Consider the following 113,185-nt stretch of genomic DNA (forward strand, 5'->3'; position numbering starts at 1 on the left):
AAAAAATCTAAAATGAAATGAAAATACTGTACAAAAAACATAAACCTAAAAATTAATCTAAAAACAAATCCGCATTGGCGGCGTCAAAATGTTGTCGTGATTTTAGATAGTGGTAAGAAGGTTTGTCGTTCACTCGGAGTTTGTTGAGATTGATTCTAGGCTTAAATATGAAAATACTAAAAATAAGAAAATATATATACAAAATACGTCACAGGATGAAGAATTTACTGGGACGTAGGATTTCATTGTTTTTCATATTCAAGTGGTTCATAAATTAATCCTAGGAAATTATAGCTCAAAATAAAAGAAATATTAACTCTATTCTTTGCCAAAGTAGATTTCATAAAACATTAGTTGTAATTTGTGAGCATGACGCATCAAAAGTAATTAAAACTAAGCATGCGACATCAGACAAAATAACAAATAATTAATAGAAATCATAAAACAATTACATTCTATGCAAATAGTTATAAAAGAATTAATTTAATTACCACATGGGTGAAAAACAACTTCCTCCGTCGTCCTAGTGATGGGTTCTAGCTCCGCATGGTAAAAACACACTCAAAAATATAATTCATATCCCAAATAGTGTTTTTATTGAAGAAAACTAATAATACAATGAATCTGCAACGGTGTACTGGCGTTACAGAAGTCATCGTTACAAGAAATTGTTGCAAATTCAAAAAAAGTGTGCCAAACTGACTGTTGCAAGTACTGTTAATAAACGACAGTTCTCTGCGACAGTCAGCAGGCGTCAAATGTTCTTCTTCTTCTTCTGCGACTGACCTAGGAAGTCCGTTCTTCTTCTTCTTTCCTGAAAATGCAGAACTCGTCTGCAACTTCTTTTATGAACCAGAACTTCCCCCCTAACTCTCCATACCCGCTCTGTGGCAGCCAAGGCTTGTATTTATACTCACAGGGCCCTCAAATATTCGAGTTAATGCCCCACATTTTTGCTTTAAAGTCTCACAGATTTTATTTTTCTTTCCTTCCTTTCACGCGTCAACAGTAACTATCAATGGTTTCCAAAACTGGCTGATTGATATTTCAGAAGAGATAATATTTCTTTATCCTCAGCGATATACCGAACATAAACCAAAATCCTGAAATATTCTTTCCTGCTTGCTATGAAGATTTTGTTTCCATTTTCTTCTATGCTTTTGTATTTTACGTGCTTAATTGCTTCCAACACACTTCCACTCGTGCAATATACAGTTAAGACATAGTCAAAACTCGTACAACACACTATCTACACGTAACCTGCCATGAAAATAAACACCTAGTTTACCTCCTTTTCTGTTTTAACCAAACTTGACGTAGCCCACCTATTTTCTCGAATCTGACCAATTTACCAACTCTGTTTAATCTCTACAATTCATTATCAATCCACAGCAGAGACTAAAACCAAATAAAACTCTCCCAACTCGAGTAACAGAAGGATGGTAATAATTCTCCCCTGTTTTGCTTGAACCGAACATAATCTCCCTATATTTTTGAAATCACAGCTCATACCAACCCTGTTTGGTCCATTGGAGAAAACCCAATTGATTTCATCCTTTTAATTTCATTAACACACCTTCAATTATCGGACCCTAGTTTCTGCCGGAACTGGTTTACATTACATCCACGATTCTAGACAATTTCAATCGTAACTGAACACATTACCAGTCCTGTTAGACCGAAATCAAGATACCCAAATGATTACAGCCATTTAGTCTCACTATAAGACCTCCAAAATCCAAACCCTAATTCTACCTGTTGAAAGCAAAATTTTCCCGCCAAAATACAGTATTCAAAATGTTGAAGAAAGGTGCCCCTTATCCGATCTGCTGGGATGGCGATAATAACTGGGGTGCCCCTTGGTAATCAGGTAGCCCCTTATCCAAAACTGGGATTCCGAATAACACGTGTCCTCCGGTTGTAAATAACATCTTTTTCGAGCCAATTCTCCATATGAGCTTATTTCATAAAAAACACCTACAAACAAGTTTATTAGTGATAAAATGAGTCTCAGCTAATGTATTTATGGGTGAAAAGGCTTCGCACTTTCGTGCTCATCAAGAGCCTTTTTTGGAAGGCCAAACTATGGACGAGCAAGCCAATGATATTTATAATATCACTATATTCGATAACTGAAAAAGCGGGGGTCTAACAACCACACCCAATATTTCGCTTAGCAATCTATATGGACTAACTCCGATATACTTTCAAGAAAATCAACTAGACAGTTAGACTCAATCTTAAGAAAAGTATATCAAAGAGTTATATCTCAATTTCTCAATTTAATGCATAATCAAACAAATAGGAATTTGAGAGCCTGATTGAATATAAGAAATAACTTGGAAGGTATCAAAAACCAATATCCAAGTGTCAAATCAATTTTATCAACAACCAAAGGTTGGATTCACAATTGATTGAAATTACGCACAACCTGTGATATTTCAATTATATAAACAAATATAATGTGGAAAAGAAATAACACAGACACAAGAAGTTTTCTTAACGAGGAAACCGCAAATGCGAAAAAAAAACTCGGGACCTATTCCAGATTTGAACACCACACTGCATTAAGCCGCTACAGACACTAGCCTACTCCAAGTTAACTTCGGACTGTAATGTAGTTGAGCCCTAACCAATCACACTGATCAAGGTACAGTTGCACTCCTTACGTCTCTGAATCCCAGCAAGACTCTACGCACTTGATTCCCTTGGCTGATCTCACCCACAATTAAGAGTTGCTACGACCCAGAGTCGAAGACTTGATAAGCCAATCTTCCTCACACAGAAAAGTCTATTGAATAGATAAATCTGTCTCCCACAGATATACCTATGAGTTTTGTTCTGTTTTTTGATAAATTAAGGTGAACAGGAACCAATTGATATACCAGACTTATATTCCCGAAGAAAAGCCTAGAAATATCAATCACCTCACAATAATCTAAATCATATGGAAACGAAACAAGATATTGTGGAATCACAAACGATGAGACGAAGATGTTTGTGACTACTTTTTATCTTGCCTATCGGAGATTAAATCTCGAGCAAATCTTAGAGAATATAGTTTTCAATCACGACAGAAAATAGCAAGATCAGAACACGCAACTATAGAGAAAATAGTTAGGTCTGGCTTCACAATTCCAATGAAGTCTTCAGGTTGTTAACCTACAGGGTTTTGGAAAAAACCTAAGGTTAAAGGTGAATCGACTATAGTCGCAACTAGTATCACACAGGAGGTGTGGGGATTAGGTTTCCCAATTGCTAGAGTTCTCCCTTATATAGTCTTCAAATCATGGTTTGCAATCAATGTTACCTTGGTAACAAAGCATTCAATATTCACCGTTTGATGAAAATATGATTAGACTCAAGCTAATATATCTCAACCGTTAGATCGAACTTAGCTTGTTACACACAAATGAAAAGTGACTTCATTTAGATATGAGTAACCGTACCTAAACGTGTACACCTTTTTGGATCAAAAATAGTTAACCGAAGTTAGTCGTATGAACACTTTCATATCAACCTTATTCATCTTAACCATAACTAGTTCAAATGAAACTAGTTCTAGAGTTGTTCAATTGTTTATATTCTCATATAAGTATAAAAGTCACAATTAAAGCAAAATCGATTTTGATTCACTCGAATCAAGTCATGAACATTATAGCCACGGTTTGCAAAAGATTGCATTCCTTATTATATAAGTGTATTAGTTCATGAAAAAACCGATTTTAGAACATAAACCACTTAAGTATGCAAACGGGTACGCATACCTAAGTGGCCAGACTAAGTTTGGCTTCGCCAGTATGCTACGGGCACGCATACCACCAAACTCAGTAAAGTCCTGGAACTTGAACCTCATGCCAGTACGCGTACCGGTATGCGTACTTAGTTCCCGGACCTCTACTAAACCAATCAGTACGCATACGGGTATGCATACCATGGTTCCAGGACTTGGATTACACATATGCAAGTACGCATACTGTGCTTATATCCAATTGTTCTAAACTCTCATTTCAATAATTGAAACATTCTCGGAAGACGACAATAGCTGTCTCACACAAACTATTAGCTTCAAAGCAATTTTCAAGTGATCGGATGATCAATACGAAATATTCCGAGTCTATATCAAATGGATGTCTCACACAAATCATGTAAGATGTTACCAAGCGATTTTCACATGATCATCTTTTGACTTTCGTCAATAATATAAGTTGAAATTGGTTAAAGCGAAAGCTTACCAATATATATTTCGAGAAATATGTAAGCGAGTTAAACTTAGCTCGAAATATCAAATGTGTATGATCGAAGACTATATAGCTATACGACTTTTGTCTCAAATAGGAGATTGAGTAGATAGACTTTTGAGTGATATATGAGTTCAAGTCTCCACATACCTTTTGTTGATGAAGTTCCACAAGCTCCTCTTAGTAGTTCTTCGTCTTCAATCGATGAACACCATGAAGTCTAATGCTCAACTACACTTTCTACCCTAATCCGAGACTTAGCTATAAGTAGACTAGAAATGAATACTTATAGTTTTTGAAACTAAACTTGACAAATAAGCTTGAGATCGCAACGCTTGCGAGTTCGAACGAGCAGTGCTCTAACAATAACCATCATACGTTTGACCCATATTCAGAAACCTATAAACCTGGTTGGAGAAACCATCCGAACCTTTCATGGTCTAAGGGTCAGAGTCAAGGTCAGTTTAGTAATTTTAATGCTCCCCCAGGTTTTGCAATACTAAGAATCCTTTAGGTCAAGCACAGTTTCAGAACCCTTCATATAACAAGACCATAAGTTTATAGGAGTCTCTCGCCTTGTTAACCTGGCCAACTGCAATATTTCAACAATCAGTTGCACAAGGTTTAGAATAAAATAAAAAGATGGTCCAGACCAACTCTTAGGCTATTACCGAGTTGAAAGACCAGGTTAGTCAGATAAATGAGTCTTTGAAAGAAAAAGCTAAGTTCCCTAGTCAACCAATACCCAAACCTAGAGGAGTCCTTTCAATAACAACCCTTAGGAGCGGTAAAACGGTAGACAATAAGGTAGCCATGTCTAATAATGGACATACTCTAGATCCACCTTATAGTTCCCAAGAGGAACCAGCTGAAGAGACTAACAAAGTTTCTAGTGACGCCAATGTGGTTCCTGATATGTCTCATTTTGTCCCCAGAGCCCCATATCCACAGTTGTTAGTTCCAACAAAGACAAAGTCGACTTTCAACAAAATAATTGAGATATTTAAGCATGTGAATATTAATATCCCGTTATTAGAAGCAATCAGGAAAATACCTACTTATGCCAAGTTCCTCAAAGATCTTTGTAAATGTAAGCGTAAGCTTAATATCTATAAGAAAGACTTTTTAGCTGGTAAGGTAAGTTCAATCCCTCTGAACCAAAAAACCCCTTAGTATAAAGACCCTGGATGCCCCACTATATCTCGTGCGACCGGCAATTACTCAGTAGATAAAGCATTCCTTGACTTAGGAGCCAGTGTTAACTTACTCTCGTGTCACGCGTACAACCAGCTAGGTCTTGGTAAGTTGAAACCGACTAAAATGACCATACAGTTAGCTGATAGGTCTGTCAAAGCACCTCGTGGTATCATAGAGGATGTTCTGATTGAGGTTGATAGGTTTATTTATCAAGTGGATTTCGTTGTTCTAGATACTCGACATGTTCAGGACCTTAGTGCTCAAATACCAGTGACTTTAGGTAGGCCATTTTTAGCCACGTCCAACGTTGTCATCAACTGTAGGACCGGACTTATGAACATATCCTTTGGTAATATGACCACTGAACTGAATGTATTTAATGTTACTGGACAAACTTCTTATTATTTTGAAGAAGTGAATATGATTAACACTTCAGTTCAGGATAATTGGGACGACACTTTATTTGGTGATTCGTTGGATGAATTTGATGAGACAACTCTCTTAAGTCAGATAGGTGACCAAACTGTAGAACTAGAATAAGCCCTTGAGTATTTTAAAGACTCTATGGACCCTGGAATTCAAGCAACACTTTTAGGTCTCTCTGAGAGTAATGATGATCCTAAGTTTATGGGTAGAAAACTAGAAGAAGCTCTTGAGTATTTTAAAGACTCAAAAAGCAATAGTTAAAGGCCTTACGGAGAGTAGTGATTACTCTAAGTTTGGGGGGTAGTGACGGTTCTTGTGATCATCAAGTATCCCTATTAGCCTAGTGCATCTGAAGTATTGCTTGAGTCTATTCAGACTCCACAACCCGATCTCCTTGATACTGTCCAGGAGGAAATCCAGCTACTAGAAACCCGTTTTTCGGATGAATCTGTTTATCGGACCACTCATATGAAGCGCAAGTGGGCGACCCAAATACCAATTGTATTGCAAGAAATTTTAGATAAGGTTGTTGATGATTTTTTCATTTTTCTGATTCTGTATAGTTGTCTCATATTAGTGGAAGTTCTATTTGGTTTTGATGGCCTGCAATTATTTCGTCTATTGATATATGATTTGAAAAGTGACTAGCCATTTTATGGTACTTATGTCTGGATGAATATTTTAAACTTAGCACTTTTTGGGAGGTAACCCATGCTCATGCGACATGGTAATATCCTTCTATAACTCATTGTTTTTCAAGTGGTAATAGTTTCTTGTTGTTCATGTTTCTAATTTCATCTTTCGAACATTGAGAATAGTGTTAGATTTAAATTTGGGGGTATGAGAGAAACATTTTAGTTGCATTATTAAACTCCAGAGCCTAGAAATTTGTGCCAATTAAGGGTGACACTAACCAATCTAAGTGGATGGAAGCATCTTGGTTGTAGGAGTTGAGGAATCCAACTTAAAGTCTATTCATAAAATCACATAGATCGGGTCCTTATTACTTTCTGTTTTTTTTTTTAAAAAAAACTTAAATGTTTCTCTAAGTGATTTGGTGGGGCACCAGCATCGAATTGTTGCCACTACCGGAATGAAATGGATTGATTGAGTTACTAAATAAATAAATAAAAAGCGAAAAAAAAAAGAAAAGAGAAAGACCAGACCAATCAAAACAAACGTAATATATGTTTCGGAAGAAAAAAATAAAAAATTTATTATTATTGTTATTCAATAAAATCGACCGCTAGTCCCCTTGAATATGCCAGATGAGTTAGTCTAGAATCAAGATTATCGATCATTGTTTCCCTTGTATATGCCAGCTGCGTTGATATTAGTCCACGAGGAGGTTCATCTTGGCAGGGCCTTCATACAAATATGGGAAACACCGTTCACCTTAGTTAACATCATAAAACATCTATTTTTTCTCTATATCCATCTTCTTAATCTATTCATGTGATTTTTTTGATTCCTGATATGGATGCGACTATCTGAGTAGAACTCTATGACTTATATATGAATTGGATTCGCATCAGGGTACTTCCTCTTGTAGTCAATGAATTGGATTCCTGATATTGTTTACAGCTGTTCCAAGGTTCTGCATAGGTAGCTAGGGTTTGGAGTAAAGGTTTTGCGGGTACACCTCGTGTAAACCCTCCCGAGACTGTAACTCGTCCACTAGGGCCACCTAGGGGTTTAAAGGCTTATTGCACACGCTAAGTGCAATCGCGATTCCTGCGACAGTGAGTTAGGATTTTATTTTGAAGATTTGATTTTCTCGGGACTAGCAAATAATAAGTTTGGGGGTATTTGATAGACATATTTTTGTGTCTGATTTGATCCCAATTCCATAAATTGTTGGTGCTCATTTTTGTACTTATTATGGTATTTTGTGTATGTGTAGGTGTTTTCGAGAAATAAATGTGTGCGGTAAAAATTGGCTTAAAAAGTTACTAAAGGCACCCACAGAACTATAAGGAACCTCTTATTTGGATCAGGGCACCCAGGATTTTAAAAGCACCATCATTGTAGATAGGGGCACCCCCATCTTCATCTTTCGAATTTTACTTTTGGCGAGAAACTGAACCAGTCGCCTGTAATTTTCTGCACGAATTTTGGAAGGATTTTATGAGGATTTAATTACGGATTTGGATTGGTAATCCCCTCTTGAGACAAAATAGGGACGGTAATAGGTTTTAATTTGACAAACAAGGATTTTTACACGTGATTTTTATAAAAAGGGAAGGTGGGATTTTTGGATTTAATTATGGAACTGACGTGCTGTTTAGGAAGAAAGAAATATCCTCTTAGGATTTGGTCCTATCGACAAAAGAGTTTGGAAAAATTTAGAAGACGCGTAAGAGAAAATAAAGGGAAGAATAAAATCTGTAACTTGCGTAGAAGAAAACAGGGAGAATTAGATATTGTTGAGATTTTGTCGACCTGTGGAATGTATATTAGGCGCCGGGAGTCTCAGAGAGGATCATAGAGAGAGTTTGGGGTAAAGGCAGAGGCGAAGGAACGAAAAACCAGAGTTGCATGAATTGTTGTTGTTGCTGCTGTCTGAAGAACAAGTGTTGTGAATCAAGAAAAACGTCTCAAATTCGTAACAGTGCTAGAGTATTTACCAAGTTCTCTGGAACGGTCAAACCTTTGTAACAGATGATTTGTAACGCCTATGCAACGTTGTAAACTACTTGCTTTATTAGTTTTCTCTTGTTTTTCACCCATTTGATCTATGAACACCTATTTTGAGCACGTGAATAATATGAAGTGCTATACCCCATTGCTGAGGCGATGGAGGAATCCATTTTTCCAATTATTATGTGGTAGTTTCTATTTAAATCAATTTTTGTAATTCTTTTATGATTATTTGCATTGAACTTAAATTGATTATTTTATTTTGATTAAGTAGTTGTGTTCTCTGTTGATGGTGCATGCTTGGCTTAAAAGGTTTTTGATGTTCCATACTTGCAATTTACAACTACTGTTTTGAAAATCTACTTATCTAGGCAATATTTTAGATCAAACTGAATGTATGAGTTGCATGATTATTGTTATGATTGAATCCCTGATAATTGGTTAATGGTGGAATCCTTTTGGTCTCAATTTTCTCTACAATCTTGAAATCAACTTTAATTTTTTTTGCAATTTTAGGGTTAAAAATTATATTTTGAAAACAAATCTTCACAGGTCTTTAACGAACCTTTTCTTACCATTGTAAAAATTGCATCATAGATGAACTAGGAACTCTTTGCTCAACTTGCATCGAATCGTCTTAACACCGCTACAACTCTCACTTTCAATTTGAGAGTGTAGACTTTCACGACTAAATATGAATTTATTTAATTTTGGGCACCATAGAAGGTACGCTTTCACACCTTCTGGATAACCTAAGAAAATTGTTTTCTTAGCCTCTAACACCTAACTTATTTTCTTTGATATGAAAATAAGTTGCGCAACCAAACACCTTCAAATTAGAATAATTCACAGGATTTCCAGTCCATACCTCCAAAGAAGATTTACACTTAATAGTTGTTAATGGTGATCAATTCACTAAATAGCACGCGCCTTAAATGTTTCAGCCCACCAAATCTTGTCCAAACTTGCTTTGACAACATGCATCTTGCTCTATCAAGTAATGTTCGATTCATTCGCTTCACTACTCCAATTTTCTTCAGTGTAACTTTGACTGTGAAGTGCCTAACGATACCTTGTTCCTCGGAAAATTACTTCAATGGGTCTTAGATGTGTTCACCACCATTATCGGAATGTATCATCTTAACCACACAACCAATTTGTTTCTCTACCATGGTCTTCCACTACTTAAACACTTCGGTGACTTCATTCTTATGCTTCATGGTATAAAGCTAAACTCTCCATGAAAAGTCATCAATAAGGGTCACAAACTACCTCGCACCTCCCTTTGAAATTGTACGAGAGGGACTCCAAACATCCAGATAGATGTAATCTAAAATACCATGTGTGTAGTGTACAACGGTACCAAATTTTTCATACATTTCTTTCCGAAAATACAGTGCTCACAGAAATCAAGATTGCTAGTCTTCTCACCTCCAAGCAAGCCTCTACTACTTAACACAAACATAATTTTCTCACTCATATGCTTAAGACACACATGCCACAAACATGTTAACTCCACCTGTTTCTTATCAATTGATTGGGGAACCATAGTGCCACCACAAACTATATATCCTTGTAGGAAATATAAATTATCATGTCTTTCACCTGTCATCTTTAAACTACCACCGTAGTATACCTTCAAGTATCCATATTTTTCCACATAATTGTATCCAAGAGATTAAGTACCCCTAAGGAAATCAAACTCTTTCTTGGATATGGAACATGCATAACCTCTGAAAGTATTGCAGTAACACTGTGCGAACGAACCTGTATCGCACCAACTTCAAATGTTTTGCACAGACATTCGAACTACATATCATAACAGTACCAACTGTCACCTCTCTGTAAGCGGTAAAACAATCCTTAGTAGGACAAATATGATACGAAGCACCTGAATCAAGCATACAACCATCATTAAGATAACTCTTCGATGTAATGGTAAACATCTTCTAAAAAATACCATCCATTGGGTCCTATGAAACTCCACTGCACGTTTCTCATCCCTTACCTTAATATTGAGACAATCATCCCGTATATGACTAGGTTTACGACAATAATAACATTCAACATCGTTCTTCTTACAATTGGAATGATTATCCGAAACTAATTTCTTATTACAATTCTTTCCTCTATCAAAAAATAAACCCTTGGCTTGTAAAGCAGAGACCACTTCATCGAAAACCTACTTGTTATCTTCTTCGGTTTTCACACTCTGCGAATAGTCAACAAAACCTGAAAACACGAGGATACCCAAATACACCACAATCTTTTTGTTTCAACCTATAAGTCCTCTACCGAATGTGATCATCTATGGACAGAGTCGAGACAATATGACAGCTTGATTCACACTTTGTCTGATCGTCTATGGATACGTGATCAAGACAATACGACAACAAGATAACTTGTATGATTGACTATGGATACAAGATCGAGACGATATAATAATGAAGTGTGTTACTTGATAATAGGTTCAGAAATCACCAAACTCTATAGGATCACTGATAGACACATTTTTGTGTCTAATATGATTTCAATAGCATGTATTGTTAGTGCTTGATTTTATATTTATTTTGGATTTTTATGTCTTTGTAGGTGTTTTTGGATAAATAAGTTTTTGCTGAGGAATTGGCTCGAAAAGTGGCATTCGCAACACCCGGAGGAATTACTGAAGGCACCCAGAATTTTTCATTATTTACAGCCCAAGGAATTACTCTTCGTACCCCATAGATTGCTATTCGCACCCCAAGGATTACTAATAGTACCCCTAATTTATAAAGGGACACCGGAACAGGATAGGGGGCGACCTTTTCTTCCTCAAATTCAAACAGAAAAAAGGGCGGGAAAAATTGGTTTTCACGGCAGAAATTAGGGTTGAGATTTTGATCGAATCTATGGAGACTAAAAGGCTGAAATTGGTTGGGTTTACTTCTTAGGCCTAAACAGGCCTGGTATAGTCATTTAATTGAACCCAAATTGGCTAGAACTGGAGTTGGAGAAAAACAGCAACGGAAGAAGTTCACGGGTCCGTGTTTGATTAGTTTTGGAAATTTAAAGATATTCAAGGTAAGAAACTGATTTCCTAAGAAACTTATATGCCTAATAAAGAGTTTGGAAAGAATTGGAGAGGCCAGAAACGCGTAAAGAAAACTTGGAGAGGAAATTTCGTACCTTGGCAACAAAGAAAAAAAGGAGAGATTTAATCGGGTTTTAAAGGGTTTGGAGGTATAAAAGGTGTGCTCGAGTCCCAGAGAGGGGTATTGAAGTTTAGGAGAAGTTAGGGGAAGTTTAGAACTCCACAGAGATCAACAGGAGGAGTTGCAGGAAGTCGAGTTCTGCTGGTGTAGAAGGAAGAACACGAAGAACATTAGACCCTTTAGAGCAGTCTTTTATTCTACAACATACTCTTCTATCGTTTCCTGTAACAGATCATATTGCAACCATTCTCTGTAAAAGTTAGTTTGTAACGCCTATAAAACGTAGCAAACAGTCTGCTTTATTAGTTTTCTCTTGTTTTTCACCCTTTTGAGCTATGAACACTTATTTTGAGCACGTGAATAATATGAGGAGCTAAACCCCTAGCTGAGACGATGGAGGAAGCCATTGTTCCATGAAAAGTGGTATATTTCTATTTTAATTATATCTTGCAATTTCTTTAATGATTACTTGCATGGAACTAATATTGGAAAATTGATTTTTATTGAATGATTGTGATTTGTTTTGATGGAGCATGCTTAGTTTAAGACTTTTGATGTTTCATGCTTGATGCTTACAATTGTTACTTCGAAAATATACTAGAGGAAATAAATTAGAATCACTTTAAACACAAAGAACTGCATGAATATTGATTAGATTGAATCACTTAATTGGTCAATGGTGGAATCCTGAGTCTCAGTGCTTTTTGTAATCTTGATAACAACATCAATTGAATTTTCTATTTTATTTTGAATCTAAAAATCATCCTTTACAAGTCTGAGTGAACGATACTCTTCTTACCACTTTACAACAACCATCAAAATTACAGCAATTTTGGGCGCCGCCGACGCAAACTTGTATTAAGGTTTAGGTTTTAGGTTTATTTTATTTTTAGGTTTTGTATATTTATTTTTATTTTTATTTTTTTTAGATTTTTTTTGTTCTATTTTACTCTTGGGTATTTTTGTTTTTGTTGTGCAGGATTGACTCGAAGCTAAAAGTGGAAAGTCGTACTTGCCAGAAAAAGGAGAAAACCGAAGATAATATTTTTTGACTTTTATTTTTGTTAATTTATTTATTTCTTAATTTGGACTATTGTTGTTTGTTTGTTTGTTTTTATGTTTTTTAGTATTTGATTATTAAAAAAAACACACTTGCACACACCAATTGCATCGCTCGTCAGACTACCGAGTCTAGGAAAACTCGTGGACTAGTAAGCTGAACCCGTGCCTTGGGCCTTATGGGAGTTACCAGCTGAAGGTCCAAAAACCTCAGTCGTACCTTTGGGTATATTTTTCTATGGTAACCCAAGCTTACCTAAATTAGTGAGCCCAACATTTGCATGTGCACGATTTTTTGCTGAATTCTTGTATGACTGAACGTAAGAGAGACGCTCTAGGATGCGGTTTATGTGTGAAAAACCTAGAAGTGATATTTTAGGAAACAAGAATCTTGATTACCTTAATCTAGAGAGCCCTATATTTGGACGTTCTTATCACATTGAGGAAAATATCCATAGTACTCCAATAGTACCAAAAATGGCAACTTTGAAAGCTTTGTTGAACCCAACTAGGACCACTCGTCCATCATGTATCAAGTTAGCTGACACTGAAGCCACCTATAAACTGAAACATGGGACCCTACAGATGCTCCCAATCTTTTCAGGGAAAGAAAACGAAAACACCTATTTCCATGTTAGGGATTTTGAGGAAATTTGTAGTACCCTAAGAATTAGAGACCTTGATGATGATGCTTTGAAACTTAGGATATTCCCCTTTTCCATAAAAGATAAGGCTAAATCTTGGCTGTATAGTTTGGCTTCCGAGTCAATTGAAACCTATGAACAACTGACATCTGCCTTTTTCAATAAGTTTTTCCCTAGGCACAAAACATCGTCTATTAGGACGCAAATATGCACATTTTCCCAACGGGAGGGGAAATCATTGTATAGGTATTTGGAAAGGTTCAATGATCTATTAGCCCAATTTCCTCATCATGGTTTAGAAAAGGTTAGGCTAGTTCAGATCCTTTATGAGGGTTTAGATTATTCGACAACAACCATGGTTGAGTCTCTATGCACTGGTGGGTTTGAAAACCAAACTATTGATGCGGCGATGAAATTTTTGAATGAAACCGCCGAGAAAACCCAGCAATGGGAAAATAGCAGGGAGCTCAAGAAAACAATTCTTCTAGGCAGAGGAAACATTAATAGGTAGAAGGAGGCTTTGAATCAGATGCCAAAATTGCAGCAATAGCTAAAAGGTTAGAAGCTTTAGAATTGGGTCACACTAGTAGTAGAGTAGAGCCTTTTTGGAAAGGCAAAACTTTTGAAGAACATGCCAATGCTCTTTATAATAATAACACTAGGTTCGATTACCGTCAAAACATTGACCCATATTCAGAAAATTATAATCCTGATTGGAGAAACCATCCGAACCTCTCATGGTTTAAGGACCAGAATCAAGGTCAGTTTAGTAATTCGAATGTTCCCCCAGGTTTTGGCTATACTAAGAATCCTTCAGGACCAGCTGCGTTTCAGAATCAGTCTGATAAGAAATTTTAAGTCTAGAGGAAACTCTCACCTCGTTTATTCGGAATACTGATAAGATGCACCAATCTCTTTCACAAAGCATAGAAGCTAGTAACAGGATAGAGCAAGAAAACAGTCAAGCTATTGCCGAGTTAAAAACCCAGGTTAGTCTGATAAATGAGTCCTTGAGAGAAAAAGGTAGGTTCCCTAGTCAAAGACAACCCAAACCTAGAGGAGTTCATGAAGTAGGCGCAAAACCATCACATCAGTTGAATTTAGTTAGAACCCTTAGGAGCGGTAGAGTAGTAGACAATCAGGTAACCATGCCCGATAGTGAGCATATTGTAGTTCACCCCTCAGGATCACCACTAGCTGAGGGGATTGATAAAGTTTTTGATGATGCCAACACGGTTCCTGAGAGGTATGATTTTGTGCCTAGAGCCCCATTTCCACAGCTACTAGTACCAACAAAGAGTGAATCCAACTTTAATGACATAATGGAGGTTTTTAAGAAAGTTACCATAAACCTTCCGTTACTAGAAGCAATTAGGCAACTTTCGGCTTATGCCAAGTTCCTTAAGGATATGTGTACGCGAAAGCGCAAGCTTAGTGTCCCTAAAAAATCCTTTTTAGCTAGTCATGTAAGTTCGATCATTCAGAATACCACAACTCCTAAGTATAAAGACCCAGGTGCCTCTACTATTGCTTGCACAATAGGAAAACACAAGGTAGAGAAAGCTTTACTTGACTTAGGATCCAGTGTGAACTTACTTCTGTATCATGTGTACTTACAGCTAGGGCTCGGTGAATTGAAACCTACTAAGATAACACTGCAGTTAGCTGATAGGTCTATTAAAATTCCTCGAGGTGTGATAGAGGATGTTCTTATTGAGGTCGACAAGTTTATTTATCCTGTGGATTTCTTGGTATTAGATACCCAACCTGTCCCCGACCCAGAGAACCAGATACCCATGATTTTAGGTCTCTCATTCTTAGCTACGTCTAATGCGATCATAAACTGTCGAAATGGTATCATGAATCTATCTTTTGGTAATATGACTATTGAGATGAATATTTTTAATGTTAATAAGCTAAATTCTAAGCTAGATGACACGTTCATTGGAGAGGTGAACATGATAGGAACCTTAGTTCAGGAGTCATTACCAAATATCGTTTCCGAAGATCCATTAGAGAGTTGTCTGTCCCATTTTAGCCTGAAATTTGATGATGATAGCAACATTGAACAAGTAAATACTATGTTGGGTTATATTCATGTGTTAGATACTGATAAATGGAAAGCTAGGTTCAAACCATTACTAGCTTTTAAGTCTACCCTCATCCCTTGTTTAGAGGAGCTTCCTAAGTTGGACTCTAGATATGCATTTTTAGTCCCATCTGAGACTTTTCCTACGAAAATAGCTTCCAATCAGGAGAGTAGGCCAGAAATCGTGCTTCAAGACAATAAGGAAACTTTAGGGTTGACCATAGAGGATATGAAACAAATAAATCCTACAGTTTGTATGCCTCAAATGCATTTAGAGGATGAACCACTTGATTATAACTTCGAAAAAGCAATTGACATTTTTCAGGAACCTGATGGTCTAAAAATTAGGAATATTGTGACTAGTCTATCCAGAGACACCCAAAATTCTAAGTTTGGGGGTATAGAACTAGAAGAAGCTCTCGAGTACTTTAAAGACTCTACGGACCCTGAAATGCAAGCCATAGTGCTAGGCCTTACGGAGAATAATAATGACCCTAGGTTTAGGGGTAATGATCTAAAAGAAGCTCTTGAGTATTTTAAAAACTCCGAGGATCCAGAAATTCAAGCAATAGTCAGAGGTTTGTCCGAAAATACTGACTACCCTAATTTTGGGGGTATTGATGGTCAAGTATCCCCATTAGAAGTACTTAACTTGGGAATCGAGCCTAGTGTGCCTGAGGTATTACCCGAGTCTATTCCGACTCCACGACTCCTCCTGATACTGTCAAAGAGGAAATCCAGAACTTAGAATCCCATAGTTCAGAAGATTTTGTTTATCAAGACACTCATATGAAGCCGAATTGGGCACCGCAAAAAAATATAGTTGTCTTGCAAGAAATTTTAGATCAGGTTGTGCTATGTCTGTTCATTTTTCTAATCCGGTGCATTTGTCTCATAATTGTGGCAGTTTTATTTGGTTTTGTTGACCCACAGTTGTTTCGACTATTGATATATGATTTGAAAGGTAATTAGCCATTTTGTGGTATATGACGTCTGGTTGAAGAATTTAAACTTAGCACTTCTTGGGATGTAACCCATGCTCATGAGACACGGTAATATCTTTTCTCATCTCTTTTGCTTCAAATGGTAACAATTTCTCCTTGTTCATGCTTTTAATTTTATCTTTAGAACATTGAGTACAATGTTAGATTTAAGTTTGGGGGTATGGGAGAAACTTTTTAGGTGCATTAATAAACTCCAGAGCCTATAAATTTATGCCTATTAAGGATGTCACTAACCAATCTAAGTGGATGGAAGCATCTTGGTTATAGGAGTTGAGGAAACAATCTGATTAGATGGAAACATCTAAAGAGTCTATTCATAAAAGCACAAAGCTCAGATGTTAGAAATAACATGGTAGTTTCGCCATATCTCGTTGAGTCCTTTTCACTTCTGTTTTTATTTTATTTTCTTTTTAAAATATGTTTATCTAAGTGATTAGGTGGGGCTCACGAATCAGGTTGTTACCACTGTTAGGGTGAAATAAAGTGATTGAGATACCAAAAAAAAAAAACATGATTTTTTTTTATTATTATTATGAAAAAAAATGAGACCAGACCACCAGACCAACCGAAATAAATAAAATAAAGTCGACCACTGGTACCCTTGTATATGCCAGTTGTGTTGACCTAGAGTTAGGATTATCGACCAATGGTTCTTTTGTATATGCCAGTTGTGTTGATATTAGTCAGACTAGTATCTCAGTCCATTAGACAGATATGGGAAACACCGTTCACCTAGTCAACATCAAAACCATCTATATTTTTCTATATATCCACCTCTTAATATATCCATGTGATTTGTTGACTCCGGATATTGATGTCAAAAGTGTGATTATCTGAGTAGAGCTTTGTCACTTATATATAAATTTTAGTATGTGGGTGCAAACTCGCGTACATCAATTGGAATTTCCCATCAGGGTACTTCCTCCTGTAGTCAATAAGTATGCCAATCAAGGAGTAAAGTTTTTGCGGGTATATCTCTGGTAAGCCCTCCCGATACTATAGCTCGGCCACTAGGGCCACCTAGGGGTTTTAAAGCTTGTTGCATACGCTAAATGCAATCGCGATGCCTGCGACAGCGAAATAGGATTTTACTTATTTCAATTTTGCTCGAGGACTAGCAAATAATAAGTTTGGGGGTACTTGATAGACACATTATTGTGTCTAATATGATCTCAAATGCATGTATTGTTAGTGCTTGATTTTATATTTATTTTTGCTTTTTATGTCTTTGTAGGTGTTTTTGGAGAAATAAGCTTTTGCTGAGGAATTGGCTCGAAAAGTGGCATTTGCAACACCTGGAGGAATTACTGAAGGCACCCAGAATTTTTCACTATTACAGCCCAAAGAATTACTATTTGTACCCCACAGATTGCTATTCACCCCAAGGATTGCTAACAGTACCCCTAATTGCTAAAGGGACACCGGAACATGATAGGGGGCGACCTTTTCTTCCTCAAATTCAAACAGAAAAAAGGGCAGGAAAAATTGGTTTTCACGGCAGAAATTAGGCTTGTGATTTTGATCGAGTTCTATGGAGACTAAAAGGCTGAAATTGATTGGGTTTACTTCTTGGGCCTAAACAGGCCTGGTATAGTCGTTTGATTGAACCCAAATTGACTAGAACTGGAGTTGGAGCAAAACAGCAACAGAAGAAGTTTACGGGTCTGTGTTTGATTAATTTTGGAAATTTAGAGAGATTCAATGTAAGAAACTGATTTCCTAAGAAACTTATATGCCTAATAAAGAGTTTGGAAAGAATTGGAGAGGCCAGAAACGCGTAAAGAAGACTTGGAGAGGAAATTTCGTACCATGGCAGCAAAGAAAAAAGGAGAGATTTAATCGGGTTTTAGAGGGTTTGGAGGTGTATAAAAGGTGTGCTCGAGTCCCAAAGAGGGGTGTTGAAGTTTAGGAGAAGTTAGGGGAAGTTTAGAACACCACAGAGATCAACAGGAGGAGTTGCAGGAAGTCGAGTTCTGCTGGTGTAGAAGGAAGAACACAAAGAACATAGACCCTTTATAACAGTCTTTTATTCTACAACATACCTCTTCTATCGTTTCCTGTAACAACTCATATTGCAACCATTCTCTGTAACAGTTAGTTTGTAACGCCTATAAAACGTAGCAAACAATCTGCTTTATTAGTTTTCTCTTGTTTTTCACCCTTTTGAGCTATGAACACCTAATTTGAGCACGTGAATAATATGAGGAGCTAAATCCCTTAGCTGAGGCGATGGAGGAAGCCATTGTTCCATGAAAAGTGGTATATTTCTATTTTAATTATATCTTGCAATTTCTTTAATAATTACTTGCATGGAACTAATATTGGAAAATTGATTTCTATTGAATGGTTGTGATTCGTTTTGATGGAGCATGCTTAGTTTAAGATTTTTGATGTTTCATGCTTGATGTTTACAATTGTTACTTCGAAAATCTACTAGAGGCAATAAATTAGAATCACTTTAAACGCAAAGAATTACATGAATATTGATTATATTGAATCACTTAATTGGTCAATGGTGGAATCCTGAGTCTCGGTGATTTTAATAATCTTGATAATAACATCAATTGAATTTTCTATTTTATTTTGAATCTAAAAATCATCCTTTACAAGTCTGAGTGAACGATACTCTTCTTACCACTTTACAACAACAATCAAAATTACAGCAATCACTATCAAATAATGCGGAGTTAATGTACAAGTGTAATTTACTTTTAATTATAATTGCGGAATAGAAAAGTAAATGACACAACAAGATTTTGTTAACGGGGAAACCGCAAATGCAGAAAAACCCCGGGACCTATTCCAGTTTTGAATACTCTCAGAATTAACCCGCTATAAAAAAATATAATACCAACTTCGTATAGTTGAGACCAAGCATACTACCTCTACCTACTTAGTTCCCTCAGTATCCCTGCGCCTTCGACTTGTAGAGTCACGCACGTGGATAGCTAGTCCTTTAGATCATATTTCAAACAACAAAGGAAGAATCTGTTTGGTAACGACTCTAATCAATCTTGCTACAAGATATAGATGAGTCGTTGAAAAAGCCTCTTCCATTTTAACCTAATAAATTTCCTTGTCTGGTTAGATCAATCTATCCAATAACTACCGAACTAGTCAAGTTTAGATTCACACTCAATCAATATAGATCTAAAAGAGAAATATAGAGAATGCAGATCTCACGCAACTAATCAATCAGATAAATTGATTCTAGTTGGATCCCATCCGATCAATGTTTGTGCACACAATTCACAACATATGAAAACTAATAAAAAATCTTATTCGTCTTCAAATCTTCTTTTATCTTCAAAACCTGCACAATACCACTTGAATCTCTTATGATCAATCACGCGCAGAACGGAGTCTGTTAACAATGGATTATCACAAGATGTCTTTAGATCTAACAACAGTTCTAAAGATCTCGTCGATACTTCGATCTAGTTTGAGTTCTTCAAATGTCTTCGACTGATCTTCAGTTTTCAATCGTCGAGGGTTATTCAGTGACGCCTGATACTCAACTACCATACTCTAATCCTAGTCCGAGACTTGACTTTAGCAAACTTGAAATCAAGATATAGTTTTGTGAAGCTAACATTGACAACAAGCTTGAGATAACAAAACTTGCGAGTTCGACAGAGCATTACTCTAAAAAGTTTCGATTTAGATTCCTAGTTAATATCTTGAGCTTGTTTCTGTGTTTGAATAAGGATCAAGGTCTGTTTTTTCGGTGATTTTTTTGTGAGAACCTAGAGGGGACTTTTTTTTTCTTGTGTATACTGGAGGGGGGACGATTTTATTTTATGGATCTAAACCTAGCGATGGTGGTTGTATCAAAGACATTCGAATTATGGGTTCCTTTAGGAAAATATTGCTCATGACTCCCCGATCTAAACTCATAACTGATTGCTCCCTATGAGAGTTGGGGCAACGCTGAACGTGTATCACCATATTTAATTTGTTACTCACGTGGACAAAACCAGAGGTGGATTCATTGGCACTGTTTTTTGATTCCTTGGCCTATGATGTGTTTTCGTACCTTGCGAATGACTGGGGATTCACATACATGTCCACGTGGATTATAGTCAAACTCACACAACAAGAGCCAACAATTTTACCACAGGATATTGTACTAAAACTGAGAAAACCTCATCAGCCACAAACTCATACTTTACAACATCAGCAACATCCCAGAAGCTTGAGCTTCATGAGAAATACATAATTAATATAGGAACAAAATTAATATTGTGTATTGGGCTAGTAAACTCTCCATCTTTTATCTTCAGTTAATTTTTGTCTTTCTGGGTAAGCTTTTCCATGTTATTAGGTTGAAATTTTAATTCCATTTTATTTTCCGTCTTATACTCCCACATTTCCTTGGTTTTATCTAGTTTGTTGTATCTAATGCAGATTTACTTAGTCTTTATCGTTGGTTGTGTGTCAGTTATCGTGAATTTTTATTAATCCCTTAAGCCTAATTGTAGCCTTGGGTTTTTATAAACATTAGTAAAGTTTACTATTAGTACAAGTTTAGTAGCTTTAACTTTGCACCTGTAATAATCGTAAGTGTTTTCATATAAAGCACATCTTTAAGGTTGACTCAGGCTACTGAAGACGAAGATAAACTTTCTTTCCCAACTGCGACATGACTTGCACAACCTAAACCTCAGCAGCATCTTATCATTCTGAAGTTGGCGCCTTGTTCGAGGAGGGATTTTTATCACATTATTGTAAATATTTTCATAATTGGGATCAAAGTAATTAATATCGTGTATCGGTCTCGTATCAGTGAGGTGCAACACACCTACAAAAATGATTATATCGGATCTTATTGCGATTAACTATGTAATTTTATAGGTAGATGGGTATTATGTTACTTGGAGTTTTAAATTAATGGAAAGACATTTATAATATAAAAACATCAGTTAAACTAATTTCACTTTATACCTAACATTCCCAAACGTAAAATTTGTTTTGGAAGAAAAAATAAAACAAAACAAAAAACAAAAAATACTGTTAATAATTGTATGTATATCCTTAACGATATTAGCGGCCCGGTATAATCGGAATATTCATGAATCGTCGATATCTTGCATATCATCTAGGTTAAAGGCCGATAGACGATAAATTTGTATATTATCGGGCGCTACGACCGACATTAACTACATTGACCGAGACGCTACTGGTATTCATCCAACTAAAGAATCAAAGGCAAGGGATTCACTATGCATCATGCAGAAAAAGAAAAGAAACCAGACATGCCTTGTTCGGACAGCACACCATAACAAATGGATTCAAATACTTGACTAACACCTCAAATCAATTGCATTGAAACCAACTACCAACGACCAAGTTTCTAAGGCATCGTACTACCTAAAGTAGATTTTTCTTTTTTGGGAAAGCAATCATGGAAAGCTTACATATCCATAAAACCTAGACCATATTCACCTCGCCAACTCCCACATCTACCTCGAATGTAATTCTGATCCGCATACTGTTTCTCACATTGCTGAACATTCCTGACATGCCCATCCAAATGTAATTGATAACTAATTTGAGTATCACATACCCTAGTGTATTCTCTTGTAGCTTGGTAAAATTCATGCTTCCAAAAAAAAAAAATACAATTTTCTTTTTTCAAAATATAAGTATCCGACAACGTGCCCTGCATAACTTGTCTTTGATTTGAGTCAAGAGGATTGGAAGGACCATTAGAGATTTGACCAAAATGTCATTCGTTCATCCATCCAATTTTCTCCCATAGTTTTCCCTCATGAATCCTGGTTAAGATGCTTACACGTAGTGGCAAACAGAAATCTGAGTAAAGAACAGAAGAACCATGCCAATCATTGATCATAAATACTATAAAATTAAACCACTAATAATTATAATTAATTAATTAAAGTAAGTATCAAGATTACAACACCATAACATTATTGTTACTACTTGATTTAACGTAATCAAATTCCCTCCCTCCCTCCCCCATTTCCCTCCTTAGCCATAACACCGGACCAAATCTTTCTTCTTATCCACTCTACTCTGTAAAATATTATTATTACTCTTTTTTAGAACTAGGGTTTCTTCTTCGAATTGATTTTGATGATGAATCAAACTAGAGCTAGGGTTGTTGGAGATTACATAGTAGGTAAACAAATTGGGTCTGGATCTTTCTCTGTTGTATGGCATGCAAGACATAGAGTTCATGGATTGGAAGTTGCTATTAAGGAGATTGTTATGGATCGATTGAGTAAGAAATTACAAGACAATTTGTTACAAGAGATTGAGATTCTAAGGAAGATTAATCATCCTAATATAATTCGATTGTTTGATATTATTGAGGTATGTTTTTCTGTTTGTTCAGTAGTCGAAGTTTTGATTTTTATGATTTTATGTTGGTTATCAAATATGGGTTTTCAACTATACAACTATATTTATCCCATAAGACAAGAATCTGGTAGTGTAGATAGGTGGTTAATCAGAGTCACAAGGGATTGAATTTTCAGGGTTTGTGAGGTTTGTTTTCAAGTTTAGGTTCTAGTTTGAACCATCAAATGAAACATGGTCCTTAAAAGATATTGATTTGAGTTGTGAAAGTTTGAACAATGATGGGGTATGCAATAAGCAGCCATGAGTCAAACCAAAAGTAGGTTGTTGGTACACATCCAAGAGGGATGGATAGAACATGAGCTAGTGAGTAACTCTGCAGCGTAGTTGATCTGAGTTTCTGACTCCATTTTTATAAGAAAGCTACATCTATGAGTTCAATTTTTAATATGTGACTTTATAGTGGATACATTATCTTGTTGTATGATTTGAAAGGACTCGTTCAAAATGTAATTGGGTTTCTGTTATTTGTGTTATTGGTGAAAATTAAATAGGTTCCAGGAAGAATAAATCTCGTACTGGAGTACTGCAGAGGAGGGGACCTGTCTAGGTATATACAACGTCATGAAAGAATACCGGAAGATACTGCAAAACATTTTATGAAACAGCTAGGTTTGTATCTTAGCTATTTGTTAGTAAAATTCCTAATTTTCGTGGTAATGGATTGAATTCATCTGTAATATTTTATTGTGCTAACAGCTGCTGGTTTGCAAATCCTTCGCCAGAACAATCTTATTCACCGAGATTTAAAACCACAGGTTAGTTTTAGTCTTATTTAATGTTCGTTTAATCAATGTGTTGCTAACTTAATTATGAACAACGATAATAACGATGTTCATTCACTTATTTGATGTCTGTTACGGGTTTTCATTTTTTTTTCCACTGATAACGGATAGAATGGATGCTATTAGATTTGCTAACTGCGTAGTCTTTTAGCAGTGAAAATTTGATAGTTAATAAATACCTTTTGTAATGGGGAATATGAGGAACTCTCACTTCACCAGGGTTCATGGAATAATGTACGGGAACTGCTATTTATTGAATTTTGACACTCTTAAACTTTTGCAAGAATGGCTGTCTGTAATTTCTATTATTTTTCTTTTTGGACAGAATCTCCTCCTTACCACAAATGACAATCAGGCTGTACTGAAAATTGCAGATTTCGGCTTTGCAAGGTAAGACATATATGCTGTACTGAATCTCATCCTCCTTGATAACTATTGGGTTCCTGATCTGGAGTTCGAAAACCAATAAGAATATTCCGCAACGTAAGGCATAATCTCTAAACTCTTCATTTCTTAAATTAATAGTTATTATTTTTTCGTAGATCTCTACAGCCTAGAGGTCTAGCCGAAACACTTTGTGGTTCTCCTCTCTACATGGCTCCAGAAATAATGCAACTCCAGAAGTATGACGCAAAGGTGACAGCTTATCACTTCTATTTACTTGTTGCAATCCAAATTCCCCCGCGATTCTGTCACTCACCTTAAACTGGTTACACAGGCAGATCTGTGGAGTGTTGGTGCTATCCTATTTCAGCTTGTAACTGGGAATACACCATTCAATGGAAATAATCCAATTCAGGTTCAATTTCCTCATGATATTTACTTATGTACCTTAGTAACTGTTCATTGTGGCGTGTGGTTGCTTTAACCAAGTGAATTTGCGCAGTTGCTGCAGAACATATTGAAATCGAATGAGTTGTGCTTCCCTCAAGACAGTAAAGATTTAACTTCTGACTGTATCGATTTATGTCAGAAGTTGTTACGCCGTAATCCAGGTACTTAGGTTTTATTTCAGCTGTGCCATAATATCGTTGTGTGTGTATTTTTACTGAGTATCTTTCTTTGTCTTTGTTTCCTTGGATTGACACGTGTACAGTGGAGCGATTGACATTTGAAGAATTTTTTAACCACCCATTTCTTCCTCAAAAACAATCACAGGAATCATTCAGGTTAGATAACATTTTGATATCCCATATCCAATATCTGCTTAATGGTATTTCATTTCCTATCTATTAAAATGATGATGCAGTAGTGACACAGCACTGACAACTGATGCTTTCTCCCTCATGGAATGCAGTAGTTCCTCAAGGCACGTGGAAGGAAGTCCTCCAGATGATAATCTGCCATTTATTCTGGATGACGATCCAATCCCGTCGTCCCCTGCAACACGGAACTCGATGAGGTGTACTTATGGATTTTATCTTGGCAAAGAAGGTGATAAGATAGCAACTGCCTCAAACACTTCTAGGAACGTGGGTAGTGCTCCCAGTTCCCGATTTAGTAGTACTCCCCCTAAAATTGGAAGTATCGGTTTTAAGATTGAGGACCGCAGATCTCCAGAGGCAAACATGAAAAAACCCATCACTTCAATGAGCCAAAGACCACCAAAGGCTTGTCCCGAAGGTGCTATCACCAGTTCTTTACTTCTCATTTTAATATGTTACCCTTTTAATATTGTCGCATTGTGTTATTAAATGTTACTCCTCCTCCTTAATTTAGTATGTTACTTGTAAGGACTCCGCAGTTTGGGATTCAGAGTTCATTGATGAGGAGTATGTTGTTGTGCCTGGCCCTCCATTGGAGGTACCGTCTTCATCCACCAGGCAACATAAACTCCCGTGTAAAGCAGAGAGCGTCCCTGTTAAACCTGTTAATAATAGTACCAGTGCACCAGTGCCAATTATTGGTGCCGCGGGAATTAACACTTGTGGTTTTGAAAGCTTGGAAAGTCGCAGCTCTACACCTTCGGGATCGCATGGATCCATGGATATAGGAGACTCTTTGGAGCAGCCATCAGCTCACCCATTGACGAGAATTAGGTCATTGCGACGATGTGCATCCGCCATCAGGGAACTAGTGAATGACAAGGTATTATGGTTATGTGCACAGAATATATTCTAGTGTTTACATAGAAACTGCTGCTGGCATCAATGCATGACAACATAGTCATGCATGCTGTTAGAATTATTTGGTATTGATGTTCTATGAATTTTGATACTGCGAGATGGATAATTTATCCTACGCCAAAGAAGTGTGAAAGGATACATGGGGAATCGATCTACCACGTGTGGGATATTACGATCGCGGTGGTTTATAGTAGTTGGATCATGGATCAGATACTAGAAAAATTGTTTTGAATATCTAATCTGAATGTGTGTTATTACTGTGCATGCCTGCCATTTGTCCTTTTGAATCTGTTGCTGTTGCTGTCTACTTGGCAATTTCCACAATAGCTTCTAAAAGCTTCTACTTCAGCCTTGTTGTGGTTCTTACACTACGTTCCTATATTCTATAGGTGGAGGCAGGTAAGCAATTAGAAGCTTTCTCAATTCAGCTGGTAATCCTAGCAGTTTGGAAACAAGCATTGCATATATGCCATACACATGCGGCTTCAGTTCTTGAAGGAAGTCCAAACCAAGAGAGCGCTCGAGTAAGGAGAAGCACCTATAGGAAGCATAGTTATTCAGATTCCCGAGAAAGTCCTGAGAACATGGATGCTCAAGGGCCACAGGCTGTCTGCTCACAGATTGAGAGGGATTTTCTTTTTGAAGTTGGACAAGCAGAGGAACTATCAAAATCTCTCGACCCAATTGATGGTGCTTGTTCCTATCTTATTCGTATTTGTATACTCTTTGGGGTTACTTTATATTTACATATAGTAAGCTTGGGTATTTGTCATTTGATGACTGTGGATAAAATGCTGTTGTTTGCCTCCCTAGTTTTTAAATGACAAATTTGCTTTAATTTATTGCAGGGAGCTTGGAAATGCCAGACGCTCTGGAGACTATATACCAATCTGCCCTTGCACTGGGCAGAAGTGGCGCTGTAAGTCTTTCTTTATTTGTCATGCTCTTTAACAAATCACTCAAATGTTAGAGGATTTTGAGATGAAATTATTATAATTAATGAAAACTCTTCCTGTTTTAATTTTGCAGGTTGATGAACTCTATGGTGCAACTGACACGGCATATTCCTTGTATTCAAGAGCTGTACGTTTGCTTGTTTTCCTTCTGGTGGAAGCTCCCTCACTGATTCTCAACCCTCCTTTCTTCCTCACAAATACGGACCGCATTCGACTTCGAACCTACATTGATATCTTAAACAGCAGGCAAAGTCGGTCAAAATCTCATAGGATGAACCTTCTCAAATGTGAAGAAGAACCACGCGCACCTTGAAAACCAATTAGAGAGGTGTTTTTTCTTACAGACCTCTGGATGTGGATAAACATTTTCATTAGTTTCAACCATTAAATTGTACAGAATATTCTTTTGACCACCTCTTGGATGTATGTTTATGTGGGATAGTATGATAGACTTGAAAAACCTTCTACTTAGTCACTTGCCAATGAGCTTCTTTTAATACAATATTAATCTAATTTAACATTCTATACAATATTCATGGACAGAAACTCAAGTAGTAAAAAGTCGAGAAAGCTTGTATAATTTGCGAGACATCTACTAGGTTTTGGACTAGCCACGTCTTTCTGTTTTCCCAATGGAAGTGCGGTCGAAATAGAGTTTTCACCAACACATACAACTGTGTAAATATGAAACCAACACAAATCTTGATCAAAACAAAGCCTTGCAGCTGATCACACCACACTAACTGTACAAATGAAGTTAATAAAATGACACATGAGACATCTCCCCATAATTTTTGCTCCAGTTAGAAATGCAAAGCTTATAAAGCGTCTCTCTAAGACACTTTCACCCATCTATTACCCAGGACATACCAATGGCTGAATGGTAATCAATTGGAAAATAAAACCAGCAAACCACTACTACCGGGGAAAAAAATGAATAAGAGATGGGTTATAATATATCCTGCAGCTCAAAGTGATTGGGATTGGCGAAGTTGCTGCACTTCTTTCTGAAGAGATTGAACTACCTTCACCAACTCGACTATATTTTCCTGAAGGGAGTTTATATGACTTGCTGTCTGTATCTGGAGAAGAAAAACATCAAAACAGCTTGTCAGACGGATTAACATATCAAGAAACATAGTTTTGTTCATCCCAAATATACCTCCTGCATGTGAAACTGTCTTAAGAGCTCGATATGAAGGTTCCTCATGTCCTCATGATTTGATTTCTGGACTGATGAAAGTTTTTCTTCAAGAAGGCGCTGGACTAGTTGAACTGCAAAAGGAGACGTCGCCTGTTGCAAATCTGGCTGCGGTGTGTCCCTCTGTTGCTGTGATGTAGAGCCCTGTTACACACAGTTTCTTTCTATTATGTAACCAAGAAAAACACGGACAAACTCGCCAAAATATTAAAACCCAGGCTATTTAGATTAAGAGACTAGAATAACATCATGTTCTGTTATCTTACAGATAAGAGCTCTTCACGTGTTTCAGTTCCTGTTTTCTTTGCTTTTGGTGAGCCGGACGTCAGGGCTGCTCCGTCACTGAAAGATGAGGTAGTGCTTAATCTCTCTGCATATGTGGAAAACCTTCGAGGTAGTGCAGGTGATCTTGGAGATTCAACATTCTGGGGAGAGCTGATTTTTGTACCAAGCGATGTAGCTATGGAACTAAAACGAGCATGTTCTGCAAATCCGAAGGAGGATGTGGAGGAGCTCTCTTGATTTGAAGAAACACTATTGTTGCTGCGCAGGTTCGTGTAGCTCGGCCCAACATTTAAGGTAACTGGCTGGCGGAGGCTATCGAATTTATCAGTCAGACTCTCACCACCCCAAGCTTCAGGAGGAGTGGAAGCAAAAGACTCCTCACTCCTGCAAGATGCAGTAGGAGTAGACCCTAAGTGTAATAAGGAAGAGCGAATGTCCTCCTGCATTATGGAGCAACCGTTGTTAGAAATTTCAAAAAAAGAATCCAATCCCTCGAAGGACAAAGCACTTTTCGAGTCAAACCCTGAGACTGATATCCTTATTAAAATATTAAGCAATAGGCAGCAATAGGCTATATCCACGAAAACTAGGTAAATCCCTAGAATTGTACTACTAAAATAATCTGGTACCCAGCTTTAAGAAACAATGTACATTACTACCAACAAACTTTAGAAATAGAGTATCAAACCTGTCTAGGAGTTGAACTGGTTTTCCAATCAAAGACTGGATGAGAAGAATTCGAACCCACATCATCTGCGAAAGGAAATCTCCTGATTGATGATGGGAATAGCAGAGCTGTAGGTTTTCTGTCGGCTGATAAATGATCTTTCCTAGCCTCATCATGACCATCCCACAGCTTATCAAGCGATGGTGTGATTGGTTGAACATCCACAAGCGGGGAAAATACTTCCATGTCGTCTTTGAAGTTATTATAAGCAGTATGAGGTGCTTTTAATCGCGACAAAGTTCCACCCGTCCAAAGGTGATTCTTATGAGGTGTCTCCTCTGCGGTGGACATGAATAGATTGTTTGACATTGACACACCATTAGCTGCTGTAAGAGAAAATGCATCCCCAGGAAGACCCGATCGCCCGGTATTTCTGGACCCAGGCAATGATGTCGACGTAGAAAGAGTCGAGGATGATACAGAGGGAAGCGGATCTGGCATTAGTATTGAATCTTCGCCAGCACCTCCCAAGAGAGCAGTCTCAGCAGTACAATTACTTTCATTCACGATAACAGGTTTCAACCTTTGCCAGCATAAACTTGTAACAGCCTGATGAAAACTAAAAATACTTAGTACTTAGCATTGGATGGGGAATAAAGGTAAAATATATGTAGGAAACTGAAAGATGAAGTCTTGAACATCTGGAATGATAATCAGGAATATGACTACTGGAAGGGGAAGATGGTGCGCCAGTAACAGCATACATGAGATAAAATTCATCATAAAGAGTTTGGGCATATAAGAAAAAACTGAAATAGCAATTACAAGATTAGTTTCACCTCGGAGTTACTATAAGCCCGGAGCGCTGTAATAGGTTGCCGTTTTCCACGGATATCATAGAAAACCACTTGACCATTATTTGTTCCAGCAGCCAGCGTCCAACCATCATCTCTATATGCCAGCGAAGTGAAAGGTGCCTCATATGACATACAAATTGGGGGTCTTTTAGTCCCACAATCATACGTATATAATTTTTTGTCGAGACCTACAGTAGCAATCATCTTACATAAAATAAAAGAAGAACAAAGGATTAGCAAATCTTTATTAGACCTTTTTGGAATATAAAATACAGAGCACGAGCATCAAAATTCCTTTTCTCCAGTCAGTGTATAATTAAGGAGACAATAAACAGTATGGTACGAAGAATGACACCTTATCATTTGTTGGAGAAAAGCTGACCCCGGTTGTTGGTGCTGAATGCTGCTTTAGCCAAGACGCCTATTACAATAAAACTTGACATGATTAAATTAATAAACATCTTCTAGCTCAAATCATTTTCAGGGGAAACAAACAAACATAACACAAATATGACTACTAATGATCATACTAATAATACTAAAGTTTGAGGGGAGACGGTACAGTAATAGACATAATCTAACTAAACAAGAATACTGGCAACAGACCTTTGGCTTTGAATTACGTGCTGCTGTATCCCACAGGTGTACAGAACCATCATCACCAGCAGTTACCAAGAGGTGGCGACTAATTCTAGAATAATCAAGCACTCTTAATACCTGATCTTAAACATAACCAACAAAGAAATAGAGGTTTCAGAAAACAAGAGAAACCCAAACAACCACTTGAAATGCTAGAATCCTACTAACAAACACACCAGAAACAGCAAAAACAACCTGTCCATTTGGGTCCTTCAGTTCAGTCTTTGCTTCAAATGCAAGATTATGAAGAATGAGATCACCCTTTAGACTAATGGATGCTAATTGCTCATCTTTGCAATTGTAGATTGCCCCCATAATCGTATCAGTGTGACCTGTCAACTTTTTGATACAACGCTTTTTTTGCAAATCCCATATCCTTACAACTTGACCACTTCCTCCAGAACATATATACCTAGAACTCTTGTTGCTAAAGCTGATAGTAGAAATCGATTCCTGCAGTTAATAGCAAACCCAGTCACTAAAATTACGGCATCAAGCAACCCGCCAATCACATTTCTCAAGTGCAGACATATTCTGCAATTTCCTAACTGTATATATCTTCTAAAAAGATATTACCTCCATGTTATCTCCACTATCAACACTAGAAAGTGGAATGGTACCCAAACTTTGACCATTTTTCTGCCACAACGAAATCTTATTATCATCTCCACCACTGGCAACAACTAAATCTGTAAGAAGTAAACCAAAATTAGAGAAAAATGTAAAAAAAGTGGTAATTACAATGAAAATGAGTTACAAAATGATGTCTTACTAGTGTGATTCCACTTGACAGAGTTCACTTGTGATCCTGGTGAAGGCGTGTAACTCAGTATACATGGATCTCGGTCCGCATCTTCTGAAACATCGAATAATTTGACCGTGTCACTTCCGGAAGCAGCCAAGTAAGCCATTGATGATTCCACTAGGTTCATTTTTGGGGGTTTTAGGGTTCTTCAATGATGAAAAATGAAATTAATTAATTCCGCCAAATGTCCGTAACTCCCGACGCCTTAATAAATTCACAAATCTTGATCTGGATTACCTTTTTTCTGTTCTAATTATGTTTCTCTTCCTCTTTTTTCCCTCGTTGGAACTTTTAATTTGGTTTGATTTTGAAACCCTACCTACAAGAGAGAGAGAAAAAGGGAAGTGAATTTTGAAAATCCAAAAAGAGCCAAATGATTCCCTTATTCCGAACTTATGAAGCCCAATTCCGAACTTATGAAGCCCAATACTACCTTTAGCGATCATGCTTTCGTTTGGCATTGTTTTGAGTTTTAGAAAAGCACTTGGATATTGTGATGTACTGCGTGGAGATAAATTAGTTCGACATTTGGAAAACTATAATATGTAAAGTGTTGTTGGAGCAATAAATTTTTAATTCAATTTGGTGAATTGTCATGTTAAAATATTTTTGGGAACCATGCAGTCCATTGTGCACGTGAAGTTGGCCAGAAATTTAGGCATCGTAGACATGTGTTACAAGGCGGGAGTAGTGGCCAGGAAGAAAGTCTCCTTGGGATTTTTGTCTAATAATGCATATTCACTTCGTCCAGTGGACATACTTTTACTCAACTGGGAGGACGAGAAAGATGTTTGCATGGATATCACGGGGGTTTCACCCTTCACAAGCGCTAGAACTCTTAGCTTTACACCAGGTAGAACTATCTCAGCAGATGTCATTCGCAAGCGTAATAAATATATGGAAAAGTGCTCAGCCCTTGAATACGGGTTTTTTGTTTTGGCGTTCACAACGTTGGGTGAACTAGGTGATGAAATGATTTCATTCTTGAAGAGATTACGGAACTGTCATGTTAGTCGGGATGCTAGTTACAAGTTTGGGAACTTCCTTTTCCACAGACTTGGTATCGTGATCCAAAAAGGTGTAGGAGCCAAACTTGTTGTTAGGCTCCCTGTTACCGACGTATAAAATACCTTATTTGTTTTTCTAATAAAATGCCTTAGTGGGTGCTGTTTTTTTTTTTAAATAAATAATAATAATTTATTATGCGTGAATTACGTTTATTGTTATTGTTAATTTTGTTAGAGCATCGGTCAGTTCAACTCACAAGTTTAGGTATGTCAAGCTTGTTGTCATCGATAGTTGCACAAAATTATATCTTGATTTATAGTCTACTAAAGTCAGTCTCGGACTACGATTAAAGCATGTTATTTGTGTATCAGAATCTATCGAATAACGCTTGAATAAAGATTGAAGAACACCAAAGACATCTGCGAGGAATTCATCAACAAAGGTATGTATTGGTGGGTTTGGTTGCAGAATTCACAATTTCCTTGAATTTGTAATCCCGTGTGTGTTTGGTAACTCAGTTGAGATTCCTAGGATTCATTAAATTTTCTTGTGTTAAAGTCCATGTATTGTTTGGCATTGCCCTAAGAATCTTAAAATTGTATATATATGGGATTTGGAGTAAAAAAAAGTGGGTCCATAAATCCCCTCATAAGTTTCCCAGCAAATCTTAGGGGGGGACGGGTCGGACTCCATATGGAGGATTTGCTAGAAAAGTGAATCCCGTCGGAAACGTAATTCCAGGGATTTGGCCAACCAAATATAGCGAGGGAAACGTAATTCCACCAAATCCCCTGGACCCACAAATTTCATCTTTAAAATTCTACATCCAAACCCACCATATGTGAAGACTAAATATCCTATTTACTCATTATTTCTGCCATTTTATATAGATAGACTGTTAGAGCATAGCTCGGTTGAACTTACCAACCGCTGGTATGTCCAGTTTGGTTGTCATATTTTAGTATCAAAACTTGCCTAGAGTCGCTTGATTAAATACTAGAATGTTGAGACATCCAAGTATTTTTCCGAATGCCTGAAGAATGAGAAGAATTAAGGACTACAACGACGACATCATCCTTCCACTTGAGGTTAGTAATATTAACTTGAACTTGTTTCAATTCCTAACGTATCTTTCAAGTGGTGCTATATTGAAAACATAACATGCGAAACTATATATACTGTATATATTGTATATTATACTCTAGTGGAGAGACATGATCATAATAGTATATATGATCATAGTGTTAAGGAATTAGACTACGAAGTATAACGCTTATCTTTCGAACTTCATAGATATGACATAGACATAATCTTATACGTAGTTTTATGATTATGTGTATGGGTATATGGTGAAGATATCATCCTAGGAAACAATGTTTTAAATTTGTTTAAAGGAAGTACATTCATGTACTTGTTTCATGAATCGAAAGGGAAATCAATAGGTTTATTGGTCCGGCCATTCATTGCATGTTCTTTGATGACCAATATGTGTGAGTTGGTAGAAACGATGTTAACTCTGGTTATGTATTTTGGTATAACCGATCACAATACCTAGACTTATGATTTGGTATGACTGGTCCTGGTATTTGTGTAACCGATCCTAAGTAATCACTATGAGATGGTATGATCGATCCTTGTAATTGGTGTGACCGATCATAAGTGGATGTGTGACTGATCCTTGTAATTGGTATAATCGATCGTAATGACTGGTGTGACCGATCACAAGTAGATACCATGTATTGGCAGAACAGATCCTAGTGATTGGTATAACCGATCCAAACTCATATATGTGACTTGGTAGGACCGATCACAACTAACCATTGTGAATTGGTATGATCAATCAAATAGTAGTCTTGGAAGTCTAGTAGAACCAATTCTAAACTTATTTGGAAGTGTGGTAGAACATATTCCAAGATGCAAATACATGTAGATATGGAATAAGGATTTGCAGTGTAAAGATGTCGACATACTTTGAACACGAGCAATAACTCTTATCATTTATTGTTCAAAGATATTCCTTGGTACTCAAGGTTATCTTGTGCCGAAATAAATTAAGAATATTTTAATTAAGGTTTTTGGTTTTATATGCTTTAATTACCAGCAATTAATGCATATCTCTAAAGAATAAAAATTGGTAATGTGCATTTACTAATTGGAGATTTTCTACGAGAGATTTCGGAAATATTGGTCCAACATTTATTAGAATTAGGAAAACCGAATTTGGGCATTCATTGCATATCTTGAGAATATTTTCGGTTTTGGAAATTCCTTGATGTCCAAACATCCTTGGTCTATAAATACTTAAGTTTGCATTTCTTGCAAACTTCCTAAGAGCCAGGCAAACTTCATTTCTTGTTGTTTCTGGTAAAGTCGTCTATTCGGAGAGGAAAGTATCCTAATTAAGTGAAATCTCTTATGACCGCTCGTTTAAAGACTTTTGTGGGATCAATAAGTTTCAAGAGTACCGTTGGTAAGAAATGAGATAATTACAGTATTCTTAGTTTTCGATTTGATTTGATTGAATAACGGTTGTTAAAACTTTGATTATTCTGAAACATCGAATAATTTGACCGTGTCACTTCCGGAAGCAGCCAAGTAAGCCATTGATGATTCCACTAGGTTCATTTTTGCGGTTTTTGGGTTTTTTCAGAATCACTCTAAAATTATGAAAAATAAAATTATTTACCCCAAATGTCCGTCACTTCCACTCGATAAATTCACAAATCTTGATCAGGATTACCTTTTTTCTGTTATAATTATCTTTCTCTTCCTTTTTTTTTCTTCTTTTCCCTCATTGGAACTTTTAACTTGGTTTGATTTTGAAACCCTAACTACAAGAGAGAGAGAAAAGGGGAAGTGAATTTTGAAAATGCAAAACGAGCCAAATGAGTTAGATTATTTACATGCCTTCCATTATTCTGAATTTATGAAGCCCAGATACCAAGTCCAACCCCGAGTCCCATACTGAAAAAAAGGCCGTCTTGCATGATTGCCAAAAGCCTCTTATTGCTCGAGTAGGTATCCGCCCATTTAATAACCATACCTTCCCTTACCAATCGTGATAACTTAAGGTGAGTTTGTTACTGTTGTGAGTTTTTAGAAAAGCACCTACATTCTATGTTGTACTATGTTATGTATTAGATAGTTGAACGTATGGTAAATTATATAATATATAAAGTGTTGATGAACCAATAAATTCTTCAGTTGGCCTATCTTTTATTGGTTAAATCTCTGTTGGCTTCTCATGTATGCAGTGGTACAATCAGTATTAATATATTATCCGGGTTGTGTTATTAAATTATACATGGACTTCTCAGATTGGTTTCAAGATTTTTAATTTTCATATTCACACATTACACCCTATTACTTTACCAGCTGGTGATGATTGTTACAATTTTAGTTCTCTTAACTCCATACTTATCAGAATTATTGCGTCTATCATGCCATATACCTGCGTATTTCCATTTTTAAATACGATCCCTCTTCTGGTGTACAATTATACTTCAATACACCATCTTATTTGCCTCACTTAATTTGTCCCTTCATGACTGAACCCAATAACAATAATATTTCTATGCAAATGAAGTATATAAATCTATAAGATCACCCTGCTAGAGCTAGAGTTGTTACTCATTTTTTAGTGCTTTCTCTCAAGGTATTAAAGATTGGAAAATATGTCTTATTGGTAAATTATTTGCACCTGGAATCATGATATGGTAGGAAGCCAAGAAACCTACAAGATTTATTTGGTCACATATTAAGCAAAATATCAGTGCAGATCATGGTAAGATCTTTAGAACCCGATATCTTTTCCATCAGATTTACTATCACAAAAGATAAAAAAGCTATCCTTTTTAGTGGGTCTTGGAAATTTGATGGCCATCTAATTGCCCTGCATGATTGGCATCCAACTTTCCCTTATCAAACCTTGAACTTCAACACTTGTTCTTTTTCGCTTGAGTATAAATACCTTATTTCTGAATTTACTTACCAATAAATACTCAAACTTTTTGGTAACATTGTTGGAGAAACCATAGTTGTTGAACCTAACGGAATTCATGATTCTACTTCATATAAGTTTAGAACTTCAGTTATGATGAATGTGTATCTTCTTTGAAAAACAGTCCTACGAGCTTTGTGTTGAGTGCAAGGTTCTGAATCATGATACAAATTTATGTATTGATATAAAGACAAGAAGACTAAATACAAAAAAGAACTTTGAGAAATTATGGTCCTAATGATCCACAAGAACTTGCTAATTTGTTAATGCAACATGGTCAACAAAAAAGGTCTAATCTGAGACAACCTTTCTACCTCTTATGCACCTGGACCTTTAGATGGTATGAATATTTCTTATTTCGCAACCGTTGATTCTCAACCCGATTCCTCAATATCTCCATCTATAAGGAATGCACCATCCTATTCAAGTCATTGACATGTTCAACCTGTAGAATTTCATAATTCAGTTAAAGAAATTGGTGGTAATCGTTTTGTTGAGGTACACTCTAATCCTAATTTTGAACCAGCAGTTTGGGACATCTCGATGCTGCACAAGAGGTACTTAATACTCTAATTTTTTCCTATGTTTTGCACCTCTTTTCTGTTTGTTTTTATTTATTTTTTTCTCAAAAATAAAACTTTTATCTTAGTTACGCCAAGATTTTGGTAATACATCCATTAGTAATCACCTGCATTGTTGCATTAATATATATGATTTAAATATCTTTTTTTTTCCCGAAACTAAAACTCATTATTCTAAAATAATTACTCATTGAATTTTTATCTCCAACAATATAATTACCCTAGTTTTTGGTATATATGCTCCATCTATGGGTTTTCCTAGTATTATTTCTCCTGCATGGGAACATGAAGATGATATATAAATAGTGCATACAACTAAGCATAATGTGCATGTCATTATTTATACACATACCAATCAACCATATTTTCTTTTAAGTTGTATGTATGGTTCTAACAATCTGGATGAGAATCGAGATCAGTGGAATATCTTTTGGACATGCTACCTTATGTTTCCTTGGATTTTAGTAGGATATTTAAACTCACCATGCTTGACTCTGAATATCACAGCTCTAAAAATAATACTCATCATCATTTAAGTGGATTAGGTCTCTTATAAAGAATTAGGTCTTATTGATTTGGGTTTTTTGGGATCTTCTACTACTTGGTCTAACCATATAACATGCAATGATTGAACAATAGTTAAATTATACACAACACTGGTAAATGTTTTATGGTTGAATTCCTATCAATCAACTCATTTTCAACACGCACCACATGTAGCTTCAGATCATTCTACCATCTTATTCACCACATCATCTATGAGACTAAACAGACCCCTTTTAGACTACAATGGTATTAGTTCTCTATTGCTTTTAGTTCAAGAATCATCAATAACCATTGGCCTCAGAATTTCTTGGGTTCTCTTTCATACCAGTTATCTTTTAAACTCAAATACACAAACCATGAACTTCAACTTTGGAAGAAAACATAAGCGGGAAATATAAACTCTCAAATACATTATATCCAAAATGGGCACTAGCATTACCATATCACAAAAGTACCTACTCCCGATCTTGTTGTTTCTAATTTAACTCATTCCTTATAACATTGGTTATCTTTACAGAAAGATTGTTTTATGCAAATAGTTGTTGCTCATTCCCGTGAAGATGACATAAATACTTTGTACTTCCACACGAAGGTCAACTTCAACAAAAGAAGAAAACATACTTCTGCAATTCAAGATTCTCTTGGTATATTTGGCATGATTCAAGAGTTGAAACTGAAGACACATTACTTCAACATTTCTCCACGAATACAATACCTGCCTTCAATACTTTTATTTTTATCCGAATTTCAGAGTTGTAGTTCAGAAACAGAGAATGCACATGCTTCTTCGGTTTCCCTCTCTGAACAAAAAATTAAAGATGTTGTATTCAAATAAGACCATGAGATTCTCCAAGCAATGATGGTTTTCAAGAAGCCTTTTATCAACATTTTTTGTCAACAGTTGGCAACGAGGTAACTTATATGGTTCAAACACTTCTTTTCCCATAGATATATGCTTAAGCCAATAAATAATACTTATCAAGTTATGATACCAAAAATTTTACATCCTCAAACACCTAGTGATACCATTATTAAATAAATTCATAGCTCCAACTTAGTGTGCTTATGTAATTGGAAGACTCATTCATTTTAATTGTGCATGAGTTGATTTATTTTTTAAAGAAAAATAGAAAATGAAAAGTTTATTATATAACCGTCAAACTGGACATGTCAAAGGTTTTCGATAGATCTGGAATGTCGCGTTTTTTTCCTTGTGGGAATGTTATAAATACCCTCTATTTTTGTTGATCTTGCACAAATGCCCCCGAGGGGTAAAAATTAAGATTTTTGTAGTCAACTTGAGAAAGTTGCTTCCATTTCTGGAAGCAATTGTGCTAGTTGCTTTCGCTTTTTAGAAGGCAGGGTATTTTTAAATATTGAATAAGGGTATATTTCAAGAGGTAGATTTTGAGGGGTATTTAAATAATGTTCCCTTTTTGATTTTTTCCTGAAATTATTCTTCAGCTTGGTTTTCATCAGTATTGGGTGCAATTACTCCAACATTATATCACTACAACAAATGTTTTACTACTTATCAATGGAAGTTCATCTGCTTCATTCACTTTAACTAGATAAATTCAACAAGGAACCCCTTATCACCTTATATTTTTCTTATTATTATGGAAGTTTTTTGTAGGATACCTCGAACTCTTATTATTATGGAAGTTACTAAAACAAGCCCATAAAAAAAGTCATTTATTATTCGTCGATGATTGTTTATTGTTCCTAAAATCTACTCCTACACATATGAGGCATCTTCAACACTGTTTCTGGTAAAGTCATCAATATTCATAAATCAACAACCATTCTGGAAGATATATCAAGCTAGTAAGACTACTCAACTTAGTTATCTTCTAAGTATTATGAGTATGTATCATATGCAACTTATCAAATTGCCAGACCCAAAAATTCGACAGATGGATCAAATCATAAAAAACTATTAATGCAATAAATCATCTAATCATAACAACATGCACTCAATTTTTTAAAATAATTTCTAATGCCTAAAAGACATGGAGGTTTGGGATTGATACAATTATATCACTATAACTCTGTGATGCTAGCTAAACTAGATTGAGATTTAATTCACAACTCAAAGATCCCTGGGTTCGGGTACTTAAGAGTATATATTTTCCATATCATGAACTAAAACATGAAACACCTCCTAAACTTCATCATAATACTAATCGGATATGGAAGAATATAACAAATGAATCACACATAATTCAAAATTTTGGTAAATGACAAATTGGTTCTGGTAATACCATCAGCATTTGGACCCATAGCTGGATATCAAGTGAGAATGTAGTTTTATATAATTGGGATGATTCAAATACAAATGATTATCAATGGGTTTCACAACTAATTGTTACTAAAACTGCTCAATGTAACATCCTTTTTTTGCGACAACTATTTACTTCTTTTAGGTTGATTCAAATTTTAACAATTTCGCTTCATTTGTATAATCAAGATAATTTCATATGGTCCCCCACCACAACATGTATTTTCACAAATAAATAAACTTATCATCGCCTTTGTAGTACTAACTCTAAAGTCACACAACTATCTTTCTCAACAACACTTTCTGGTTGAAATTATGAAAGTTTAAAAGTCCTAATAAGTTGCAGATTTTATGTGGGAGGTGATTCATAATACACTTCCAGTAAGAGCAACTCTGAACACATGTACCTTATATTGTTGATATTATTTGTTTTATTTGCAACACCAACCATTAAGAAGATATCAATCATCTTCAGTTCACTTGTCCTTTGCAAGGACCATCTGGAAAGCTTGTCTGTGTCAGCACTTTCTTCTTCTACAATGACATCAACAGATTCAAAATTAGATTATAGTAGTACTCGGTTTTCACATGACTCAATTATCAACTTTGACTCATGGGAGAATCGCAATCTGAAAATACAGATGCCAATTACGTTTTCAACATTATCATATTAACCCTAATTCTGTCCTGAATCCTTTGTTCAATTCTTTAGCTAATATTGCTAGTGCATCAGTTTCTCATCATCATGCATTACATCGAAGACAACCCATAAAATATGATAATCATTACATTCCTCGACCACCAGACATTTAAAAATCAATGTTGATGCATCTTTTGATAAAGCTTTCTACTATTACATGGTGTTGCTATGATAACAAGAAATTAGGCAGGAAAATGTGTCACTTCAAAGGGAATACTTAACACGGTATCTCATGCAAACTAGCTAAAATCTTAGGCTTAGTTATGTCTATAAATGAAAGTTTGATTCTCCCCACCTTGGCGATCCTATTTATTTTTGTAACTGTGTGTTAACTTATGTAAGTTACATTGTAACTGGAAATGTACTTATGTTCTTAGAGTGTGCTGTAAGGTGGAAGATTGTCTAGCCAAATTTTCTGCAGATCTTATAACATAGGAGCACCTATTCTCACTGTAACTTTGGCAAATGAAGTAAGATCAATCTAGTAGGTTAATGCAAATTTGCACATTTATTTTTCCAGGTGGATGGACAAATTGCCTTTATACAGTGGTAATAGGGTTCAACAATCCAAACCTAAACGACCGTAGCAACTTGGGATGGTCGTCCCACATTGAGACGAGGTTCGGCTCAAACTAAGCCGAAACTCATCCCAAGATGCTACAACAACGACTAATTGTTAATCGAACCCCAACGACTATATTTCCCTCTACCTATAAAAACACACATGGTCCATCAATTTTAAACTCACTAAATTAATATTTATTCTTTATTTTCACACAAAATTTTTTGTAAACATATTTCTTGATTTCATTTATTTTATTCATTATATAACCTAATTTGGAATGAAGAAACGTAATTATTAGCGGAAACATTTTTATAACACCAACACGGGTTTATGCAGCAGTGGAATGAAATAGATGCATAATCAGACTATGAGAGGACAGTCACCAACACCATGCTGCAATTATACACATGGAAACTTATGCGAGATCCATAACCAGGAGTTGTATTGAGAACAAGATATACGTGGAGATTTCGAGAAGAAGGACACGAACAAATGATGCATGATTATGTTATTAATACAAGTGTGTGCTCTGATCAAGATTTTCAACGTCGCTATCGCATGCCACAACACTTGGTCATTCAGTTTTCTGCTGTAGCAATTTTAACATATGTAAATTTACTATTATAACAAATTGATAAAAGGTTTATAAATCAGTTAAACAATTTGAAATGCAACTTACCATATCGGCTTCAATATCACTGCTTCCTATTTGTCGGTTTATCTGCATTATCAAAGCTACCCAACTGTACAAGTTTCTGCTAATTATTCCAAAACGACTTGACAGCCCGACATCATCACGTTTTTTTTTTTTTTGGATTCCTAGTTTACGAACAGAATTGTGTAAAAATATTCCTCCAAAGCGTATGATGTGGTTGTTGAACACCATTGATTAGATCAAGCGTAAATGCTAGGCAACCCATGCAAATAGATTTATCTTCATCCAGACTATACTTTGGACCACATACTTTTTGTAATGTTGTATTATATATTTCTGATGGGGTTGTCATTTTTCTGAGAGTTTTTTTTTTCTATAGGTATTGAGATTATGAGTGTTTGAGATTGAAAGATTAAGATTGAGATGAAATTATTCGAAGTTGTGGGTGTAGAAGGTATGATTTTGGAGTTGAAATGTGTTCAATTTGTAATTAGGGAGTGGAATTAGAGCTGTTGGATGAAACTAGCCATTGTCGACTCAATCAAGGACGATTGTCTCAATGTGATACGAGGCTCATCTCCATTTGAGCCGCTCCTCGGCTCAATTAAGGCCGACCAGTCCATATTGATGCGGTCGTCTTAGGTTGAGACGCGATGGACAAACCCTTAAATAAAAGAGTTTGTCCATCCATGTTACTCGTTTACCAGTTCCATTATAGAGGGTAAATGGGAAAATATGTTAGTTTGCAAGTTCCCCACTGGAATTTCTCCAATGATGTAACTTTTATCTGATTTAATGTTTAATATATTAGTATTTATTTTTTCATTATCGGATAAAAAATATTTTTACAAGAAACTAGTTGGAAGCTTAGCAACAAACTGTGTTCCAATGGCGCTCTATTACATTAGTGGAATAGGTTATCATGCTAGTCTACCAACGAACCTCATGAGGAATTAGCCAAAAGAGCCGAAACAAATACGGGATTACGTCGCAAAATATCTAACTCTACCTTCCATGTCAATTACTGGAATATAACGCCACCGAAAACACGAACATGGTACCTCGTCAAGCGTATGCTGGAGTATTACGCCCCCCAAAACTGGAACATAGAACATGGTAATACTCAAGCGTATGCTGGAGTATTACCTCGTCAAGCGTATGCTGGAGTATTACCTCGTCAAATTACCGTTTGCGGGTGATTTACTGATTTTGAGTCATTTGGGCCTGGAAAAACCAAAAAAGAACAAACAAGCGCAAAGTTTTCATGTCTTGTCGGTCGCTCTCTCTACTCGACGCAATTGCTTCTTCTGTTGTTTGAACATGGAGTCTCATCATGCATCTCTAGGCCGAAGAACGGTACATACATTGTTGTTTCTTTCTTCTTCTTTTTAGGGTTCCAATTTTGTTTACTTGGGATAAGTTTTTCTCACAGTTGGAAGAAATTCGTCAAAAAAGAGCAGCAGAAAGATTAAGCAAAGCTCCTTCTGTTGGATCAGATCTACCCACCTCCGTTCCTTATGGTATGTGAAACCCCCTTTTTTCTATCTCCCTAATTATTAATCAGTTTGATTTTTATTATATGTTTTGTTTTGGTGAATTGTAGGTGGGTTGGTGAGATCAGAAAGTGAAATTCGATTGTCTGAGGTACAATTATTTGTAGTTTGAATCATCTTCTGATGTCATTTTGAGAAATTTATCGGAAAAGAATCGTAATTTGATGGAAACTTGTTTAGGAATTTTATTTGAAAATAATTTTAGGGGGTACAATTGGGGTTTACATTGCAATAAATTAGTAAACCAGGAAATTGCAAATTTCTTTGGTTACTGGATTTTCTGAGCATGTTGTTCATCGCAGGTTGATATTCATGGTCTAGTATCACAAATTAAAGAACTTGAGAGGAAGAATGCTGCCTTGGGTGAAGAAAATAAGAACTTAGCTTCAAAGGTTTTATTGGAGTGGATTTATTTATATATATATATATATATTTTCTTATTGAGGATTACCTTATGTAATATGTATTTGGTCTAATAAACATGTTGTTTTCTTCCTTCAGCTTCGCACAAAGGAAGAGGAGAATGACGCAATGCAGAGGCGTTTAAATGATTTGGTGAGTTCTAGCTTTGCCAGGATATATGTTGCTTAGTTTCGATAGAAAATCTATAACACTGGTTGTCATATCATTCTATTAATATGTTGTGAATTGAAAAAAGTCTATAACACTGAAAATTTTAGTCAGTTACTTGGTAAAAGTGAAGCGTCAATTTTTAGGGGCTCCATCATGTCATGTGTTCTAAACGGTCCAAATTGGTGGTGATCTTCCCAGCAAGGAAAACCAATTGTTCGTGTTTAATGTAAATGCCCAGTGCATACCCATATCTCTCTCTGTCTCTCTCTTATTCCTCTAATTTATGTTTTGTTGGCATTGACATTGCAGGAACAGAGCACCGTGCCATCACTAAGGAAAGCCCTCAGGGATGTTGCAATGGAAAAAGATGCTGCAATTGTTGCAAGGGTACACCATGACAAAGCTTTTTCTTTAATTTTGGATTTCCTAATAATTATTTTACATGATTCACTTAGTTGCTTGCATTTTGCTCTATCTTTGAATTATATTGCTTTAGTGCAGGAGGATCTCTCAACCCAGTTACGGTTGGCCAAGAAACGTCTAAAAGAGGCAGAAGAGGAACAATACAGAGTAAACAATTTATTTCTATGATTTGTTAAGCAATTAAAAACTAGATTGCTACTCGTGTGATCATTCTAACGGGTATCACTCCACTAGACTGAGGAACAGGCAGAGGCGCTGAGAGCAGAATTAAATTCTCTACAGCAGCAGGCCATGATGAATCCAACTGGTATCATCTCTCCTATGGGTAGCTCACCAGATCATATACAAGCGCTGGAAACAGATATAGCTAATTTGAAATCCGAGTTGCAGGTTCGTAGTTGAAATGAACTTACATGATAGATTTCAAATCCTTTTTAGTAATTATCTGATAGTTGACCAAACTGTAGCAAGAGTCACTACTGAGGCAACAGGAACAGCAAAGGCTAGCAGAGGTTCAAGCGCAGAGCTCTATACTTATGGCTGAAAAGCAAGTGTTGGATGAGAAACTAGAAGCTTTAACCAGAAATGCCTCAGGTGCCGATTATTATTTGCAGGATGAGAACCTTGACTCTCATTGTTTATTTGTTCTCAATGGTGCTACCTTTGATCTCCATTTGTGTTCTGAACCTGATATTTGCCACGTTAATATTTAATAATTCTTTTTCTCCACAATATTCTGGAATGCCTGTTAGCAAAGTCTCTGTAAAATGCTGATTATGAAATAGTAATTTTGTTTTTCTTATGATGCAGAAGCCTCAGATGAAGCTGCTAGCAAGGCCTTCTCGCTGGTAAGGAGTTATATCCCGAACAATGTTGTAATGATTGCTTGAAATGGCACTATCTTTGGGGTCATTTACTCTTTCTTGTTTGCCCTTGCAGCAAGAAAAGGAGAAACTCGAAAGACAACTGCATGATATGGCAGTGGTGGTTGAGAAACTTGAAAATAGCCGTCAAAAGCTTTTATTGGAGGTACCATCTCTGCACCTTGGTATCCTGGGGTTAACTCAAAAGGTTAATTTAATGGGGATTTCTGTCTTACGGTCATGTTATTTTGGTGTCAGATTGACTCACAATCTTTGGAGATAGAGAGGCTTTTTGAGGAAAATTCTAATCTTTCAACCTCCTACGAAGACGCAATGGGAGTTGTGGGGCAGTGGGAAAACAAGGTAGATGATGTACATTATCTTTAGTATGTTTTGTTTTCTTTTATACATCCACCGTGGCAGTGTACATTTTAGGCTTCATTTCTCATCATCTCTATTAAGATTGCGCGACCTGAACCGTTGTCACTGTTCTTTTATAGATTTTGGAGGGGAAGTCTGTGGGATTGGATCTTATATGTGCTATTATATTTATTACGTGCCAGTTCTCTACTATTTTAATTTTATTTTTCCTAACATGTGAAACTTGCAGGTGAATGACTGCCTCAAACAGAATGAGGATCTTCGTGCACTGCTCGGACAGTTGAGAGCAGAACAGGCCAATAATCTGATTTCAAATGAAGCCTCAACAGCATCTAGTTATGGCCCTACAAAATCTAGTGGCGAGGCACAGACAGCTGAAACTTTGTTGCTCAAGGTCAGCCTTTAATCGAATATAAGGAGTTGTGTCCTTTACTCTATATTTATTTTTTATGTGCTTCACTGTGGACGATAGTCCTGAACAGTTAACCAAACAGATTCACCTTATGCCTGAAGTAAGTGTAGCGTTTTGCTGAATCTAATTGCTCTTTCTGTCTAGGCCCAACTTTCAAATGAACAGAGCAGAGCAGAGGAACTATCTGCAGAAGTCATGAAGCTTTCAGCTCAGCTTCAACAATCAGTTCAAGCATACAACAGTCTTTCTCGCCTGTAAATGAATCTTCTCCCCTTTAGCTACATCTATTAAGTTTTGTTAAAAAAACATCAATTTAGCGGACTATCTTTTGACTTCTCCTTCTCCCTTAAACTTTTCAGCTACAAGCCTGTACTTCGTAACATCGAGAGCAGTCTCATCAAGATGAAGCAAGACGGTTCTGTATCAGTCCAGTAAATCAACCTTTACAAGAAAAAAAGTTGGAACTACCACACAATTACTATTAGCTGTGAATTTATTTCGTGTTCTATGTAAATTATAACTTAGTTAAAATCCTTTTTTTTTCTCAGATTGACAATTTGGGTTAACCCCGACTCATATGTTATTCTCACAGAAACTGGGAAGCTAGTTGGGGGATAAAGTTATACAAACTGGTGTAGTTGTTGAACAATGCATTATTAATAGGTTACGTTGGATGTGCTTCATGTAGGATGGAATTCATATGATCTCATGAAGATTACAACTCCTGATAAAAGATAACAACTTTGATCCTCATTTTTTGTTTGGAGCTGTTTACCTTGCCCTCACAGCCTGTCAAGAAGTAGTACAGCTGACAATATATACAATAAAACACCTATCACCAGCTGAATTGAAAGAAGTAACCAGAACTGCATCAGAAGGAACTTGAAAGACGTTGCGTCTGTCTACTTCATTGTTTTACATAATTTTTGTCAGGAGGCCTTCAGTACTGTTCAAGTTGGAAGATGGATTAGTACCAGCACGGCAGAACCACCAAAAGATAGGGCAAACAATTTATCCCATGTACCCTTGAATTCACTTCAGCGGACTATAACAACAAAATATGACCAAAATTAGAGTCGCTGCAGACTGGAATGGATTTAGCCTTTAAATATGCAAAAACGGTGGTGGTGGTGTATGGATATTATACCAGCTGGTAAATCAGTTCCATGTAACCGAGCTATATTTTTTTTCTCTATTCAAAAATAACTGAAAAAACCGAGTCGAAAAAGGTTATACATACAATGTTAGGTTTCTTCATTTCATTTGGAACTCTCTGTGAAGTAAGCATTAATAACTGTACACCTTCACACATGTCTCTCCCAGATCCAATGACCAACCTCACCAGTAGTCACCACAAGAGCATACCCCATCTCTGAAATGGTGAAATCTGTTCACGTCTCTAACAAGAATCTCTCTGTTTACGAACTTGGAAATAAATTTCGTAACAGAATGGCAGTCCTCACACAGTCTAAGGTTCTTGGAGATCCTAATTGTTTCACCTTTGCTGCAATTGATGAGTCCAAAAGCCAGTGCCAGTTTTTCGCTGTGACCTAATAAGATTTGTTCTTTCTCAAACTCTTCAAGATCATATAGGACGACCTTCGTATCAGGAACATATCCTGTTTCTTTCATCTCCATTGACAACTGAGCTAAAAAGGCATGGAGCTGTTCTATTTGTGGGTTAAACTCATCAACGGATGTAAATGAGTACATCTTCTTCTTCACTTCAATCCAGCTGCAGCCAGGAAGTTTCTCTAATCCCCTAGCTTCGAGAAGCTTGCGCACCCTATTTACCTCCTCCCACATCATAGCTTCTGCGTAGATACCCGCCAAAAGCACATAATTCCCCGCATTCATGGGCTCAAGCTCGAAAAGATGACGGCAAGCTGTCTCAGCAAGCTCAGTGTTACAGTGGATTCTGCATGCACCAAGAAGGGAACCCCAAACAGTTGGCCCTGGTTCAATCCGCATACCTTCCACCACTTTTGCTGCTTCTTCTAACCGACCAGCACGGCCTAGTAGATCAACCATACAAGCGTAATGTTCTGCACTAGGAAAAATCTTGTATTGACGCATAGAATGGAACAATTTCTTTCCTTCATCTACAAGCCCGACATGACAGCAAGCTCCTAATACACTTACAAATGAAATTTTGTTCGGTGAAACTCCACTGTCAATCATATCATTGAAAACCCCAATTGCTTCCTCACCAAAACCATGAATTCCATAAGCAGATATCATGGAATTCCAAGAAACAACATCCCGCTTATCCATCCTATCAAAAACCCGACGTCCAATCTCTAAACAGCCACACTTTGCATACATTGTTACTAGACTGTTGATCACCGGTAAAATCGAATCAAGACCCCTTCTAAGAACAAAACCGTGCATCAGCTTCCCTTGTCCTAGAGCAGTTAAAGATGCACAGGCTTGAATAACACTAACCATGGTAACTGAATTTGGAACATCATCAGGATACCCCGCCATCATTTCTTGAAATAACTTCAGTGCTTCAAAGGGTCTTCCATTTTTAGCATAACAAGCAATCATCGCACTCCAAGAAACAACATTTCTTTCGACCATGAAATCAAACACATTAAGTGCATTTGAAACACAACCATACTTGGCATACATATCAACTAAAGTAGTACTAACATGAATATATGATTCAAACCCATGTCTTAAAATATGACCATGAATTTCTTTTCCTTGCCTAAGCAGCGAAACCGAATTCAATGGGCTAAGAGCAACCACAGTCACGACCAAATTTGGGTACTAAACCCAAATTTGGTCCCAGAAAGTATCGCAGTGGTGAGGAGTAAACCCAAATTTGGTCGCCAAATTTAGGATTTGAGACCAAATGTGGTAGTCGGCCCAGACTAAAAAAGATATAGTGGGACGGAAGTATTAGGAGCGTATGATATCAGGCGTAAGTTTAATCACCGTATACAATCAGGCGAGCATATAATCACCGTATGAGTCAGGCGCATGTATTAACTCCGCCCCCTTCAAACGCGTCAGACGATGTTAATACTTACGCCTGAAATGGGACGGATGTATAAAGGGCGTATGAATGAGGCGCAGTTATAAAAAACGTCTGGGTTGGGCGCATGTATTGTGAGCGTCTGTGTCTAGGCGTATCTTTAATGTACGTCTCTTGTCCATCTACCCTCCGCGTTTCTTCATTAGCTTCTATCAAACACAAATGAAGTTGCATTTCTCACTGAAGCTGGTTGTTCTTATCGAAAGGAAAAAAATCTGAGAAGGGTTCACAATGGTTGGAATAAAAGCCAGCAGTGGTGATGGTTTTGAAAGCTAGATGGATTTTTGGAGTTCAGGCATGAGTAATGATTTAATAAACTTGGGATAATGATGACCTAACAGCATCAACAGTGGATACAGGAGATGCTGATGTTGCTTCCATTGTTCCAATCGGTTGATGGCTGCATACAAAGGAAGAATGGATCCTCAAATTTGCTCGAGTATGGTACTGGCCGTTGATTCGTACAACTGAATGAGAGATAAAGTTCACGGCAACAGAACGAGATGCAGAGTGTTAACTGGTTGCTCGAGCTGTGCTATTGCCGGAAGATGGAGAAATGGAACAGTGGCGTCAGGGGTTGTTGGCCGATGGTGCTGTGACTGATATGGCATTGCTCGTGTTATGCTCGAGTTTGAGAACTTTTGGAAAGAATGATGGGTTGGCTGATATTAAGCTACTGCAATAGTCGGTGTTGGAAAAAGAAGAGACGAAGAAAGATGTTAGACGAATTGGTTTCACGACACAGACGCAGTTTCTATCTGCGTTTGAATGAGACGCCATTTGTAACTCCGTCCCAGCAAACGCAATTACCATCTACGTCCCGTGCACGGCGTGAATAATACCTACGTCCCATTCAAGCGCGCATTATACCTCCGTTTCATTCAGACGCATATTATGAACACGCTCCATCAAGAAACGTGGATATAAGTTGCGTCCCGCATCAAGCGTGGATATAAGTTCCGCTTCACCAAAATTTGGTATTCTCCCACTGGGCTTGAACACACGGAAAACCAATTTTTTTTGGTTTTTAATCTGGCTTTTGGTATTTGGTCCATCTCATGACTGTGGTTGCTCTAAGGCAGGCCTTAAGTATATAAGGATAAGTAAAACGATCAGAAGGAATTCAACTATCATTCATCTGAGTATAAATCTCTAAAGCTTCTTCACCATAACCAGATAACGCCAACGCTCTAATAAACGCGTTCCAAACAAAAATTGTTCTCTTAAGCAGTTTATCAAACACATAACGAGCACTATCCATAGAGTTGAATTCTGAGTACATGTTAATAAGTTTAGTGGCAAGGTAACAATCTTGATCAAACCCATTGTTAATTAGATGATTATGTACTATCAAACCATGTTCGTAAGAATTTTGACTGATGCAGGAGAGAATTAAGAGTTCATAAGTAAGCTGAGTAGGATTTGATTCATTCGGAAGAACTTGAAGAGCTTTTTCAAGATTTCCTTTTCGACACAGAGATTGAATTAAGTGGTTGCCACTGTTATTAGAAATTGATTTGGATTTGGTTTCAAGAGAATTTGTGATGGAAAGTTGGTTGAAAGAAGCAGAGGTTTTGAACGAGTGTTTCTGTGGGAAATGAGGTTGGAGTAATGATGGTACCGGGGTCTGAAACGCCCACATGGGATTTTATTTTCTTTCCACAGATGTTTGCAACACTGAAATGACTTTAGTAGAATATGGAGAGTGGGTGAGTGAGCGAGCGAATTTATACGGTGTATAGACAGCGAGAGGCTCTGGATTATTGATAAATTGTGGTATTTCGTCTTCCCCGCTATCGACAAGCGTATTTTCATGATTGATTATTGGAATTGCTAATTTAAACACTAGATTAGAATTATTATTGTTGCTGATTTAAGTATATTGTCAAGTACCAGCTTAATCTTGACAATGAAGGAACATAAAGCTTGAGTAACCTCTACACTCTTGAGCGCAATCTAAGTTTAACTTCCCATGAAACCATAAGTGATTAGCCTAGTTGGTTAGAAGCATGACTCTCAAGTAGGAGGTCAGCGGTTCGAATCTCCGTTCAAACGTAAATTATATTTTACTAACTTTAACATGGATTCAAGAGAGCCGAGTTTGCTCAGTGGGGAGTAAGCCAAAAAAAAAAAAAGTCTAACTTCTCATGCAACGCCGTATCATTACATTCGACTAAGCATTAAATAACAACACAAACCCTACTTAAAACCTAAACGAAAACAGCTCTACACGTGGTTATATCTCCCACGTCAGGGATTAACAACTATGTAATTAATTTAAAAACATGATTAACTAACTACTAAGAGTGTTCAACTGATAATTTCCAACTACCCTCTATTCCTGGTAAGGGCTGTCACGTTTGGGACATGACAAATACCCCGTTCTCCAGATAACCTTCATCCCCAAAGACTAAATTTCGGAAAATGTGCTTCCACATTTGAGATATCCTCCCACGTTGCATTGGCCGGAGATGTGTGTGACCATTGAATCAGAACTTGAGAGACTGAGGTTCCTTGAAGAAATTCCTGTATGTAACCCAGAACAACCACTGGAATTAAGACGATTTATCCCTCCCCATCAACTGCTGGCAGAGTTGGTAAGGTAGTAACTGTAGCTCCCAGCTTTTTCTTCAACTGTGACACATGGAAGACATGATAAATTTTGGACTGCATAGGGAGGTCCAACTGGTATGCAACTGCTCCAATCTTCTTTACTACTCTGAATGGTCCATAGTATCTCTCAGGTAGCTTAAAAAACTTCCTCAAGGCCATGGAAGACTGTTGATATAGTTGGAGATTTTAGTAGACATAATTACCTAATCTCAAAAGATCTGTTCACCCTATTTTTATCCGCAAATAGTTTCATACTCTCTTGGGATTGGTGGAGAGAGTCCACCAATATATCCAAAACTGCATTTCTATCTTTCCAATATTCTTCAACAACAATCAGTGGAGATGTAACTTCATTTGGGAAGGCCAAGTATGGAGATGAATAAAGAGCAGTGGATGTCATTTTCAAACTGGTATGGTAGTTTGTATTATACCATAACTCGGCAAGTGAAAGCCATTTGAACAAATTCTTAGAGATGATGGAAACATGCAACCCATGTATCTTGAAGATGTTGTGCAAGAATTCTTGGGAAATAGTGATTGTAGTATAAGGGTGACTCAGGGAAATGAAATGGCCGTACTTGGTGAGTCTATCAACAACAACCATGATGACATCCTTTTTTATTAGATTTGGGCAGTCCTTCAATAAAGTCCATAGAAATGTGTTATCATGCTTGAGAGGGGATTGGCAGAGGTTGTAGTATACCTGCAGGGTGAGAATGCTCAGCTTTATTTCTATGAAAAGTGTCACAATTGCTGACAAAGAGTGTTGTATCCTTCTTGAGTCCCTTCTAGTAGAAGTAACTCTTTGCTCTTTGATAACTTCCTTGCATCCCTGAATGACCACCTATGAAAAAAGAGTGAATAGATTCTCAAATCTTGGTTTTCAAGTTGTGTGAAACACCCACATAAAATCTTTTCTTTGTGTTTGATGATGCCATCTTGATAAGAATAATTTGGAACTGAGGTTGGCTTCACCAAGAATTGAGGAATTAATGCAAATGTTGTAGGGTCTTGATCATAATGAATCCTGAGCCCAAGTTGGAGCAGAGATGTTCAGTGTGTTGCAATTGGCAGTGGAAGTATCAAAATGAATCCTTGATAGTGCATCTACAACTTTATTTTCAAGGTCTTTCTTGTGCTGGATGGTGTATTCAAAACCTAATAATTTCATCAACCATTTTTGCTGCAATACTGTTGTGATATTCATCTTCTGGTCCATAAAGTACTTAATACTCCGTTGATCAGTGTTTATGAAGAAGTGATGGCCCATGAGATAATGTCTTCATCTTGTAATTGTGATTACAACAGCTAGTAATTCCTTTCCATATATAGAGTAGCCTAAATATTTAGGATCTAGAGGTTTACTAAAAAACAAACAAAAAAAATAATCAGTCTTCCTTCTTGCATAAGAACAGCTCCCACACCAGTAGTACATGCATCATATTCTATCAAAAATAGTTTAGATAAATAAGGTAATGCAAGGACATGTGTTGTGCACATTGCAACCTTGAGTGCATTGAAAGCATCCAATGCAAGTGGAGACCATTTGAATGAATTCTTTTTCAATAAATCAGTTAGAGGTTTACAAATGTTGCCATGTCCACCAATAAATTTTTTATAGTATCCAGTTAAGCCAAGAAATCCTCTTAGTTGTTTCAAATTAGTGGGACTTGGCCTATGTTGCATGCAATTGATTTTTTCAGGTTCAGCTGCCACCACTTCAGCAGTAATTATATGACCTAAATATTATAAGGAGGATTGAGCAAAACAACACTTGGAGTTTTTTTTCAAAAAGTTGATGATGTATAAGCAATGCAAGAACCAGTAATAGGTGTTGAACATGTTATGAGTGTTATGAGTGTGATTTACTATAAATGATTATGTCATCAAAGAAAACAATAACAAACTTCCTAATATAAGGACTAAAAACAGAGTTCATTAATGCTTGGAATGTTGCAGGTGCATTTATTAACCCAAATTTTATGACATTGAACTCATAATGGCCATGGTGTGTTGTAAATGCAGTTTTATGGATATCTTGAACATGTACTCTGATTTGGTAGTAGCCTGATCTCAAATCAAGCTTAGTAAAAATGATTGAACCATTCAATCTAGTAATTCATCAATAGGGATAAGTAACTTATCTTTTATACTGATATCACTGAGCTTCCTGTAATCCACACAAAATCTCCAAGTATTGTCTTTTTTCTTCACTAAAAGTATAAAAGAAGCAATGGGGTTGTGTCTATCTTGAATTATGACAGCTTGTAATCTTTCTTGCACAAGGATTCTACCACTGATTTGTGAATATTAAGACATTTGTATGGTCTTAGTGTGACTGGTTGAGCATTAGGTTTAAGCTGGATTTTGTGGTCCAAACTTTTTTGAGGTGGTAGTTGAGTTGGTTCAAAGAAGACATCTTTGAACTCATAAAAGAGGTTTTGTCTTTCAGAAGGTATGTCAACTTGTGTGGGAGTAGCAGAGATGTGAAAAAATTGGCCCACTAGGCCAGGTGTGTTCTTTCTGAGAAATGTTTTCATTGCAATCATACTCATCATCATGCGTGATGGATTGAATGTAGTACCTTGAAGAGTGATGTGGTTCCCCTTATGAAGAAAGGAAATGGAGAGCTTTGCTAAGTTAAAAGTGACATCTTCCAGAGTGCTTAGACAATATGCTCCTAAGACTATGTCACAACCATCTAGGGGAAGTAGTCTTAAATAAGAAATGAAATCTTGACCCTGCATTTTCCAATGTAGATTGTGACACACACACCAGTGCTAGTAGTTCTTGCTCCATTATCCACTGTGACAAGCATGTGAGTTGTAGGTTGTACTGCACAAGCAAGTTGGGTTGCAAGTGCTGAGTCAATAAAGCTATGAGCAATGTTTCAAAACTGGAACGAACATCAAATTAAAAAAATTTTACTGAGTCAAGCTCAGCTGGTTCAACCAGTGGTTCGACCGGGGTCACTAGATCAAATGTATATATAAGAAGCCACTTGATTAATTGACTGTAAAGACTTAACATGCAAAATTACATACCAAAAAGATGTGGACAGATGACTAACTAAACATATCTATTTTTCTTTATTATATCTTTAGGATTTTGTTTAATGAACGTCCCAAGTTTGTCTTGCCTTGCTAACATATTTGCTCTATTAGTTTAACTATTTACATCTTATACCATTGGAAGCGCTGCCTGAAGTTTAAACTTTAAAGTACCGTGTCTGTGCGTTTTCTTCCCCCATTTACAACCTTTTTATCTCTCTTCCTCTTCTCTATCTGTTTTCTTTATATATTTATTTTTCCTTCTTCAATCTTCGGTTATGCACTAGCTTGGAAGTGGAAATAAATGTAATGAGTTGTGTTTTTTTTTTTTAATAATTTAAAGTTTTATCTTAGGAAATATCAAACCCGTCAGCCTTTGAGTATCGATGGTAATTGATTGATTATCTGATATGAGTATCCACAAAACAAATTACAAGTATGCTTTTAACAAACTTCAAGTTTTACAAATTCGTCGATCATATCCCGATTCCAAATTTCTCATTAATCAACTGAGTTTCTATGGACAAAAGAATAAAAAGTAAACTCGGTGAACCGCCTAAAAACCTAAATGGGTCAGGCGGTTCACTATTTGAACTGCCCGGTTTTCCCGATTCACTGATTTGTTTAACATGTTTGTGGGCCAGCGTTGAATCGGGACGTTTTTCTTACTGGTTCACCGGTCCAACCGGGCAGTCTGGTTCCGTTCTTAAAACACTGGTTATGAGTGCTTCATGTGTCCACTATAATGATGACTGCATGTCTCTTGATAAACCCTGTAATGTAAATAGTATCAGAATTTATCATGCCAGTAAGAGCATGTAAAGATATTTATATATCTAATTCGACTAAGGAATATGTAGTTTTTGTAGTTGGTATATGTTGGGTAGGATCATCGAATTGCTCCTCAGTTACCACCACAAACAATTGTTGTGGTCTGCATCTATGACACCTTGAATATTTTTCATCACGATTGTAGCACAGGTCTTGATCCCTTCTCATGTTTTGTTGTTCTCTTGATAAGCGCCTAATAGGTAGAATATAAAGAGATTTAGCGGGGTTGGTGGATGTAGGTGAAAAAGGAGTTAGGATGTTTGGAGTAAGTAATGAGGTGGTGGTTTTCGGCGAACTAGGGGTGAATTTGTTGAAATAAGTGGAAGTTGTAGGTTGTTTATAAGTGGAGGGTTTTGGATGTTGTTTTTGTTAAAATCGAGTGCACTTTCCTGTAATCTTGCTGGGAAAAATGCCTGAGAGAGAGTGGTGTGGGTCTATGCATTTCGAAAGAATTTAGAATAATATCTTTCAACCCACTGATGAAGATCATCACGAAATAATCATGTTTAAGGTTTGGGTTATTGTTAAACATTATAGCTTTAAGTTGTTCAAATATTTCGAAATATTCATCCTTAAAAGTCAACTGAGTTAATTTATTAAAGCATCCCACAAAAATTTCATTGGTTAAATCCTCAAATCGTTCACATATGGAATTAGCGAAAACAAACCAAGAGATAAAATCTTTGCCAGTCTGAAAGTCCAAAAACCATGAATCAGCTTTACCCTTCAAGTGCACAGAGGCAAACTCTGTCTTCTACTGTTTTGGAAAGTTCTTGAGTTGAAAATCGCACACACTTATGGATCCAGCCTCTAGGATTTTATCCATTAAATTTAGGAAAATCAATTTTTGGGGTTTTGAAGTTGTGATCTAAACAATTACTGGACTGAAAAGTATGTTGAGAATGAGTTTCTTGACCGGAAGAAGAAGGTTGTGCATTCGATGAGGGTGTATTTGGTGTAGATTTAGACAACTAAGTAATAAGTGCATTGAATTGGATTTTAGTTTCTTGGACCAAAGCAATCATTCTGCACAACAATTCCTCTTGCTTCTTTGCAGCTTCAACACGATTTGTAGATTATTTTATATGAAGATCTGTAAGTGATTTCACCAGAGATGTCATCTCTTTTGTTGTAGCATCAACTTCTTTTATAGATGGACCTCAAGTCATTGCAGATAAAGGAAAAATCCACTGGATGATACTAAATGTCAAGTACCAAGCTTGATCTTAACAGAAAAATGAGTAAATCAGGGTGACAATGAAGGAACGGAAAAATTGAGTAGCCTCTACACTCAACTGAGCGCAGATTAAGTTTAACCTCTCATTCAATGCCCTATCCTTACATTCGACTAAGCATTAAGTTTAACTACTTAATAGTAATACGACTAAGTTAAATAGCCTGGTCATGAACGTTAATTTAACCAAACTGATTAAGAAATCAGCAATTCACAAAAATGTTAGGATCCACAAAGGACCTAACCATTTCTCAAGGTTTGTTTCTTCATCTATATAGTAATACATGTAGCAAGGGTTGAACGGTTTGTTATGAATATCTAATTTATCCAAACCAATTAAAAAATATGCAAAAAAACGCAAATGCTAGGGTCCACAAAGTACCCAACCATTTCTCAATTTTTTTTATTTATTATAGTAACACATGTAACATGGATCAACAAAATAAAAAAAAAATTGCCTGAATCAGGTGGATTCAGTCGGTATCTGAATAGGAATAAATGTCTTGTGGTTGTTAGCTGGTGTTTTTGTTGATTTATCTGCAAGTGTCTTGGATGTTGTTATTGCTTATGTTGTCTCTGATGGAGCATATATAAATACTCGAGTATTTATATATGCTCTCATTGTCTTAACGTAATATATATATATATATATATATATATATTACGTTAATAATATCGTTAGAGCGATTCATGATCAAATTGGTTATAAATCATTTTACGTCAGTGATAAAGAATCCAATTTCAAAAAGATCTCTAACCATCCCATGTTGATTCGTAAATAACAAATTAAATGGCATGATTTGGCACGAGATATCTGAATCATTTAACAAATTTACATGGAGTAGCGACGTTAAGATTCAAAGATCGAATAATTTCTCAAGGTTTTCTTAAAAGTTAAAGTAACACTATTGATAATGGAAAAATAGGATCCTTAATTAGATCCCTCCAGTAATCAACGATTTTCCAACCATATAGTAGTATAGGTACACAAGTAACCGAAATCGGTTATCCTAGGGAAAAATCGGACTGAATGGGTATGCTTTAGCGAACTCAGCATTGGTGTTCTTGTTGTTGTTAAAATCTTAGGGCAAGTTTTTGCTGCTGGTGCTGGAGATATTTTAATGTTGTTGTTGTTGTTCTTGATCATTATTAAGAAAACCTTAACAAAACTACTAAAAATCCAAAAACAAACAAAAGACTAGAACTAAATTATCCTAAGTAAACAAATATTTAAGATTTGATCTAAAAACAAGAGAAAACAAACCCTAACTAAACACTGAACACTTAGTACCGATATAAGAAAATGAGAAAATAAATAAGTACTGCGACGAGTAAAGAGAGATTACCTGCTTAGATCTACTCCAAATGAGCATATCTCAAGAGGGAAAGGCTCGGTTGGAGAAGGTTTCTCTGATCATTAGGTTTGAAGAAAGAGAATGAGAGGGACTTGTTAGGCATGAAGAGGTTTAGATGGGAACTTGGATATGAGGGATAGGAATACTACCTATTTCTATGAAAGAGCCAATTATAAAAAAAGAAAGACTAATATAGAATGTCTGCAGAATAACATTAGCATATGGTTTACTAACAGGATGGACATTGCTTGGAATCTAAAACAATAGTTTGTTAGTATTAGTTGGTCCAGTAAACTGTTGATTTCTCCTGATTTTACGAATGAAATGAAAATAATTCATCTATTACCTCTGTAAGAGTAATTGCGGCAGATACAACATATGTACACCCACTAATAAAAACTCTAGTTTTAAGGAAATCCTCCATGAAAGGAAAAAAAAAAGAAAAATCAACTTCAGCAGGTTTGAGATGACTTACAAATGAATGTGTAGCAGCGAATCCAACGGGCCCAAAAATCCTTCAAACGGAACTTCTCATTACAAAATAGAATTGAAACGAAAGGTTTTGACAATTCCTCAATTATAGCCCATAAAATATATGTTATTAAAACCTAACTAATAGTGACCTGTGAGAGACATGATACCATCCCACGGTTAATTTATCTGGTTTTAAAAACGGATGAAAAAACCATTCCAAAACTACGTTATCCCTAAAATACCCTCAAGAGGGGAATTATGAACCGTCTTCAAGTGGACTCAAAATCAAAAAAAGAAGAAATCGATGTTAGTTTGATGCCCAGAAGCACCGGATAAAATTCTATGAGGGGATCGGATGATCGAAGATAATGCCCTCTAACACATTGTGATTATAAATGGGCAGAAATGGCTGCCGCGACCTATGAGTTCCCGGATCATCCCTGGATATAAAGCATTTTCGTGTGAGGACTGAGGAGTGGTTTTCTATGAGTTTGGGGATGGTTCATATAGAAATTTTGCGTATATATATATACACCTGTGAGCCCTACCAATATTAGTCAACATCATTGATCTTGTTTTTGACCAAGAGCGAAATTCATGTATGCCACATGTATGCCTTAAAGGGTTTAATGATGAGGTGGCCTAGTCAACCAAAACCAATTTGACTTAATGTATAAAGAGTCTCACTTTTCACTGCTATGTCCTGACCCCATCAGTAAAGGTATGTGTATCAAACCCTATACATCGTCACCGTCAGATAATCCCATGATGAAGAATCTCACTGGAGATTTAACAGTTTTATAGTTATGCCGTATAAGTTGTTGTTCACCAAGGTAACAAATATTACCCCCTCCCGTTCCTGCTAATTAGTTGCAGGCAGCTTTACCAGGTAAAAGAAAACAGAAAAGAGGGTTCATCCGTTTAAGTATACAAGTACTAGTCTCTAGAGTACTAAAGTCGAGACTTATCATCATCATCTTTGTATAGGTTCAGATGTTAGCGGAAAACCCCCATTCCTTTAATTTACTCTGTTTCTTTCTTTTCTCCAAGTACTCCATTAATTTACAGTTCCTCCTCTGTACTTAATATTCTTTCTCTTTGATCATCTCTTGTTTGCTTCAACAACAGAAACCCTTTTCTCAGAAACCAAATCACAAACCCATAAATTTATTCTTTCTTCTCTCCAAGAACTCCATAATTTACAGTTCCTCTTCTGTTTCTTACAAGAAAAAGAAAAACCCATTTCTTTTTTCATCTCAAAAATCAATCAAACCCTTAGTCTTTCTTTCTACAGTAATGACAAAATCCGACAATCTCTGTCAATATCTCTGTTCTTGCTTTAGTCCTTCTCCTACTTCTTCTTCTTCTTCTAACAGGAGAATGAGCAACAACCACAAAACCCACACTGTTAAGAAACGTTTAAGTACTTCACTGAGAGATGATATACCAGATGATCATCACCATCAAGAAAAAACGAAAAATCAAGAAGATATTGAAGAAGGAGAAGAAGAAGAAACAAGAACATCATCAACAGATGAAAGCGTAAACAACTATCATCATCATCAAGTGAATAATCCACCAAGATCATCAAAATCAATGGTAATAGGTACATTCTTTGGTCACAGGAGAGGTCATGTTTGTTTCTGTATTCAATATGATCGTTTAAATTCAAAACCCTCATTACTTCTTCAATTCTCATTACCTACTTATCCTCTTATTAAAGAAATGAAATGTGGACTCGTTCGAATCGCTCTTGAATCGTGTAATAATCATCGTAATGCTAGCGATAATAATAATAACAACAACAGCAAAGATGATGTTCGAAGGAATTCGACTAGTAGTGTACTGCCATTACTATCGATACCAATATGGACAATGTGTATTAATGGACGTAAAGTTGGATTTGCATCAAGAAGAAGAACAACTGATAAAGACCGTTTGGTTCTGAAAACTATGAAATCAATGACCGTGGGTGCTGGTGTTATTCCATCTGGATCGTTGGTTTCATCAACAACAGCAACAGCAAAATGCGATCATCATCAAAATCAAGAAGGTGGTGGTGAGGATGGTGATGTTATTTACATGAGGGCTAACTATGAACGAGTTATTGGAAATATTGACTCGGAATCGTTTCATCTTATTAACCCAGACGGTTTCAGTGGTCAAGAGCTCAGTATATTCTTGTTAAGGTCAAGATGATGAGATTGGAGGGGCATTTTTGGTCAGACAAGTTTTGATGCTCACATTCTTTCCTATGACTATAAATTATGGTTCAAAGGTATTTTTGGGGAGTTGATATTCTTTCTTCAGTTCTGATCATGTTGGCTGGCATGCATGAGGATCTCTGGTGTTGGGTGGACACTGATCCTGGATGGAGGAAAATATATAAGTTAAATTAAAATCATTAGACTTCTTTTACCTCCTGGTGTTTTTGGGGTTCAGCTGTTTTTGTTTTGTTTGCTTCTGTGAGGCTGCAAGTGTTTTATCATTTTTGAGGTTTAGTGGACAAGATTGTAGTGTTCATAGACTGGAGAAATGAATGGATTTAGCCTTTGTTTTGATGAGTTTGTTTACCATTGATTTTGTTGGTTCTAATGAATGTGATTCTGCACCTCACTTGGCTTTAATTCTAATGAATCTTATCCGATCTGGCCATTACTTAAGAAGGGCATACACATTGGCAGATCCTGCAACTGCAAGACTCTCCCTCTCTCTCTTTTTGAGGGGACAAATTGGTCAGGGGATCACAAGGGGGAAACACTTTTAAGTGGACTGCCACAATGTAATAGGGTGTAATTGTTTTTAAGCGGGGACAAATAGTACCCAAGGCTGGCTATCCCCCAATTCTGTTGTCCATTTCAACTATATGACATATAGGGAAAGAGCACCACACCAGCATAATTTTAAACTATATGAAGATTCTTCCAACCAGAAGTTGGGGAAGAACCTAACAAGAGGGATGCACAAATCAGTCTCTCAAAAACACCACTAAAGACTTGAAACTGTTAGGTACTTCAATACTCATACCATTATAGCGAAAATGATGAAAATGTTAGCACAACATACATGAAGAATTTGGATGAAAAAGTACAGGATGATACCAGTTGATATGTATTTTCATGAATATCAAATGGTTAACAAAAGAAAACATTAAGGAAATAGATGTACAAGGACAATGACAAAACAGAACTAAGTGGGAAGAAGAAAGGTAAATAAGATATAAGAAATAATAATCTGGCATTTGCCTTGCCTTCTCTCTGCAGTACACATATTGCAGTTGCCCGCAAAACACAAGGATTACAGGGAGATGAAACTCCTCTCTTGTGGTAATAATCTTGACTCACGGAATTTAAAACAACTATATTCTAGAACCCTGAACCAACTTGGGAGAGGGGAACCAAGTTAGTCTCTCCATGTGTTCTATAGATGCTTGAGACCTTGCTCGCATATGCGTTCGATAGATTTGTCCGACCCTGCAAAGTAAACGCAAATTCAGAATGAGGGAGAGGAATGAATAGAAACAAGCAAATTTCTGACAGGTTATTGCTAGCGAGGGGAGCAAAAATGCCACTCAACAAAGTAGGGTGTACGCAGAACGAGCATTCAATCATAGCTCGATAGACTAAGTAAACTAGAAAAATGCAGAGCTACTGGACTTGACTTACGAGATCAACCACAACAGAGTAAACATTACTTCAGTAGCCCTACTTGTGGCTCATTTCATGGTTAAGGCAAGTAGGCAACAATCAGAAATTCTGTAAATAACAAGAATTAGTGCTCCACCTATCCCATTTCTAGCAAATGAAGATATCCAATAACAAGATACTAGAGATAAGTGATGAAAAATGACCTTACCAAGATCAACTCGTATTGAGGAATAATGATATCATATTTTTGTTGACATCATGAACTTTTTTTTCTCTGCTGGCTTAAGAATTTGGAAAGAGCACATTAGACTTTCATCAACACTCATCATTGCACCAGCATTGTCGAATTCACCACAGTAGTTTGGGGCTGAAAATATTGTCACGAGCTGTCTGTCAGCGAAGAATTCGTAACCATCCTCCACTACCTGGATACATGAAATGTTATGTTACGCAGCATAAATAATGTTAAAGATTACATATGAGACCGTAAACAAAGCTCATAGTTTAAAGAGTGAAAACTAGTAACCTGGTGAGCACGGCAAACAAGATCCAGGTCCTGCTTCATTAGGAATTCTGCTACTGCATCAGCACCGAAAGTGTATGAAACTCCTCTGTCGTTCATCCCCCACCCCTTAGAATCTCTACCAGGATCTGACCATAGTAAATCGCAGAGCAGACCAGTGTCTGGAACATCCACAGGACGAGTTATGTTTCTAATCTGATCTAAATTTGCCAAATCAGGGGAGAGTCCACCATGCATGCATAATATCTTATCGTCTATAAGAGCTGCCACGGGAAGGCAATTGAAACAATCGGTAAAGGCTTTCCAGAGTCTAACATTGAACCGTCTCTTACATTCATCATAAAAACCATATATCCGATTAATAGAAGCACATTCATGATTTCCTCGTAGAAGAAAAAAATTCTCTGGGTACTTGATCTTGTAAGCCAGTAGAAGGCATATTGTTTCCAAACTCTGTTTTCCCCGATCAACATAATCACCTAGGAATAAATAGTTGGCTTGGGGAGGTAATCCTCCATATTCGAAAAGCCTTAAAAGATCCCCATATTGCCCATGGATGTCCCCTGCATAAGAAAGCAAAACAAACACACAGGGTCAAGGCATGGGGGAAATAGAGGCATATTCATCGAGTGGAGAGTAAAAAGATAGGTGTTAATGACCGTTTATCTAAATTTCCATCGCCTCATGTATTTAATTTCAAAGATCTGTGCAAATTAAACTATAAGATTTTTCCCACCACTAACAATTTATAAGACTTATAGAAGGTTATCAGCTGTTTATAAGACTTAGAAGGTTATCAGCTGTTATTGTGGCAGTTCAGACAACCATCCAGATAGTTAGCCAGTGATAAAGAGATATTTGGCTAAAGCTTGCAAAATTAGCAACTATTCAAATGACAGCATGATGCAGGAGCATTGCCTAACCTCATCACAACATAAAACCATGACAACCCTGAGCTCCAAAGTACAGTTGATATGCAATTGAACCCACAAAAGCTACTTTTCTTATCAGAATTAGATAACAATTATCAAGGCACTCATGTGAACTATAAGCAGACTTCCGGTGCATAAAAACTTCAACTTAGCACGGACTTAATTACTACCAACTCAACTGATGAATTTTGCACATCACTAAACTCAACTTCAAATGGAAAAACTTCAAACTGTTTTCAAGTTTTACATAACATATGGAATTAGGCTTATCCTATTCAGTTATACATTCTCCCTACAACTACCTCTTCATTGATTCTACTATCCAAACAGTACACATAGTTGATGAAGTATTCAAACATAAATAAGCACTAAATACTCAATGCTAAGTAAAGAGACTAACCAAAACACACAAAAATTACACACAACTAGGGCATCATCTCCACCTCATTCGCAGATCAAATATCACTATGAATTTCCAAACTCTGAAATTCTCACACGGAACAATAAATAAGAATAAATAAACAAAAAATCAGTAAAAGTGAGAAAAATTACCACAGATCTTAATAGGAGCTTCAAGCTCTAATAAATTAGGTTGTTGAAGAAAAATCTCTCTAGAAGCAACACATAGCTGTCGGATCTCAGCTTCAGAAAGCTGAACTTGTTTACCAGGTCTGGCTGAACGAACTTCTAAAAGCCGATTAATGATATCATCAAGAATAACAGGGTCAATTCCTCCTTGTGAGGCCATGGTTAAGATAGAGAGATCTTCTTCTTCGTCGTCGTCTCTTCTCTTCTTACCCTCTTTTGAAACCCTAAAATGATTAAAGAGGGCAAGAGCGAGTGAAAGAAACCCTAGAAAAATGAAAAACCCTAGAAAATAATATCTAGCGAAAGAGAGAGAAAGGGAGGAAAAGACTTGTTTTTTTGTTTCTCCAACTAGTCTTCAGAATTTCTTTCTTTTTATTTTTTATGTATTTTTTTATTTATTTTTCTCCCAAAATTTCTGACTCTTTTTTAGTGCTGTGTTTGGTTTTATTTGTTTATCCAAAAGAAGACAGAGTAAGTGGGAGAACTGAAGCTCCGATGTGGGGAAGGTGCCAAACTGCCAACGGCTCTAGTTTCCCATCAGTTTTCAGTTTTATTATCCCGTCTTTTATCAGCTGAGTCACCGTATTCCGTATAAGCTTTTTATCTTGAACGCCTAATTGGGGACATGAATTACTTCCTCAATTAAAGTTGTCCGTTAAGGGGTATTTTTTGGGGAGAAATATTAAAACACCATTTAATTAATTATAAAAAACATTATGAAAAGACTGATATATCCTTCTCACAAAATAAAAAACTTAAAATCATAACCAAACATAAAATCAGTTATCCCCCATTTGTGTGCCGGCATACTCGTAGGTTATGGTTAGGTTTTGAAGAAAAAAAAATTCTTCATCTTCTTCATCGACGATTAATCGTTAGTTCAAAAATTTCTTCGTCGATTAACTTACCTGAATCCATAAGAATGCCTCCACGAAAGAAATCAGATGCCCAATCGAAATCAAAATTGATTGCTCAACAAAAATAACAAAAAAGGATTGCTTTGATTGCTGAAGAGCAAGAACAAGAAGAACAAAAGGCTTCCAACAACCAACTTCTCGTAAACATGGCTTTTGTGAGAAGGTAAGTGATTTTGAACTGTTTTATTAATGTTTCAATCGATTTGTAGATATGGGTTTGGGTCAAAATCGCAAACCCTAACTCAAATAGTTGAGTTTCAGTAACTTCCGGCATTCAATTTAGTATGAATACCACACCGGAACCATGTAACGACATTCGATTTAGGATAACGACCAAACCGGAACCATGTTACAGCATTCGATTCAGGATAAAAACCACATCGGAACCCTGTTACGGCATCAATTTTAATATGAATACTATGCCATCACATAGTTAGTGAATTACCTGAAATTGAATATTTTGTACCGACATTGAAATTAGGTTGAATACCATGCAGGTATTCAGTCACGACATTAATTTGAATTTATTCGGTTACGCCGGCAGTGAGCTTCTAATAAACAGAAAACCCTAGGATTTTGTTATGGGTACCGGCATTGGTTTTAGGTTAGATTCCATGTCGGTACCATGTTACGTCATTTGTTTGAATTTTACGTATGTGCCGGCAATGGTGTTTTGGTATCCAGGAACTGCCTAGGAGTTACCAGCATCCTCGATAATTATTTGGCAATGCCGGTATTAGTTCCCGGAATGTGGTGGTTTTAATTTACTATGCCGTTTTTTGGTCACGGCATAGTCGATACTTTGTTAACGTATGTCGGTAGTGATGATTCTATGTCGTTATGTGGTGTATCTATGCCGGCATTAAAAATGAAAGTTAGTTGTCTTATATTTATTTTGTGCTTCTTCCGAAATAGGACTAGAGCAAAGGAAGCTAACAAAGGAAAAACTAAAGATGTTGTCATTAAGAAAGAGAAGGAAGGACGGTCTTGGTACTCCTAAGCCTCTGCCTCATAGAGGGAAAGACCAAGGTTGCAAAATCCGTTTGGGGTCTGATACAAGAGGTGAAGTTTGGGAGAGTGGTTGTGACCGTAGTAAACTCGTAATCCGTGAACCTACCGGAGCAGTTGAGGAGGAAGGTGAGCAAGATGAAGAGGAAAGTGAGGAGGAAGATAATGAGATTGATCCAAGTCAATTGGAAACTCAAATCCAAGCAGTAGTGGAACAAGGTGGGCCAAGTCAACAACCGACATAAGGCAACGACAAAGTAACAGTTAAAGGTTCGCACCTTCATCATATTGATGACATGATACCTGACCTTGATCGTGGTAGAATTTGGGTGCAACTTCTTATGATCTGGGGTATCTATTTGGCTACAAGGACTCGTGGGCTCGTACTATATATCAGACCTATGTAAGAATTTCTATCTCGTGCATATGTATTGTTTTGTATTTATGCAAAATCTCTTAATCTTATTATCTCCTAATTGTAGGATCATAAGAAGGCTATGCGTGTTTGCCGAAACCAAGCCGCGTCTCATTGGAATTTGTCTACGGAATGTGAAGAGGTCCAAACATTAGTAAAGGATTCTGGTCTATATCCTTTGGTTGAAAATTATGTGAAGCCAGATATTGTGACAGTCAATTGCTTCGCCGAAAAGTATCATGGTGAATCAGATACCATGCACTTCCCGTTTCGCGAGATGACCTTGATCCCTGATGATGCTCAGAACATTTTAGGCTTGAGTATTACCGGCAAATCAATTGCAGAAAGAGATCATTGTCCGGATCTAGAATGGTCGAAGTTGCACGCTCTTACTAACAAGTTGTTTGGTTGGGACTATAAAACTTATGTGGAAAGCTTCTATGTACCTAATACTAGTAGGACAAAGGCCATCAAGCCGACGCTGCTTAAGAAGAAGTTTGAAAACACGGCGCAGAGAAAAGACAAGGATGGATGGGACCCCGCACAGATTCGTTATACAGCCGTTGCGTACCTGTTACTCATCTTTGGCACTAGGGTATTCCCTGACACTAGTGGCAACAGGGTTAGTGCAAACTACCTTCAATACTTGGATCCGTTGGAAGACGTCTATAGCTATTCTTGGGACACCGTGGTAATGGCACATTTGATGACGGAGATGAGAAGGGCCTCTAAGGCGGTTATAAACCAATTTGTCGGGAATTTCACTCTACTCCAGGTAATTTTGTTTTTAAACTTATGTTCTTATTTATATTGTTCACATGTACCCTTATCATGAACTTAAAAACAAAATTTGCTGATTTTTGTATGTATCATTTCACATTTGTATAGGTGTGGGCTTATGAACATTTCCCAACATTGTTCAAGGACAACCTCTTATTGAAGATTATACCCATTGATGACCCCGAGGAGCCTAGAATCAAGAGATACCAGTTCAACAGCCATCTGAAGCCCGGTAACAATCATCGACTGATAGATATGAGATTAGCTCTGGATACGATGACTACCAAAGATGTTGTGTTCGACCCTTACAGGGAGGCTAGAGAAAACGATTAATATGTTTTATAACGTTGCATTTTACAATGGGAATTTGTTCCACCCAAAGGGATACATTATGGCTGATCCTCGACGTGTAATGCGGCAACTTGTATATAAAAAAAAAAACTGCTTCGTGATAGCCTCTACTAAAAGGAATCGTCTTGACCTTTCTGTGTATGTGACAAGTTCCACAAGGTTGAGGGTAGAGTATGATCCAATTCCAGAACCAACACATTGGAGGGATAGGGAACCACGTCGTTTGGTAAATGCTAGTAATTGGGAGCTTGTGAACAACGGTGATGAATCCGATGACTCCTACATTGATAATTACTTGGAATGGTCACATCCTTTTGTCGTGCGTCCGGACGACGTCGAAGCTCCACCCCAGAAAAACCCTCCCGTTCCAACTCCTACAGAGGCACCACCTACGCTGGCCCAACTTAATAAGACCGTTTGATTGCTAGTAAGTATTGTTAATTGCTTAGTCGTTTAATTTACACATAATTTTATATTAGCATATATATACTAATTATGTGTTGTATGTATGAAACTAGCGGCATCGACTTGGCAAGTTGAAGAAGATGTTTGGTTGCAAGTACGACGAAGGAGAGGTGTTATCCATTGAAGAAATGAAGAAAGTCATGGAAAAGCTTAATAAAATTGAAGACCCAAGTGCAAGAGCTTTGTTTGGGAAATGAGGAAGGCTCTCGTTGGCAAGAAGCAAAAGACAAAGTGATGAAATCTATAGTTGTGTTTCTTTATTTAGATGGTGGTTGTTATGTTTTGAACAATTTCTAACTTGTTTTTGGTTGGACTCTTTAGTTGTTTGGTTTACTTTTGGTTTATGATACTTTGATGAAGAACATTTAAGCACTATTCAGTTGTTTGGTTTATGTTGAACATGTTTAGATTTATAGTAAAATGTTGTCTCTGTAATTTTTCTTTACACGAGAAGCGCCAGCATTCAAATGTTTAAGTTCCACCGCACCGATATTGGTTCCGGCAATAAAAGAAATTTAAATTCTATGCCGCCATTTGTACTGGTACGGGTAATTGATAGCTTCAAAGCATCCCAAAGTTGGTGGTTCTCTTCATACAATTTCATTCATTCCTCGAAGTGATTGGAGACGATATCCTTGTTTTTTCTCATCGGACAAAACGGTGGCAATGGACAATTTTCCTTTAGTTTCAAAATAATGAAATGATTTCCGTTCACAAACGCCAAAACAGCTCTTCTCTTTTTAAGAGATCTTTCGCACTTTTGCCATTTTGGTGTATAAGTTACTTGTTCGGTGGGTCCAAAATAATGAACAACACAGTTAAATGTATTCGCCACTAGATGCCCACAAACCGGCATTCTCAACCAATATTCGGTAGGAAGGAACTTCATTTCGTGCTCTGGCCCTAACATCCGAGCATACAAACCATTAAAATCTCCTTCATTGTCTACCAATTGTTCATAAAAGCTCTTCTTTTTCATAAGTTGTTCGGCCATCCTATTTCTAGCGAATAAACTCGGGAAGTTGATATACATAACACTCTATTTTGGTATGGTAATGTCTATAAGTCTTACCTGTCCGGGAATCCTTATAAATCTTCATATAACAAATTTTTAGCTTAATTATATCCAATCCATCCTCTGCAATCTCTACACTTCCAATGTCTTCGGTATGTGTTGGGAGTCCGTACTTCCTTGGCCTACCCCTTCGCTTTTTAAAAGAGACCACATAACCATCGTGTTGTTGATGACTAGGCATTGGTCGCTTACCTTTGCTATCACTTATCTTTGGCGTGACTTCGGAATTTTCAGCTTGATGTACTTGACTTGATGTAGGTTCCTTATTCGGCCTTTCATTTTTGATATGCAAAGCCGCCCCATCAACTATGGGTGTGACTTCGGAATGCTCACCTTGTTCAATCATTGTTGTTACCTTCCTAGGCCTACCCCTTTTCTTTGTAACCTTTGCTATATCGACTCTAGGCGTGGCATCCGCTTCCTCGGCTTGTTGTTCTTGTTCAATCGATGCGGTTACCTTCATCGGCCTACCCCTTTTCTTTGGAACCGACACTTCATCAGCTTGTGGTGTGGATAAAAAATCCGTCATTTTTTCTTGACTTGATAGCGGTAACTTCTTCGGCCTACCCCTTTTCTTTGGAACCGACACTTCATCGACTTGTGGTGTGGATACGGAATCTGTCGTTTGTTGTTGACTTGATGGAGGTTCCTTCCTCGGCCTACCCCTTTTCTTTGGAACCGGCGCTTCTGCGAACCTCGCTTCCGAAATCTCACTTCCGGTTGGATCTCGTTTCTTACTTGCTTGGAGTTCACATTCACGTTGCCTCATTCATTTTAATTCTTTTATTTGTTTTCTCCTTGTCGTTTCGGTTTGTGGCCTTCCGTTAGGATCTCCCTTTGCCGTCTCTTCACTGTGTGTTGTCCATGGGTGAGTAATTAGACTTAGTTGGCTCAACAAGACTTGCCGGCTAGCCGAGTTTCCACGTGAGTAAGCTTCGTAGAATTCCTTTGCTTCGGACGTATCCCATAGGGATTTTCCGGGAGATTCCGTAGGGCGGGAGTCGAAAGATAGTTGCTTCCAAAACTGATCGATAACCTCAATAGGTAGAACTTCTTCATACTTCACAATCATATGACGACACGGAATTCCCAATGAAGACATGTCGGGACAAATACACACATCACCCGATTTGCCATAGTTTATCTCCTTTTCCATTTCTTTCATCATATGTTTTATTGCCCAATGAGAGACGTTGTACTCTATTCCTCGGAGCAACTTACCATATTGAAGATATGGAGTCTTCCTTTCCATCGATCTTTTCTCAAAAGCCTTCTTGATCCTATCGATATCACTCTTGAAGTATTGCTCTATTTTCTCGGTGACCGTAACCACGTTTCCTTGGTTAGACTCGATGAGATTTTTAAATCTCCCATGAGGGGACTCCGATATGCTAGTTTCTTTATTCCCACAATGTATATACCGGTTTGTCCATGCACGCACAAATTTTTCCTTGTACTTATCCAACCATTGCCTCCGACAATACGAGACGACACTTGGATACACTTCGTTCCATTTGTAAATAAACATGTTCAATCTATTTTCATACATATCCTCGGTAAGAGACCAATAAACCTTCTCCCAATCATTTATAAATTCCAACCACTTTTCATGATTTTCATCGTGTTCTTTGTCCACTTGCTCTTTAATCTTTCCTCTTTCATCTTCTCATTCTTCGAGTGATAGTTTCAACCTGTGAACATCTTCCTCTAGTTGAGCAATCATTCTCTTCTTAATATCCGCCTTGGAGGGTTCAAACAAAGCATGACAATGTTTTATCACATTTTGACCTATATGATACGTACATAGGAAATTTTGAGCATCCGGGAAGACGTCGAATATTGCATTCATTAATGTGTCATCATTATCGGTTATGATGACCCTTGGAAGATAGTTTTCCCGGAAGAGTAATTTCAATTGTCGTAATGCCCAATTATAATTGTGATCCCTTTCGTTCTCCATTTAACACCAATCCATTGTGAATGATACCTTGTCTGATGTTTGCCCCACTATGTTGAACAACGGCATATTGTATTTGTTTGTCTTATAGGTGCAATCCATCGTACGTACATCAAATCATGTATGAGCCAATTGGGAAAGCAAAAGAAGTGAAATGAATATTTGAAGGGGTTTCTTGTTCGACCCTCTTTTAATGATACGGGTGTAGTTGTGATCCCAGACTATCTTCTCAAATTCTTTCATAACGGTCCTAACTTCCCATTCCTTCTTTCTAATGGTTGCTTGTGCACTATAAATTGTATTTAGAGAATAAACGTTCGTCCGATCCTTTTCCTTGAAGCCTCTGACAATCACTCTTGGTTTTATACATGCTTTCGTCATTATCTTTACATCCTCAAATTCATGAGGTTTTAGCTTCGCAACTAGGGAGTGACCAACAAAATTAAAAAAGCGGGGGTACAACAACCTCACTCAATATTTCGATTAGAAATCTGTATGGAATAACTCCAATATGCTTTCAAGAGAATCAACTAGACTCAATCTCAATAAAGTATATCAAAGAGTTATATTATCTCGATCTCTCGATTTAATCCTTGCTCGAGCAAATAGAAATCTGCGAGTCCGATTAAATATAAGAGAGATAACTTGGATGGTACCAAAGACTAATATTCAAGTGTCAATCAATGTAAATCAACAACCATAGGTTGAATATTCTAATTTATTGAACTAGCGCACAACCTGTGATGTTTCAATTATATAACAAAATATAATGTGGAAAAGAAATAACACAGACACCAGAATTTTGTTAACGAGCAAACCGCAAATGCAGAAAAACCCCGGGACCTAGTCCAGATTGAACACACACTGTATTAAGACGCTACAAACACTAGCCTACTACAAACCAACTTCAGTCTGGACTGTAGTTGAACCCCAATCAATCTCACAGTGATCCAAGGTACAGTTTCGCTCCTACGTCTCTGATCCCAGCAGGATACTACGCACTTGATTCCCTTAGTTGATTACACCCAAAACTAAAAGTTGCTACGACCAAAAGTCGAAGACTTTAATAAACAAATCTGCATCACGCGGAAAAGTCTACGGTAGTAGATAAATCTGTCTCCCACATAAATACCTACAAATTTTGTTCCGTCTTTTGATAAATCAAGGTAAACAGGAACCAATTGATAACCCGGACTTATATTCCCGAAGAACAACCTAGAATTATCAATCACCACATAATAATCTTAATCGACACGGCGAAAGAAGATATTGTGGAATCACAAACGATGAGATGAAGATGTTTATGACTACTTTTATATCTTGCCTATTGGACATATCAATCTCAAGCCAATCGTTATGATTGTACTCAACACGATAGAATCAGCAAGATCAGATCACACAACTACGAGAAAGTAGTATCGGTCTGGATTCACAATCCCAATGAAGTGTTTAAGTTGTTAACCTGGTTTTTAAGAAGAAACCAAAGGTTAAATGAGAATTGACTCTAGCTAATACAACTAGTATCACACGTAAGGTGTGGGGATTAGGTTTCCCAGTTGCTATAGTTCTCCCTTATATAGTCTTTCAAATCCGGGTTTGCAATCAATGTTAGCTTAGTAACAAAGCATTCAATATTCATCGTTAGATGAAAACCTGATTAGATTCAAGCTAATATCTTTCAACCGTTGGATCGAAAACTTAGCTTGTTACACACAAATGCAATGCACGATTTTAGGTTTGTGTAACTGTACCCAAACATGTGCATTCGTTGGTTCAACAATAATTAACCAATTGGTTAGCCATATGATCACTTTCATATCAACCATATTCTTCTTCACCATAACTAGTTAAAATGACTCAAGTGAACTAGTTAGAGAGTTGTTCGATTGCTTAGATCTTATAGAAATATACAAGACACAATTGAAGCAAAAACGATTTGATTCACTCGATCGATTCATGAACTTTATAGCCACGGTTTGCAAATTGCATTCCTTAGTTAATATAAATATAAGTTCACAAATAATCGTATTTAGATATAACCAACTCAAGTTCGCGGACTTAAGTTCCCGGAAGGAGTTCACAAATTCCAACAGATTTTCTCGGGATGAGAACCTCCGCCAGTTTGCGGACTGAGTTCACAGCTCTTGTTCTGGTTTTCTTGATCAACAAAGTACGCGTACTTTGGTTCAAGGAATAAGGACTTATACATATATGTGTTGCCACACAATGCTTATATCCAACAATGATTATATAATCTAAACTCTCATTTTAATCATTGAAACATTCTTAGAGGACGTTATATAGTTGTTATTCACAAACCATTTTTCGTCAAAGCCATTTTCAAAGTGATTGAAACATAACATGACTTTCTTCACTAGGTAAAGATGAACTTGGCCAAAGTGAAAGCTTACCAACTCATATTTCAAGAAATAGATAGGGAGATAAACTCGGCTCGAAATAACAAATGTGTATAGTCAAAGTTTATATAGCAAAACGACTTTTGTCTCAAGACAGGAGATAGAGTAGATACACTTTTGAGTGATAGATAAGTTCAAGTCTCCACATACCTTTTAGTCGATGAAGTTCCACCAGTTTCTTGAGTAGTTCTTCGTCTTGTATAATGATCGACGTGGATTTCTTGAGCTTAAATACACTTTCTATCCTAGTCCGAGACTTATCTATGGTAGACTATAAATCAAGACTTATAGTTTTGATCACTAACATTGACAAACATGCTTGAGATAACAACGCATGTGAGTTCGACCGAGAAGTGCTCTAATAATAATCTTTCGGACTCCGGTGGTTATGGCGGCCAAACCACACCGTACAATCCCATTCCTTGCCTTTTAGATAGAATACAATATTAAATGGGCAGTTATCCTTCCTCGTGTGAGTCTTGTATACCCTATTAGTCTTCTTTGGATATACATAATCTTTTCTCTTGTGTTTGTTCTTCTTCTTGTATTCCCCACTTCTCTCACAAGCCATCTCAAAACGATTGCTTGAACCTTGGGTATTCCTCACCAAAACACACATATGCTTAAGAGCCGTCTCTTTAGCCCAAGCAATTGCTTCGTCTTTATATGTTATTCCCTGCATAAAGACAAACACGGGAGAGTATAAGGTTCATTATAAACAATCCCCACGTAAAGTTCAAAAAACTAGGTGAAAAGTATTGTTTGGTAACACACCGGAGGCATTTTAGAGTACTGGGACGTATCCGGACCAAGCGGTTTGGAATTTGTTGGATCGATATATGTCACCATCTAAGGAATGAATGAAAAGAAAATAAAATTAGTTTCAAACAAAATTTAATTATTATGCCGGATACATGTTCTGGCATGCTCGAATAAATTCCGACATCCAAAATTATAAACAAACTACGCCGGAAACAAGTACCGACATTCTCGATTAATGTCCCGGCATGGTCGAACTGCACCTGAAATGAGGACCTAATTTTAAAATCTACCGGAATCATATTTTTCTTGGAAATCAATGACAGAAGCACAGGTGCCGGCTAACTCGTTACATAAGGTTTCATGCCGGATTAAACTACCGGCTTGGTTAGTAATTTATAAACCACGCTGGTATTTGACTTCAAATTTCTTTATATTCTGCATGTGTTTTCTGGTAGTACCAGCGTGGTCGTTACATAAGGTGTTATGCCGGGACCATATGCCGGCGTGCTCGATAATTTATAAACTACGCCGGTATTAAACTTCAAAATTCTTTAATTTCTGGATGTTTTTCTTGTTGTACCGGCATGGTAAAGTTAGGAGTGAACCATGCTGGTAGAATATACCATAGAATATTCGGTGGCAGGTAAAAAGTTAACTATGCGCCGGCACGGAAATTTTGGTTGAACACCACGCCGGAAATTTTTTCAAAATGGGGGATATCGGTTGCCGGCATCAAAATACTATGAATACCATGCCGTTATTGGTGGTGCCAGCATGGTATTCATACTATTTATATGCCGGCACAGAGCTTTTGCAGAGAAAAAAATGGCGGATGCAAAGAAAAAAAATCAAATTTTTAACACACTAGCACCTATACCTGAGTATTGTGAGTGACTGTATGTTGAAATTATTTACTTTCTTGTGTTGGTTCTTCAAAAAAAACTCCATGCTCACAAAAATCACGATCCAAGGGTGTTGGTTCATCATATAATTCCAATTGTGAGTTTTTATCATTAACCGAAGATTAAAGATATGATTCTTGTTGTAGTTGAGCTAAAGATTCAACAACATCAATTCTCTTCACAATCATCCTCCATTTTCAACAAAAAAAATTCCCTCCTACTCTCACCTTACTCACTCACCCAAATACAAATAAAAATACACACTAATCATTTAACAAATACTTAAGATTTTTCCTAATTATAATTAAACACTAAGCCTGATTAGTGATGGGTAGATTAGGAATTAATAAAATAATTAGATAAGGGGTGACCCTGATTTAATATTTGGATCCAGTTTTTGTCTTTTTCCTCTATCCCCAAATTAGTTTTGATATCCCCCAAATGCGCGTTATTAATCTTCTACTATCAGCAACTTTGTTTTTACTGTTGTTTTGTCACCGAGGTGGTGAAGTCCATCTTGCTTCCGGCCTCCCACGGTCAGTGATGGTCTAGTTTCTTCTAGAATAAAAGGTGCAGTTTGTGATCCTAGGGATGGGATTTATCTGTTATGTTGATCTCATTTTTGTCCGTAAAGAATAACAATTCATGTTGTTATTTACTTAAATTTTATGGCCAAATCTTTTCCGAATTACACCCAGATTTCGACACGAAAAGTTTGTATAAAATTAGATCAAAAGAAATCAAAAAAATCCAATACAATGGTCAGATGACCACTCCAATCTAGTCATAGAATTAGAGATGGAATTAGAATGAAGTGTTACACCCTTGTCAAGCCCACCACCTCGTTGGGAAAGTCTGTCAGCAGCAAAGTTAATTTTCTTGTACTCATGCTTAAGGCCAAGCATTATGGTGAAGGATTTAGCTTTGTTAAACTTGACTATTTTTGTAGGTATTGGATAGATTGATCTTGTAAGGACCCTCAAGCTCGTCAACACTATTAGACCGGTCAAGAGTTGATCTAGAGATGATCAAGAGACGTTTTAGCTGATAATGACTCGATTAGTTTAAGACAAACATTAATTATTATGAATTAATCTAATAAATATCTATATACGAAACTAGTATCATTGAATAAGTCTCGAAAATCTGTGCGAGATGGACTACTCGAATGTGTCAATCGGATATCGAACGAAGAAAATATCATTGGTTTAGTTCGAAGGGTAAAATAGTCTTTTACAGTTTAGCTGACCGGGATGACCTTATCTTTTGATCGAGTGCCTTTAGCAATTTTTATCGGCCTTATCCCTTGACCGAGAGGATAAACTCGCATTCTCTTTTTTTCTTCTCCTTCATTCTTCTTTTTTCTTATATTTTCTTCTTCTTTGTTCTTCTTCTTCTGCGAGTGTTTGAGAGTAAAGCTAGAGAATTTGATTGAGTGAATCAATATATGATAAACATCAGATGCAGTAGAAGTTTCTGCTGGAGTTGATAAAGACTTGAAAGTGGTGCTGATGTCTTATGAAGCAGAGTTAGGGTTTGTGGATTGATCTTTGGATTCGTGTGGAATTAATATGTTGACTGAGTTGTTGGTAAATGTAGATTGAGAGGATTGATTATTGTTTAATAAATGAGAAATAGTTTTGTTGGTGAAGATCGAGAAAGTTAGGGTTTCTCAGAGAATTGAATTGGCGTTCGTTTTGGTGAGGATTATGAAGAAATTGAAGGATGGGTTATGATCAGGTATGAAGTAGAAATGTTTTTGTGAAGTTTAATTTTGATTTTAAAGGAAATTAGGGTTTGTGTTCTTCCCAAATTAGAAATTAGGGTTTTTATACTAAGAAGTTTAATTAAGATAAATATCTAATCAGAAGAATTGTTATGTCAGGCTGTTATGAATTTTGGTAGTGGTTCAACAAATTACAGGATTTTTGAAGATGGAAATGGAACTGAGTTTACAACCGTAACTAGTGGAACTGGTTGAGAAGTTTATGCTTTTACTGTGTGTATCGTTGTTGGTTTTGATATTGGATACAAATATTTGTATTGGGTTGTAGTGGAAATGTATAAGATGGAGATGAGTCTGAGACGAGCTTAGTTGGGTTGAATGAATGTGATGATACAGTTATGAGTTAATGACCTTGTGTATGTTGAGAGGATATTGATATATTAGCTTGTTCTGAAAAAGCGGGGGTCTAACAACCACACCCAATATTTCGTTTAGCAATTTATATGGACAAAATCCAATATACTTTCAAGGGAATCAACTAGACATTCAGATTCAATCTTTAGAAAAGTATATCAAAGAGTTACATCTTTGTTTCTTAATGTTATCAGCAAATCAAATAGATAGGAATCTGCGAGCCTGATTATTATAAGAAACAACTTGGACGGTATGAAAAACCAATATCCAAGTGTCAATCAATTCAATCAACAACCTAACAGCCGGATTCAATAACTGATTGAACTTACACATAACCTGTGATATTTCAATTATATAAAAAAAATATAATGCGGAACATAAATAACATAAACACCGGAAATTTTGTTAACGAGGAAACCGCAAATGCAGAAAAACCCCGGACCTAGTACATCTTTGGACACCACACTATGTTAAGCTGCTACAGACACTAGCCTACTACCAATGAACTTCGGACTGGAATATAGTTGAGACCTAACCAATCTCACACTGATCAAGGTACAGTTGCGCTCCTTATGTCTTTGAACCCCAACAGGATTTTACGTACTTGATGCCCTTAGCTGATCTCACCCATAACTAAGAGTTGCTACGATCCAAAGTGGAAGACTTGATAACAAAATCTGTCTCACACAGAAAAGTCTATTGAGATAGATAAATTTGTCTCCCACATAAATACTTATGAGTTTTGTTCCGTCTTATGATAAATCAAGGTGCACAGGAACCAATTGATAAACTGGACTTATATTCCCGAAGAACAACCAAGTATTATCAATCACCTCACAATAATCTTAATCGTATGGAAGTGAAACAAGATATTGTGGAATCACAAAGGATGAGACGAAGATGTTTGTGACTTCTTTTAATTACCCATCGGAGATAAATCTCAAGCAAATCTTAGAGAAGATAGTACTCAATCACGATGGTATAAAGTAAGATCGGAACACACAACTGCAGAAAAAATAGTTGGGTCTGGCTTCACAATCCCAATGAAGTCTTCAAGTCTTTAACATACACGGTTTTGGAATAAACCTAAGGTTAAAAGAGAATTGACTCTAGTCGCAACTAGTATCACACAGGAGGTGTGGGGATTAGGTTTCACAGTTGCTAGAGTTCTCCATTATATAGTTTTCAAATCAGGGTTTGATATCTTTGAAACAAAGCAATCAATATTCACCGTTAGATGAAACCTGATCTAAGAGCCAAGCTAAGTTTGCTTGAAACCAAAGCAATATCTCTCCACAGTTAGATGGACTTAGCTTGTTACACGCAAACGTAGCTAAACGTGTACACTAGGTTGGCTCAACAATAGTTAACCGAAGTTAGCCGTATGAACACTTTCATATCAACCTTATTCATATTAACCACAACTAGTTCAAATGACTCAAATGAAACTAGTTACAGAGTTGTTCAATTGTTATATTCTCATAGAAGTATACAAGAACACAATTGAAGCAAAATCGGTTTGATTCGCTCGAATCAATCCATGAACATTATAGCCACAGTTTTCAAAAGATTGCATTCCTTATTAAAAAAATATATTTGTTCATGGCACAACCGATTCTAGAACATAACTCACTCAAGTATGCAAAGGGTACGCATACTTAAGTAGCCGGACTTTGACTGTGTCCGAAAGTATGCGAATGGGTACGCATACTATCACACATCCAAAACAACAGTTCAATTAGTACACGTACGGGTATGCATACTGTTAAAGAACTGCTCGGTCGAACTCGCATGCTTTGCTATCTCAAGCATGTTTATCAATGTTAGCTAAGTCTTGATTTCTAATCTACTTATAGCTAAGTCTCGGACTAGGATAGAAAGTGTACTTGAGATCAAGACTCCATGGCGATCATCATACAAAGACGAAGAACTACTCAAGGAACTGGTGGAACTTTATCGACTAAAAGGTATGTGGAGACTTGAACTTATCTATCACTCAAAAGTCTATCTACGCTATCTCCTATCTTGAGACAAAAGTCGTTTTGCTATATAGACTTTGATTATACAGCTGAGTTTATCTCGCTTATCTATTTCTCGAAATATGTGTTGGTAAGCTTTTGCTTTGGCCAAGTTCATCTTTACTAGTGATGAAAGTCATATTAAGTTTCAATCACTTGAAAATGGCTTTGACGAAAAATGGTTTGTGAATAACAATTATATAATGTCCTCTAAGAATGTTTCCATGACTAAAATGAGAGTTTAAATTATATAACCATGGAAGGATATAAACATTGTGGGGTAACACATATGTGCATAAGTCCTTATTCCTTGAACCAAAGTATGCGTACTTCTGCTGCTCAGGAAAACTGGAACTAGAGTCCGCGTACTGTCGAAAGTTCAAATCCCGAGAATTTCTGCTGGAGTTTGTGAACTGAAAACAAACTTATTCCGGGTACTTAAGTCCGCGCACCAAGTCTGCGTACTTAAGTTGGTTATTTTCTAAAGACGATTATTCGTGAACTTAAACTTATATAAACTAAGGAATGCAAGTTTGCAAACCGTGGCTATAAAGTTCATGAATTGATTCGAGTGAATCAAATCGTTTTTGCTTCGATTGTGTCTTGTATACTTCTATAAGATCTAAGCAATTGAACAACTCTCTAACTAGTTCATTTGAGTCATTTGAACTAGTTATGGTAAAGAAGAATATGGTTGATATGAAAGTGCTCATATAGCTAACCATTTGGTTAAATACTGTTGAACCAACTAGATATACATGTTTGGGTACGATTACACAAACCTAAATAAACATGCATTTCATTTTTGTGTAACAAGCTAAGTTTATATCTAACATTTGAAAGATATTAACTTGAATCTAATCAGGTTTTCATCCAACGGTGAATATTGAATGCTTTGTTACTAAGCTAACATTGATTGCAAACCCTGATTTGAAAGACTATATAAGGGAAAACTCTAGCAACTGGGAAACCTAATCCCCACACCTCTTGTGTGATACTAGTTGTATTAGCTAGGGTCGATTCTCCTTTAACCTTAGGTTTCTACCGAGACCCTCTAGGTTAACGAAACCAGACCGATACTACTTTTTTGTAGTTGTGTGATCTGATCTTGTTGTTTCTATCATACTAAGTACAATCGTAAGATTGGATTGAGATTGATTTCTCCGATAGGCAAGATATAAAAGAAGTCACAAACATCTTCGTCTTATCGTTTGTGATTCCACAATATCATCTTTCGCTAGTCTATTAAGATTATTGTGAGGTGATTGATAATTCTAGGCTGTTATTCGGGAATATAAGTCCGGGTTATCAATTGGTTCCTGTTCACCTTGATTTATCAAAAGACGTAACAAAAAACTCATAAGTATTTATGTGGGAGACAGATTTATCTATTACCGTAGACTTTTCCGTGTGATACAGATTTGTTTATTAAAGTCTTCGACTTTGGTTCGTAGCAACTCTTAGTTGTGGGTGAGATCGGCTAAGGGAATCAAGCGCGTAGTATCCTGCTGGGATCAGAGACGTAAGGAGCGCAACTGTACCTCGGATCAGTGTGAGATTAATTGGATTTCAACTACAGTCCAGACCGAAGTTAGTTTTTAGTATGCTAGTGTGTGTTCAATCTGGACTAGGTCTCGGGGTTTTTCTGCATTTGCGGTTTTCTCGTTAACAAAATTTCTGGTGTCTATGTTATTTCTTTTCCGCATTATATTTGTTTATGAAAAGGCGAGGGTACCCAAATATACCTCAAGCTAAAAAATTTCCTACCTATAAGTCCTTTCTCCGAAAGTGATTGTCTATGGACTGAGTCGACACAGTACAACTAATCGGTTCACACTTCATGTGATCTTCTATGGATACGAGATAAAGACAATACAACAACGAAGTATGTTTACTTGATATAAAGGTTCAGACTTAACCAAACACAATAGGATTGCTTATCAAGTAAATAGGAATTAACGTTCGTGTAATTTACTTTAATGATAATAAAACAATTATAATGGGGAATATAAAAGTAAATGATACAGCAAGATGGAAACGGAAAATGCAGAAAAACCCTGGGACCTAGTCCAGAACTGAATACTCCCAGGATTAAGCCGCTACACAAAATTACACTAACTTCATATAGTTGAAACCAAGTAACTAACCCTATAGTTCACCTAGTTCCGTCTGTATTCCCACACCTCCAATTTATGAATAAGTCACGTACTTGGAACAATCCCTTTGGTTCGTATTCCAAACAGTAAAGGAACAAGAAATCTGTTTGGTATCAACTCTATTCAACCAGGTGATATGAGTCAGACAAAGGCTATTCCGTTTATCTTAACATAAACTCCTTCGTCGGGTCTAGATCTATCTTATGTTCAATCACCCAAAGGTAATCGTTTAAGATTAAGCCAACAACACCTTTAGTCCGAAGAATCGTGTTGATGCCGATCTACTCAATTAATCAATCCAATCATCCACAAGGATAACCGATTATTAATTGGATCATCTTTTACCCAAACAAGTATTGTGCACACCAAAGATTATAAAACCCAAGTCAGATCTTCAATATCTTCTTTGTCTTCAAATCTTCTTAAATCTTTAATAAAAACCTGCACACAATCACTTGAATCTCTTGTGATCAATCACGCACAGAACAGAGTCTGTTAACAATTGATTATCACAAGATCTTCTTTAGAACTAACAACAGTCTAAAGATCCCTTTCGAAACTCTGAACTAGTCTGTTCCGTTGTCATGCTATCAGAACGAATCCACATGTTTTTGGTTGGATCTTGAAGGTTTTAAGCCAACAGACATGACTCATCTTGTGATCCAATTGAACTATCAAAGTCATAATCAGACATAATGCCTTTCTTCTTTCTCTCTGTATCGATTCCTTGACAATCCTTAACCTTTTGAGATTCCTCCTTATTAGTCTTTGAGACATTGCGAGTTACTGGAGGCATGGTCGGTTACGAACGAATATAAAAGATTCCTCAGGGTTTCGAACACAGGCAAGAAAAAGTTTCTCCTATTAAAAGAGACAACTTTCGGACCAAATGACCTTTGGAAAATCCGAAAATATAAAACAATATATTATGTTTCCCTAGTCCGAGAATTCTAAGTTGGAAGGTTTATTAAACACATCCGAAAATTCCAAAAAATCACCCATTTTGGAAAATCATGTTAAACATGAACATTTTTGACTACCATGGATTCGCAGCAACCCATATACTTCCACATAAATTTTTCTGATAATCAACTACACAACCAATTGTGCTCCTGTTTTATTGTGCCTTTCCCATCAAATATTATGAGCACGAAAAGATGAGAAAGCACAACATATGATACAACTAAGTTGTATCGGAGTAAGCTTTTTCCAGCTTACGGTGAATATCAGAAACATAGTTCATGTTTCTTTTAGGGAATTTCTGCCCAAGATATTTTCTCCCAAGACGATGATCTTTTCTAACTCTAGAAATATGATCATGTGGAGAAAATGTACTAATGTGAGAATTCACGGAGATAGCTAGATCTCTCTTAATTCTTTCAATGATATTTTCATAAGATTTTCTCATTCTAAGAACTTCCTTATTATTCATATTAGTGTGATCATCTGAAACAACTATCGGAAATTCCTGATTGTTCATTTTGGCAGAGATTCGCTCTTTCCCTTCCTTCTGAAGTCGTTTCTCATCAAAACCAGAACCGTTTCAATACGGGTGCGGAGGAACCTTTTTCCAGAAACGATTATCAACTTTTCCTCTGACTCCTTTGAGTTGATCTTATGGGGATGTAGTATAATCTGTCTTTCTACTGAGGAATAATCTTTCAGTTTTTTAAGACAAGAAACTTCTTTCAAAATTTTTACCACCGTATGTGGAAGAAGTATAGGTTTCCTGTCAAGTGATTGAAAATTGTATTCCTTAGAATCAACATGGAACCGGTTCAAAGTTTCCTTTGGACAAGATTTCGTTTGATCATCAGTAGATCTAGAAGCTGGTTTCTCATCCTCTTCTAACTTGATGTAGTTAGGAAAACTACCATCACCTTGATCTATTTCAGATGTGATTAACCCGGTTTTGTCACAATCTGTAAAAGTCGAGCAAGGACTTTTAGTTTCTTCATCAGACTAAATCACAACAACATCATTAGTCAGAATCATAAGATGTGTCTCTTTATAAGAGATTTACCAAGAGCTTCTAGTTTGACAACGAGATCCATTTTCTCTTTCGCTAGACAGTTCAGTTGAATGTCTTTTTCTCTGATCTCCTTCTTAAGAAGATTCGACTATGTCTTTAAAATAAACACTTTAGAAGACAGATATTGTATCGGCTTTAGGAATTTTACCAACTCTTTATCAGCATCTTCCTTTTCCTCAGAAAAAGACATAAATGTTTTCGTTACTCCTGGATCATGAGTCAACGAAGTATTAACATCTTCAACTTTTGAGCATTCAAACTCTTGCATAACGTTAACTGAATCGGACATAGATTCAATTTTTATAGGTTGGATCGCACCAAACACAGATTGTTAGATCTTTCGTGTTTGCCTGCTCTGATACCAATTGAAAAGGCGAGGGTACCCAAATATAACTCAAGCTAAAAAATTTCCTACCTATAAGTCCTTTCTCCGAAAGTGATTGTCCATGGACTGAGTCGAGACAATACAACTAATCGGTTCACACTTCGTGTGATCGTCTAGGGATACGAGATCGAGACAATACAACAACGAAGTATGTTTACTTGATATAAAGGTTCGGACTTAACCAAACACAATAGGATTGCTTATCAAGTAAATAGGAATTAACGTTTCTGTAATTTACTTTAATTATAATAAAATAATTATAATGTGGAATATAAAAGTAAATAAATCAGCAAGATTTTGTTAACGAGGAAACCACAAATGCAGAAAAACCCTGGGACCTAGTCCAGAATTGAATACTCCCAGGATTAAGCCGCTACACAAAATTGCACTAACTTCGTATATTTGAGACCAAGTAACTAACCATAGTTCACCTAGTTCTGTCTGTATTCCCACGCCTCCAACTTATGAATAAGTCACATACTTGGAACAATCCCTTTGGTTCATATTCCAAACATTAAAGGAACAAGAAATTTGTTTGGTATCAACCCTATTCAACCAAATGATATGAGTCAGACAAAAGCTCTTCCGTTTATCTCAAAATAAACTCCTTCGTCGGGTCTAGATCTATCTTATGTTCAATCACCCAAAGGTAACCGTTTAAGATTAAGCCAACAACACCTTTAATCTGAAGAACCGTGTTGATGCCGATCTACTCAATTAGTCAATCCAATCTACCACAAGGATAAACCGATTATTAATTAGATCCTCTTTTACCCAAACAAGTATTGTGCACACCAAAGATTATAAAACCCAAGTCAGATCTTCAATATCTTCTTTATCTTCAAATCTTCTTAATCTTAAATAAAAACCTGCACACAAGCACTTGAGTCTCTTGTGATCAATCACGCACAGAACAGAGTCTGTTAACAATGGATTATCACAAGATCTTCTTTATAACTAACAACAGTCTAAAGATCCCCGTGGAAAATCTGAACTAGTTTGTGTGAATCTTATATCAGAAGAGAAGATTCTCAATAATAAACAAACTAGGTGCAATCAGATTTCAACCACCGTTAGTCAATCAAATCAATCGAAAACAAAGATAAACTGCAATTATCTAGTTTCCCACCAACGGGTCGCGCTAGAGCTTCTCAATCCCAAAGAAGACTTTAAACTGAGCGGCCGTAGGAGATTTCACCTAATTAGATTACTCTCTTCTCCGATAGGCGGCTACACCAGTAACAAAGACAAAAGAGGAAGTCTGTTGTTAAGAAGGATTAATTTTCTAGAAAGGCAAACTTCGTGTATTTATAGATAAGGAAGTTTGGACACCAAGGAATTTCCAAAACCGAAAATATTCTCAAGATATTCATTAAAGCATAAATTCGGTTTCCATAATTCTTGGAAATGCTCTGTCCAAAAATAACGATTGAAATCTCTCGGAAAATCTAATTAGTAAATGTACATTACTAATTATGTAGTTTCCCTACAAAATGAAATTAATAACCTTAATTAAAAGATTCTTAACTTACTTATGTTTCGATCCTGGGATTCTCTTCCCTTAGCTGTTAAGGAATATCTTTGAACAATTACGGAAATAAACATTCACAGCACGTGTTCAAAGTTTGTCGACATCTTTATTTTGTAAGTTCTCTTTCACACGTAAAACCTTGAAACCAATTTGCCACACTTCCAAACAAGTTTAGAATTGGTTCATCTGACTTTCAAGAACTATGCGATTGATCAAACCAACATTCAATCACAATCATGGGTTTAACGGTTCTACCAAAACAAGTTTCGGTTCTACCTCCATGTGAGTACTACGCATAGTTACATTATCTTACCAAAGATTCGGTTGACTAGGTACTAGGATCGGTTCCACACATATATATGGTATCTAACTTATATGTGTTGCATATGTCCATAGGATCGGTTCTTCTTTCTGCTGTAAACCTTGCTGCACCCCATACAAGGATCGGTTCCCCTTGATGTACTGCACCCCTCACAAGGATCGGTTCCCTTTCCCTTACAAGTATCGGTTCCCTTTCCCTTACAAGGATCGGTTCCCTTTCCCTTACAAGTATCGGTTCCCTTTCCCTCACAAGTATCGGTTCCCTTTCCCTTACTAGGATCGGTTCCCTTTCCCCAAGGCAGACATAATCCGATCATACCACAAGTGATTACTTAAGATTGGTTTCACTAGTAAAAGTTATACCAATACATAAGTCAAGACTTTGTGAATAGTTATACTAAGAACACAACAAGTTATGAGCGTTTTGATGAGTGCCAAATAATGTATATATTTATCCCTTTTCGTTGGCATTTTAACTCATCCTTGGTGCATTAATTCTACATTTTATCCCATATTCTGTATTTTCATTGTTTTCAAGAATAAATATTTTTCTTACTTAATTTTGCATTTTTAGGTAATAAATAAAGTTCGGATGAGTCGCGGAGCGAAAAGAGCAGAAAAGTAGTGAAAAGCCGGGAGAAATCACGCAAGGAAGCCGCGAAGAATGGTGCGCACAACCTCATTTTCTACACACAAAAACGCCTCCGTTCTCAGCCATCAGATCAGTTCTCAGAAGCATCCGATGGTCGCTCCTTCATAGAGTATCAAAATCTGAAGTCTCTGCCAAGCACCACAGCGCTGAAATTCCAAGCCTTCAGATTAGATGGTAGTTGAATCTGACGGTCGCTCCTCGCTTGCCTCCGCATCACCGTCCGATTCACCTACCAGCTTCGCATCCAGTGACTCAGATTCGCCAACATCGAAATTTGATATCCCGCCTCACACACTAGCAACCTATACCTATACCCTAAACTCGACCCATTCTTCTCCTCTTTCTTTCTTCTTCTTCCCCACTCCTCTGCAGAAACCACCGTACACCACCACCTTCTCCACCTCTGTCACCACCATCTCTACCACCTCACCTCTGCAGCGCCATCACGTCTTCACCATCATCACCCGACACCACACCATCCCCATAGCCGAGTTGCTTTAACTCCTCTCACCAACTGACCTAGGTGAGGGTTGATAAAACACCTCGAATTAGGGAGAAATTGACGCAATTGGAGGCAGAGAAGGACCGAGAGGGAAGAAAAGAGGCATGGGTCACCACCAATTCAGCGAATTTGGTGAGCAATTTCGGAATTGAAAAATACCTAATTTCTAATTTTAGGGTTTGAAAAATTTGGGTAATTGTATGCTATAAATAGAGAGTGTGTAGAGCAATTTGAGGGTGTTCTTGGGCTAGCCGAGATTCCCCCAAAATTGGGTTAGTTTAGGTTTAATTTCAGTTCTTGAATTTCAATTAGATTTCAATTTAGGGTTTCAATTTTAATTCCCTGTTATGTTTCAATTCTAATTTCACTGTATATGTTAAAATTGTTATTTTCTTGTTAATGTGCTTGTTTTAATTTCATGTTTTAATTTCCAATCAATTCCTGTTACATGTGTCCTGTTAACATGTGTTGTTCTTGTTTATGTGTTAGAGTCATTGTTAATGTCCTGTTAGTGCCATGTAATGTTTAGTGTTAAGTTTGTGATACATGTGAAGTGATGGAATGCTAGGCTAGAAGCCTTAGAAGCACTGAACTGATTGTGCAATGGAAGAAATCAGTGCTCATAGCAAGCTGATTATCTTGCCATTCCATTTTTGTATGCTTAACTCTCTTGCATTGTTGTGATTGAGTATTGGGAGGAATTAGTGCTCATAGCAAGCTAATTCTCCTCCCATTCCATTAGAATGCCTAGAGCCACTGCTACTACTTGCATTGTTATCACTTTCAATTTCTCCACATCCCTGCCCTTGGCCTTAGGCCTTGGTTCATCTTGCACTGTTTTCTGCTTATAGTTGCTGTGTTCTTTCCCTTTGCTATATTGCCTTGTTTTGCTTGTTGAGTCATTGTCTTGTTAAATTTTCTTCATTGTCTTTGCTTCTTATTGCATTGTCTTTGCTTCCACTGCCCTGCAACTCTGTTGCTTTTCTTATTCCACTGCCCTGCAACTCTGTTGCTTCTCTGTTTCCTTCTTCTTTACCTTGTGCAGCTGCTGTGCAGCATTTGTGCTGCTGCTGCTTCCTCTCCAAAGCCCAGCCCACAATCCACTGTTAGCTCAATCTCATTGAGCCCAAAAGCCCAGAGCACAACTTGAGCTCATCAGAAGACCAAAACAAAAGCCCAAGGTTTAGTTCATTGAGGCCCAGTTCAGCCCAAGCCTAAGTTTAAGGCCAAAGCCTAGTGTACTGATAGGCTAAAGCTAAAGCCCAATTCAATCAATTGTGGGCTTAAACCAAAAGCCTGAACTCACTGTAAGGCCAAAGCCCAGTTACACTTCAAAGACCAACTGAGCCCAAGCTCAGTTCATTTTATTGTTATCAAACCCATTAGTACTCAAAGCCCAATTTAAGCCAAAAGGCTTCATAGCCCAATAGCAATTTAGGAACCCAATTAGCTAGAAACACTCCAAACACTCCCGATCTCTGTGGATCGACCCGTACTTGCACGAGCTACAACTGACGACCGTGCACTTGCGGTATTACTGTAGGCCCGCGTTTTTATTGCGCTTAATTTTATACATATCTCCGGGCCCACCAAGTTTTTGGCCGGGGATAATTTTTTACACCTCTTTGAAGCCTACCAAGTTTTTGGCGCCGCTGCCGGGGATTGGTGCTGTGTTTTTCTTAGCTATTTCGCATTTCACTGCATAGCATTTGCATCTGCATCTGCTTCACTTTATTTGCTCTTGGACCTGCTGTTCTGAACCTGTTTTTCCTCTGCTGGGACGCCACCAAGTAAAAGAACCAAAACCCAACTGGGTTTTTGCAACAATATCAGAGCAGCTGGGCTGTGCTAAAAAGGTAAGCCTAAACCCATTCCATTGAGAGAACCCAACTTGTGGGCTTCCAAATTTCTTTAATTGTGGGCTTGTAATAATTAACCCAATATTTTTGGGCTTTTTATTTTTCTATTTTGGGTTTGTAATAATTTATTTTTGGGCTTGTTTGTTTAATTTGTGGGCTTGTATTTATTTTGTGTGGGCTTGTTTAAATTCTTCCATTGGACTTGTAATTTGTATTCTGGGTTTTTAAACCCAGCTGAGCTTGTAACCGACCACGCTAGTTGAACTCGTTAGTGGGCCGAGTACCCAAATTCTAGGCCGAGATTTTGGACTCAGTTCCACAAAAAGTTTTCAACCAAGCGGAGCAAAGAAAACGCAAAACAAACAGTGAGCTTGCTCCCATTTCAAAAACCAAATTTTATTTTCTTCTTTTTATTATTAAAAAAAAAAAAAAAAAAATTTACTTGCTCCCATTTTTAAACCAAATTTTCTTTTTCAAATGTCTCCCACCAAAACCAAATTTTTCCCAAAAATCCAAACCCATTAAAACCAAATAGTGGGCTTTGTGTCTTTTCAATATGGGTCAACCTCATGCTCTCCATGAATACATGTATCCGTCAATAAAAATTCCATTATCATGTATTGTATTACCTCAAACCAATAACCCTTTTAAAATAAATGCAAGCATGATACAAATACTTCCTATATTTCGAGGGTTCGATTCTGAGAACCCCTATACTCATGTGAGGGAGTTTGAACAAATTTGTCGGACTATGCAACCTGATCATTTGTCCGAAGACTCTCTGAAATTGCGTTTGTTTACATTTTCTTTAAAAGAAAGGGCCAAAACATGGTTTTACGGTTTGAGACCACAATCAATCAACACTTGGGACCAACTCACAGATCTATTTTTCAAAAAATTCTTTCCACACCATAGGACCATCGCTATTCGTCAAAGTATCAATTGTTTTGTCCAATTGGATGAGGAAACTGTTTTTCACTATTTTGAATGTTTTAATGATTTGTTGAGTGAATGTCCGCACCATGGAATTGAGAAGTGGAGACTTGTCGTCATCCTCTATGAGGGACTAGACTTTACATCTCGAACCATGGTTGAGTCTATGTGTAATGGTGAGTTTATTGATAAATCTGTGGATGATGCATGGAATTTTTTAGCCGAGATTGCAGAGAAAACCCATCAATGGGAATCCGTTAGGGAAACAGGAACAACACCACATGATATGAGTCACCCCCATGAATTAGAGTTTTATTCTTGTAATAGCTCCGACCTTAGGATTGAAAACTATCCTAGATTGCAAAATTCCTATCATGATGATGATGATGATTATGATGTTATGTTAGAAGAACATGTCTATACTGAAAATGTTATGGAACCTTTGGGTTCAAATACATTAGGCTTCTCTGCCCCGACCTTAATGCATGATATGTCTTCTAGTATTCCATGTGATGTTTCCCCTGATGTGCCGATACACGAAAATAAATCTGTTGATGATGTTGATAATTCTGATTGTGATCTTGCCAATTTGATTAATGATTGTGAGCATGATGTGACATGTGTAGATGAGTTAGGAAATTTTGATTTGATTGATAATGATATGCCTATTCTTCTACCTAAGTCACAATCTGATGGCCTTCCACCCAACCTAGATTTGGTTTGTACCCATATTGTCAAACCGATTTTTCTGAAAATTCCTGATCTAGGATTGGAACTGTGTGCTTCCCAAGTCCTTTTGGACTATTTTGCTTCAAAATATAACACTTTTAAAGAGCCACAGTTGGAAATTGCATGTTTGCCCATCCCGAAAACAGTCCATTATGAGTTAGACCTTTTGAATCCTGAACCCCTCAAATTAAAAGATTTTGTGCTTAAAAGTAAACCTGTTGAACAATTTAGGTTTAGGGGTGATTCATTCGGTTTTTCGCTCTCACTCCCATTTAAGTCCAATTTTCGTGTTTTGAAACTTTCTATGTCTCTACACTTTTTCTTTTGGGTTGATCCTCAACTCTTTAGACTTTTAGTGTATGGTGAATTTTTTTGTATATAATCAAGTAGATAAAATTTTAAAAAAAACCCTTTTGTTCCTTTTGTATATATTTTGCTAATCCAATATGATCTCGGCTGAAATATGTTGGATTTTTGCCTTGAATAACGGAGTTTTAATTCTGCTTTCGCCGAAATCGGGTATTCTCTCTCCTTTTACTCTACTCAGCATGTCCCTTTCCATATGTTGCATCTTAATTCTTTCCATATTTTGAAACATTGAGGACAATGTTTAGTTTAGGTTTGGGGGTATAGAGTAGATGCCACGATAATATGCTATAATTGAAAACGAACTCCTTCTTCTTTTTGAAAAAAATTGAAAAATTCCAAAAAAATTAATTAAAAAATCAAAATTCAAAAAACAATTAAAAAATGAAAAAATCATAAAAATGGAGCTCATTTACCTTGAAATGTTGACTCTTGTGCAAATATGTATTCTATTAGGAGTCTTAGTCTAGATATTTAGGCACCCTGATTCTAGCACAATTCACATAGTGATAAGAAATTTGCACGCGCACGATCTACCAATACATGTATGGCCTCGATCTTCAAGGTGTTTGATAGGAAGTTACGATTGCCAATCACTTTAGAATACTGAACGAAACTTGACTAGCTTGTTCTTTGGTTGGTTGGGATAGAAGGTGGAGGTTACATTAAGAAAGACAACCATCGAATTTAACTGGGTGCATCAAAAAGGGCTACCTCTTGCAAAGTGTCATGTAATTTTTTGTTTCTTTTTGTATATGTATCAAAAGTGTTTCCTTGTTGTAAAAAAAATAAAATAAAATATATATATATATATATATATATCAGAAAAATACAAAAAAAATCAAGTATTTATCAATTCCATCATCTCTTGTTCCAAAAATAAAAAGGGAATAGTCAATGTAAATAAGAGTCATGTAAAGAGTCATTTTGTTGTTTTATTGTAATAAGCAAGGAGGGTGTATTCCATTGATGTACAACGCGAGTAATTGTGAAATACCTCCAACTCATTCACAATTCTCGTAAAGTCCGGACAGCTAGCTAGATTTCGACCTCAGTTCTTAGCCTGAGAAACTATCTCTTGGTGATTAGTAGTCATGACTTCAGATCTTTCTTTACACATGTGTAGATACACTTTACACTCTTATCACATGTCTTTTTTTTGTTATCAGTGCTAGGATTGTGCCTTCGATAGCTAGATTGACATCTCCATTTTGCTGTGAGCTTAACTGTTTTGCACATGTCACATTTGATGGAATATGAGCTTATATTTTGTCCTTAGGTTTTGTAGGCACACCTCTGGTAAACCTTCACGAGACTTCACTCGTCCACTAGGGACACTTAGTGGTTTAAAAGGCTTAGTGCATACGCTAAATGCATTCGAGAGACCAGCGACAGTGGTATAGTTAGGATTTCCTTAGTTTTGTTTTACTTGAGGACAAGTAAAATTCAGGTTTGGGGGTATTTGATGAGTGCCAAATAATGTATATATTTATCCCTTTTCGTTGGCATTTTAACTCATCCTTGGTGCATTAATTCTACATTTTATCCCATATTCTGTATTTTCATTGTTTTCAAGAATAAATATTTTTCTTACTTAATTTTGCATTTTTAGGTAATAAATAAAGTTCGGATGAGTCGCGGAGCGAAAAGAGCAGAAAAGTAGTGAAAAGCCGGGAGAAATCACGCAAGGAAGCCGCGAAGAATGGTGCGCACAACCTCATTTTCTACACACAAAAACGCCTCCGTTCTCAGCCATCAGATCAGTTCTCAGAAGCATCCGATGGTCGCTCCTTCATAGAGTATCAAAATCTGAAGTCTCTGCCAAGCACCACAGCGCTGAAATTCCAAGCCTTCAGATTAGATGGTAGTTGAATCTGACGGTCGCTCCTCGCTTGCCTCCGCATCACCGTCCGATTCACCTACCAGCTTCGCATCCAGTGACTCAGATTCGCCAACATCGAAATTTGATATCCCGCCTCACACACTAGCAACCTATACCTATACCCTAAACTCGACCCATTCTTCTCCTCTTTCTTTCTTCTTCTTCCCCACTCCTCTGCAGAAACCACCGTACACCACCACCTTCTCCACCTCTGTCACCACCATCTCTACCACCTCACCTCTGCAGCGCCATCACGTCTTCACCATCATCACCCGACACCACACCATCCCCCTAGCCGAGTTGCTTTAACTCCTCTCACCAACTGACCTAGGTGAGGGTTGATAAAACACCTCGAATTAGGGAGAAATTGACGCAATTGGAGGCAGAGAAGGACCGAGAGGGAAGAAAAGAGGCATGGGTCACCACCAATTCAGCGAATTTGGTGAGCAATTTCGGAATTGAAAAATACCTAATTTCTAATTTTAGGGTTTGAAAAATTTGGGTAATTGTATGCTATAAATAGAGAGTGTGTAGAGCAATTTGAGGGTGTTCTTGGGCTAGCCGAGATTCCCCCAAAATTGGGTTAGTTTAGGTTTAATTTCAGTTCTTGAATTTCAATTAGATTTCAATTTAGGGTTTCAATTTTAATTCCCTGTTATGTTTCAATTCTAATTTCACTGTATATGTTAAAATTGTTATTTTCTTGTTAATGTGCTTGTTTTAATTTCATGTTTTAATTTCCAATAAATTCCTGTTACATGTGTCCTGTTAACATGTGTTGTTCTTGTTTATGTGTTAGAGTCATTGTTAATGTCCTGTTAGTGCTATGTAATGTTTAGTGTTAAGTTTGTGATACATGTGAAGTGATGGAATGCTAGGCTAGAAGCCTTAGAAGCACTGAACTGATTGTGCAATGGAAGAAATCAGTGCTCATAGCAAGCTGATTATCTTGCCATTCCATTTTTGTATGCTTAACTCTCTTGCATTGTTGTGATTGAGTATTGGGAGGAATTAGTGCTCATAGCAAGCTAATTCTCCTCCCATTCCATTAGAATGCCTAGAGCCACTGCTACTACTTGCATTGTTATCACTTTCAATTTCTCCACATCCCTGCCCTTGGCCTTAGGCCTTGGTTCATCTTGCACTGTTTTCTGCTTATAGTTGCTGTGTTCTTTCCCTTTGCTATATTGCCTTGTTTTGCTTGTTGAGTCATTGTCTTGTTAAATTTTCTTCATTGTCTTTGCTTCTTATTGCATTGTCTTTGCTTCCACTGCCCTGCAACTCTGTTGCTTTTCTTATTCCACTGCCCTGCAACTCTGTTGCTTCTCTGTTTCCTTCTTCTTTGCCTTGTGCAGCATTTGTGTTGCTGCTGCTTCCTCTCCAAAGCCCAGCCCACAGTCCACTGTTAGCTCAATCTCATTGAGCCCAAAAGCCCAGAGCACAACTTGAGCTCATCAGAAGACCAAAACAAAAGCCCAAGGTTTAGTTCATTGAGGCCCAGTTCAGCCCAAGCCTAAGTTTAAGGCCAAAGCCTAGTGTACTGATAGGCTAAAGCTAAAGCCCAATTCAATCAATTGTGGGCTTAACCCAAAAGCCTGAACTCACTGTAAGGCCAAAGCCCAGTTACACTTCAAAGAGCAACTGAGCCCAAGCTCAGTTCATTTTATTGTTATCAAACCCATTAGTACTCAAAGCCCAGTTTAAGCCAAAAGGCTTCATAGCCCAATAGCAATTTAGGAACCCAATTAGCTAGAAACACTCCAAACACTCCCGATCTCTGTGGATCGACCCGTACTTGCACGAGCTACAACTGACGACCGTGCACTTGCGGTATTACTGTAGGCCCGCGTTTTTATTGCGCTTAATTTTATACATATCTCCGGGCCCACCAAGTTTTTGGCCGGGGATAATTTTTTACACCTCTTTGAAGCCTACCACGTTTATACTCTATCACACATATTGGTTGTTCATAAGATATGCAATGAATAACAAAAGAAATAACTCCTGAAAATTTCCTTTTCGGTCCACAAACAAGTTTATGAACTTACTTCCTTAGAACACATGTAAACATTGTTACCTAAGATGAAATCCTAACCTCATACCCATACATAATCAAAATAGCATTCAAATGATTATGGCGATGTCTTATCTACAAAGTTTAATGGTTAAGCAATAAACCTCGTATTATATTCCTTAATACTATGTCTATCTAGAGTTCATATATGCTTCGCAGTTATGTTTTCAATATGCACGACTTGAAAGATACGTTAGGGAATGAAACATTTCAAGTCAAATATCACTAACCTCAAGTGGAAGGATGATTGTTGTCGTTGTAGCTCCTTGCTTCTTCACATCTTCAAGACTTCACAATACTTGTAATGTCTCATAACCTAATGCTTTTAAGCTAACCTATACGAAGTTTAACTCTAGTACATAATCAAGCGACTCTTAACATGAGTTTTGGTTCACTAAAATATGACAACCAAAGTTGACATACCAACGCTTGGTGGGTTCAACCGAGCAATGCTCTAACAGTTTATATAATTGAAATATCACAGATCCAAATCCAACCTTTGGTTGTTGATTGAAATTGATTGATCCTTGAACATTGGTCTTTGGTACCGTTCAAGTGATTTCTCTTGTATTCAATTAGACTCGCATATTTCTATTTGCTTGAGTAGGTATTGAATCGAAAAAGAGAGATATAACTCTTTGATATACTTTTATTAAGATTGAGTTTGACTGTCTAGTTGATTCTCTTAAAAGTATATTGGATTTAGTACATACAGATTGCTAATCGAAATATTGGGTGTGGTTGTTAGACTCCCATTTTTTCAATTGGTATCAGAGCAGGAAAATACGTTTAAAGACCTTACAAGTCTGTATTTGTAGCGATCTGACTCAATGGACAAGAATTGTATCTCCATAAACGTACCACCAGTCTTCGATGGCTCAAACTACATATGGTGGAAAATTGCTATGCGTACTTTTCATCAAGCTCGTGATTTTCAAACATGGGTACGTGTTGTTAATGGATATGATCTTCCGGTTAATACAGAAGGCGATGTATCTATACCGAAGGATATTGGTAGATATAGTCCAGAAGAAATTCTTGCTGCAAAGCAAAATTCTGACGGCTTAAATGCTATCATACATGCCATTACCCCGAATCTTCAGCACCATGTGACTACGTGCACTAAGTCTAAAGAAGCCTAGGATATCTTAGAAATTGTATTTGAAGGAAATACCAGTGAGAAAGAAGATAGGCTTCAAAACCTAAATTCTGATTGGGAAAACCTTCGTATGGCAGATGAATAAACATTTGATGAGTTTAATCACAAAGTGTTCAAAATTGTTAATGCATAGTTTGCATTGGGTAAGACCATTCCTGAAAAGGACATTGTGATGAAAATTCTCAGATCGCTGCCATATAGATACGATTCTAAGAAGCATGCCATCGTTGAAGGAAATAATCTCGCAACGCTGTCCATAAGTTCTCTGATTGGGAAGCTAAAGATCTTTGATCATGAGCATACATCCAAATCTAGTAAGGATGTTTCTTTCAAAGCACTAAAGAACACTAAATTACTTGACAAAAGTAAAAGTGTTTACATATCTGAAGATGATCTTTATGAGACTGATTCATCAGAGAAGATCTTGACAAGTCAGTCTCGTTGATCACAAGACAGTTTAGGGATCTTCTTTTGAAGAGAAGTAAACGGTTCTCCAGAGATAAATCCAAGTCTTTCGATAAAAATAAGGATAATGATGAAATTGACGACGAGGATATGCCTCAGTGCTTTAAGTGTAAAGGCTTTGGTCCTTTCGCTAATGAGTTTCCAAATCGAAAGAAATACACCGGGAACAAAGGTCTTACTGCAACTCTTGATGAAATGTCTGACAACTATGATTCTAATGAAGACAAAAAAATCAAGTGTTGCACTTGTTTGTGAAAATATTGATTTTGATAATTGAAGCAATATATACATAAATATTGATATTCTTTCAGAAGAAAACTCAACCAATCTGGAAGATGAAACTGACCTTTCTATTGGAAACTCTGTGAATAATGTTTCAGGTTCAACTATGTGTCTAGCAGCTTGCACATCTCATATGCCTAAGTTATATTCAAGGTTGACGTGCTCGTATTGTTCACTCAAAGGTCATGAACTATCAAAGTGTTACAAGTACAAACACAAATTGAGACATGTCAACAAACTTCAACGAAGAGCAAATCGATTAGCAAAGAATCTCAAACTTGTTCAAAATACGGCTAAGGTATGTAAGATTTTATCTTCGTCTAAGAAGTTAGTTTCCAAGGATAAAACAAGACCACTACAGAATAAAGTATGGTCCAATCGTTTTGATAGACAGAGGTCTATGGATTCCTCTCAAGAGGAATATGGTGGACAGATTGTTGTTCACCGCAACACAACTTGATTGTGTTGATCTGTAGATCTTGTCTCATGTGCCTGATCAAAAGAGACAAGGTTCTGCACCTCACAGGCTTTAGGAAAAGTTTACTTTCATCTTTTCTTAGTTTTGATTTTGGAATTCCATGTCTATCAACAAAAGAGGGTTATTCTCGATAATTTTACTCTCTCTAGAGTTCAAAATTGTGCGTGCACGAACCTATTAAAGGTTGCGTAACCCTACATTCCTTTTTCCTTTCCTGAAACTTCCTCTCACAAACCCATACGCTTATGGATACTCCAAGCATCATGTCATCTGATGGAAAAGATGTTAATATGATTGTCAAGCCATCAATCATGAAGGAAAAAAGAAATCTCCATTGCCTCCAACTTTGAAAAGGAAAAGAAGGAATGTATGGAAGCCAAAAGCTGTTCCTTCAAATTCTCAGAAGTTTTCTGATGTTCTTGAAGTGTTGAAGGAGACATGAAAGGAGATTCAACAAATAAAGGCTTTTGTGCTTAAGATTCATGAGATTCAGAAGGACCTGGTTCGACATCAGTCAAGAAGGTTTATTGATATTAACTCATATTTTCACGAACCTTATGTCCGAATGGCTGTTGAGGACAAGGAGTTTGGGGACGATAAAGAATTCTTCAAAGGTCTTAGCGTCTAGTAAATCTTCTTATGAGAATTTTTATTCTTGTGTTTTTAAGAAGAATAACTAGTGTTTGGAATAGCCATTATTGTGATTACACATAGCTATGTCCAACGTTTTCATCTTCATGTTTTTAGGTTTATTTGTTTAAATTCTAAAAAGTTGTTTGGAAGATGATTTTTGCAGTATTCATCCTTATGGTTTTATATATTGCAAATTTATTATGGAATATGTGTGTTTGCATCCGTGAACTATGATTGTCCCATACCTTGTCAAAAATTAAGTCTTTTGTATGTCGATATGCATGTATTGATAAAATAATGAATGAACTTTTGACATTACAAAAGTTTTAAGCCTATTATATCTCATTATGCAAATATTGATGGAAAATAGGATGAACTTTTGTTTACAAGGGTTATGTCTCGATTCTATATATTGTCAGAGCTCATTTTTGTACTTATTATGGTGTTTTATGTGTGTGTAGGTATTTTTGGCCAATAAACATTTTTGGAAAAATCGGCTCGAAAAGTTGTCTAAAGCACCTGGAGGAAATGATATTCGGACCCCCGGTTTGGATAAGGGCACCCCCAGGACACCCCTTAAGGCAGCTGCTAAAGGCACCCCTACTCTGGATAGGAGGCACCCTTTATCTTCACCAGAATTTTTGCGGGAAAAAAACTGAATTCAAATTCAGTTTTGCAGCGGAATTTTCAGGCGAGATTTTGCTGGAGTTTTGGCCGGATTCAATGGGCTCTTTGGATTGGGTATATCCTGTTATGACTAAACAGGGCTGGTAGGTGTGATTGGATCGAATGAGTTGGGTTAGATAAGCCGGGAGAAGGAAACAGAGGTGTTGCAGTCACGGGTTTCCGTTGGAGTATTTTTTCGACAATTCAGGGAGATTAAAGGCTAGAAAAGCTTCCCCAACATTCGTAGTTATCTAATAAAAAGCTTATAAGTATTGGGAGAGGTCAAAGACGCGTGAAGAGAGTTTGGCAGAAAGAAAACTCTGAAACATGCTGTGGAGATAAACCAAGATTTTGGGGGAGATTTAATTGAGTTGTGGCCTATAAAAGGAGAGGGGATAAGTCATATAAGGGAGACGAAACCTTAGGAGAATTTTAGAACACCACAGAGCTCCAGAGATTGAGTTGCAGGAAGATACCTTATTCTGCTGCTGCTGCTGAAGAGGAAGAACACGAAGAACATTGACGCACAAGTATCTGTCGCAGAACACTATCGCTATTCAACAACAGAACCCATCTATCGTTTATCAACAGTAATTGCATTAGGTCTTTAGCTAATGTTTCCTCTTTGTAACAGAGATTCTGCAACACCTTCACACTGTTGCGAATCGGCTGTGTTATCACCTTTTCACCTCCTTGTACACTTTTGAGCTATAAAAACATATTTTGAGAACATGGTTAATATGAGGAGCTAAACCCCATTGCTGAGGCACTAGAGTAAGCTATTTTTCCAACAAGAAGTGGTATATTCTATTTTATCTATTTATTGCAATTTTATTATGATTATTTGCCTTGAACTAATATCAAATATGATTTTTATTTGAGTAATTGTGATATATTTTGATGGAGTATGCTTAGTTTAAGACTTTTGATGCTTCATACTTGGTATTTACAATTATTGCTTTTGAAAATCTACTTGTTGCAATAGTAAGAATCAAATTGAACAAGAAAATTGCATGAATACAAAGATTGGATTAAATCACCTTAAACTTGGTAAATAGTGGAATCTTAGCCTCAGTGTTCTTTTAATATTGATACCAACTTTATCAGTGTTTGTTATAATTATTAGTGAGTTTTCTATTTAGTTGTGAATTTAAGTCTAAAGTTATTCTTCACAAGTTTGAGAATCGAATCACTTTTTACCACTATCTACAAATCACATCAATTTTTGGCGCCGCCAACGCGGACTTGTTTTTAGGGTTTTAGATTTATTTTATTTTATTTTATTTATTTTGTTCTTTTTTATGTTTTTGGGTATTTATCTTGTGTCTACAGGTTCTGGATCATAAAGAAAATTGAGCCAAAGAGTTTGGTGATTTCAAAAAGACTTGGAGCTAAAGATTAAAGCAAAAAGAACAGAAAAGAAGACAATTTTATTTTAGACAATTTTAGTTTAGGGTTTGTTTATTTTCTTTTAAAAAATAAACAAAACTGTATTAGGGTTTATTATTTTTGTAATTTTTCTTTTCTTTTTGGACTTTTGGACTTTGGGACATTATTTTTTTTATTACCCTACGAAAGGGTACTTTAAATATAAATTGTTTGCAGAGAAGGAGGACAATTACGATATTGTCTCTGCACCTTGGGTTCGTACACTTGACATCGGAGTCAGTGGCCCGAGTAGACTACAACCGATTCATTCCCCATCTGGAACGGGACGTAAGATTCTAAACACTCGCGAATCCCCTGTCATCGAGTTACTGGAATCCTTCGTATGCATATATGTTGAGGACTGAATACGAACATTTATTTTTCTAGTAAAGGGCAAGGCCTGGCCATACAAGATAAGGGTTCGGATTTCATCACCGTTCTCTTCTTGCCCGCTTTAGGAACACATAACCTACGCGAACCTAAGCCTAAAATTTTGACTAGAACGTGACCGATAGGGTAACGAGCTTAACAGGAAAGTCATTCGAAAAATATTGGTTACTCTTTTAAGCGTACTTCGAAGTTCTTGACGGTTTCTGTAAGTTGAATGCGTGACTGCGCCGCCTTGTAATACCGGTGAGGCGTTGGGTATCAAAGCTCCACCAAGCTTCCCTCGCCTCTATTCAACTTACTTTAACTCGGATTGATTCCAGAGGGGTTTGCTTAAATTGAAACGAATTCCTGTTCGAAGGATTAGAAGCTGGTCTAGAAACAATCTAAGTGGAGCCATCATACTTTTTGTTTGCTAGAAATCAATAGGTTTGATTTGGTTGAGTCGGCCTTGATCTGTGTTTGCTTACCCTTCCAATTTAGAAAATTCTATTGTATGCCTGAACGTAAAAGAGACGCACTAGGTAGATTTGTTAAAGAGAAACCTAGTAGTTCGAAGCGTCTCGATTACCTTAATCTAGAGAGTCCGACTTTTGAAGAGTCTGTTTTTGAACGTCCTTTGACTGAGGAGAGAATCCCTGTTGCTCCGATAGCGCCAGAAATGGCAACTTTGAAAGCTTTGTTAAATCCAACTAGGACTACTCGTCCCTCATGTATCAGGTTAGCTGAGACGGAAGCAACTTATGAACTTAAACCTGAGACCTTACAACTGCTCCCAATCTTTTTAGGGAAAGAAAATGAAAACCCCTATTTCCATGTTAGGGACTTTGAGGAAATTTGTAGTACTCTCAGGATTAGAAACTTGGATGATGATGCTTTGAAACTTAAGTTATTCCCCTTTTCCCTGAAAGATAAAGCTAAATCATGTCTATATAGTTTGGCTTCCGGGTCAATCGAAACGTATGAACAACTTACATCTGCCTTTTTGAAAAATTTTCCCTAGGCACAAAACATCGTCTATTAGGACGCAAATATGCACGTTTTCTCAACAGGAGGGAGAAACTTTGTATAGGTATTTGGAAAGGTTCAATGATTTATTAGCCCAATGTCCTCATCATGGTTTAGAGAAGGTTAGGTTAGTTCAGATCCTTTATGAGGGTTTAGATTATCCCACCACATCCACAGTGGAATCTATGTGCACTGGTGGATTTGAGAATCAAACAGTTGATGACGCGATGACATATTTGCATGAAGTCGCCGAAAAGACCCAACAATGGGAAAGTAGTAGGGGACCCCAGAAAACAATTCTTCTCGGCAGAGGAAACGTTAATAGGGTAGAAGGAGGCTATGAATCAGATGCCAAAATTGCTGCTATAGTGAAAAGGTTAGAAGCTTTAGAAGTGGGTAACACTAGTGGTAGATTGGAGCCTTTTTGGGAAGGCCAGAATAATGAAGAGCAAGCCAATGCTCTATATAATAATACTAGGTTTGATAATCGTCATAAGTTTGACCCATATTCAGAAACCTATAATCCTGGTTGGAGAAACCATCCGAACTTTTCATGGTCTAAGGGCCAGAGTCAGGGTCAGTCTAATAATTCTAATGCTCCCCCAGGTTTTGGCTACACTAGGAATACATCAGGCCTAGAAAATAAAATGACTAGCTTAGAGGAATCTATTAAGATGTTAACAAAAACTCAGGAAATGTTAGCACAGAGCCATGTTAGTTTTCAACAGGAAACCAAGCAGAATTTTCAAACTAATGCTCAGAGCCTTGCTAAGTTAGAACTTCAAGTCGGCCAAATAGCTAAGACCTTAAGTGAGAGAGATAATGGTAGGTTCCCTAGTCAGACTAATCCCAATCCTAGAGGAGTTCATGAAGTAGGTACAAAACCATCGAATCAATTGAATGATATTAGAACCCTTAGGAGTGGTAGAATAGTAGACAATCAGGTAACCATGCCCGATAGTGAACATACTGTAGTTCACCCCTCAGGACCACTAGCTAAGGAAACTGATAAAATTTCTGATGATGCCAACTCAGTTCCTGAGAGGCCTGATTCTATGCCCAGAGCCCCATTTCCTCAGCTATTAGTACCAACAAAGAAGGAATCGAACTTTAATGACATAGTGGAGGTTTTTAAGCAAGTTACCATAAACCTTCCTTTATTAGATGCAATTAGGCAAATTCCTGCTTATGCCAAGTTCCTTAAGGATATGTGTACGCGAAAGCGAAAACTTAGCGTCCATAAGAAAGCCTTTTTAGCTAGTCACGTAAGTTCAATCATTCAGAACACCACAACTCCAAAGTACAAAGACCCAGGTTCTCCTACCATTGCTTGCACAATAGGTAACTTCCGGGTAGAAAAAGCTTTACTTGACTTAGGATCCAGTATGAACTTACTGCCATTCCATGTATACTTACAACTAGGACTTGATGAAATGAAACCTACTCAGATGACACTGCAGTTAGCTGATAGGTCTGTTAAAATCCCTCGAGGTGTATCGAGGATGTTCTTATTGAGGTCGACAAGTTTATTTATCCAGTGGATTTCGTGGTCCTAGATACCCAACCTGTCCCTGACCCAGAGAACCAGATACCTATGATTTTAGGTCGCCCATTTTTAGCTACGTCTAATGCGATCATTAACTATCGAAATGGTGTGATGAGTTTATATTTTGGTAATATGACTATGAAGATGAACATTTTTAATGTCAGTAAGCTACCTCATGAGCTAGATGACATATGTGTTGAAGAGGTGAACATGATAGAAGCCTTAGTTCAGGAGTCATTACCAAACATTTTGTCTGAAGACCCATTAGAAAGTTGTATATCCCATTTTGGTTTAGATTTTGACGACGATAACACTATTGAACAGGTGAATGCTCTATTAGATTCTACCCCTGTGTTAGACACTGATAGATGGAAAGCTAGGTACGAACCGTTGCCAGTTTCTGAGACTACCCTAATTCCTTCTTTAGAAGATCCCCCAAAGTTGGACCTTAAACCACTACCCGATACTCTAAAGTATGTGTTTTTAGGCCCATATGAGACTTTACCCGTGATTGTAGCTTCCGATTTGGATAATGATCAGGAAAGTAGGCTAGTAAATGTACTTCAAGACATAAGGAAGCTTTAGAGTGGACTATAGCAGACATTAAGGGTATAAGTACTATTGTGTGTATGCATCAGATTCATTTAGAGGAAGACTCCAAACCTTATAGGGAGATGCAACGTCGACCGAACCCTAACATGAAAGAGGTAGTTCGAAAAGAGGTGCTTAAGTTGTTAGATGTGGGTATTATTTACCCAATTTCACACAGTAAGTGGGTCAGCCCTGTTCAGGTTGTCCCCAAGAAATCAGGTATCACTGTAGTCCATAATGATAATAATGAATTAATCCCAACCCGAGTGACCACGGGATGGCGTGTATGTATTGACTATAGGAAATTGAACAAGGTCACAAGGAAGGATCACTTTCCCCTTCCTTTTATCGACCAAATGCTAGAGTGATTAGCTGGACATAGTCACTATTGCTTCTTAGATGGCTACTCCGGTTATAATCAGATAGTTATTGCCCCAGAAGACCAAGAGAAAACCACTTTTACCTGTCCCTTTGGTACCTTTGCGTATAGACGCATACCTTTCGGGTTATGTAATGCCCCTGCGAATTTTCAGCGTTGTATGATGAGCATATTTTCTGATATGGTAGAACGGTTTTTAGAGGTCTTTATGGATGATTTTTCAGTGTTTGGTTCATCTTTTGATGAGTGCTTGCATCATTTGACATTAGTGTTGACTAGGTGTAAGGAAAAGAATTTAGTGCTTAATTGGGAAAAATGCCATTTCATGGTTGAATCAGGAATTGTCTTAGGGCACATCGTTTCTTCAAAGGGTATAGAGGTAGACAAAGCCAAAGTTGATCTTATTAAGACTTTACAGGTCCCAAAAACCGTAAAAGATATTAGGTCATTCTTAGGAAATGCAGGTTTTTACCGTCAATTCATTAAGGATTTTAGCTTGATTTCTAGACCTCTTTGCAATTTGCTTGCAAAAGATGTTAAGTTTGTCTTTGATGATGCTTGCTTAAAGGCTTTTGATAAGCTTAAAACTTTACTCACTACTGCCCTGATAGTCAAGGAACCTAACTGGAACCTACCCTTTGAAATTATGTGTGATGCTTCAGATTATGCTATAGGCGTTGTGCTAGGTCAGCGAGAAAACAAATTACTCCATGTGATTTACTATCCTAGCAAAACTCTGAATGATGCCCATATGAACTATACAACTACCGAGAAGGAATTTCTAGCCATCGTGTTTGCCTTGGATAAGTTTAGATCCTATTTATTAGGTTCTAAGATCGTAATCTATACTGATCATGCTGCTTTGAAATACCTTTTGTCTAAGAAGGATAAAACCTAGATTGATTAGATGGATCCTTTTGTTACAAGAATTTTGTCCAGACATTAGAGACAAAAAGGGTGCAGAGAATGTAGTAGCGGACTACTTGTCTAGGCTAGTTGTTAGTTCCCCTAATAATTCCCTTACTATAAGGGATAGTTTTCCTGATGAACAATTGTTCTCTGTTTCCCAATCACCTTGGTATGCAAATATAGTAATTATCTTGTTACTGGTCGAATGCCTCAACATTGGGGTAAGCAAGATCGTTCTAGGTTTTTATCCGAGGTTAAGCATTTCTTTTGGGACGATCCTTATCTGTTTAAGTATTGTACGGACCAGATTATTAGGAGATGTGTATCTGAGAGTGACCAGTCTAGTATTATCTCCTTTTTTCATGAACATGCATGTGGGGGTCATTTTAGTGCTAAGAAGACTGTTGCTAAGATTTTGCAGTGTGGATTTTACTGGCCTTCATTGTTTAAAGATTCCCATAGTCACTGTGTTTCTTGTGAGCGTTGCCAGAAGTTAGGAACCATTTCCCGTAGAAATATGATGCCTTTGAACCCTAATTTAGTGATTGAGGTCTTTGATGTGTGGGGAATTGATTTTATGGGTCCATTTCCTATTTCGTTTGGTTATATTTACATACTTGTCGTTGTAGACTATGTGTCTAAGTGGGTTGAGGCGGTTCCGTGTAAAACGAATGACCACAGGGTCGTAGTCCAGTTTTTGAAAGAGAATATACTTACACGTTTTGGTACGCCGCGATCTATAACTAGTGATGGAGGTTCACACTTTTGTAATAGACCGTTTGCACTTTTAATGAAACAATATGGTATTACCCACAAAGTAGCTACCCCATATCACCCATAGACTAGTGGTCAGGTAGAGGTCTCCAATAGGGAAATTAAGCGTATTTTAGAGAAAACAGTTAATCCAAATAGGAAAGACTGGTCGTCGAGGCTTACTGATGCCTTATGGGCTTATCGTACTGCGTTTAAGACACCCATTGGAATGTCACATTATCGTTTAGTGTTTGGAAAGGCATGTCACCTGCCTGTTGAGTTAGAGCATCGAGCCTATTGGGCTATTAAGAACTTAAATTTTTTCACTTGACAAGGCAGGAGCTCAAAGAAAGATCCAGCTCAATGAGTTGGACGAGATTCGTAGAGATGCATACGATAGTGCTAAGGAGTATAAGAACAAAATGAAACTTGTGCATGATATGAATATTTTACGAAAGTCATTTTCTCCAGGTCAAAAAGTTCTTCTGTATGACACTCGTTTGCATCTATTCCCTGGGAAGTTGCGCTCTCGGTGGACCGGTCCTTTTGTGGTCATACTGTTTTTCCTCATGGCGATGTTGAGATTGAGACACCAGATGGTAGTAGTTCTTAGAAGGTTAACGGTCAGCGATTGAAGCCCTTTTTAGAGCCTTTTCCTACAGGTGATGTTGAGGAGGTCCCTCTGGAGGACCCTGTTTACCTTTATTGACCATCGAGGCGATTTTGTATGTTGTATAATATTTTTTTAGGTTTTTGGTTACACTTCACCCAGGTACTGTCTTTCCGACTTCTCTCTTTACTATTTCCTCATGTTACTTATATTTTTGGTACTATTACTTAATTAGAAACATTGAGGACAATGTTAGATTTAAGTTTGGGGGTGGGGTAGAACTTTTTGTTACCTTTTCGTTGCAATAAATAAACTCCAGAGCCTAGAAATTTATGCCTATTAAGGATGTCACTAACCAATCTAAGTGGATGGAAGCATTTTGGTTGTAGGAGTTGAGGAACCAATCTGACTAGATGGCAACATCTAAAGAGTCTATTCATAAAAGCACAGAGCTCAGGTGTTAGAAATAACATGATAGTTTCACCATATCTCGTTGAGTCCTTTTCACTTCTGTTTTTATTTTGTTTGTGTTTTAAACTATGTTTCTCTAGGTGATTAGGTGGGGCTCATGATTCAAGTTGTTACCAATGCTAGGGTGAATTAGAGTGATTGAGATATAAAAAAAAAAAGAGAAAAAAAGAGAAAAATTGAGACCAGACCATCAGACCAACTGGAATAAATTCAATAAAGTCGACCACTGGAACCCTTGTATATGCCAGTTGTGTTGACCTAGAGTCAGGATTATCGACCACTGGTACCCTTGTATACGCCAGTGTGTTGATATTAGTCAGACTAGTATCTCAGTCCATTAGGATAGGTTCATTTTGGCGGAGGCCTTCAGACAGATATGAGAAACACCGTTCACCTAGTAAACATCAAAACCATCTATGTTTTTCTCTATATCCATCTTCTTGATCTATCCATGTGATTAGTTTTGACTCCGGATATTGATGTCCATAGTGCGACTATCTGAGTAGAGCTCTGTCACTTATATATGAATTTTAGTATGCTTGAGTGCAAACTCGTGTATAGGAATTGGAATTTCGCATCAGGGTACTTCCTCCTGTAGTCAATAAGTATGCCAACCAAGGAGATTCTTTAGTGCCTTCCAAGGTTCTGTGCAGATAGCTAGGGTCTGGAGTATAAAGGTTTTGTGGGTATACCTCTGGTAAGCCCTCCGGAGACAACACTCCGCCACTAAGGACACCTAGGGGTTTAAAGGCTTATTGCATACGCTAAATGCAATCGACGATGCCTGCGACAGTGAGTTAGGATTTTATTTTATTTGTGCTCGAGGACTAGCAAATAATAGGTTTGGGGGTATTTGATAGACACATTTTTGTGTCTAATTTGTCTCGATTCTATATATTATTAGAGCTTATTTTTGTACTCATTATGGTGTTTTATGTGTGTGTAGGTATTTTTGACCAATAAACATTTTTGGAAAAATCGGCTCGAAAAGTTGTCTAAAGCACCTGGAGAAAATGATATTCGGACCCCCGATTTGGATAAGGGGCACCCCCAGGACACCCCTTAAGGCAGCTGCTAAAGGCACCCCTACTCTGGATAGGGGGCACCCTTTATCTTCACCAGAATTTTGGCGGGAAAAAACTGAATTCAAATTCATTTTTGCAGCGGAATTTTCAGGCGAGATTTTGCTGGAGTTTTGGCCGGATTCAATGGGCTCTTTGGATTGGATATATCATGTTACGACTAAACAAGGATGGTAGGTGTGATTGGATCGAATGAGTTGGGATAGATAAGCCGGGAGAAGGAAACATAGGTGTTGCAGTCACGGGTTTCTGTTGGAGTATTTTTTTCGACAATTCAGGGATATTAAAGGCTAAAAAAGCTTCCCCAACATTCGTAGTTATCTAATATAAAGTTTGGAAGTATTGGGAGAGGTCAAAGACGCGTGAAGAGAGTTTGGCAGAAAGAAAACTCCGAAACTTGTTGTGGATATAAACCAAGATTTTGGGGGAGATTTAATTGAGTTGTGGCCTATAAAAGGAGAGGGGATAAGTCATATAAGGGAGACGAAACCTTAGGAGAAGTTTAGAACACCACAGAGCTCCAGAGATTGAGTTGCAGGAAGATACCTTATTCTGCTGCTGCTGCTGAAGAGGAAGAACACGAAGAACATTGACGCACAAGTATCTGTCGCAGAAAACTATCGCTATTCAACAACAGAACCCATCTATCGTTTATCAACAATAATTGCATTAGGTTTTTAGCTATTGTTTCCTCTTTGTAACAGAGATTATGCAACACCTTCACACTGTTGCGAATCGGCTGTGTTATCACCTTTTCACCTCCTTGTACACTTTTGAGCTATAAAAACATATTTTGAGAATATGGTTAATATGAGGAGCTAAACCCCATTGCTGAGGCACTAGAGGAAGCTATTTTTCCAACAAGAAGTGGTATATTCTCTTTTATCTATTTATTGCAATTTTATTATGATTATTTGCCTTGAACTAATATCAAATATGATTTTTATTTGAGTAATTGTGATATATTTTGATGGAGTATGCTTAGTTTAAGACTTTTGATGCTTCATACTTGGTATTTACAATTATTGCTTTTGAAAATCTACTTGTTGCAATAGTAAGAATCAAATTGAACAAGAAAATTGCATGAATACAAAGATTGGATTAAATCACCTTAAACTTGGTAAATAGTGGAATCTTAGCCTCAATGTTCTTTTAATATTGATATCAACTTTATCAGTGTTTGTTATAATTATTAGTGAGTTTTCTATTTAGTTGTGAATTTAAGTCTAAAGTTATCCTTCACAAGTTCGAGAATCGAATCACTTTTTACAACTATCTACAAATCACATCAGTTATGTCTATTGTATGTCATTGTGCAAATAGTGATGGAAAATAGAATGAATCCTTGTCTATTCCGCAGTATTGATCTTCCCTGATCCATATTTTATGTATATACTGTGCGGCTCCGTAAGTTCTCTTATGTTGAGCATTTTCGATTGAATTAATCATGGGTTCTCTTGTGGTTAATTTAATTGAGTATTTTTTTTCTTTTGGATTCAAATTCATATTCGTATGTGATTTTTTATGTCCAAAGAAATCCTTTTTTCTTATGAAAGTAAGGTCGCTCTTGTTGGTCACTCGGGAATGACATTTTATGGAGGAGAGTTCTTAAATGAACTTGCGCTTAATTGCCAAATCTTCGTGGGGAGTGCGGCTGTGGAACATTATAGGGGTTATCTTGTATCTTTATAAACTCATTGATGAATGCATTTAGCTTCGGCTATATGATGGCATCTAAAAAGTTGATATGTGCTTTCTTTTGGTCATGAAATGTCTCTATGGAATTTCATTAGGATCCCACTAGTTTTTGTACCTTTGCCAATTTTATTGACAAAAAGGGGAAGAATTAATGTGTAGTTCACACTACAATTACATATGGTTTTCGGATCATTATGTAAGGGGGAGTGGTTTCCACGTGAGATGGAGTATTGACTAAGGGGGAGTGATACATATCACCATAGTATTGTTGTCGAAGTTGTGATACAATTGAACTTTGATGCTGTGTAATAATACTATAACACTGTATAACAATGATTGAGAATTCTTATTTTCTCATTGTTATGGCTACGAATTTTCAACAACGGTGATACTAAACTTACAACCTTTGGGATCATTGGAGTACTTGGAAGTGACGAAGATTTCGAGTAATGTTGAAGAACCAAGAAGATCAGGCATTTGGAAGAGAAGGTATAAAAGTTTATTTATCTAGTTTTGTATTTCATATGTATTTATAGTTTTGTCACTAAAATTGACAAAATGGGAGATTGTTAGAGCACTGCTCGGTCGAACTCGCATGCGTTGCTATCTCAAGCATGTTTGTCAATGTTAGTGATCAAAACTATAGGTTTTGATTTCTAGTCTACGTATAGCTAAGTCTCGGACTAGGATAGAAAGTGTAGTTGATTGAGCTCAAGACTCTATGGAGATGATCATACAAAGACGAAGAACTACTCAAGGAACTGGTGGAACTTCATCGACTAAAAGGTATGAGGAGACTTGAAATTATCTATCACTCAAAAGTATATCTACTCTATCTCCTATCTTGAGACAAAATTCGTTTTTCTATATAGACTTTGATTATACAAATTTGCTATTTCGATCCGAGTTTATATCGCTTATCTATTTCTCGAAATATGTGTTGGTAAGCTATCGCTTTGGCCAAGTTCATCTTTACTAGTGACGAAAGTCATATTAAGTTTCAATCACTTGAAAATAGCTTTGACGAAAAATGGTTTGTGAATAACAACTATATAACGTCCTCTAAGAATGTTTCAATGATTGAAATGAGAGTTTAAATTATATAACCATGGAAGGATATAAACATTGTGTGGTAACACATATGTGTGTAAGTCCTTATTCCTTGATCCAAAGTATGTGTATTTTGCTGCTCAGGAAAACCAGAACTAGAGTCCGCGCAGCAAGTCTGCATACCAAGTCCGCGTACTTCCGGAAGTTCTCATCCCGAGAATTTCTGCTGGAGTTTGTGAACTGAAAACAAACTTATTCCGGGTACTTAAGTCCACCTACCAAGTCCGCGTACTTAAGTTGGTTATTTTCTAAAAACGATTATTTGTGAACATAAACTTATATAAACAAAGGAATGCAAGTTTGCAAACCGTGGCTATAAAGTTCATGAATCGATTTGAGTAAATCAAATCATTTTTGCTTTGGTTGTGTCTTGTATACTTCTATGAGATCAAAGCAATTCAACAACTCTCTAACTAGTTCATTTGAGTCATTTGAACTAGTTATGGTAAAGAAGAATATGGTTGATATGAAAATGCTCATATGGATAACCATTTAGTTAACCACTGTTGAACCAACTAGATGTACATGTTTGGGTACGGTTACACAAACCTAAATAAACGTGCATTTGATTTGTGTGTAACAATCTAAGTTTCGATCAAACGGTTGAATGATATTATCTTGAATCTAATCAGGTTTTCATATAACGATGAATATTGAATGCTTTGTTACTAAGCTAACATTGATTGCAAACCCTGATTTGAAAGACTATATAAGGGAGAACTCTAGCAACTGGGAAACTTAATCCCCACACCTCCTGTGTGATACTAGTTGTATTAGCTAGAGTTGATTCTCCTTTAACCTTAGGTTTCTACCGAGACCCTATAGGTTAACGACTTGAAGACTTCACTGGGATTGTGAAGTCAGACCGATACTACTTTCTTGTAGTTGTGTGATCTGATCTTGCTGTTTCTATCGTACTAAGTATAATTGTAAGATTGGCTTGAGATTGATTTTTCCGATAAGCAAGATATAAAAGAAGTCACAAACATCTTCGTCTCATCGTTTGTGATTCCATATATCTTCTTTCACTAATCGATTAAGATTATTGTGAGGTGATTGATAATTCTAGGATTTTCTTCGGGAATATAAGTCTGAATTATCAATTGGTTCCTGTTCACCTTGATTTATCAAAATACGGAACAAAAACTTATAGATATTTCTGTGGGAGGAAGATTTATCTATTGACGTAGATTTTCTGTGTGATACATATTTGTTTATTAAAGTCCTTGATTTCGGGTCATAGCAACTCTTAGTTGTGAGTGAGATCAGCTAAGGAAATCAAGTGCGTAGTATCCTGCTGGGATCAGAGACGTAAGTTGCGCAATTGTACCTTAGATCAGTGTGAGATTGATTGGGGTTCAACTACTGTCCAGACCGAAGTTAGTTTGTAGTAGGCTAGTATCTGTAGCGGCTTAATATAGTGTGTGTTCAATCTGGACTAGGTCCATGGGTTTTTCTGCATTTGCGGTTTCCTCGTTAACAAAATTTATGGTGTCTGTGTTATTTCTTTTCCACATTATATTTTGTTATATAATTGAAATATCACAGGTTGTGCATCGAATCGATCAATTGGTAAATCCAACCTTTGGTTGTTGATTGAAATTGATTGATCCTTGAACATTGGTCTTTGGTACCGTTCAAGTTATTTCTCTTATATTCAATTAGGCTCACAAATTGTATTTTTTTAATTGCGGATTGAATTAAGAGATTGAGATATAAATCTTTGATATACTTTTTATTAAAATTGAGTCTGACTGTCTAGTTGATTCTCTTGAAAGCATATTGGAGTTAGTCCATACAGATTGCTAAGCGAATTATTGGGTGAGGTTGTTAGACCCCCGCTTTTTTAATTGGTATCATAGCATGCAAACACGTTTAAGACCTCATAAGTCTGTGTTTGTAGCGATTTGAATCTATGGGTAGAAGTGATATCTCAATATACGTACCACCAGTCTTCGATGGCTTGAATTACTTATGATTGAAAATTGCAATGCGTGCCTTTCTTCAAGCGCGTGATTTTCTATCATGGGTTTACGTGGTTAATGGCTATAATCCTCTGGTTGTTACAATTGGCATTGTAACGGTTCCCAAGGATATTGGTGATTATGATGCTGCCGAGATTCTTGCTGCGAAGCAAAATTATGACAGATAGAATGCAATCATCCATGCCATTACCCCAAATCTTTAGCATCATGTGACTACTTGCACAAAGTCTAAAGATACTTGGGATATATTAGAAACCGTCTTTGAAGGGAATACATGTGAAAAAGAATCCAGGCTTCAAAACCTAAATTATGATTGGGAAAACCTTCGTATGGCAGATGAAGATTCATTTGATGAGTTTAATCACAAAGTTTCTGAAATTGTTAATGCATCTTTTGCATTGGGTAAGACTATTCCTGAAAAGGACATTGTGATGAAGATTCTAAGATCTCTGCCATCCAGATACGATTCTAAGAAACACGTCACCGTTGAAGGAAATAACCTTGATGTGATTTTCAGAAATACTCTTGTTGGGAAGTTAAAGATCTTTGATCATGAGCGTATATCCAAATCAGGAAAGGATATTGCTTTCAAGGAACAAAAGAATACTAAATTGCTTGATGAAAGTAAAAGTGTTGGCATCTCTGATGATGATCCTTCTGAGACTGATTCTTTGGATGAAGATATTGATAAGTCAGTCTCATTGATTACTAGATAGTTTAGAGATATTCTTTTGAAGAGAAGTAAACGGTTCACTAGAGACAAACCTAAGTCATCAGCTAAACCTCATAATCGTGTTCCTACTCAAAACAAGGATATTGACGATACTGATGACGAGGATATGCCACAATGCTTCAAGTGTAAAGGTTTTGGTCATTTTGCAAATGAGTG

At 37.0% G+C, this 113,185-nt stretch overlaps 5 protein-coding genes and 2 pseudogenes across 9 annotated transcripts; 3 read left to right on the plus strand and 4 right to left on the minus strand.

Moving 5' to 3' along the window:
• The first annotated feature begins 22,468 nt into the window (after nucleotides 1-22,468).
• LOC113323897 (serine/threonine-protein kinase ATG1c-like) lies at nucleotides 22,469-27,244 on the plus strand. Of its 2 annotated transcripts, none has more exons than XM_026572244.1 (13): nucleotides 22,469-22,830; nucleotides 23,370-23,487; nucleotides 23,575-23,633; nucleotides 23,986-24,050; nucleotides 24,203-24,296; nucleotides 24,379-24,459; nucleotides 24,547-24,655; nucleotides 24,757-24,829; nucleotides 24,958-25,283; nucleotides 25,405-25,748; nucleotides 26,176-26,476; nucleotides 26,635-26,705; nucleotides 26,816-27,244. In XM_026572244.1, exons 1-13 carry the CDS (start codon nucleotides 22,591-22,593, stop codon nucleotides 27,053-27,055), a joined length of 2,121 nt encoding a protein of 706 aa, XP_026428029.1. In that variant the 5' UTR covers nucleotides 22,469-22,590; the 3' UTR covers nucleotides 27,056-27,244. The 2 variants fall into 2 exon arrangements, with proteins under 2 accessions (XP_026428029.1, XP_026428030.1); XM_026572245.1 differs by having other exon boundaries at nucleotides 24,961-25,283.
• Nucleotides 27,245-27,294: 50 nt separating this feature from the next.
• Nucleotides 27,295-31,519, minus strand: LOC113323896 (protein NEDD1-like). The gene is made up of 10 exons (XM_026572243.1): nucleotides 31,164-31,519; nucleotides 30,968-31,080; nucleotides 30,587-30,844; nucleotides 30,359-30,469; nucleotides 30,108-30,173; nucleotides 29,735-29,956; nucleotides 28,917-29,504; nucleotides 28,210-28,668; nucleotides 27,905-28,087; nucleotides 27,295-27,824 (listed from the first exon to the last, which is right to left on the minus strand). The coding sequence occupies exons 1-10, from the start codon at nucleotides 31,321-31,323 to the stop codon at nucleotides 27,711-27,713; spliced, it is 2,274 nt and encodes a 757-aa protein (XP_026428028.1). The 5' UTR covers nucleotides 31,324-31,519; the 3' UTR covers nucleotides 27,295-27,710.
• An 11,214-nt stretch (nucleotides 31,520-42,733) lies between these two features.
• Nucleotides 42,734-46,424, plus strand: LOC113322053 (testis-specific gene 10 protein-like). The gene is made up of 15 exons (XM_026570066.1): nucleotides 42,734-42,888; nucleotides 42,965-43,052; nucleotides 43,136-43,176; nucleotides 43,388-43,477; nucleotides 43,587-43,640; nucleotides 43,968-44,045; nucleotides 44,160-44,228; nucleotides 44,316-44,471; nucleotides 44,549-44,675; nucleotides 44,892-44,929; nucleotides 45,021-45,110; nucleotides 45,203-45,307; nucleotides 45,555-45,719; nucleotides 45,882-45,991; nucleotides 46,097-46,424. Exons 1-15 carry the CDS (start codon nucleotides 42,853-42,855, stop codon nucleotides 46,170-46,172), a joined length of 1,323 nt encoding a protein of 440 aa, XP_026425851.1. The 5' UTR covers nucleotides 42,734-42,852; the 3' UTR covers nucleotides 46,173-46,424.
• Nucleotides 46,414-50,446, minus strand: LOC113322054 (annotated as a pseudogene).
• An 8,759-nt stretch (nucleotides 50,447-59,205) lies between these two features.
• LOC113323518 (protein MIZU-KUSSEI 1-like) lies at nucleotides 59,206-60,824 on the plus strand. Its single transcript, XM_026571835.1, has one exon. The coding sequence runs from the start codon at nucleotides 59,634-59,636 to the stop codon at nucleotides 60,534-60,536; it is 903 nt and encodes a 300-aa protein (XP_026427620.1). The 5' UTR covers nucleotides 59,206-59,633; the 3' UTR covers nucleotides 60,537-60,824.
• A 608-nt stretch (nucleotides 60,825-61,432) lies between these two features.
• On the minus strand, nucleotides 61,433-64,375 carry LOC113323517 (serine/threonine-protein phosphatase PP1). Of its 4 annotated transcripts, none has more exons than XR_003347676.1 (5): nucleotides 63,992-64,371; nucleotides 62,511-63,070; nucleotides 62,193-62,409; nucleotides 62,003-62,092; nucleotides 61,448-61,810 (listed from the first exon to the last, which is right to left on the minus strand). XR_003347676.1 is itself a non-coding variant. In XM_026571834.1 (4 exons), the coding sequence occupies exons 1-3, from the start codon at nucleotides 64,185-64,187 to the stop codon at nucleotides 62,224-62,226; spliced, it is 942 nt and encodes a 313-aa protein (XP_026427619.1). In that variant the 5' UTR covers nucleotides 64,188-64,375; the 3' UTR covers nucleotides 61,433-61,810; nucleotides 62,193-62,223. The 4 variants fall into 4 exon arrangements, 2 of the variants coding, with proteins under 2 accessions (XP_026427619.1, XP_026427618.1); XR_003347677.1 differs by having other exon boundaries at nucleotides 62,188-62,409; XM_026571834.1 differs by lacking the exon at nucleotides 62,003-62,092 and having other exon boundaries at nucleotides 61,433-61,810; nucleotides 63,992-64,375.
• Nucleotides 64,376-101,177: 36,802 nt separating this feature from the next.
• LOC113325670 lies at nucleotides 101,178-101,277 on the minus strand (annotated as a pseudogene).
• Nucleotides 101,278-113,185: the final 11,908 nt, after the last annotated feature.

Source organism: Papaver somniferum, chromosome 11, assembly GCF_003573695.1.
Source record: "Papaver somniferum cultivar HN1 chromosome 11, ASM357369v1, whole genome shotgun sequence".
In the NCBI taxonomy this organism is placed as follows: Eukaryota; Viridiplantae; Streptophyta; class Magnoliopsida; order Ranunculales; family Papaveraceae; genus Papaver; species Papaver somniferum.

What these genes read in the sequence shown, in the direction of transcription:
- LOC113323897 (XM_026572244.1), top strand. Translation starts at nt 22,591, where the DNA reads ATGATGAATCAAACTAGAGCTAGGGTTGTTGGAGATTACATAGTAGGT. An exon ending in GATTGTTTGATATTATTGAG is followed by an intron (nt 22,831 to 23,369) that starts GTATGTTTTTCT and finishes AAAATTAAATAG; the next exon opens with GTTCCAGGAAGAATAAATCT. An exon ending in ACCGAGATTTAAAACCACAG is followed by an intron (nt 23,634 to 23,985) that starts GTTAGTTTTAGT and finishes CTTTTTGGACAG; the next exon opens with AATCTCCTCCTTACCACAAA.
- LOC113323896 (XM_026572243.1), bottom strand. Translation starts at nt 31,323, where the DNA reads ATGAACCTAGTGGAATCATCAATGGCTTACTTGGCTGCTTCCGGAAGT. An exon ending in ATAGTGGAGATAACATGGAG is followed by an intron (nt 30,845 to 30,967) that starts GTAATATCTTTT and finishes TATTAACTGCAG; the next exon opens with GAATCGATTTCTACTATCAG. An exon ending in CACGTAATTCAAAGCCAAAG is followed by an intron (nt 30,174 to 30,358) that starts GTCTGTTGCCAG and finishes TTATTGTAATAG; the next exon opens with GCGTCTTGGCTAAAGCAGCA.
- LOC113322053 (XM_026570066.1), top strand. Translation starts at nt 42,853, where the DNA reads ATGGAGTCTCATCATGCATCTCTAGGCCGAAGAACG. An exon ending in ATTTGAAATCCGAGTTGCAG is followed by an intron (nt 44,472 to 44,548) that starts GTTCGTAGTTGA and finishes ACCAAACTGTAG; the next exon opens with CAAGAGTCACTACTGAGGCA. An exon ending in CTAGCAAGGCCTTCTCGCTG is followed by an intron (nt 44,930 to 45,020) that starts GTAAGGAGTTAT and finishes TTGCCCTTGCAG; the next exon opens with CAAGAAAAGGAGAAACTCGA.
- LOC113323518 (XM_026571835.1), top strand. Translation starts at nt 59,634, where the DNA reads ATGACAAAATCCGACAATCTCTGTCAATATCTCTGTTCTTGCTTTAGT.
- LOC113323517 (XM_026571834.1), bottom strand. Translation starts at nt 64,187, where the DNA reads ATGGCCTCACAAGGAGGAATTGACCCTGTTATTCTTGATGATATCATT. An exon ending in AGCTCCTATTAAGATCTGTG is followed by an intron (nt 63,071 to 63,991) that starts GTAATTTTTCTC and finishes TTTCTTATGCAG; the next exon opens with GGGACATCCATGGGCAATAT. An exon ending in TTGTTTGCCGTGCTCACCAG is followed by an intron (nt 62,410 to 62,510) that starts GTTACTAGTTTT and finishes TCATGTATCCAG; the next exon opens with GTAGTGGAGGATGGTTACGA.